Source organism: Crinia signifera, chromosome 9 (genome assembly GCF_055691185.1).
Source record: "Crinia signifera chromosome 9, ASM5569118v1, whole genome shotgun sequence".
NCBI lineage: Eukaryota > Metazoa > Chordata > Amphibia > Anura > Myobatrachidae > Crinia > Crinia signifera.
In genome coordinates, this window is record NC_139225.1 from 37,059,505 (window position 1) to 37,203,683 (window position 144,179).

Consider the following 144,179-nt stretch of genomic DNA (forward strand, 5'->3'; position numbering starts at 1 on the left):
TGCACGGTTTGCACAGATCAGGTCAGTATACTGCGGCAGCCAGGCACGGTGACCACACTGCACGCAATTCCAGACCGGAATGGCGTCTGCAGTGCAGTCACCGTTAGTTTAAACCCCCCTCCATGGCTGTGATTGGTCCGTCGGTCCGACGAACCAATCACGGCCTTTGGGGGCGGGCGGGGTGAGGTGGGGTGACACCAGTGTCACCCTTACACCCCACGGTGATTGGTGCTGTACTTTACAGCACCAATCACCTCCGATCCCATGTCACCGGCGAACGTTATTCGCCGGTGACACAGAAAACGCTGTAATTGGCTGTTCACACTGAACAGCCAATCACAGTGATCGGCGACGGGGGGGCGGCATCGCAGCCCCCCCCGGGCACGCAGGGACATGTCTGCTGTCAGGGACAGCAGACATTGTCCCTCTGTCACTGCGTCTCTAGACGCAGTGACAGTTTTCAGCCATGACGTATATATACGTCATGTGTCGGGAAGTACTTCCCGACCATGACGTATATATACGTCAAATGTCGGGAAGGGGTTAATGAGCTATGGCTCTTCAATCACCCTCCGTTGCAGTGTAGTGCTTTTCCCCGACCACTGAGAGTAGCAGTGATTGGGCAGCCCACGCCTCTCCACACAGTGTGCAGTAGCATAGCGTGGGTCACCACCGGCCCCATCCCTCTACTGCGTGCGGTCAATTGCACCATCCTCCCCGCCCCACTTTTACTTTTCCTGTGCAGGACTCAGGACCATCGGCAACAGAGCGGAGTTGAAGAGCAGTGGCTGTCATAAACAGGAAGATATATGACACACATAATGCCCATTACACATATGTTGCACATTATTAATGCCCTTATACACATGACACTCATAATGCCCATTACACATATGTTGCACATTATTAATGCCCTTATACCAGTGGTTCCCAAACTGTGTGCCGCGGCTCCCTGGGGTGCCTCGGAACACTTGCATGGGTGCCCTGGGTTGGATGTCCAGGACCAATTCTAATTATTTATTATCAATTATTAATGGACAAAACCAGTGCTGGTGGCTGCCAATCATAAAATATGTGTACAATCAGAAGCAAATTCTGCCCTTTACCACATAACGGAACCTAAGATGCGCATATAAACAGAATGTATTTAATTTTATATATATTGTTTTGGGCCATGGGGTGCCTTGGAAAAGTTCTGATACTCTAGGGTGCCGTGATTCGAAAAAGATTGGGAACCCCTGCCTTATACACATGATACACATAATGCCTGTTACACATATGTCTCACATTATTAATGCATTTATACAAGACACACATAATGCCCCTTACACATATGCCAAACACTATTGCACAACCAACCCACCCACAGACAGCACTCGCACAGCCGCTAACACTGTTACCTCTGCCTCTGCTTGGATACAGATGTTCCCTCATACATCTTGACTCAATAAGCCATGCAGCTCCTGGCCAGTTCTGCTAACGTTGGGTGCCTTTTTTGCTGAAAATTCATCTTATTTGCATTGTTATGACCAGCACACACAAGGAGCTTCCGATGATTAAAATGATATGTGGCATGAATATATTCTGTGTGCGACTGTGGCTGTACCTGCCTACAGAATGCTATGTTACAGTGATTTTCATGAATACACTATTTCATATGCAGATACAGCCTCACTCACACACAGAATATAGGCATGCTGCATATCATTTTAATCAGTAGAAGCTGGTGATGCCCCTAGGCATTCCAAATGCCCTAGGCAATTGCCTAGTTTGCCTATGCCTAAGGCCGGCTCTGGCCTGATACACTCGACAGCATTAAGACATGTTATATTGGTATAAAAAAAACCACCCCAATCTGCAAAGCTCCTCCCATTTTGGTAATAATTTTGCCCCTTTCAGGGTTGTAAATTGAGGCAGGTACTCTACTGGTCATGTGCGACCCTGATAAAGCCATTAAAGTGAAATGCGCATTGGCGGAACACCTGTGTTGTGTTGTTATGGTAACAGTGATAGGTTACTGTGTGTGGCCTACACAGAAGGGCTCAATAGTGGAGTTACCTGTAAAGCATAGGATTAGGATTACCACCTCATCCCTTTAATTCCGGACGCATATTAATTACACAGGATCTGTTGCAGTTTAAAACCAGGTTAAATGGAGTCTTGAAGTCAGCCAGCCACAGAACTTGTAATTAATGTGTGTCCGGAATTAAAGGGATGAGGTGGTGCTAACCCTAGCAACATCCCATTTGAAACAGAACTCCCATTTTGCCAAATTTACCTCTGTGTATCTAGATCCAGCCGATAGTAACAAATCAGATTCTATAATTTCTCTATTGCATTCTAGAAAAAATATAGGCAGAATATAATTGGTTGCTATGGGCAACATATTTTTATTTTTAGAATTACTTAAAAAAAATGTGAATAAAACTTTATTCGTAAATAAAACAAGACATTATTTTTTTTACAGAAACATATTTTATTCAACGCTCTGACAGTTATCACAGCTAAACACCAGCGCCAAGAACTTCTTTCCCAAAACGAGGTTCCATAACATGCAGAGATACAGACCCAGCTGCCAAATGGCAGACAGCCAGTCATCTCCCTTTGTCCTACCATATACTAAAATTCACATGGAAGCACAAGGGCTTTCATATCTTGAAGTTGTATATTTAAGATCTCATATATGTATATATATATTTATATTTAGAATTATTTATAGAATATTTATATAAGGATATTCAACTACCACAGACATAAGTTCCTTAAAGGCTAATTCCACCTTTATATTAGATACTATGAAACATTACTCTCCATAGCCACCATTGTTCCCGCTTACCCAAATGAGGAGGATCCCCCGCTGCATCTCGTGCTTGCACCACACTATTTGCGCTGAGACCAGGATTGGCATTGGCATGACACAAGCGCTAGGCTATACTAAAAGGAGAATTAGCTCATAGCCCACTCACATGATGTGCCCTCCACTGAGGCGACCAAATGGAGTAATGTCCAGCGGTGCAATAAGGGGGTCCTAGCTAATGAACCCCAATCATTTAGGTGTGTGGGAGCTAGTGGGCTTGGGAGTAAGGTTACAGAGGTTCTGCTTAAAAGGTTTCATTATCTTTAAATGCAACATTTTTTTATTATTCATATCAATAATCACATTTGATATGCATGTAGCACGACCATTGTACAACAGAACAGACAGGGTGGTAAGTGTCACACACTCCAAGACAGAACAGCTAGGAAGCAGGCAACAGTCTGAGCCCATAAAGGCTTACAGGTCATAGTGAGACTTAGGACTCTCTGGCCTTGATGGACTGACGCGAGTGGCTCTGATCGCAGACAAAGAGAGGAGAAAAAAGAGGAGTAAAAACAAAGTCAGTCAGAGATGGCACTGATAACAGGCAAAGTTCAGTCTGATGGGAACTACCATGAACTGTTCAGTGTTAATGCGCAGTAACCAGGAGGTGGCGCCCTCCGTAAAGCCTGCACTACCTGTAACTTTAGTTCTGACTGTAGCGCTACCTTCAAGCTCCTGATGTATTGCAGTGCAGGAAAAGTTTAGTTTTATAGTAAGCTTGATGAATGGTGTTACTCATCCCCTTCATGGGCAATGTTCTGCCAGAGCTGTTGATGCCTAACAGGTTGGTGCCAACATTATTGACTTCTGTTGCTAATCTAACCCAGGCAAGATACAGACTTACTATAATCAGGTACAGAACTATGGCCCTTATTCTGGTTGGTGCGGATATTCCCGCTTGCGTACGGGCCGCCGATGTTTATCTTCTGCGCATGTGCAGAGGTCACTCTGCGCATGTGCAGGCGATTTCGCCGCAAGGATTCTCTATACGCCGCACAGGGGGCGTAGAGGGGCGTGAGGGGCTACTTATCCTCATTACCCTATGCATACGCCCCGCGTTTCATGGGCGTTCCCATGCAAACGCGGGGCGTATGCATGGTAATGAGGCCGTGACGCGTTGGTACGGGGCGGGCATCTGACATCGCCGGATGTCAGCTGCCCGCCCCCATACAAGATTTCACACGGACAAGTGTCCGTGTGGTCTTGTGTTGCGGGACCTGGTGGAGCATGCGGCCCTGCATTCGATGTTCGGCGACCATCGAATGCAGGGGCTGCTCCCACCATGGAGGAGGCGTATCCCCGTCCAATTTCATGCGGATCGCCACATATCCGCGTACGGACGGCCGTGGCGATCCGTATGGAAGGCGGGGATTCGCCTGCACGGTCGGAGCCGCATATGCGGCTCCGGCCGCACCAACCAGAATAAGGGCCTATGTAACCAGGCACATAAACTGTATCCACAGTCAGGTACAGCAAGTGTGTATATGATGGTAAACCTGAATGCAGCTCACATGGCCAGTGTACTCATTCATTATTGTATCTGTTTGCTGTCCCATATCGCCTGCTTGCAATTGGAATCGGTACATCTGTCAGACCTCACTTAGGTCTACAGTCATTAGGTTGACCCCCCTAGGTCGACTGGCAGGAAGGTCGACCTGACTTAAGGTTGACATGGGCCAAGGTCGACATGACTTAAGGTCGAATTTGCATAAAGGTCGACATGAGGAAGGTCGACTGGTCATAAGGTCGACATGGGTTTTTCACTGTTTTTTTACCCGAATGTCGACACAGTTGACATGGACACAGTTGGCAATGAGAATCGGACCCTCGCATCGCTCGCAATGCTTCGGGCACGGTGGCTCGCTTAGCTCGCCACAGCTTTAATAACCTCCTCCACGCCCTAGTGGATGGTAGGGCATGAAATACCGCCTGTCGGCACATGTCGGCTAAAAAAACAGTGAAAAACCCATGTCGACCTTATGACCAGTCGACCTTCCTCATGTCGACCTTTATGCAAATTCGACCTTAAGTCATGTCGACCTTGGCCCATGTCAACCTTAAGTCAGGTCGACCTTCCTGCCAGTCGACCTAGTGGGGTCGACCTAATGACTGTAGACCTAAGTTCATTCTAATAGATGACCGCTTCCCTCTCAATTGTAGTGCAGAGTAAGGTAGCGTAGAAGAAGGTAGTGCAGAGTAAGGTGCATCAGTCAGGCAAGGACCTTTTAGCATAAATGCCCATGTACCTTAGGAAAAAAGTGTAAGTGTTACTCATTTAGGGGGAGATTTATTAAACCTTGGTGAGAGAGGTAAAGTAGCAAGCAAGCTGATTGGTTGGTACTTTTTCACTTCACCTTAGTGATTGCACAACCCCCTAGAACAGGGATGGGGAACCTTCAGTCCTCCAGATGTTGTTGAACTACAAATACCAGCATGCCCTGCAACTGTTTTAGCATGGCCAAATAGTAAAACTGTAGCAGGGCATCCTGGGATGTGTAGTTCAACAGCTGGAGCGCCAAAGGTTCCTCATCCCTGCCCTCAAATGTGCAGTGCCTACAATAGGGATGGGGAACATTCAGCCCTCCAGCTGTTGTTGAACACACATCCCAGCATGCTCTTCTACAGTTTTGCTATGTGGCCATGCTAAAACGGTTGCAAGGCATGCTGGGATGTGTAGTTCAACAACAGCTGGAGGGCCGAAGGTTCCCCATTCCTGGCCTACAAGCTGACAGGGAATGTATCTGTTATATTCAGGACTGTGGAGCTTGATATTCTATCTTTTTACTTAAACCAATTGTTGGGAGAATAAGAGTCTTGTTGTTCTTTATCATTTATGCTGCCAGTGCGGTTTCCACATCCACAGAGCGGTATATCATAAACCATTCTAGCACTTATTTTTTGGATGCTTTTGGGTCGTGCAAGTAGCCCTCTTCTAAAGATGCTCACTTAATGATGGCACTAGCTAACCTTTAAATAATATATTGTTTGGGTATTTAAAATAATGAGCAGAGGGAATCTGTCTGCTGTGCTGCATCTCATAATTACATAACCTTTTAAGAAAATTTGCAAGCAATGACCCCGCACTCCTATTTAAAATGCCGGGGAGAGAAAGCGTTAAGATTTTCTCTGCCAGAGAATGAGGATGCAATCTGTAAACAAACCACAAGAGGGCAGAAGAAGCCTAAAAATCAACAATTCCTTTCAAAGGGACAAAAAGACAATTCAAAAAGACAGAGGGAGGGTGGAATGAAGATTTCTTTCTTTAGCAGCTTTTGCCTATTAATTACATTTTTTTTGTTTGTAAATTGCATCCTCTAAGATAAAAAACAACAAATTTTACACATAACCTAAAGAGACATAATGAGGTAAATTAATTCCATAAACCGATGGAACAATGTGCAGTGGCATTGGGAAGAAAGCAAAAATATAATAATAATAATAATAATAATAATAATAATAATAATAATAATAATAATAATAATAAAAAAAAAGTAAAAAAAAATTATATATATATTAACCAGACACTGCACTTGTTTTAACATCACAATGAGGAGCAGAAAGAGACAAAAACGATACATCTGTACAATACAATACATAGTAACACTGAGCCAGTGTTTACAACACAGTGAAGTAAAGGGGACATTTTCACCATGCCTGGAAGGTGTGATGGGAAATATGGGAGAAGGGGGTGGGGGAGTAAGCTGTGTTCGGCAGCCAGGTCTCCATACAGTATATTAATCTAAGAGGGTCGGGTCGGCAGGTCGGATAATGGTGGGTCGTGTAGGTGAAGCGGGAGCCTTCCTGCTGAGTGAAAAACAAAAATAACAAAAAGAAAAAACAGACAAGAGAACATAGAAGCATGATTAGCATAATTCGTGACATGAGACAGTCAGCCCAGACCCCTGTCAGCTGGAGTAATGTGGCCTTTTATACAAAGTCACATATATTTTGGACCTGACATCTACTGTAATCAAAATAATTGAGAAGAATTTGCATTTAGATTTTGTAGTAAAGTGGTTGTCGAGGGTAACAGTGTGCAAATAAGACTGGAGCATGAGTCTTACATCTACAAGGGTGGTTCATTAAGTAGGGCACCAAGGGCGAGATGTACTAAGCCTTGAAAAGTGATAAAATGGAGAGTGAAAAACCACCAACCAATCAGCTCCTACCTATCATTTTTCAAACACAGCATGGAGTATGGCAGTTAAGAGATGATTGGCTGGTGGTTTATCACTTTTCATCTTATCACTTTTGAAGCTTAGTACATCTGGCGCCAAGAGAGACCTCTCACATGTGTAATAAGGGCCTGATTAAGGGTTCCAGCCACTCATATTCAGCTAATGGTGGCAGCGGCATCCATCACAGCCCTGGCGGCGGAGTAAGCACTCACTGTATCTTCTCTACATGGCATCCCTGCCACGGTGATGACAATCCCAGCAGGCACCGCTGCTCCCACAGTTCCTGGGGAAGATCTCATGAGATCTCGCTTGGCCCCGACTCCAGCAGCAACAGGAAGTGCTCTCATCGCAGCGCATCTATTGTGTCGGCATTGCCCCGCCTCCCTCCCCCCTGAACCCAGCACTCCAGGCTGCGGCCTATTGATTAATCAGGCCATGTGTGTGATGTTCTAAACTGCATCACCAACTTGTTATGTCACTGAAGTGGACGTGCTTGGCCGGTCGGATCGCTTGTCCTCTGTCCTACAATTATCTAAGGCAGTGCACCAAGCCTGTATCTGTGACATGACCTTTTCACCGCACAGCTCGACAAGATTGGAACAGTATGACTGATATGAGGCGCTCTGCTCTGGCCTGGTGGGAAATTAGACTGAAATAGAGAACCTTATACATGTGTGAGGACTTGTTACCTCACTTATTGAACCACCCTTGTATTTACTACTGCAGAGCACCACTATGATGTCTGTGCTGATGTCATAGATATGGCCTGGAACCAAGGGGGTAAAACACAACTAGGCGTAGTCTCAAAAGTGGCGTTGAGAGGTAAATAGTTAAACATTTTCAGAAACTAAACAGATTTAGAAACGCACTTTCCATCACAAAGCATTAATACATTATGATGGGTGTCGTGGGCATTGCAAAGTTACTCCCTGGTTTTCATATTACAGAAAGCCAAATAACCAATGGCAGCTGTACTATTAAATAAAGAAAAAGGTTATAAAGATGTAGATTACAAATAAGAACTATAACACCAGACTATAGAACCATAAACTCACATTCCAAGAATTGTGAGGAAGATGTATAAAACTTTCAAAAGAGGACAGACGGAGGTGTGTCCTAAAGAAACCAATCGGATTTTAGTTTGCATGTATCTATTGTATTCTATGAAATGAGAACAAGAATCTAATTGGTTTCTGGGGCCAGCTTCTCTAACTGTCCTATTTAGAAGGTTTGATATCTCTCTCCCTTGGGCTTAAAGAAACATCATAAAAATAGTTTATGGACAATACCTAATTCCTAAATAGTGATTTGGGGCTGGCTGGACTGCGGGCCCTAATTCATACCTCCCAACTTTTGAAGTTGGGAGGTCTGGACGTTCGCGTGGCGAAGCCGCGTGCGCTCCCAAAAAGGGGGCGCGGCATCGAGAAAGGGGGCGTGGCCTCATGGGGTGCCGCTAACTCCGGCCACGCCCCGTTTTCGCCGCTCGTCGGCGCTGAATAGACGCTGTGCGCATGCGCACAGCGTCTATTCTTGGCAAGCTGGGGGGGCTCCCAACTTTCCCCCCACCGTGGGACAATGGCGGCCATGGGCGGGACGCAGGAACGTCCCCGAATATCGGGACGTTCCCGCGGTAAGCGTGACAGTTGGGAGGTATGCCTAATTCGTAACATAATAAGAGGTGGTATTATGCTGAGATTTGTAGTTCCATCCAGAAATAAAGGGCCTTATTCTGATCGGTGCGGATATTCCCGCATGCGGACGGACCGCCAATGTTGATCGTCTGCGCATGTGCAGAGGTCACTCTGCGCATGTGCAGGCGATTTCGCCGCACGGATTCTTTATACGCCGCACAGGGGGCGTAGAGGGGCGTGAGGGGCTACTTAGCCTCATTACCCTATGCATACGCCCCGCGTTTCATGGGCGTTCCCATGCAAACGCGGGGCGTATGCATGGTAATGAGGCCGTGACGCGTGGGTACGGGGCGGGCATCTGACATCGCCGGATGTCAGCTGCCCGCCCCCATACATGATTTCACACGGACAAGTGTCCGTGTGGTCTTGTGTTGAGGGACCTGGTGGAGCGTGCGGCCCTGCATTCGATGTTCGGCGACCATCGAATGCAGGGGCTGCTCCCAAGACGGAGGAGGCGTATCCCCGTCCAATTTCATGCGGATCGCCACATATCCACGTACGGACGGCAGGTGGCGATCCGTATGGAAGGCGGGGATTCGCCTGCACGGTTGCGGCCGCATATTCTGATCGGGCCGCACCGATCAGAATAAGGCCCAAAGAGAGAAATTGACAGATGCACACTTTAAAAAGAGACACCCGGGACAATTATAATAAACTGCAATTAAGTAAAATTGAGATTCTTAGTATTAAAAAAAAAGGGCCCATGTACTACAGTCAGGTGGGTCACTTACATTCCTATGGTACAGGTTCAGAACATGGACCCCCTCTTGCCGTTGTTTCTGTGTTCCGGACCTAAACCTTAGGACTTTTAGGGACTCACCTGACCAGCTCTCCTTCTTATGCGAAAAACCTTTTATTTAACTTTACTTTAAGTGCATCCGGCATTTTCTCTCCTTTTTTTCTGTGTGGACCTTTAAGAATATGTCACTAGTGAATGTTTTCTCACAAAGGATATTCAATGCAAATTAATCTCCAGCATAATAATTTTTGTTTCATTCCGTAAAAAGACCATATTTACAGAATGTGGTTGTAACGCGTACATGCCACATTTACCCTCCATGTTACTACTGCTTCGTATAAATGATTTAACCCTTTGAGTGCCAAATATATGGGCACAATATCCGCTAAAAATGCCAGCGTTGCTCACATGTGTTATATAAATTCAAATAAAACATGTTGTGCCAAAAAAGATGATATTTCCTATATAAAGTAAACATTACAGGTCATTATGCTGTAGAAAAATATTTGATTGGCAATTTTCACATCTATTTTGACCAATCCACTTGGCACTCAAAGGGTTAAAAACATAAAGATTGCAAATACAACTCTACGAATGGGTCTTGTATTAGTTTCAGGACACCCCGTGAACGCCACTTTTGAGTGTGACTTTCAAGCATGTTTTACCATTTCAGTGGCATTGTGGACCAATTGATAACAAGCCAGGGAGGAGGCCTACCGCCAACAATGATGGCTACTATTTTGTGAATCTCACAAAAGAATCAATTTATGGTTAACGTTTAAATGAGACTATCCCAAGTCATCATGCTCTATCCACGCCAGGTTTAGGAGGGCTGACTGTGTGTGCAGAACAAGGAGCAGACACAACAAGGTCACAATACTACGACAGTTCGTCATACAATGGCATGCGGCATCATGTTCTAGAAGGGTCTGGGGGAAGATGACCAGATGGAAATATAACAGAGAAGTTGAGTTGTGAGAGTAAGCAGGTGGGTGCATGGGAGAAAGGAATTTCTGGTAATATGGAGTGTATGGTGAATGTGAGGGAGGGGTAGACGATAAGTGTAGGTCAGCTACATGTGGTAGCAGTGAATGGGAGAGTTACAACCAGTCCGAGTTGCCAGGCACGGTTATTATATCCACAACAAGCAGAGCATAACAATGCCAAAAAGCAATGAAAAGGAGATGGAGAGTGAGAAGTTTGCAAGGGATGGAGAAGTGAGAGAGCGTACAGTTCTAGAACGGAGGGGGTAGCAAAGGATCCGTCAGGAGTGGGAAGATGATGCATCATCCAGCTCAAACCACCAGCGAGATAACAACCTAGTCCTGGCCTTTCCCAAGATATTATATTATTTTAACTGCATAATAAATACACATAAGAAGATTATTATTTATCTGGAACCCAGAGTTAGGAAAACACTTTTAAGGGTGGGGTTATAGGAAAGCGTATGCAGGGATAGTCTGGGTGTGAGGGAGGAGAGTCTGGGGTGAGGTATCAGAGGGTTCCACTGTAGCTCTGTCCCGACAACCTGGGGTAATTCCTCAGTGGGGGAGTTATAGGAAAGAGTATGCAATGTGTGAGGGAGGAGAGTCTGGGGTGAGGTATCAGAAGGTTCCACTAGCTCTGTCCTGACAACCTGGGGTAATTCCTCAGTGGGGGAGTTATAGGAAAGAGTATGCAATGTATGAGGGAGGAGAGTCTGGGGTGAGGTATCAGAAGGTTCCACTAAAGCTTTGTCCTCACAACCTGAGATAATTCCTAAATAGTGGGTATAGGAAAGAGTATGCAAGACTTTGTTTGAGGGAGGAGAGTCTGGGGCAGTGGTGTCAAACTTATGGCCCTCCAGCTGTTGTAGAACTACACGTCCCAGCATGCCCTGCCACAGTATTAGCAATACAGCTGGAGGGCCATGAGTTTGACACCACTTGTACGGGGTGAGGTATCAGAAGGTTCTACTGCAGCTCTGTCCTCACCTGAGATAATTCTCCCTTAATTGGGTGTGCAGGGTTATGGGAAAGCCTATGCAAGATTAGTCTGGGTGTGAGGGAGGAGAGTCCGGGGGTGAGGAATCAGAAGGTTCCACTGCAGTTCTGTCCTCACAACCTGAGATAATTGCTCAGTGAGGGGGGTTATGGGAAAGAGTATGCAAGTCTTTGAGGTCGATCCTATTAACTGCGAGTAGGTGCGAAATAAATTACTAATTTGCTTGCATATGCATTGACTATATAGTCAAAATCGCTAGCCAGAAACACACCATGTGTCCACAGCTTAACACTTGAAGCTCTCACTAGTGTGGTGCTCTCGGGCGGTTGGCTTATGCTAGCTTGGGGGCTCCAACGGCCTGGATTTGAACCTTAGTGTTAGGAACCTACCAGTTGAGGTCACCTGGTCACGGTTAGTGGGTCCATATTTTTGGGCACAATTATGCTAAGCACCACAAATTTATTTTGTTATTTTTTGTTATAATTAATCTGTTTAGCACCTGCATATTTTTTTTTTCGTAATGGTTACTAAATAAGAATAATAAAATAATTATTATTATTACACAATAGGTGTATGATTCATTATTATTTGTTGCTAGTATATGATTTCCAATTAAAGGACTATTGGTATCCAGCCTAAATAACATGGTGTTTCATAGGTGAAATCTGACCCATTATTTAGAAGAGATTACTGGGGGGAAATCTACTCAGCTTCCAACCTGGTTCCTTCCTCATCCTGTACCAGCACAAAGAACTAGGAGTGTGGACCTTGACCTAGAACTGAAGGTGGTAAAAAAAACTTGATGCTAAAAAAAAAAAAAAAAAACTGCCTGGCAACAGGGCTAGAGATAGCAGATGGGTGGGAGCATGTGCGTAACACACATGGAGGTCACATGACTAGATAACAGGAGGCACACAGATCACATGACTGGAAATGTGTGACATACCGTGACGAGTGTTCCTCATGGGTCACTGATAGTTATTCTGAAAAATAACATGAAGTCAGAGGCTAAGAGCAGCCACAATCAGAAGCATGTAAGGAGCATGTATGCATACACAAAACCATGGCTGACCGTGATACATATACATACAAGCTTATATATATTGCCACAGTTTGACTACATGCATATCCACACAAACATCTGTGTAAGAGACACAAACATATGTATGGCTGTCGAGAGTGAGGGTCATAAGTAATCATCCCGCCACCACCACCTTGGGAAAGCACCTGTGGATGACCAGGAGCCATTAATCATGTCCATGTGGGTGATCTTCCTTGTTGTATACCTCTGTAGTGAAACCTATATGTTGCATTCAAGCCAGTCTAGCTGTGGGGATTGTATTCTTATTATGTACCTATGATGTGTGTCAACTTGATCTGAGCAGCTCGATACGTGATGAAATACACACATCGTGGGAAGTCTACTAAGATGGGAGATGGGCAACCAATCAGATACTACCTATTATCTTCTAGAAGGCGCTAATAAATAAGAAGTTGCCTATAGCAACATCAAATGTGAAATAGAACTCCCACCTTAGTAATTTCCCCCAACATGTATACTCATGCTGCATCAATATTTAGCACCAGTAGTCTCACATGTACATATAATCACTGCCACAGATACAGCTACAAAGCCGTGAATAGGTCACTGGGGGAGGTCTATAAAAACGTCAAAATTGGACAATTGGATGTGTTGCTTATAGCAACCAAACAGATTCTAGGGGGTAAATTTACTAAAGTTGAATTGCTATGAATAAGGCAATCTCGGCAAGGAATCCCATTTAGGAAATGTTTAGGAAACACAAAAATAGGCAGAGTTTGCTCAAATCTGAATGTGAATCATGGTAGAGCACACAAATACGAATCAATAGACCTTCGGCCAGACTCGGCAGGACTTTCCCTTGGCACGTGTTGTCCATTGGCACTAAGATGGCATGAAAATGTACTATCATTCGTATGAGCAAACTCTGATAATTCAGTTCAATATATGAATTTCAAATAGATCACCTTTTGGCAGCCAAATCTGCAGAAGCATGCACGGGTCAGTGAGATCTGTGCAGTCCTTCTTTATGTAAAATTAAAAGAAAGAGTTCAAATAAAAAATTAACCAAAAAATGGCATGGGGCCCCCCTCCTAAGCATGAGATCTACAATTAGTGGCCCTGAAAAAGTCACTCAAAGTCAGATGCTATAATGTAATATAATGAACTCGGCCAATGTGAATATGTGTGACTAATATGCTCAGTATGCAAATCGGATGCGACTTTTACACCAGAATGTGTCCGAATGAAACGTATATAGTATAACAGTTGCAGGCCAGGAAGTAATGGGAGCTGAGTTAGCAAATTTCACACAAAACAGCTCTATAAAGTTGGACATAATTAGAGCTGGTTTGTTTGGGTGAGTGACAATCGGCAATGTTTAAATTAACTTTCAAGTACAAAATTAGAACACATCTATAATAAACATTTAGAAAATTTCTAACCTTAAAAATGCAAACTATACCTTGATTTATCAAAATAGCTAATGTTCTGTACATGTTATTTTTCTTTTTTTCCCCCCGTTAAATGCATCTTAGGTTCATCGGGATGCTAACTAGATGCACAAGCTGCTTTGTTGATTAAAATGATATAGAGCATGCCTATATACTCTATTGTACTGCATTTGCATAAAAAAAAATTCTGATACAGTGTTTCACAGCCAAGCAGTGTTCAACTATTTTTATACACATACAGTGGCAATTACAGACAAACCGCATTTAATTGTATACGACTATATGAGCATAACAAATAATCTTACAGTTTGGCTATGAGACACTGGGTGAAATGTAATAGTATGAGAGATTCAGAAAGCAAGAGATTTGGGATGAAATCTCTATTTTTTTTTTTTAAAGCAGCAATCATTTACTCAGTTTGATTTTGCAGTGGAAATGATTGCCGCTTTAAAAAAATGGAATTTCTTCCCAAATCTCTCACTTTCTGAATCTCTCATCATATTAAATTTCACCCACTGTATCAGAACATTTTAATGCAGATATAATCACAATTACATAGGGAATATAGGAATGCTATATATATCAATTTAATCAGTCTTTTTTTCCTACTGTATTTTTAGATCCCAACCCGACACAAAAAGTTTTTGGCTTCTTATGCTTAGGAGGGGGACTCCACGCCGTTAAAAAAATATTCGGTACTTGTGTATTATCAGGGCGCTCGATGTAATGTAAATCGTATACGATATCGCATCCGATTTATCGGCCTATTTGCAGCCGATTTTTGGCCGATTCGATCTGCGATGCGATTTAGCTGCCGATTTTTTTGCCAATTTTCGGCCATTTCCTGCCAATTTGCATGCTATTCCATCCTTGCACACCCCCAGGTACTGGTTTCCTAGCACGGCGCCCATCGCATACGATTGGCATAACATATGCCATGGTATGCGATGCGATGTTCGGGAAAATGCCCCTGATTGTACAATTAAATATTGCATAGCATTGCATGCCAGCAAGTGGCATGCGATGCGATTCGCAATGTTAAATGCACCCCCATTGTCAACGCCACCCCCACTATCAACAGCAACCCGAAGAGTGGCGAGTGCAGCGGTACGCGTCCTCCGACCTTTTCATACCCCCACTATCCACGTCGGCGTGGAGTTGATTTTAGATAGTGTGGCCAGCGCAGCGAGCCACCGAGCCCGAAGCATGGCGAGCGGACGCGGATTACTTTACATGGGGGTATGAAAAGGTTGGAGGACGCGTACCGCTGCACTCGCCACACTTCGGGTTGCTGTTGATAGTGGGGGTGGCGTTGACAATGGGGGTGCATTCAACATTGTAAGCACCCATCAGGGTGCTTGTACAATTAAAAATCTAATCGCATCACATGCATCGTATGGCATGCATCACATGCCGCTATATTGCATGCGATGTGATGCACGACGATGGAAAATCGGGGGTGTGCAATGATGGAACATCATGCAAAACGACCGGAAAATCAGCCACAAAATCGCATCCGATTTTTGCATGCGATTTGCGGCTGATTTTCGGCCGATTTCGCGGGCACCCTGATAATACACAAGTACCAAAACTTCTAACTCTTTCTTTTACTGTCTCACTGATCTGTGCTTGCTTCATGTTTAGAAGTGTCTGAATGCCAGGAAACTCGGCAGCCAAACTCAAATCACTTCACCATCAAAAATTAGTAAATAAGCGGCTTTTTTTTTTCCCCACACAAAACACACCTGGTCACGTTTGGAACCAGTAACTTTGCTTAGTAAATTTTGCCCCAGGAATCATTTCTATAATATATTCTATGAAGTAAAAGCTAGTACACCAACATGTCCGCTTTAGAAGGTTTGATAAACTACCACCGATGAGGAATCGTACCAAGCCCTATCCTGCTGTGACATGAATGGGACTATAGGAGATGGAAGATATACTGTATACTACAGATGGCGGCAGTATATCTGTTCTTTCACATCTCTATAGTACGGCAGCTTGGTCAATCTCTAAGTCAAGCTGCCGCTGTCTGAAGAATGAACGACACAGTGACTGACAGTTCTTCTGCCAAGAACTGTAACAATTGGTTAGTTCTTCATGCTCTGTTTATACATGTCAGCATTAGCATGCCCCTTCAACCAATGACACGATTCAGAAGTTTCTATTAATAATACGTTTTTACTGGAAGTGAACTGTAAAATGGAATCTTGTTAAGAGTCCTCAGTGGTTTATGTGTTATTGCCTTAAGCAGTGTTTCCCAAACTCAGTCCTCAAGGCACCCTAACATCTACAATCCCATCTTAGAAAATTTCCCCCATAATGTATAGTCATGCTGTATCAATATTTAGCACCCATTGTCTCCCATCCAATTTCCCCCATTATATTTAGCCGACTAAGCTTTCCTTCCCAGACAGGACAAGGATTTGACAGCTTTCCCATAGCAGATTCAGGTAGCAATCTAGTATCATTCGCTATGCTCTCTGTTGCAGGTCGAGTAAGAGCAATTGCCAGCCCTGCACAAGAGTCCTGTCTTGTTTTCGCATACCTTGCACTGGTATCTCCTGTCTGCTACTCTGGATATTTCAGGATATGTGGCATCAAATCTCTCTCTGCCATCGGCTACTATGGGCTTGCTTAACAGTTTGCACCATAATAATTAGAGAAGAACAGATTGCTGAATTTTTACACTTTATTAACTAATTCTCAACTCTTTTTCCTTTATTGTGAGACTCTTACTCAGCTGCAGATTTTTTTTTTTAAATTATATCAATGAATGAGCACAGATAGTTAATCAAAATAATTGACTTACTTACAAGTCATCTGTGCTCAAGTGTGGATACCCTGAAACCTAGACTCTTACATTGCCTTGAGGCCCAAGTTTAGGAAACAATGTTCTAAAGGGTTTATTATTGTTAAAATGGTAGCAATCCCTTATGGGGCCCATAAAACAATGGTGTATTCGACCAATCCCCCAATCCCTTGACCGCTGTGCCGGGGGATCGGGGATATAAATCTTGATTCCCCGCTACCAGTGGTGATTGCTGATTTGTGACCTTTTAAAATGCTAAATATCCCCTGATGGATTGCCAATCATCTCTGCCTTTCGATTGGCAGTTCCGGTTGGTGGTGCCAGCAGGTCAGGATTTTACCACACATTTGTATGGGCCCCTTTAAATAGATTTTCTTACTGTTGACTTTTCAATTGCTAAAAACTAATTATATAACCAGTGTAACGTTACCAGGTCCCCAGTGAAGTAACCTAAGGTAACAATCTCAGAAGTTGGGATCCCGATGTTCAGAATCCCGAGATAAGTACTGGATTTGAGATTAGGGTTACGCACTAAGGGGCAAGGGTTAGTCTGTTGGTATTCTTAGTGCTAGGATTTCATACCCAATCCTTGTGAAGTAATAATATTTTACATTGGTCAAGATGGAGTTGCAAACGTTGATAGTTTAGAAAAGAGCAATCAAAACTAGATGATGTCACTGTGATGTCATTGATGAGTCTAGGGGTGGATCAGAAATCTCATTCTATACACAAGAGAAGCGGGAAGGAGGGAGAACAAGAACAGACACAAAAATGTATGTATAGCTTTCTCTACATTTACTAGAACTTCAGGTGAACCAGTTCTCATATGCACAGGGGCGGCCACCAATTTGTGATTTGAAAAATAAATCAGTGCCTCGTTAAAAATGTAGCCATAAAGTGAATCTACAAAGGGCTCTGGGTATGCAGTGACCAAAAGCCCATAAGTTTGGGGTATGAATGTGTTATATTCATGTAATGTTATCTATGCGTGATAATATTGTAATGTGTGTGATCGTGTATTGATTGTGTGGCTAAATTGCGAGAAAGAGGGCTACTTATTGAATGGCGGAGGGAGATAATGGGCCTGATTAAGACTACATTGTAATCTAGCGAGAATTGCTAAACTACAACTCCCAATGCTAGGTTGTGGGGAGGTGCTCAGCATACATATGTCACATATTAGGGGGGCCCAATCGTTGCTTTTAAAAATAGGCAAAATCTGAAATACGCGAGGGGTGGCTGGTACAAACTATCCATGCCCGAACTTGCAAAGGTGCTGTAACGTTCTGCCTAGGTAGCATGACTCGTAGCTTCTACAAAGGCCAATGGGCAGGGCGTAGTCTTACATTGTAGTTGGCCATGCCCACTCTGAACAAAGTCTTGACCAAGCCTTTTGCATATAAAATGTGACTGGTTGCTATGCGTTACAACACCTTTTTCTAAATGCATCAGTTTTAGTAGATGTCCACCCAGTTTTGTAGGAACATGACCCCCCTCTAACTTTGCCGATAGTACGCTTGGGCATACTATTGGCAAAGTGACTACATCTCATTTTAACATGGAGAATTTGTAAGGAATAGAGACTGTTGATTTCCTTAGAAGGGGATATGTAACTTCTATAGACTTATTAAAACTAATGTTCATAAGAAGACAAAATAAGTAAATGTGGCTTTTACCTGGTTACTCTGTCTATCATGATCTCCGCTTCAAATATCTACTATATATATTAACGTTGTGTTCATTTTAGCACTCACTATCTTTGAAAACCCATGCAGTTCATCTTCCCTGCCTGGGGTGTCGTTGTCTGCTGTAGTGCTTCTTGCACAGTGTGGTCTGTATATCAGCACTAATATGCAAACCAGACCTGTGCTAGAAACACCACAGCAGACAGCGACACCCCAAGTAGGGAAGAGGAACTGCATGGATTTTCAAAGATGGCGGGTGCTAGAATGAACAATATTAAGGTGCTTCAGGAGGCGTGATCATGTATCTTAGAAACATGGCCATGCACCCCACCAGTGAAAGGCTCAGGACCCATTGGTGGGCAGGGCCACCAGGGCTTTATACGCCAGAATCATCCAGAATCCACTGATGACAACGGTGTGTGTTATTACACAAATGTTTGCGTATTGCGTAATTTAGGGGAATTTGGAAATTCAAAATCGCTCCTGCTACAGCAGCCATAGAAATATTATTTTTATAATCCTCCAAGAAAGCAAACACAGCATGACGGAACAACCATATTCCAGGTTGTTCCATTCTGCTCGTCCTGTAAACGTTGGCGGTGATGGGAGGACAGGAAAGGGAGCGGTATATAGAATAGAGACGTAATATACAATGGGTAAGAGTATAAGCCACTGGGAAACAGAGGATGGAATTAGGAGAGAGCATGGATGACGTGGTGCGAATAATGTATAATGAGAAGCAATGCAGCAGCATGCAGTCCTGCACAAACATGAATGGTGATGGGGAATGAGCTTAATGATCTACGCAAAGTACCCCCTACTTATTAAAGACAGAATGCTCCCTACTTTTACAGAGAGAATACCCCCTACTTATTACAGACAAAATACTCCCCCCTACATATTACAGACAAAATACCCCCCCCCCCCTACATATTACAGACAAAATACCCCCTACTTATTATAGAAAAAATACCCTCCAACTTATTACAGACAAAATACTCCCCTTATTAAACTATGAATTTATTCACATTTTAGTTTTCGATCAAGAATGACGAAGAGAGTTATCTGAGCTTAACACCAAGGACATGATTTTACAGCCCTGGATTTGATTACACCTACTAAGGAACCATACAAACTTAAATGCAAATGGTTTTATATAAAGTAGGTATTTATAGCATTCACAAATGTGTGAATTGGGGGTCGCGCAGCAGTAGCTTGCACTCGAGTACAGTGTTCCTGTTGTCTACCCACATTGAAGGCAGCCATTTTGTGGGATGAAACCGCATTCAGTCTTTCACCTCACCAGGATTTAGTGATATCACTGAATGCTTCCGTCATGTCCCTGGTACACAGTGATATCATAGGCATCAAATCTCAGGTAGATTGTTACTGCAAACAACATGGCTGCCCCAACTTGGCGTAGCTGACAGGAATATTTTCACTTGGACCACGATTTAACTTGTTTTACTTTCATATTAAATGTTAACGTTATCAGGTTGTATTCTAACTTTAGTAACATACAAAGCACAGTTTTGATGAAAAAGTTCATATACTTTAAATGACTAAACTTTGGAAGAGGTAAGCTGGGCATAACTGATTAATTTATTAACTTTTTATTCCTGTGCAAGCAGGGTATGCAAAGCATTCTAGAAAACGATACTAGAGAACGAAGAGCACGCAGATTTGCTAAGGCTTCTGTAGAGCCATGCTATGGGAAATGCTGTTTCCCATTGACATGGGAGCACTTGTCATAGGGTTCCCCAATTAATGTAATGTCACAGTACAAGAATATTTAGTACCTTCAGAAGAGCTGTATGCCAGCACCCGGGAGAAACAATGTTTAGTGTAAAGGTAAAAATTCACAGGACATTTGTTTTTTAATCCAGTGTTCACAAATTACTAATAATCCAGGATTTAAGGCTATCAATCTTTTAAGAAATAAATTCCAGAAAAAAATGGAGATAATTAGATTTGTGTAGTAGTTTAACAAAAAGGAACAGAATAGAACGTTAAAGCAGGAAAAAAAGCAACTGTCAGCCAATCAGGAACGGGCTTTCATCTCTGAGAGATGAGACACCACCCACTGATTATTTCAGGCCCAGTACCAGGGTCGGACTGGTCCACAGTGGTACAGTGGAAATCCCCAGTGGGCCTCAATCCCTCCTCTAGTGTCAGGTCCAGTCTGTGCATTTGCATTATACTGTACATTGTTACACTTTTAGTTACCTGGTAGAGCATGCAAATGGATGCGTGGTGTGTTGCTATAGAAACTACACCCTGCTACCAAATTTAGAGGTTGGGTTAACATACTGTATATATGGGCCATGGGAGCATAGTACTCATGTTGTCTGCAACTAATGGTTGTCACAGCCTCAGTGGTGGCTGGCCAGAAAACGCTTAAAATTGGCCCCTACAGCTGTATTCGTGTGGTGTGTCCTTTATGCCCTAGTCCCTAGGAGGGCTCTAAATCTCTATAGCTAAAATGACTATAAAAAGTTGCAATATGATTTTGTCATTAGGAAGACCTGGCATGGAACATCTGGTTGTCCTTTCTGTTTGGAGATCAATGGGATATTACATTTAAATAGCTGAAATAATTGGTTCCATATCAGTCTATATTTATTCATTTAAGAGTGGAAGTTAACTGGAGGTAATTGTAGTGAAAAGTAAAACAAAAACATGTTCATTGTATAGTGACAAAGGCACAGATTGGCTCCAAATATCCTTAGTGTCTTCCTTCAGTTGTTATGCTGGATTTGTGATGTCCATCGAAGACTCAACCCAGGTGCTGTCATCCATCAATGGTTGCAAAACCAGCAATGGAAAATGGGCTAAATGTCCTAAATCCTGGATTATTAGAGGACACGAATACTTATTTGAGAAGTGATCATGTTGGTCTCATAATGTAGACATAAAACAAGTTTCTATTGCATCATACATGCTATATTAAGGCTATGCTTTGTACCTCTGAGTAATTCAATATTGGATCAGACAAACTCACCTTGGGACACCAGGAGGGGCACGGTTAGGCCTAGAGGGAATCTGGGGAGGAGGACCAAATGGGTCAGGGGAAGCCCCAGGTCTGGAAGGAACTGGTGGTGCACTCCCAAGTGTAGTACCAGGTGGTGGTGGGCCTGGCGCTGGTCCTCGTGAGCTAGGTCTGGCTGGGGGAACAGCAGGCGCTCTCCTCTGTGGAGTAGGGCTCGATGTGGGAGACCTGAATTACAACACGTAATTAGATATCACAGCCCAAAACCATTTGGCCTTTACTATATTATATCCATTGTAAAAGTCAGCAAACGTCATTTTTATCTTGGTTGCCACCTGTCTGTTCTCCAGCTTGCTTCAACAATATTGCATTTACGTTCCTTTTAGCTTACCTGCGCCCTGTTGGTAAACCCTGCACCTGTAGCCAAGAGTCATCCACCGGTGGAGGCATAGGGGTGCTGGTGGTTGTTGTGTTGATGTCCCCAATAATATGTAAGGCCTCCTTCAGGGCATGATACATGCGCAGCATCTCATCCCTGTGCTGGGCCTGTTCTGCAGACTCCTCCATCAGTGTATTCTGGTCACTACATGAATACAAGTTGGCCAGGAGCTCTGAGTGAATGAACTCCTTTGTCTAAGAAGAAGCAGAGAAATAATGAATATTCTATCTGCAGGTAGGGGGCACCGATGAGCAAATGTCATTGATAATACAGTTTAGGAGAAAAGCAAATCTCTTTGCAAGGGATGTAATCAGGATCCCGGCACTCACCATCTTGACGGTCACTATACCGACTGTGAAATACTGACGGTTAAAATACAGATGAAACCCAAAGAAGAGTATTAGGGTTTGGTTTGAAGTAGTATATCATGTGTATCATGAGCTTGATTCTGAGTCAGACATGGCTTCTCTTTCTCCTGGTTGCTTCATTCTGCCATATGCTAATGATGATTACTGGCCCATCTTCCTATGATAGGCCATCATTCGCTATTCGTATGTGTATGCATGGAATGAGGGTGTGCATTCTGCGATCGCTTTTTTACGGCATATGAGCAGTCTGCAGATATCTGCGAGATTCCTCTGCACTTGCCTCTGACTCAAAAACAGGCCATATATCTGGAGGATTTCGATAGAAAACACTTTTTCATTTCAGAATGATCTTTAACCCTTTGGGCGGAATTCGATGCCTGCGGCGGCGAGGGAAGGTTTGTATGGTGAGAATGATTTATTTTAACGAGGAAAAGCCATCCATGCCATCTAGCCCCTTGCCACCGGCTCACCGTATTCTATGTTCTGGGGAAATCCTCGCCATCAGAGGGCGCTGAGGATTCCCTGGGACGGCGAGGTTCCCTGCAAAAACAGGGAGCCTGCTGCATCTAGCCTTGCCATTTTGATGGCCACACTCGTTGTTTCCACCAGCTTGTTACTCTATAACAGGAAATAACCTATACAATGTCTATCAATAGCCTGATGTTCTCCAGTATATACCTACCTTTGTTCAGTTTACCTTCTATAGGAAATTAAATCTTTTTTGCACAACACTTTTTTTATTTTGAATTTCTATAACAAATGTGAGCGACGCTGGCCTTTTTAGCAGATATTTTGACCATCTCTCAAAGATGTTGGCACTCAAAGGGTTAAACATACACTTAAATAGTAAGTTCTATATTAATAATTCCCTGCACCAGAGAGTTGTCTGTCGGGTAGAGCTAAGCTAGAAGATAAGAGGTTCCTGGAGGAAACAGGTTGCAATACTGGCCATTAGGTCTATCGAATAGTCATTATTTTTTATGTATACATTGAATATACTGTAGAGAACCATCCCAAAATGTTTGTCATAGTTAGCTACTTACATTATTGATCATGAGATGCATTATAGTTTTGGGCATTAGGTCCCGGATGGTCTTGTTGACAATGCTCATGTAGGAATCTACCAGATTACGGATGGTTTCCACCTGTCGCTCCAATTGGGGGTCCATAGAATGCATGAAGCTGTCCGAGCCATTTTCCTCAGATTCACTAGACTGGAGAACAAGGGGGACAAAGATAGAGAGATCGTAATCAGCATGGTGATAGCAGGCTTCTTCAAAATGGCGTCCATGGTATAGTTTGTTGCTGACACTGAACCGAAAGAGCCAGGGAACCAGCGGGCAAATAAGAAATTGACCAAGTAATTTATCACAGCTAAACTAAAATTCGGTGGAAAAAAGATCAGATGTAGCAGACATCTAATATATATTTTTTTCTTTTTAACGTCATGTTCTTTGAGGTAAATATAGCGTTCAAGAGTGTTTTACTTTATTATTATTTTACCCACTGGGGACAATATTCTCCTTTTGGTGGCCTACATGGTTTGTGGGGAAGCTCTGCTAATGTATATGAGCAGTGATGGACATTAGTTGAAAACAGATTAGATCTTCAGGCTCTTACTGGGCTGGTCCGGTTCAATGTCTCGTTTCATGCATGCAAAATAAATAGAATGTTAATGGAGAGAGAGTTTGGGAGAACCAGGAGAGAAAAGGAGGGAGAGACCCCAAATTAAAAGATCTGACCAGACTCGAAGATAAGATGAAACTAAGGATAAAAAAATGATGAGGAACGGTATTCCCCCCCCTCCCTGAAAAAAATCCAGTTTGAGCCACAAGGGGCCGCTCATGGGAGAAGAAGAAAGGAAAGTGAGGTTGTTAAAGAAGCTGAAGTAGACTCCCCCCTGGAGCTGACTGCACAACTTACTTTATCCTTGTCCTTTGAGGTCAGTTTGAGCCACAACAGAATAAAATAAAATACACAAAAGGGGACAAAATAGAAAAATACCATAGTTAGTGGTTAAGGAGGGATCCTTGGGCCTCAGTTTTATCAAATAAAACAAGAAGTTAGCAGTGTGGACATTGGTTCGGAACAACCAAATGGCTTCAAGTATTAAGCCCCCACACAATGTTCCCTCAGAGTTGAGTTCCGAGGCTGATGACCCTCGTGCCCAGAATAACTTGAGCCACCGTTGGGGTGGGCACCGTTGGCTTATATGGGAAACGCACTTGTATCAAAGTACTGTATATTCCCACTAGAATGGATTGAATTACATGAAAATACTGCAAAGCCTATTAAAATATCACAAGATACATTAAAGTCTGGGGAGGAACCATGGGTCCTATACAGTTGAATGGCCACTGTATTACAATCAGTACAGATAGTTTGACCACTGTCCTGAGTTAATGGAGAGATCTATCAAACCTTTGAGAGAGACAATGCAGCAACTAATCAGCTTCTGTTATTTTTCAAATAAAGTCTGTAAACTGACAGTTAGGAGCCAATGGTTATTAATTTATTTATTTCCACTCTATCTCTCATCAAGGTTTGATACAAGGTTTGTTGCTGTGAGAGGAGGGAGAGGGGGTACTAATTACCTGGGCCCAAGTGTGATGGAGGGGCCCAGTGAGGCCCCCCATTACCTGGCAGAAGAAACTGCAGCAGCTCTTCTCTACCCAGCACATACTGCTGTATGGCTTTCTGTATTTTATTTGTAGGGTGCATGACCACGCCTCCAACAATTAGGCCACACCCCCTGAAAAGTACCTGGGCCCGGTCTGGCTCTCTTACTGCCCTGCATACATGCATAAGAGGCTAATTCTTAATAATAGCAATGCTTATATTGAGAGGTGATGTCCTTGACACCTCCATGAAAAGAAAAAGGGAAAAACCATGGATGACATTGACAAACACATTACATTATGCAGATATCTTTGAACGTACCACGACCCTTTCCGGGTAAACACCAGCACGCAGGAATGAAGCCTTCCAGCTATCCACTTCCTCTTGGGTCTCACTAGCCAACTCCAGCTGACGGTAGTCCTTGTAAACGTTCCTACAAGCATCACAGAACCCAAGACAGGCATTTGCTATTAGGTAGAATGCTGTTATACTGTAAATGCCAGGTGTCCCTGGTTACCATGGACAATGCATAAGTAAGTGACAGGTGAAACTACAACCTTAAGCTTGTTAGTCTATAACAGGAAAGAACATATACAATGTCTAGTAATGTCCTAATGTTCTCCAGCATGTACCTACCTTTGTTCAGTGTTGAACAGGGCGAAGATATGTTTGCTGGACATAAATCCCTTTTCAATATCCCTCAGTTTCAGGTTATCCAGGGGAAGCATGTACTTCTTTTCTTTCTCCTGTTGGGGGTGACAGAGCTTCATTATCAACAAGGACAAAGGCCCAACAGTGAGCACAGATCTGCAAGTCTTCCTGTAATGTCAGGCACATGAATCAAACTGCCTATTGCAAAGACACTCATTTTACTATTATTTTTCTTCTGCAATTGTGTGTTTTTGGAATTGTGTGTGCTAGACAAGGAATAATAGATCAGAGGGTGTTGGGATGGGCTATATATTGCCAGTCGAGGGATATATTTCCATACTAAGGCTTAAATCGAAATAAAGTGTCTGCATACCATCCCATGCCTGCATATTACTACTGCCAGCTGCCTGCCTACCATCCGCTGCCTGCATACCACATCCTCTCTGCATACCACCGCATGCCTGCGTAACACCTCCTTCCTGCATACCACCCCCTGCCTGCATACCACCGCCTTCCTACTTACCACCCCCTACCATAGGCGAATCTAAGAGGTGGTCCGGGGGTGCACCGGACCACCCATTAGACTGCCCGGTGCCTGTAGCTTTAAATATTAAATGTGCCCGCCGCAGGCTTGCCTACCCTCCCCCCGTGGCTGAGCTGCTGTCACCTGTAACGCTGCCGCTGACAGGAAGTCATCGGTAAAGAGCTAACAGCCAGAGCTCTGCTTCTTCCTGGAGGCTGGCCCCGCCCACCTCACTGTCTGAGCTCCGTGAGGCCAGCTCTCCCTGCTCTTCATGGCTGCTTCTGACTGAGCCTGCGGTAAACTGCCTCCCCCACCACACTGCCGGGTCCCTGCACCTTCCAGATTGGAGCAACACAGCCAGGTGAGTGCTGTGTATACTGGGGGGGGTGTATATAATGTGGGGGGTGTATATAATGTGGGGGAGTGGGGTGTGTATATAATGTGGGGTGTATATAATGTGGGGGAGTGGGGTGTGTATATAATGTGGGGTGTATATAATGTGGGAGGTGTATATAATGTGGGGGAGTGGGGTGTGTATATAATGTGGGGGAGAGGGGGGTGTATATAATGTGGGGGAGTGGGGTGTGTATATAATGTGGTAGGTGTATATAATGTGGGGGAGTGGGGTGTGTATATAATGTGGGAGGTGTATATAATGTGGGGGAGGGGGCTGTATATAATGTGGGGGAGGGGGTGTATATAATGTGGGTGGGGGGTGTATATAATGTGGGGTAGTGGGGTGTGTATATAATGTGGTGGGTGTATATAATGTGGGGGAGTGGGGTGTGTATATAATGTGGGGTGTGTATATAATGTGGGGGAGGGGGGTGTGTATATAATGTGGTGGGTGTATATAATGTGGGGGAGTGGGGTGTGTATATAATGTGGGGTGTGTATATAATGTGGGGGAGGGGGGTGTGTATATAATGTGGGAGGTGTATATAATGTGGGGGAGTGGGGTGTGTATATAATGTGGGGTGTGTATATAATGTGGGAGGTGTATATAATGTGGGGAGTGGGGTGTGTATATAATGTGGGGTGTGTATATAATGTGGGGGAGGGGGGTTGTATATAATGTGGGAGGTGTATATAATGTGGGGGAGTGGGGTGTGTATATAATGTGGGGTGTGTATATAATGTGGGGGATGGGGGGGTGTATAATGTGGGAGGTGTATATAATGTGGGGGAGGGGGTGTATATAATGTGGGAGGTGTATATAATGTGGGGGAGTGGGGTGTGTATATAATGTGGGGGAGGGGGGGTGTATAATGTGGGAGGTGTATATAATGTGGGGGAGTGGGGTGTGTATATAATGTGGGGTGTGTATATAATGTGGGGGAGTGGGGTGTGTATATAATGTGGTGGGTGTATATAATGTGGGGGAGTGGGGTGTGTATATAATGTGGGGTGTGTATATAATGTGGGGGAGGGGGGTGTATAATGTGGGAGGTGTATATAATGTGGGGGAGTGGGGTGTGTGTATATAATGTGGGGTGTGTATATAATGTGGGGGAGGGGGGTTGTATATAATGTGGGAGGTGCATATAATGTGGGGGAGTGGGGTGTGTATATAATGTGGGGGAGTGGCAGCAGTCACAGTGAAGTATCAGCGGGAAGCTCCAAGCTGGACCCAACAGTGGGGATCCTGACAGCTGCAAAGCACAGTAATATTAGAATGCGGGTATATGCCCTGCATGTGGGGGGGGGGGAGTTTCTATACAGTCCACAGTTTTTGTTTTTTTGTATATGCTTTTATGCAGTGGGATGGGGAGGGGTGTATTTACAATTGTAAGTTCATCCCAGATGCTTGAGCAAAGGGACCAATCTGGGTTGGTATGGAGCGCCTACCAGGAGTGGTTTAATCAGACCAGCAGCTGCTTTGGGGAGTAGTCAGCTCCCGAATGCACAAGAAAAAAACAATAGGAAAAATAAAGCAGCGCTGAAATTACAATGAAAAATTTATTGTACACAATAATAAAAACATGAAATATACATTAAAAAATGAACCATTGGCATGTGCAGATATGGATATATAGGTGGACCCAATAATTATAATCACCGATGTAGAATTGGTGTTTTGACCTGCTCTGATCCTGGGAAGAAGCTGGAGAGTCCTTATTTGCCACTTGGTGGTTTCCTGAAGCTGTTATCATGGACTACAACTGATGGCATCGATGGAATTAGCCTATCAGGAGTCCCACTGCTGCGAGTGGTCAGGTGTCCAACGAAATTTGATGTGGCTTGAGACTTCCAAGGTGGTAAGCATCCGATCAGGTAATTAGGCAGGTAGGACAGTCCTTTAGCAACAAAAAGTTGAAGTCCTTAGGTGATTGGGGTCCAGATAAGGGGGTCACCAACGCGTTTCGCAGTGCCTACTGACTGCTTTGTCAAGGTGTCCATTATGGTCTGTGGGTGCCATTTTTATACCTGGCTTCCCTTAGGTTCATTTGCATACCAAATTGGTTCAATGTCATACAAAATATAAAAAACGTAAAATAAACCTACTCGGAGACAATAGAATTACTCATTTATCTAAAATATATAATTATAACACAACTCGATTATTACAAAGATAAGAAAAAAACAAGAATAGGATATATTGACATTTATAACACTTCCGGGTCAATGCCCTGCTATAGACAGATCCAATCACTTCCGGGTCAGGATTTTTATTATTATCAATACTTGTATGTTCCCCAATGTGCTGGGTTGAGTTTAAGCGCTCGTTTTAGAGAATAGAAAAGGGCAATAGTACCGCTTGTTGTTATTAATCCCGATCGCACACAGAGTGTGTGTTACGGGGATGTTATTTACCTCTGTCCGGAAGTGATGTTGCGTCAAGCATCCTTGTTGTCATGGATGCAGAAGCCTGAAGCCGGAAGTGACGTCGCGTTCGGGGCTTATCGGCGCGCACGCCATATCCGGCTCCTGTGGTGTCCTGACACTTATTAGGTCCGGACAAAGATACTCCGGCAAATAATACCGGAAGTATCTCTTCATTGTTAGGGAATTATCTACGTCATTTCCTGCGTGTGACACGCAAGTGGGATGATCACATCTTAATATTTGGAGCGCAAATAGAACAGAGTTATCCACGTCATTTCCTGCGTGTGACATGCAAATGGGATAGCAATATCCTGATATTTGGAGCGCAAAAAGAATTATATAACGACCTGTTATTTAGGGCAGAGTTATTATAGACAGTTATATTACAAATCGGTATTCAGTTTATTAAACATATTCTTTTCATAGTTATGAAAGGTGTTTGGTCAGATTATTCTTTTTGTTTCGTAATTAGTATAGACAATAATATATACACATTATATACAGAGAGAGGAAAAAGGATAGATTTTATTATTTGTTCTCATTTCATGTAAACATTTAGAGAAGGGTAAGAGAAAACATAGTAGACTACAGATTCGTATGGATTGCATAGTATGTATATTCTTTGTTCATTTATTGGCGTCATTATATTTCTAATACTTTTGATCATATTTAATTACATGATGTTATTTATACATAAGAAGAATAAAAATAAAAATAATAAAAATGTACATATAAATATATAATAGGGGGGGGGGGGGAAGAAGGGAGGGGAAAAGAGGGATAGGTACAATGGGAAGGAGGAGGAGCCATAAAGATGGGGGCAGCGGACCAGTATATTTTTAGAGGGGTGGGTGATATTTTTCATAAAACGACATTTAGCTCTAATGAGTCATTCAATCCTTTCGGATAAAGGGAATTAAATTTAAATATCCAATATATCTCTTGATTACATAATATCTTAAATCTATTCCCGCCCCGTTTTGAAATATCAATCTGTTCTATACCCACAATACTTAAATCTTTAGGATCACTCCTATGACACTCGGCAAAATGGCGGGACACACTGTGTAGTAAATTCTTATTTATGATATTTCTACGATGCTCGAGAATTCTCACCCTCATGGGTCTTGTGGTTCTACCCACATAGTGTAACCCGCATGTGCAGGTCAATAAATAAATGACATAGTCACTATTACAGTTAATAAGGTTTTTAATGGTATAAGGATTTTTTTCTCCTTCTATTGAAATTAGTTTTGTTTTATTTTGAATATATCCACATGTGATACACGAATTCCTCCCACATTTGTAGCAACCTTGAATTTTGTTTGGCAACCACATATCTGGGGCAGTTGGTGTTGTTGTTGGTTCTTTATTGTTATGTTTAAGTTCTTTTAACTCACTAGGAGCCAACATAGTTTTTAGTGTTCTGTTTCTTTTGAAAATAAATGATGGCTTTGGGGGTAAGATTTCTCGTAGTGTCTGATCTTGTTTTAAAATATCATAGTTTTTTTGGACAATATTTTTTATCTCCTTATATTGTGTGTTAAAGGTCGAAATAAAGGAGATCCCTTTATCTATTGGGGTTATGATGGTTTTCTTTTTTGGTACTAATAGACTGTCCCTATCATATTTTTGGGGAACATACAAGTATTGATAATAATAAAAATCCTGACCCGGAAGTGATTGGATCTGTCTATAGCAGGGCATTGTCCCGGAAGTGTTATAAATGTCAATATATCCTATTCTTGTTTTTTTCTTATCTTTGTAATAATCGAGTTGTGTTATAATTATATATTTTAGATAAATGAGTAATTCTATTGTCTCCGAGTAGGTTTATTTTACGTTTTTTATATTTTGTATGACATTGAACCAATTTGGTATGCAAATGAACCTAAGGGAAGCCAGGTATAAAAATGGCACCCACAGACCATAATGGCCACCTTGACAAAGCAGTCAGTAGGCACTGCGAAACGCGTTGGTGACCCCCTTATCTGGACCCCAATCACCTAAGGACTTCAACCTTTTGTTGCTAAAGGACTGTCCTACCTGCCTAATTACCTGATCGGATGCTTACCACCTTGGAAGTCTCAAGCCACATCAAATTTCGTTGGATACCTGACCACTCGCAGCAGTGGGACTCCTGATAGGCTAATTCCATCGATGCCATCAGTTGTAGTCCATGATAACAGCTTCAGGAAACCACCAAGTGGCAAATAAGGACTCTCCAGCTTCTTCCCAGGATCAGAGCAGGTCAAAACACCAATTCTACATCGGTGATTATAATTATTGGGTCCACCTATATATCCATATCTGCACAAGCCAATGGTTCATTTTTTAATGTATATTTCATGTTTTTATTATTGTGTACAATAAATTTTTCATTGTAATTTCAGCGCTGCTTTATTTTTCCTATTGTTTTTTTCTCATCCCAGATGCTGCCTGTTATGGAGATCCCCATCGCAGGCAGAAACTGGGATGAACTTGCACTTGTGAAGACACAGGGGGCCTTATTTTGGTTCATTCTTTCTGACAAAATCCTTCTTAGATGGGCAAAACCATGTGCACTGCAGGTGGGGCAGATGTAACATGTGCAGAGAGAATTAGATTTGGGTGGGGTTTTACTTCAAAGTGAGATCTATATTGCAGTGTAAAAATAAAGCAGTCAGTATTTTCCCTGCACAGAAACAAAATTACTCACCCAAATCTAATTCTCTCTGCACATGTTACATCTGCCCCCCCTGCAGTGCACATGGTTTTGTCCATCTAAGAAAGATTTTGTCAGAAAGAATGAACTAAAATAAGGCCTAACAGCATAACAGAATTCCCTGTGTCAGAACATGAATTTCGGCTGATTCCCTGTGTCAGAATGAGATTTTTTTTTGCTCATTCTGTGTGTCAAAATGTCAATTTCGTGGCACATTCCCTGTGTGTCACAATGTGAATTTCAGCTCATTCGCTGTGTCGGAATGTGATTTTCGGCTCATTCTGTGTGTGACAGGAGGTGGTATGCAGGCAGGGGTGGTATGCAGGCAGGGGTTGGTATGCAGGCTGGTATGCGGACAAGAGGTGATATGCGGGTAGGAGGCTTAACAGGGGCAAGTCAATCCTACATTTTTTCACCGCTGTGGGGGTATGTGCCATGTCCACAGATTCATTGGGATGCCCAGTGCCCAGCAATGGCTTTTATTTATTTTTTTAAAACCCGCTGTAATCTTTCTCAATGCCCTGCGGCAGGGCACTGGGAAAGATTACAGCGTTTTTTTTTTAAATAAAACCCCTGCCTGCATACCACCCCTGCCTGCATACCACCTCCTGTCTGCATACCACCCCCTGCCTGCACACCACCCCCTGCCTGCACACCACCCCCTGCCTGCACACCACCCCCTGCCTGCACACCACCCCCTGCCTGCACACCACCCCCTGCCTGCACACCACTCCCTGCCTGCACACCACTCCCTGCCTGCACACCACCCCCTGCCTGCACACCACCCCCTGCCTGCACACCACTCCCTGCCTGCACACCACCTCCTGCCTGCATTTGCAATTGCTAAAACTGCAATGCACTTGCCGTTCGGGATGAACACAGTAACCTTATTAAGGCTTGCAAGGCAATGTAAAACTGCGCTGCAGACATAGTACTTCACCATAACCAGGGAATAACATGGGCAACACCATTTTCCCTGAAAACACAATATACAGTACAGCGATACGATCACAGGGCCCATCCTGTACATACACAGAACGGGCACATGCGCAGTTTCAAATTTATGGGAAGCCTCAGAGTACAAGTTTGCTGTCACGCAAAGCACAAAGTTACAAAATAGCTTGTATTTGGTACTTGTGTATTTTGGCGGCGCCCATCGCATCGCATACCATAACGCATACGATGGTATGCGATGCGACGCGATATCGTACGATAGTGCACGATGGCATACAATTTTGAAATTGTATGCCATTGTACATGGCATACAATGCCATACGATGCGATGCGATTAAACATTGTATAAGCACCCTAATGGGTGCTTATACAATGTTAAGCACCCTAATGGGTGCTTACAATGTTAAATGCACCCCCACGCCACCCCCCCACTATAAACGTGAACCCGAAGCGCGGCGAGCGCAGCGAGCCCGCGAGGGGCGGCGGTACGCGTCCTACGACCTTTTCATACCCCCACTATCCACGTCGGCGTGGAGTTGAGAATAGAATAGTGTGGCGAGCGCAGCGAGCCACCGAGCCCGAAGCGTGGCGAGCGCAGCGAGCCCCGCGCGGGGACCCGGATACCTGTGAAGCCCGCGAAGGGACGCGTTTACCTGTGAAGGTATCCGCATCGCCTCGCTGCGCTCGCCACACTATTCTATTCTCAACTCCACGCCGACGTGGATAGTGGGGGTATGAAAAGGTCGTAGGACGCGTACCGCCGCCCCTCGCGGGCTCGCTGCGCTCGCCACGCTTCGGGTTCACGTTTATAGTGGGGGGGGGGTGGCGTGGGGGTGCATTTAACATTGTAAGCACCCATTAGGGTGCTTATACGATTTTTTATCGTATAGGGGGTCAAAATCGCGTTGCATCGCATCGCATGCCATCGGGTACATGGCATGCGATCCGTTCATCGTACGACGGACATCGGGGGCGCCGCCAAAATACACAAGTACCTTGTATTTTTCAAGCACAGATAAGAAAATGTAATATAATTGGCAATGTGTACCATATAGTACCATAGGAACAAATGCAAAGGTTCATCTCTCGGAGCTCATCTCACTAGCATAATATCTTGTTGTCACTTGAACGCAATCAAGGGTGCACTTTCGAATCTGCTTCCAATGGAATATGGAATAGGACAATCATCAATGGTCTATTCCTGATGTTAAATACTTTTGCCATCAATGGGGGGTACAGAACCGTCAGATTTGATTTTGATTTTTTTCTAGAAGTATCAAGACAAGTAGCATAGCTCCGCCCCCAACACCCATGATTGGCTATTATTGGCCCACAGCCCCTTGAATAGAACAGCAGGGAGGGCCATCAATTCGTGAATCCATTGATGATATTCTTGCAGATGGGACACACCAACCCACATTCCAAAAACACAAGATTCCTAAATCGGCTACTGATCGGACAACTAAATTAGTTTTAATGTATTTATCCGCTATTTCCATGGGATACGGTCACTAGGTCAACCATATTTATGTCGCTATGCATTGGGTTAACCACTGAAGGTCAACACCTGAAGTAGGTCAACATGGCTAAGGTCAACAGGGTTGAAAGGTCGACACCAGCATTAGGTCGACAATGGCAAGGTTGACAGTTTTCACTTTTTTGAGCCGACATGCAGTATTTCATGCCCTACCATTCACTATGGCATGGTGGGAGAATAAAATAGTGTGCCAAGCGTATCGAAGCACCGTGCCCTAAGCATGGCAGCACAGCAAGCCATGCGAAGGGATGCGGTACACTTTAATGGTGTCCGGAACAAAAAAAAGTCTATTTACTTCAGGTGTCGACCTAAGCCCTGTTGACCTGCAGTGGTGGACCGAATGCATGTCGACCTAAATAATCATTTCGGGTGCCGGACGGGGTCCCGACAGTCAGGATCCTGACAGTCATTTACCCGACGTCGGGATCCCGACTGTTAAAACACCGACAGACGGGTTTTCTCCTGCTAGTCTCCCTCGTGGGGGTCCACGACCCCCATAGAGGGAGAATAGAATAGGTGGCGAGCGTAGCAAACCCGCAAAGGGCTTTGTTGCACTCACCATGCTGTCTGAGTCCGGCCAGTCGGGATCCCGACGCCGGGCTAATGACTGTCGGGATCCCGACTGTCGGAACCCTATACCACACCCACTCATTTCCGTGTGGGTTCTGGCAGACTGGCTGTTGTACAGTTTTTTGCTACTCTGAGAGTCCCAGTCTTGATTCTGTGGCTGTCGTCCGACGGAGAGCCAGAGACTGAACATGTATTCTGCTCTAATATTTCAGCCCAATGATGTCACTAGTTTCCAGTTAACTATTGATTCAGTCTGCAGACTGTCCGCCTCCTCTGTGAGTAGGTGTCGGGTAGGCGTGATATGTACTTTGTGTGCTCCTAGGAGGAATATTCTTGTATGTTATTATTTATTCATTTTGTTTCAGAACAATACAATTGTTCCATTGAACATGTTTTATTGCTATTAAATCAAAGATTATACTGATCTAAATGGGACAAGCTTTGTCTTTTGGGGCAGATAAATCTAATACTCTTCTCTGTGGAAAGAGGTGTAGGTAGGCCTGCTAGCTGTGCCTACACAGTCACGTATCAAAGTGTGTCTCCTCGCCAAATGTTCACATTCTAATAAATTTCAACCGTTGTATCTGATGGCACTTGGCCCATATAGTCTGCAGTCACTTGCGTTTATTTCGTTAATGTTGCATACATAGAGCTGTAGGTTAAGCACTGCAGCAGCAACAACAAGAAAAAGGAAATTGCAGCGAGTGAAATCTGACCCCAGAGCTGCAGAGACATATGGAAAACTCAGCGGGCAACCTTAGCATAGCATTGGTTTCCAATTATTGTTAGTGGCAAATCTCCAGGTGTCGTTCCTATAAGCACTGACTGCTAATATACTGATTTTAAGCAGTGTTTTACACATTCATTTGCAGTTATTACCTGCAATGTTAAAGTGAGCCTGTTGTCTATACAGGTATGCAGTCAAATTGTGTGAACATTCAGAGTTTCACCATATTTGAATGTCGACGTGTTCGGAATGTTAATACTGACATAATGCTGACATTATCAATGCCGACAACCAGAATGTCAAAACAGCGTATTAAGATTAGCCGAAGGGATAGGCTGCAATTAGGTGAATGTTAGATTAGGGATTATTATATTTTTTAATGAAATGCATGATAATGAGATCGTTAACCATATTTTTGTGCATATGGTCTAGTGTGTACACACTGAGGGGGTATTCATTTGGTTCCAAGAGGGGCCACCTTCCTTTTCAGAGCTGCATGTGTTATATACAGTTTTCAACATTGGATTTATATGGGCCCATACAAACTTTTGCTATGGGTCCTACCAATATTTAGTTATGCCACTGCCTACACTTTTAGTACAGAAATCAGGTTTTTTTTTGGCTGTGCTTCTGCCCTAGTATGTACAAAAAAAGAACGTGCCCTTGGTGCACCCCAGGTTTATAGGCTGGTGGGTGTAGAGAGGGGGGTTCTAAGGACAGCTATTTACAGTGCGGTCAGAGAGGAAATTCCACAAGGGTGAAATCCAGCTGTTCCATCTGGGAGTAATTGCGGTTACAGGAATATATAATGTGTCAGCAGATTTTAAGGCTCTCGCTCTCGGAGCTGAAGCTTAAACTGTGACTTTGAGAAGAAGAAACTACTGACAGCATATATATATCTGTAATGTCTTCTCTCTCTCTCTCTCTCTCTCTCTCTCTCTCTCTCTCTCTCTCTCTCTCTCTCTATATATATATAATATAAAACCTAAAGGATGGGGGTCGTGCCGTGAGGCAAAGATTCCCTTGTCATGCACACACACACACAAACAGGACTGTGCAGCAGCCCCAGCTCTGACCAGAATAAGGGCATCGATGGTGGGTGTATGCGCAAGGTCATTTCTGCGCCTGTGCATAGCCGGGTGATGTGTCCACAGCGAACAGATTGTTCATTGGGTGCACGCACCTAAGTGTGTGGGCGGGGGGTGGAGAGGGGTGTGGGGCGGTGGGCCGGCCCACTTGCATATGGGAACGCCCATGAAACACTGGGCGTTCTCATGTTAATGGGCCAATGACGTGAATGCAAGGGGGAGGGGGGGGGCGGTCAGCTGACATTACCGGATGTCAGCTGCCCGCCCACTTCCTTCAGAGTGCACATGCACATCTAAGGTTGCTCTGAGCATCCTTAGATGTGCGTGTGCCTTCCACATCATTCTTGTGAACACACTTGTGAACACACGCTGTGAATGGGTGGTGGCCAGGCCACCATACACAAGGCGGAGTTTAGTGGACTCAGAAGGCTGCGAATTCGCAGCCTTGCGAATTAACCAGAATAACCCCCAGAGTCCTCAAATCGAGATTCTGGTGTCTGTCGATGAGTTAAGAACTAATTAATTCACTAGGAGCCCGTACTCCATTGACATTAGGATTAGGATCTGTACATTATATATGCTATGTTTTCCACGACTGAGACTTGCGGACGTGCGCTATGATCCTTACGCAGACACAGTCATTTGATAATCTAATGGATTGCGAATTTGCAAGATTTTCACTTGCCAGGGCGCTTGCTGCCTGATTGAGAGACAGGGGGCATTTCAAGGTGGGCACCAGGCGTTTCATGGGCGTGCACACAAAAACGACGCGCCCATAGAAACACTTGGCGGACCCCAGCAAACATAGGCCTCTGCCTGCTCCGGGCGGGCGACTGATGTCAGACAACAACGTTCAGCTGAGAAGTTCTGGGCTACATTTTTCCTCTATACGGGTGCATGTGAGCAGATGTGTAAGCATACACATGCGCTCACAGCGAGGGGTCCGTTCGTTTGGTGGTGTTAACCTGCTCACTAGGCTCCAAATATATGCAGCCTAGCAAGCTGGTCTGAATCGGGCCAGGTGTATATGAACGACTGTTTCAGCATTTCACCAATAAACCCAAGAAATCATGATTGCAAACACGATCCTTTGATTATTGGATTGGTCAATCAATATAGAAAATCTTGGCCTCAATCTCTCGATATTGTGCTTGATAATCTGACCCCAAAACCCTGGAGTAAGAACACAGAACACACCCATAAAAAAAAACTAATTTAAAAGGATTGAACCTCGAAACATTCCCACAATAAATGCCAAAAGGTACCAGAAGCTGATCTACACTTAGGACAGACATCAGACGTCCTCCTACCAAATGTCACCGGGAAGCGGTCATCTATTAGAATGAACTTAGGTCTACAGTCATTAGGTCGACCCCACTAGGTCGACTGGCAGGAAGGTCGACATGGGCCAAGGTCGACATGACTTAAGGTCGAATTTGCATAAAGGTTGACATGAGGAAGGTCGACTGGTCATAAGGTCGACATGGGTTTTTCACTGTTTTTTGAGCCGACATGTGCCGACAGGCGGTATTTCATGCCCTACCATCCACTAGGGCGTGGTGGGAGAATAAAATAGTGTGCCGAGCGCAGCGAGGCACCGTGCCCGAAGCATTGCGAGCGAAGCGAGCGATGCGAGGGTCCGATTCTCATTGCCAACTGTGTCCATGTCGACTGTGTCGACATTCGGATAAAAAAACAGTGAAAACCCCATGTCGACCTTATGACCAGTCGACCTTCCTCATGTCGACATTTATGCAAATTCGACCTTAAGTCATGTCGACCTTAAGTCAGGTCGACCTTCCTACCAGTCGACCTAGTGGGGTCGACCTAATGACTGTAGACCTAATGGGCCCCATACATCAGCAATCACAATTTATGGATTTCCAGATCCAGGGATTTTTTGGCCAGATAAATGGATTTTACAATCTATCTGACTTTGCCCACACATTACAGATTTATTTCAGTGATCGGCAGATTTTTCCATCTAAAGATTGCATCTTCATATCTGGAAATTGCCCAATCGATTGCTGTTCATAATGTAAATAGATGAAGAAGACGAAATGGGAATGCCCACACATATAAAAAAGATCCGCAGATAATACCAGATTATTAAGCATGTTTAAAAACCTGATTAAGCAATCGATTGGCGATTTTGATTGGGATTGCCAAAAGGGGGAGCCCACACATCTAAAATTAATTGTGGCAATCATCTCCATATCTGAAAATTGTCACAATTAATTGCTGATGTATGGGGCCCTTAAGTTCATTCTGACAGATGTACCGATTCCATGTCACCAGTCTCACTGCCGGCATATATGTCCTATGCAAAATAAATAATTGAATCTGCTGAAAGTGAACAAAATCAATTGATACACGGGGACAACAAGCAAGCTCTACTCCAGTCATCAGCAGGAAGACTTCCCACTTCTGACTCCCAGCTTTGTTATAAATGGGATAGGAGATAGGACATTAATAAGGAGTATTAACAGGAGAGAGTCATTGGTTATCTCCGAAAAAAAATCTAATGCAAATATAAAGGCTGGAAGCACATACCTCATCATCTTTGTACCAGGATAGGTTCTCTGCAGTTACTACGAACCAGTACTCCTTTGAGCCTCCTTTCATTATACCAATGTTGTTGATGGTCAACCAGCCCTTCCGGATGACCTATTCAATAAAAGATGATCTTGTTACTGGTGTTGGGATTGGAGTATATACGCAGGCCTGCCTTCAGTGTTTCCTCTTATTAGAGGTTATAGAGGATTGTGGGTTTTAGAGAATCTCTGTCATGCATTAAACATATGTGGGAAACATCAAAATATTTTAAACAAAAAAAACCCAGAATGATATAAACACCTGAAAAACTAAGTTCACAACAGAATTGAAAAAAAAATAGTAGATTGTTAAAAGTATATGTATTTTTATTTATGTCAGTAAAATGATCTCTCTCGCCATATCAATATTGGCCATTTTGTTTCACTGGAAACAATAAAAACAAGTTTGTAATGCTAATGTTTTAGGCCACGGACAGTAGCAATTTATTTTAATCATTTGAATGCCAACCTCTCAGTGAGAGATTTGCAAAATATCTGCTAAAAATAACAGTCTCTCGCATTTGTTATATAAATTCAAATAAAAACTGTTGTGTATGAAAAAAAAGATTGTGAATAAAATGGTTTGTTTGGCAACTTTCACACCAATTTTGACAAATTTGGGTTAAAAAAGGGCATAGTTTGAGAACTACTTTCTCTTGTTCAAATTACTGACTGAAATGACTTATCATTTCAATATCCTTTATGTGTAGATAACAATTGCCTGGTTTGGTTAACAATGTGTCTCATTGGAAATATCTGTCAGGCAATTACATTTAACCATAAGGTAAAAAAAGAGAAGAAAAATGGGCCATTGACTTCATGGTAGTCAACATCATACTAGTATGACACCACATAAGGAAAAGCTAGGCATGAGTGATGATGGGGTTAATACACTGTTTGTATGCAGGAACATGAAGAGGCATGATTAGGAAACGCATGCACACACATCAGACAAAAATATAAAAAACCATCACACAGCAGCAAAACATCGGCCATCTTGGTTATTGCCAGCCAGGGCAAGCTGAGTGATGAAATGCAAACACCCCCTTCTGCTAGAAGAGGCAACACACATTCTAAATGATTCTGTTATCACTAAACAGTAAATCAGAGATCACACATCAGTAATCTGAAGGCTGCTCATTTACAGCAAAGCGGATGGATGAAGTGCAGTCTGTGAGAGATTCAACTCCAGACCTTCAATAGCTTTATACTGCAATCTACTTCTTCATGCAACAGGGCCTGATGTTAAGCCTAATCCTCTAGGTTTCTCCATATTAAAGAGGATAAATATAAATTGTTTACCAGCAGCTGGAAACATTAAAAGAAATGACTGGCATTCTGTGTTGTCTATGCATTTTGGTGCAATGCAGTATTTTACCTCACAACTAGTACTGTAGTCATTTCATTTTTAATTTAAAAAAAAAACATAAACTAATATAAATTTCCAGTCAGAAATTCGTTAACTATCCTCTCAAGATTAAATTTAATAAGGAAATTTAAATTTACTGTTTTCAAATACAGTATTGGCTCAGGGGCAGATTTATTAAGTTTGGTGAAGTGATAAAATGACTGTTTATCACCGGCCAATCACCTCCTAACTTTGAAGTTACAGGCTTGGTTTGAAAAATGACAGGTAAGAGCTGATTGGCCGGTGATAAAAACCAGACACTTTATCACTTCACCGAGCTTAATAAATCTACCCCTGAATTCTTGGCGAAAGATGTCTAAAACAGTTTCATAGCTACATCGCCTGCAGATTTACTTACATAACGATCGTTCTCAATACTTCCTCGTCACACCATTATTATTATTATTTTTTTCAATCATATTTTCGTTAAGGGCAGAAAAAAAAATGTGTACAATAATATAGACTTCATACTGCTATTATAATTACTACTACTACCTTCAAACTACTAATACTAGATTGGTCGGATCTACATTTTCTGCTCATGATAAAAAGTCTGCCAGAATAGTTATGATTTCAGACTTCTGGCCTGGGCCAGTTATAAGTTGTCTTTTTGTTCTGTGGATGCTGAACAAGGTCTGGAGCGTAACTCTCACAAGTATTATTAATAGCAGGAAAGGAACAGGAGGGAAGGATATGAGGACACACAGGGAAGGGAGACTTAGCACGGAGAGTCAGTGCATCAGGGGTCATGTGCTGCCAATTTTTTATTTTTGGGGGGTTTGTAATAAGAGCATCCTCCTTAAAGGCTTCTGTGCCTATTTTGCAAATGTTTAATTAGTGGTACTTATAATACATCACTATTTCAATATAAGTAAATTGATTATATATATTGCAAATATACATTTATTTTTTAAAATGTAAGAATGGCGCTGCAGTCAGTCTATCCAGCTCTTGGTTTGTTTTACTGGAGAATGTGTAAAATGTGATGTTTTCTCAGAATTGTTGTTTGTGTATTATATAAGGGATTGTTTTTGTTGTATTGTTGTTGGTTTCTTATTTGAGCGATTGTTCTTTGGGTATTACATGAGGGACATTTACAAATTCATTGTACATCTTAAGGGCCATCAGGTACTCTGTAATGATCACAGCGGAGTACTGCGGCAGACTGTGTGTGTGCGGATGTCTGCCCCGATGCACATTCTCTGTCTCATGCCTTCAGCCACTGCCTGACTACTCACCAGGATCTCATCCTGCACAGGGTAACCATAGCAACAGCAGCGCAGTGGAGAGGAGAGATAGGAGCAGAAGAAGAGGGATATACATTACTAGCAGCGCAGGTGCAGAACCGACTATGACTTGCTGCAGTACCCACAGCCCCGTGCATGACATGCCAGTCCGGCACATTCTCTCCTCACACACACATATAGGCACACTTGCCATGCCTGTGCTCCAAGATGTTGCACAGTAGATTAATGCCATGGTCAGCCTGACACTGCAACCAGCCATCTAAAATCTGTGCCAGCCGGGTGATATGATCCGAATGGGCATTACGGTATTACGTCACAGATGGCAGCAAAGAAATAAACATCAAACCAGAATCAGGCCTTGATAACTCTCGTCATCAAGCAGGGAAAGCTGTTGTTTAGATCTCCAGGGGGACAACACAAAAATGCTGTCTCCTACGCAGTGACTGGGAGCCGGGTGCTGCGATGTTACATTACCGAGCAGCATCCGGCTCCTGTCATTGAGGAAAAACCGTCAGTACAGGCGGTGAGAGGTCACACCCCTTTCCCAAGGGACCACACTTCCTTTAAGTGGGTGCCAAAGTCACGTGGGGTGTCTTTTTGCCCAACCGGGTGTCAACAGTACCCATGACACCACTATAAGATTATTATTTTATACTTGTATTTAGTAAACATGTGTCCACTAAAGCAGTGGTTTTCCAACCTCAAACCTCAAGTACCCCCAACAGTTCACATTTTCCAGGTCTCAACACAGAATCAAAAGTGACATAATTAGCTCCACCTGTGGATCTTTTAAAATGTGTCAGTGAATAATGAGTGCACCTGTGCAACCTGAAAAATGTGAACTGCCGGGGGTACTTGAGGACCGAGGTCAGGAACCACTGTCCTATAGTGTTAATAACGGAGTGGTTAGCAATTCTGCAGTGCAACATTTGTACTTGACAACTCTAAAAAACAAACCCAGGAGCTAACTGTTATATATGTACACTCTGTTTTGTCTTAGGACACCACACCTGCCCAGTATAAGACAGCCCCTGAGGAGGAGTGAGAGCATCGATTGCGGTACTTATGTATTATCTGGGCTCCCATGTTAAATGCACCCCATTTTTTCATACCCCTACTATCCAACTAAGCATGGAGTTGATTTTATATAGTGTGGCGAGCGCAGCGAGCCACCGTGCCTGAAGCGTGGCGAGGGGATGCGGTCTCATAAGAAAAACGGTTGCCCAGATATTACATAAGTACCTCGATTGCTGCAACTGGAAATTAGACCTCCACTTGGGACGCTTAGGGGGCAATTCATAGATCAATGATGCCCATGATGTAGGACTGGAATAATAAGATAACAACAGCGCTCATCTTACCCTGTACTCATAGGGTTGTGCAATGAGACGAGGAATGTAACTCTAACTGATTTGTCCACAAACAGTACATATTAAGTTTGGGTGCATATCTAATTTAACATAGCGATCATACAGGATACAAACAGATACTGGAATTGCACCCAGCAATAGAATCATGTGTAACGCTGGGCAACGAATGAATGGTAAAAAACCTTGGGCAAAGTTATGGATAACGATTTACAGGGGTAAACATTAGGAGATACTGGAATTGCACCCAGCAATAGAATCATGTGTAACGCTGGGCAACGAATGAATGGTAAAAAACCTTGGGCAAAGTTATGGATAACGATTTCCAGGGGTAAACATTAGGAGTCTATGGGTAAGATATATGAAACTTTCTAGAGCAGAGAAGCGGACATGTATTTATTGAGTAATTCTATAAAATGATGATGATGATAGACTGTTGCTACGGGCAACTTGACCACTTCTCCACTATATTGTATGTTTGATTCATCTCCCCCTTTCCATGTCACACGGACAAATCACTTCCAAATCAACAATAAAAGAATGGAACATACAGTATGTGCTGTTACTATACATAGATGGGATATGTATGCTCTAGTAATGCATAATAATAACATGTAATACATTATATACTATTCAGCACAAACTAAGGAGCAGATTCAATCTGGTTTTTCTCCAGATCAGATCATCACTTACCACTGGATATCTGGAATTTGATAATATGGATTAACAATAGTTATCCGTGTATAGTAGAATGATTTCCATAGGGTACATGTTGGCTTTGATTTTTAAATGAATGACCAATAAAATCCACGGGGAGACTTACCAGGAATTCATTAATGTCTAAACTGTGCAGGCTAGTTCATTTACCCCTATGGGGGTTATTCAATGATCTGCTCCACAGCAAAGATGGTGAAATAGCCACCATTTTTTGCCGTTTTCGCAGAGAATAGATTGAATTCCATCTATTCAAAGTTTTAATTTTTTTTCTGATTTGCGGAAAGCAATTCGAAAATCAGAAAAGATGTGGATTCTCGCAACCATTTTTTTGTTGGGATTGGCAAATTCAGGATTTCCAACATGTTGAATTTCTCTGGTTCCCTGATTTTAGTCCAGGGAATTGGGGCAAACTAGATGGGCCAAATAGTTCTTATCTGCCATCAAATTCTATGTTTCTATGTAATTACTCTGACCAGGTCATTGTGGCTAGGTTTTTTTTATTATTATTATTATTATTCTTTTAAAATAGTATATAAATAATATTCAAAAATACTATTAATGGCTCAGCATGAAGATTAAATATTAGGTATGTGAGCCCCAGATTTTGAACAGCAAAATAATACATACAAATTTAATGCAATCATGTTTCTGAATTATAAACTGATGGCTTTCATTTCAGAACAGTTTGAAATAAGTAAATCATCCGAGAACTAGTAATGTGTGGGGGGAAAAAGTAGTGCCCCAGTTCCACAGTTCACATAATTCCACAGTTCCTCAGTTCACATAATGCCACAGTTCCCCCAGTTCACATAATGCCACAGTTCCCCCAGTTCACATAATGCCACAGTTCCCCCAGTTCATATGATGCATTCCCACTGTTTTTGGCTGACCGAACATAGCACCACTGACCATGAAGGTACAGCCTACACCAAGGAACCAGTTGATAGTGAGGAACAGTTAGTATCTCTGCAGAAGCTCTGATATATCCAGATATGGATGCATACATCGTACTAACCTGGTTTCCAGACGCTTTCTTCTTGTTCATTTGGCTGCTCCTCTGCTGCGCACTACAATGAAGAGCATATGAACTAGTCACCTGCCTCTAGAGACCCTCTGCTGCCTGTGTGTTCTCCAACCAAACCATGGCCCATGTGTGTAAAGCTGGGTACACAACGAGCGGGCGGATCGGAGTGACATATCTTCTACATCGCACAGTGTGCACTGGGGATATGCACGTGCCGGAACTCAGGTGTGTACCGAGCTTTAGACAATCTAGACATGAACACATATAGATGCAGAGTTGTATGGTGCTAGTTCTTGTAGCGAACAGGCAGTAATAAGCCTTGATCAGTCCAGTGCAGACTAACGAAACCAGGTTCCTACAATGTCTATAAATTCTGCTTGGGGAGATGATACTATGATCAGGTCACAAAATCTTCAACATCGATCTCTGGTTTATGGTAACAAAATCAAGTAATTATAAAGGTTGATGCACAGTACAAAGTAGTGGAAGAAGTGGGGCAGTCGAGTAAATGCCCATATCAACCAAACAGATTGGGGGTAACAAGTACATTCTATAAAATTTGAGGTAGAAGCTGATTGGTTGCCATGGACAGCCTCTCCGCTGTTTCTCTGTTCCAATCTTTTAACTGCTTGATACATTAACCCCCACATATCATCATCCCTAGCAAAGATTCCTCAATTCCAGATATAAAGTTATTACTTACCATTAGATCATCAGATGTAACAGGTGCAGAGACAGTTAGATTTGGGGGACTTATAATGTTTCTGTGCAGGGTAAATACGGCTGCTTTATTTTTTCTACACTGCAATTTAGATTTAAGTTTGAACACACCCCACCCAAATCTAACTCTCTCTGCACATGTTACATCTGCCCCACCTGCAATATGGTTTTGTCCATTTGAGAAGATTGGACACTGGGAATGTATAATATCACTCGGTACCATGCGAGGGGATGTGTACGATAACACATCCCCTCATAAGCTGCCGAGGGGGAGAGAAATAATTCGGTAGTCGCCGACCATCAAATGGTTTCTCTCCCCTTCGGAAATAAAAGTCAGTCTGAACTGACTTTTATTTCCCTTCGGTGTCCGCCGAAGACTGGGTGGGCGCTGAAGTCAGCCGCCCGCCCCTGGCAGGCATCATCCCACCCGTGTTCCCAGGGGAACGCCCAGCGGTTTCATAGAGGTGCCCATAAAACGCTGGGCGATTCCCTCCCCTCAAGTGTGATACTCACCAAAGGCGTTCGCACAGGTGGGCTGCACAAGCGCATAATCGCGCATGCGCAGTCACCAAAACATCGGAACGGGGCTAATTCGCTTAATTTTTAATAAAGCTGAATCCCCCTCTCTGTCTCCACAGCTCCCTCTCTCCATATCCCCAAGTTTGAAACAGATCAGTGTCCCTGTAAAGATTGCTTTCACTTTCTGTTATGACATCTTTTAGCACACAAAAGAGTCATTTGTTTTGTCCAGTGGTCAGTGGCGGTACCTCACCGCATAGAGGCGAGGAGTAGCTAGCCTTATATATGCCTTGTACAGTAGATATGACACAACAACCACTTACTTAGCGAAGCCAATAAAATCCTCATGGTTTGTGTTCATGTACGCCAGTTCTATGTCGATCAGCAGCATAACCTGTGGGGCACAAGATCACTTGTTATGAGACTGTTCCTAAGACCCTTGTTAGTCTTCTAGCACATACTGCGGCCCCACTAACAATGCTTCAAATGGAACATTCACTATGGAAGTGATTCCTGTTTTACTGATCAAAAAGAAATGGACTTGTGAAGGGACGACTGCAGGAGAAAGCCACAAGGGCCCATGGGATATGGTCGCTAGGTCGACACTATGAAGGTCAACATACATTAGGGCAGCCACTAAAGGTCAATAGGGCTTCGGTCGACGCATGAAATAGGTCAACATGGCTAAGATCGATAGGGTTGGAAGAGCAACATAAGCATTAGGTCGACAGTCAAAAGGTCGACATGAATTTTTCACTTTTTTTTTTTGCAAAACCGGTGGTATTTCATACCGTGCCATCCCGTACAGCGTGGTGGGAGAATATAATAGTGTGCCCAAATATGTGTCCATGTCGACACGTCGAAATTCGGGACAAAATACAGGAAAAACTCATGTCGACCTTTTGACTGTCGACCTTCTCATTATTGACCTAATGCTTGTGCCGACCTTCCGACCCTCTTGACCTTTGGCCATGTCGACCTATTTCACGTGTCCACCTAAGCCTTGTCAATCTTTAGTGGTCAACCTAATGTATGTCGACCTTCATAGTGTCAACCCTATGACCCATACCTGGGCCCAATTCACTGGTAGACATGTATCACCTGGTCACAGCACTTACAGGACAATTGACTATGGTGGGAGTTCTATTGAAGATGGGATGTTGCCCATAGCAACCAATCATATTCTCAATCTGATTATCTTCCAGAAGGTGCTCAAATAATTAGAAGTAGAATCTGTTTGGTTGCCATGAACATCTCATATTCAATAGAACCCAAATTTTAGTAAATCTACCCCTGAGTCTAGGGCTTTAGGGGCATACACACGGGGCAATTTCAGCCCCATTTGTAAGCGATCTGACTAGAAATGGAGCACTGATCCCTACATGTGTAATTATGCCGTGCGGCGCATCACTATCGCCTGCAGGGAAACACAGTCTTGAACTGCAGCCAGATGGTTGGGCCTTGCCTATAATCAATAGGCAAAGCCCCGCTCTGCACAGATCGCTCAGCACACAGCATCCACGGGGTACACCGCCATGTGTGCTGAGCGATCGTACTTAAGCCGGTCGCTCAGCATGGAGGCAGTGTGTAGGTGGCTTCAGGCAGAAGCCACAGATAAGTAAATATCCTACGAACTGTATTAGGAACATTGAGACCAGTGTACAGAACCATTCATTTTCTGTTCCGTCAGGTTCTCACCTGGTCTTTTGTGCGTCCCTCTCTCTCTCGGATGTGAGTGGTGACGATTCTTTCCATCTCTTCCCGGAGATGGGGATACTGGCTCAGCTGTGGAAGAAAGGGCAGATCTCTGTGGGACAAATTCTCTCATACAGCAGGTTATCACCATGGAATAAGAATGACTGACTATGTACGAAATTAATTACATGTAGTCGGAGTTCGTTAAAAAAAAAAATTGTCTTAAATGACTCACAAATATGTTATTCTGGTCAGAAGCTGTCATAGCGGCCCCATAAAATAAATATTGAGGCAGATTTCATTAGCTGGGAGTTTCCAGAGGCAAAGTGGGATGGGATTCTGTTCAGGAAAATGACCATGGGCCAGGTACTCCTAGTCAGCCATCTTTATAAATAGTGCCAGCATGGATAGGCACTCAGAATTATTCTACTGGACAATGTATAGTCCCGAATCGCCACCCCTCCGGACTCCGGTCTTAATTAACGGATTGTCCGGAGTATTTCCGGATGGGAGGAACCATAGTTTATAGATATTGAGTGATTCATTTAAATTGGGGCAAAGACTATTTTGTATTTTTAATATAGGGTTAAATTGGCATATTCAGTGGTATAAGTACAAATACTGTTCCACCTGCCAAAAATCTTTATGGCGTCACTCTCCTCCATTGTACCTTCTCATTGTCAGGAGTACTACTTGCGGCTGCAGGTCTGTGGTCCTGCCCGTTCCTGCCATATTTATAGTATTGAAAATGTAAACCCAAAATGGCCACCGCCTCCTCTAGCATCCATAAAAACTGTCCCCTCTGCGGCAGCAGCCATTTTGGGAGGGTGCTGCTTTTCAAGCTGGCGGTTTCTCTCTGCTGCAATGACAGCAGGCAGATAGCCCGGGACAGTTGTCCCCACAGTACCCCCCCAGTGCCCACAAGCCACCCAGTGCCTACAAGCCACTGCAGGTCTGCGGGGACTGTTGCTAGACCAATGGGCATATTATTCATTTATGTCCAATTCACCAGCACAGCTTTATTTGGAAAGCAAATAGTTAAGCTTAAAAATTTATCTACATGTACATTCTGTACTGCAAGTCATTTTAACTTTGTGTCTGCTGTCATTCAGACTGATCTATGAAAAGAATATTAGTAAATAAATATATTCTCACACGTGTATCAATGCACTTCAATAACAACACCCAACAAAACGTTTCTCATAAGGGTCATGCAAAATATGATTGGAGAACAGTGTGGGGACCATGCACATTTTGCACACATTGATTGATAAGAAATTGCCATTTAATTCAGATTTTACGGACAGCGTCATCCTGTTTATGGGCCTGATTCACACCTGATCGCTACTCTGCGAAATTGCAGAGAACTGCAGTCAGATAGCCACCGCCAGCCAGAGTGAAATCCCGCCCTGTGCAAGTCTGCGGATGGCTTATGAATGGATCCCTGATCATCCGCTCAAATGACCATCAAATTATTTTTCTTTTTCCAGTCTGCAAGTGTGTGTAACTCTGACCCTTCCACAACTCTGCGACAGAGACAGGATGATCTAGCCCGGCACGGACGTCTCACACCCTCCCCTAAAAGGCACCAGCGTTTTTTTCAGGCGCACCAAGAAAATGGCAGGTGCACGAAGACACATCCCCTCACATGTCCCGCTACCGGAGAAATGATTCGATGACCACCGACCATCAAATGATTTCTTCGGGCCACGCAAATATGTCAGTGGAGACTGATTTATATTTGTGGCCATGCCGCCGAAGACAGGGTGGGCGGCTGATGTCATGTGACGTCAGACGCCCGCCCCCGGCACACCTCATCCTGCCCGAAATCCCATGGAAACACACAGCTTTTTCATGTGGACACCCATGAAACACTGGGTGTTCCCATGGGCGACACTCAGGCCTGCCGCCCCCCTCCTGCACTGCCCCGTATAAACGGACCGACGACATTGTAAGTCGCCGCAGCTGTTCGCACAGTGGACTTGCACATGCACACAAAGTGCGCATGTGCAGTCCATCAACCATTGGAATGAATTCAGGCCTTTCCGAATGGAACAGGATGACCCCCTTAGTGAAAGAGACATGTATCTGTAGTATGCCAGAACTGCATCGCTTTTGAGCCACCAATTGTCTCCTTAAGGCCCCCATACACTAGGGTGACTTGTCAGCCCCGATTTACCCTGAGCTTCCCCGGCAGCTCCCCGGGGAGCTGCAGGCGGGGGGGGGGGGGGTAGCGGCAGGATGGGAGTGGGGACCGGCCGGGGGAGTGACAGGAGCAGGCTGGGGGCGGGGTCCGGTCCTGGGTACCTGTAGGTGCAGGCTGTAATCTGTATTGTGCACTGGGAGAGCCTCAGCCTCTTCAGATGTAGCAGCGCTGCGGCAGGCAGGGTCAGGAGCGGGGACCGCAGATGCAGAGAGACCGGGTGCGCGGCGCGAGAATAGAAAGAAATCCCATTCAAAGGACTGGGCGGCCGCTGATTGGCTGAGAACTCAGCCAATCAGCGGCCGCCCAGTCTTTTGAATAGGATGGTTTCTATTCTCCCGCTCGCCGTGGGGACTGCAAAACAGCGGGAGAATAGAAACCATCCTATTCAAAAGACTGGGCGGCTGCTGATTGGCTGAGTTCTTAGCCAATCAGCGGCCGCCCAGTCCTTTGAATGGGATTTCTTTCTATTCTCGCGCCGTGCACCCGGTCTCTCTGCATCTGCGGTCCCCGCTCCTGACCCTGCCTGCCGCAGCGCCACTACATCTGAAGAGGCTGAGGCTCTCCCAGTGCACAATACAGATTACAGCCTGCACCTACAGGTACCCAGGACTGGACCCCGCCCCCAGCCTGCTCCTGTCACTCCCCCGGATGGCTGCACATGATTAATCTTATGTGCAGACCGTCCGACATCCGGATCTGATCCGATGTACACAGGACCGCGCATCGGATCAGATCGGATGTCATACACTACGCAATTTGCCCAGTTTCACCCGATTTCTCGGCCCAATCCTCCAGAATCGGGTGAAATCGGGGCCAAATCGCGTAGTGTATGGGGGCCTTTAGAGTCTCCAGAATCCCTATCTTTAGGGTTTTAATTGTCTTCCACTACATTGGTCAGATAAGACAGGAATGTAGGCCTGCATCTCCCCATCATACCCTGTCTGTCAACTAACAGTGGTTTATAAATTCATAATCGAGGTGGTTCAGGTATTGGAGGTTGTGGACCAGATCATTGTGAAAGCTGGACATTTATAATACAGTGTATGCTACATTCAGAGGTGTCAACTGAATTTCATTTAGAAAATAATTAACAGCTGGATCGAAAATCATATGTATTAAATGGCATTCTCTCAGAAAGTAATGGAGTCTGAGAACCACATGGAAAAAGACCAGCATTACATAACAACAGACCAAGCACATGCAGTTCATTCCAGAATGAGATTGTTCCTGCGGTCACTTTATATTTATTTCAGGGAAAGGCGCAGACATATACGTACTTCTATATTCTCTTTCAAATAGACAATACGGCAACATAAATCAGTGCTGTATGCTTTCTATAGATTACCATTTGTATATTTGGTAGATGAAGTTTTGATATTTAATGTAGCTCAGAGGGTTGGGATCGTTTGGTCGAATGCATTATGGTCGAATGTCATTACATCGAATCCATTAGGTCGAATTGCTAAAAGGTCGACATGATTCTAGGTCGACATGGGAAAAGGTCGAAATGATTCTAGGTCGAAAGGTCATTAGTTCGACAGGTCATTAGGTCGACAAGGTCATTAGTTCGACATTGTCTAGGTCGACATTCACAAAGTCGACATGGGGTTTTTCACTGTTTTTTTACCTGAATGTCAACACAGTCGACATGGACACAGTTTAAAGTGCACTGCATCCCCTCGCATCGCTCGCTGCGCTCGCAATGCGTCGGGCACGGTGCCTCGCTACGCTCGGCACACTATTTTATTCTCCCACCACGCCCTAGTGGATGGTAGGGCATGAAATACCGCCTGTCAGCACATGTCGGCTCAAAAAACAGTGAAAAACCCCATGTCGACTTTGTGAATGTCGACCTAGACAATGTCGAACTAATGACCTTGTCGACCTAATGACCTGTCGAAGTAATGACCTTTCGACCTAGAATCATTTCGACCTTTTCCCATGTCGACCTAGAATCATGTCGACCTTTTAGCAATTCGACCTAATGGATTCGATGTAATGACATTCGACCATAATGCATTCGACCAAATGACCGCATCCCAGCTCAGAGGAGCCAATGTAAAATCTCCAAGCTGCAATAGTACCAGCTATACAATGAATATCACAATGTACAGAGCTGAACAGAGCTGACATCTGTGTGTGTTTTGTTCTTTAAGGTAAATGCAGTGCAATGATAAATGCATATCTGCAAGATGCCTCTTGGGAACATCTCCCCCCACCCCCGAACACCCAGCTGGTCCTATAACCCCACCATAAAGTGAGACAGGCCGAAATACATGTGTAATCAGCACACAGTAACGTTCCGAGTAAAGCAGGATAATAATAGCATTGTCTGCGCCTGTCCCTGTGAATTAGGATGAGCAGAGCCACCATGAATAGGAATCACTATCTCACATCATCAGCTACACACATCCTCCCTTCCCTGCTAACATCACTATTTCCGTGAAGGCCCCTATACAATAGTGCAAAAGTGCAACTTCTCAGAGGCAGAGGTTGCACACGATTTGCCTCGGAACTTCCCTGCAGATTCCCGGGCTGCAGGATCGCATGCGATACACTATATTTAGTCCTTTTGCATATGATGCATCGTGCGCGACCCCAGCAATGGCTGCAGGATCCGATAAATGTTTGTGGCAGCAGTTACGATCTGCGGCTACGATCCGATGCGCACGGGACCGATCATCGGAATCGGAGATAAATCACGTACGATTTGATACTTTTCACCCGATTTCTCAGTACGTTAAAATCAGGTGAAAATACCCTAAATCGTATAAGTGTGTAAGCACCTTAAGGGGGTATTCAATCAACCGCAGCCATCTTCTGATGCAGGGTGGGCTTCACAAGCAGTCCGCTCGTTCTGCCAAGAACGACCGGGAAGTGACGAGCTCCCGGCTGCAGCTCGCCTCTTACCATCCGCAGCTCGCGGCTGTGCCCCCTTCTCGTCCCCCTGCAGGTGGGACATTGAATCCCGCCTGCGATTTCTCGGTCGGGCAGACCGAGAATGGGATAGGGTCACGGCTGTCGAGCCAGCTCGACAGCTGTGACCCCACACTGAATACCCCCCTAAGACCCACTAAGACAAAATGAGGGTGACCCACTTTATGTCTCTCCAGTACGACAACGGTATTGGAGTCTGAGGAGTCTGGAACACACTGTACTACAGACAGTACGTTTAAGGGAACAGCATATAGGTGAGAATATGTATTCTCACCTATATGCTGTTCCCTTAAACGTACTGTCTGTAGTACAGTGTGTTCCAGACTCCTCAGACTCCAATACCGTTGTCGTACTGGAGAGACATAAAGTGGGTCACCCTCATTTTGTATATATCTATGTAGATATATCAATTGCAAAGATATAAATGACTGATTTTAACCTTATTTGTAGATAATAATGGAGAGGCCCTATTTTTCTGTTAGTTCCATCATGATGAAAGGAGATTATTCAACTGAGGCTCTCACAAATCATCAGCAAATGAATCTTGTTGACTTGCATTAAGGGATCACCGTTTAACCGTTTGTTAGTGTTCTCTGCCTGTCTTTTTATAACAGGGTATGGGCCATTAGGTCAACAGTAATTAGGTTTAAAGTCACTAGGTCAACACATGAAAAAGGTAAATGCTGACATCTGGGATAACCCTTTCAGGTCCAAAATCTAGTCAGGCTCAACAGCCCTAGCGCTAGTATCAGATCCAATGGTGAACCACTTTAATCCTTTCAGGTCCAACGTCTAGTCAGGCTCAACAGCCCTAACGCTAGTAGCAGATGGTGAGCCACTTTAAACCTTTCAGGTCCAACATCTAGTCAGGCACAACAGCCCTAGCGCTAGTAGCAGATGGTGAGCCACTTTAAAATAAGAACGTTCACCATTCAATGTAGACCATTTTTGAATGAAAATTTAAAAACATTAAAATCAATTTCAAGATTTAAACCAGAGTGTTTGAATTGCAAAAAACAATTGGAGGGTATGTGCTAAGCAATGGTATATGTGCTACACTAATTGAGGGTCCACATCGACAGGTGTCAACATTGACATAAAAATGTAAATGACTTGTGTCACTCTTGCATTCTGACCTTTTGGTATTGACCTATTGACTGTCAACCTAGACACTGCAGACCTACCCATCCAGACCTCTGCATATATATGTATGCTGTTAAGAGTAACCGACTGATCTGTGGCATGTGTACTCCTCTGGGTTGGTTTACCTTTTCGCTACACTTTCGGATGGTGGAGGTCAGTTCATTTACTACCATATCCACACACTTCAGACTCGGCTCCTTCAGCTTCTGCACCTGCTTTTTCACTATGGCTTCAAAAGCGAGGTCAGGCGTAAAGAGTCCAGTCCTGCACAATCAGAGTTGACCACCGGTGGGGTTGAGACACACAACAAGGCATGAGGGAGGATAGACAGAGTGAGGAGACATAGGAAGAGAAGGAAGGCCCATTCGGTGAGGAAAGGGACAGAGAGACATAAGATAAGGGGTACACAAGAGGAAGGTTAGGGAGATAGACAAGATGCCAGCGAATCAGGAAGATGCATTGAAGAGATAGCGAACATGGAAGGCAACAGACAGACATAGTAGAAAAGAGAGTGAAAAAAATAGAGAAATACATGAGGTAAAATGAAAGTCTTGGCACTAGTAGGGTACGGTGTGAGGAAAGGAAGGGCAGGTAGCTGCGGGCAACAATGATATGTGGAAACGGACTGGGGCTATAGAGTAAATAACTCTCTTTTTAACCTAACCCTTCAATAGGAGCCATAGGGTCAAACACTGAGGGATAAGGCAGACGTGTCTTAAATCCTTTGAATGCGTGACTACGACACAATGGAGGCGGAGAGAACCCAGTTAGGTAGAAACAACTTCCTGCATCTAGGCAGCAAATAAGGCATGATGTTATACTCGCCAGGTGGATTCCATAAATGGCTGGTGAAACCATGAAGAATATACATACAAGAATGGCGGCACTCCAGACTCCGGAGTGCCACCACTGTTGTATGTATTTATATGGGATTCTGATCGCTCATAGAGAATAAAAAAGAAGAGTGCTGAGAATTAGATACTTTGCCGCTGATACCAACATATCATCCTTTGAGTGCCAACGTTGCTGTGAGAGATCCTCAAAATATCCACTAAAAATGCCGGCACCGCTCACAGCGACTGTACTTTTTTGGGTGCAATATTTAACTAAACTTCATTTAATTGACTTACTGTATTTGTATTATTTATACTAAAAGAACAGTTGCTGTGAGCGACGCTGGCATTTTTAGCAGATAATTTGAGGATCTCTCACAGCAACGTTGGCACTCAAAAGGGTTAAGGAGCTCATACAGTTATACGATTTAGGTACTTTTCACCTGATTCCAACGCAACAGGCCGAGAATCCAGGTAAAAAGTGTCCAATTCATATGTGCCTAACGTCCAATCTGATGTGCGGTCCCGTGCACGTCGGATCGGAGCTGGAGATTGCACGGGCTGCATATTAGGATTTGTTGGATCCCGCAGCCAGGATCACATACAATATATTGTATACAAAAGGACTGCTTATGATATATTGTTCCCCAGTCAGTAGTTGACGGGGTATCACATGTGAGGGAGGCATGCAATACCTTGCATTAGTGTATGGGGGGCCTTTACTGGGAGATTGTTAGCTGGTCACATTCAGGGAGCGGGATGTATTAAAATACATCTCCGCCCTTCGCGCCCCCCCCCCCCCCCCCCGCGCGATGCCGCCGCATATGTACTAACATATGCGGCTGGCATCGCGGTGCGGTGACGGAGGCCCCCCGCGATACCTGGAATGTGGTGTGCGGGGGGTCTCCGTCACCTCCCAGCATCCCTCACGCGGCGTCACGCCGGCGACAGCTAAGCAACCTCCTCCTCCCCCCTGCAGCCGGAAGGACGTCCGGCTGCATCACTAGGGGGAGGAGAGGTTTACCTTCCAGGGTCCAGGAGGACCCTTCAGGAAGGTAAGCCAGAGGGGGGGTCGGCGAGGCGGCGGGTTTGCGTCGGCGGCGAAAAGAAGCCCCTAGGCTTCTATAGGGTATCGCCACCCAAAGGTGGCGATACCCTTCACTGCGGTATCATTTTTGATACATAGGAAAATGCGGTAAAACCGGGGTTTTACCGCATTTTCCATTTGATACATCTCGCCCTAAGCCTGAGTTCCCAGCAACACCACCTCCTACATGTTTTGCCATACATTTGACAACTCTGAGCCCACTAATGACAGACAGCGAGAACCATCAGAGGAGTACAAGAGACAGATAAGATACAGGAAGATAGAAATATGTTATTTTGAATGTAATGACTAGTAATGAAGGGAAGCAGACATGGGCGCCTTCTCTGGGCACAGCTTATAAAAGCTGAGAAGGATGTTCTACATGGATTGCAAAGACATTGTGCTACTGATTGTGCTGTACAGTTGTTGGATTACAATTTCCATCTTAATCTGGGTACACATTAGACCACAAGAAAACAATACAAAGTCGCTCATTGTTTCCCTTGCTCTCCCGAACTCCTGGAAAAAGGACACACACTGGGTGATTTTACAAACGATACGGTACTTGTTTCCATCGCGGGCATCGCATGTACATCGCATGCCATTATAATGGCATGCGATGCGACCGATGCGATGGCCGCGATTTTACATAGATATGCATGGTAAAATGTATATCGCGTTCATCGCATCGCATGCGGCCAAAAAAATCGCATACGATGCGACCGACGTGATTACCGATTTTACATAGGGAACAATGTTAAATGGCCCAATTGACCCGATTTTACATAGGGAATAATGTTAAATGGCCCACAGACCCCAAATAGCCACCCTGAAGTGTGAAATGGCCCCCCCAATTGTTAACGCCACCCCACGATCAACATCAACCCGAAGCGTGGCGAGCGCAGCGAGCCCGCGAGGGGCGGCGGTACGCGTCCTCCGACCTTTTCATACCCCCACTATCCACGTCGGCGTGGAGTTGAGAATAGAAAGTGTGGCGAGCGCAGCGAGCCACCGAGCTCGAAGCGTGGCGAGCGCACGTGGAATACGAGCCCGAAGCGTGGTGAGCGCAGCGAGCCCCGCCAGGGGACGCGGAATACATGTTAAGCAATCCGTGTGCGCTCGCCACGCTTCGGGAGCGTGTTCCGCGTCCGCTCGCCACGTTTCGGGCTCGGTGGCTCGCTGCGCTCGCCACACTTTCTATTCTCAACTCCACGCCGACATGGATAGTGGGGGTATGAAAAGGTCGGAGGACGCGTACCGCCGCCGCTCGCCACGCTTCGGGTTGACGTTGATCGTGGGGTGGCGTTAACAATTGGGGGGGCCATTTCACACTTCAGGGTGGGTATTTGGGGTCTGTGGGCCATTTAACATTGTTCCCTATGTGAAATCGGGTCAATTGGGCCATTTAACATTGTTCCCTATGTAAAATCGCGGTGATTGCGTCGGTCGCATCGCATGCGATTTTTTGGACGCATGCGATGCGACCGACGCGATTTTTTTCCTTGCGATGCCTAAGATCAAAATCGTGGGCGCCGTTCTAGGAAACAAGTACCAACGATACTGTCAGTGGTCACATCCAGTAGTATAGCTGTCATTGACGATATCCTTAGATTGAGGATGTACAAATGACAAAGAACCTCGATAGTGACTTACGGGAGCGAACTATATAGTGCGCACACACTGGACAATAAACGCGGAATGTCATTATTGTGTATATCATTTACAATGTTGTCTAGTGTGTCCATAGCTTTACTGAACTCCTTCCTAGAACAATTAGAAACTGAAGGATGAGATTCACTAAGCAGGGAAACATAGGGGGCCAGATGTACAGAGCTTAAAAAATGTGTTAAAATGGAGAGGGCGGGATGTATTAAAATACATAGCCGCCCTTCACCGCCTGCCTGCCGCGATGCCAGCGCATATGTACTAACATATGCGGCTGGCATCGCGGTGCGGTGACGGAGACCCCCGCAATACCTGTACTATGGTGTGCGGGGGGTCTCCGTCATCTCCCTGCCGCCTGCCTCTCCCCGCATGCCGGGGACAGCTAAGCAGGCTGTCCCCGGCGCCTCCTCCCCCCTGCAGCCAGAAGGACGTCTGGCTGCGTTACTAGGGGGAGGAAGGGCTTACCTTTCGGGTCCAGGAGGATATGGACTAAGGGGGGAGAGGAGGGGTTGGCGAGGCGGCGGGTTTGCGGCGGAGTCGTTGAGCGGCGAAAAGAAGCCCATAGGCTTCTATAGGGTATCGCCACCCAAAGGTGGCGATATCCTACAATGCGGTAACGTGGTAGCGGGGTTTTAATACATAGGAAAATGCCGTAAAATGGGGGTTTTACCACATTTTCCCCTTAGTAAATCCCGCCCAGAGTGATAAACAGCCAGCCAATCAGCTCCTACCTGTGATCTCACAGGCTGTGTTTGAAAAATGTCAGGTGGTAGCTGATTGGCTGGTTGTTTATCACTCTCCATTTTATCACTTTTCAAACTTAGTACATCTCGCCCAGGGGGAGATGTATCTAGAATTCTGAAAAGTGGACAAGTGGAGGTCCACTTTACTCTTTTACAAGCCTTGATAAATTTCCCCAATAAACTGACATAAATAGACTAATCAATGACATACATATTTCACGCATTCTCACAATCCTGGTGGCTTTATGATACTGCCTTGTGATACTCAGGCCATGCATAAGTAAATAATGAAGTCTATGTAGTAGGGAGCATACTTAGATAGAAGGGATTCAGCCAATCAGAAGCTTGAGACACACTTGTCTATCGGGTTTCTGATTGGCTGCATCCGCAGTTCATGCTGATGCCGGGAACATCACACATTCTGGAACTGGTGCACAGCCCAGGTCTGAATCTAGAAGGGTTACCTTCTTGGTGCATTGTCTAACGGTACCAATTAGTTCGGAAATGACCATGTCCACACATTTGATGCTCGGTTCTGTGATCTTCTTCACTTGCTTCTTGACGATGGTTTCGAAAGCCATGTCAGGTGTGAAGAGCCCAGTTCTACACCCGATAAAGTGAGGCAGGTAATAAGGAGAATTAGCATTACCCACCAGTGGAAATGGGATGAACTTGAAAGGTTAACATTCTGTCTAAACGAGGCAACGCCACTGGCAGCCACAAGGCAATTTGACCACGTGACAGGCACTTATACATTGACAACCCTGTATATGGGGACCGATTCATATTTGTAGTAAAAGTATTAAAACAAGCAACTGGGAAAAACCATGCTGCACTGCAGGTGGGGCAGATGCAATGTGCAGAGATTTAGATTTAGTTGGGGTGTGTTCAAACTGAAATATAAATTGTAGTGTAAAAATAAGCTGTGAGGTCATTGTGGGCTAACTGCAAAATCAGCCAGTATTTACCCTGCACAGAAAAATATAACCCACCCAAATCTAACTCTCTCTGCATGTTACATCCCCCCCATCTGCAGTGCAGCATGGTTTCGCCCAGTTGTGTGCTTTCTTTATTTATTTACAAACATGAATCAGCCAGATAGAGGTTTATTTCCTGAAATGGGATGTTGCTTGGGCAACCAATCAGATTGTATCTATTATCTTCTAGAAGGTGCTAAATAAATACGATGTCAATTTGAATTGGTTGCTATGGGCAACATCCCATCTTCAATAGAACTTCCATATTAGTAACAAAAAAAAAAAAAAAACATAGCGTGGAAGACAATACTCCACCTGGATTTGAAGTAGAATGACATATATTACTTACATAATAGTCTATCACTACATTGCAGGGATAAATCCTATCTAAGGAGAGGCATAATTGGAACATTATAAACAATGGGGGACACTTATGAAATCTGATCCTACTGAACCGGTGTAGAAGAAGTGATGGTCGCTCAATATTGATTGGTTGCTATGAACAACATCACATCATCGATAGAACTCCCATATTTGTAAACTTAGCACAGTGATCCCCTGCTAGCCCTGACATTAGTGCAATATCCTATGACAGAGGTTGGCAATGCAAAGTGTCTTATTGACCGGTCTGTAGAATCATCCTCTTTGTACGCCACTATCTTTTCTAATGTCATATCATCCATGTCATGTTGCCAAGAGAATAGTGGGTATATTTAATTAACACAACCATAATATTTAACTTATGGTCCGTTAAAATATTGTTGTATTGTTTTTTTTCTATGTTTTTGTCATGAAAAAATCAGCTCTCTATAGTGAAAACTAAGAAACAAAAGAGTTATTGAAGAACAAAAATGACAAGAAGAATACAGGTTGAGTATCCCTTATCCGAAATGCTCGGGACCATGAAGGGATTTTTCCGGTTTTTGGAATATTTTTTTTTAACATACTTACCTGGTCCCCTGGTGGTGCCTTGATGGTCCCCCGGCATCCTCGGTGTCCCCTGGCATCCACGTCGGCCTTCAGGATACTCTTCAGCGGTCCCAGGGGTGCATTGCGCGAGTTTGCAGCTGCACAATGCACCCCTGGGAATGGAGATGCCGCTGGAGAGGATCCTGAAGCCCGCCGTAGATGCCAGGGTATATAGTAAGTATGAAAAATGGGGTGCGGCTGGGGGGGGGGGGAGACAAAAAAAATTCTAAATATTCTGAAAAAAACATTTTTTTTGAATATTTCGGTTTTTGGATCGGATAAGGGATACTCAACCTGTATACATGTTACATCTCAAAAACTTTTTTAGTAAAATTCGGAATGTGGCGTTAACTTGCTTTTTTTTATTAACCCCTTGAGTGGTGGGTTTTGCTGGGGCAGGACAAACCTACCAGGGCAGGTTTGTCCTGCCCCAGCAAAACCCACCACAGATCATAAGATGCAGCCGCCGCCCCCTCCCATCACCTTTGCTCCGGCGTTAGTACGCCAGAGCTCCGGAGCTGCCGCACTGCCCCCTGTCAGTGATCACACAGGCAGCAGGCTTGGGGATCTTTTGCAGCGGCTCAGAAGGATCCGAGCCGCCTCGAACATCCCCGAGCCTGCCACCTGTCAATCAATAGAACTAATGGCGGCGGGGGCAAGGGAGCTCCGGCGTACAATCGCCGGAGCTGAGAGGTGAGGGGGATGGAGATGAGGAAGATGGGGCGGAGGGGACATCAGAGCGGCCACTGGGGGGGGGGTGCCCAAACAGGTGATGCACCAGTGGTGCACACCTGGACACCACTGGCGCACACCTTAATTTTAGTGGTGTGCCCGGAAATTCTCCGGGACAGCCTGCTGCAGCAGCGCAGCTGAGCCCGAGAAATTTCCGGGCATACCACTCAAGTGGTTAAAGACATGGCTAAAAACAAATATATTAATAGAATGTGTCCCTTATACTTACCCTGGTTAGTAAACCATTCTTCTCAGTAATATGTGGAATTGATTTCATAAGAGTCCCCCAATGTATTACAGTTTTGCCATAGAAGGATTAGTATTACTAGCAATGGCTCGGTTCTGACATGCTTGTCATACATGTAAAACATTGTTACTAAATCCAAAAATGTAGTTTTACTGCGATTAGAATATGTGAAATGCGTGGTTGAGCCGTCACTGTGAAATGCGTGATGCTTTGTGCAAAAGTCAGATTGCTGCCTTATTCTCCCAGTGGCTGAGCCTGTGGTTCTAAGGAGGGTGAGGCATCACAAGGAGGAGGTTCTATCAGGCATCAGTGGGGTTAATGATGTCCTACAGGGAAGGGTGCTACTGGGGAACAGAGGGCAACAGTGTGAGTACCCGCCATGCCACCATTTCCCATGATATATACGTGCCTGATTCCATGAATGTTCTTGATGGCGTAGCTGATCTCTCTTCTCAGATCCTTCTCGTCAAACTCCATCTGCAATCAATGGAAGGTCTTTTAGAGATTTGTCATGGAATATATAAAAATGATGAATACAAAAATAACATCAAAAACCAATACAAAGCTAGAATGGCCAGTATTTTATATATTGCTATGGTACAAATTCTAATGTTCAGCCACCCATCATTCAGCAAGACAACAAGCAGTATGTGTATCAATGGAATTTTCTGTTGACCGACTTTCATTCATTGATGTATATGCGCTAATCTGCTACAATACTTCTACTTAATTCAGTTGTACAGTATATATCTTTTTGTGTTTTCCAACCTTACACTTATACCAACAGGCATATGTGCTTGTTTTCAGGATATGACAAGAAAGTGTTCAGTAGACTTTTGATGGATGGCATATATAATACAATGATTCAAAACATCTCTAGATGAAAACTCCAGATCCATTACAGTTGGGTTCCAGCATTTATTAAGATGCCGGTGCTCAGATTACCGACTCCGGCATCCAATTTCCGCAATCCTGACCGGTACAAGCAGTAACTAACAGTACTCGTAATTCTCCCTTCCTGCAGCCTAACCCTAACCGTCCCTGCCCAAACCCTAACCCTTACCCTACAGTCTAGCCCTAACCATCCCACGGCAGCCTACCCTAACCATCCGCTCCCGCACCCTAGCCCTCCTAGGCACATTTACATTGAGGATTACGGCGTAGACATTCTGACAGATGTTGTGATTCTGGTGCCGGTTTTCAGACCTCCAGCATCCCATGTGATGCCCACTGCATCCCCATTGTGAGACCAAGCACTTTAATGAATACTATAGGGTAGCCTTAATCATGGCGCCATTTGAAGTGAAGCATTGGCCCAGGGCTGTCATGTATCGGTCCAATAAATTGATGCAATGGATCTGCATAGTTTATTTAGTAATATAGTGATTTTATCCATATGTTTCCCAATAAGTGAAGTCCCACAGTACATATGATGGCATTGAGTGGGCTGGACTTATTCTTACAACCGCAACATGCCTGTCAGTCTGGGCCAATAGACTGGGCTAATTGCATCTGTGGAACCAATCATAAATATGCAACTTGGGTAAATCGATGCAAAACACATTTCAGATAGTTTTGGTTACAGAGAACAACAGGAACTGCTAATCCGTACCTTCACCAACTCAAAGGGAAAACGTTCATGGAAGATTCGATTTATCCGTGCACCCCCAGACAGCTCATAAGTATCAATCTGGTCCCCGGAACCTTCAATTCGTTTTTCAAAGTCAACAGCGAACTGCTGCACCATTCTGAAGAGGAGAAGAAAGGTGGTTACCAGGAACAAGGATTACCGTCGTCTTTGGTGCAAATAAATGACTTTAAGAGATGGCAGAACAAACAGAAGCAGTAACATATAGGCCTGGGTTAATACTTTTTTGGGTAACTGATAATAAATTGTATTTTGGTGTTACACCTATAGATCCTGTTTGGCCTAAGGAAAGTGGTCAGCAAACTGTGTGGCGCCAAATAACAATATAAACATACCAAATATAGTTATTTGCTATACAAAGACGCCCCACGGGGTGGTATGAAGACAGGAGGTGGTATGTAGGCAGGAGATGGTATGCAGGCAGGGGTGGTATGTAAGCAGGGGTGGCGGTATGCAGGTACGGGATGGTATACAGGGGGTGGTATGCAAGCAGGGGTGGTATGCAGACAGGATTTGGTTTCTAGGCAGGAGATGGTATGCAGGCAGTGGGTGGTGTGCAGGCAGGGGGTGGTATGTAGGCAGGAGATGGTATTCAGGCAGGGGTGGTATGTAGGCAGGGATAGCGGTATGCAGGCAGGGGGTGGTATGCAGGCAGGAGACGGTATTCAGGCAGGGGTGATATGTAGGCAGGGATAGCGGTATGCAGGCAGGGATAGCGGTATGCAGGCAGGGGGTGGTATGCAGCCAGGGGTAGTATGCAGGCAGGGGGTGGTATGCAGACAGGGGGTGGTATGCAGACAGGGGGTGGTATGCAGGCAGGGGGTGGTATGCAGGTAAGGGGTGGTATGCAGGCAGGAGGTGGTATGCAGGCAGGGGGTGGTATGCAGGTAGGGGGTGGTATGCAGGCAGTGGGTGGTATGCAGGTAGGGGGTGGTATGCAGGTAGGGGGTGGTATGCAGGCAGGGATAGCGGTATGCAGGCAGGGGGTGGTATGCAGCCAGGGGTAGTATGCAGGCAGGGGGCGGTATGCAGGTAGGGGGTGGTATGCAGGAGAGGGTGCTATGCAGGCAGTGGGTGGTATGCAGGTAGGGGGTGCTATGCAAACAGGAGGTGGTATGCAGGCAGGGGGTGGTATGCAGGCAGGGGGTGCTATAGAGGCTGGGGTTGGTATGTATCTCCTCCTGCATTTACTAAGAATAGCATAAGATAGATTTCCACTTACAAAAATATTTGGAAACGTTAAAAAGGAAACACAGAAACAGAAAGACTACCGGTGTTGATGGTTACATTGAAGTAAGCAGTACACAGAACCACACAGTAAAGCTTAAGGGGGAGAAGATATTCATATGATAACCACTCACTGGAGCAGAGCCTTAGTTTTTCGAGCTGGGTCATCTGGTCGGAAATGTTTGTACTCTTCCACTTCCTTCTCAATGGAGAGGAGCTGGCTCTGCAGCTTATTTCTCAGCCCTGGCAGGGTGTCCCGGATGTGATTGGTCAGTTGCTGTAGGAAGACAAGTCATATGACTATTATGAGCGAATCAGCTCCTGCTATATAAACCATGCGCTATATACCCACCACCTCTCAGTTGCTTTGGGAAACATGTTCTTATTTTAGTGATTATTTATCTTATAGTTTTCCAAGCCAACAGCCCATTATTCATACCGGAGTTTAGGCAACTACTAAACCAGGGGTTCCCAACTCCAGTCCTCGAGAGCTACCAAGAGTGCATGTTTTCCAGCTCACCTCGCAGGTACACAGTTGCACTCATTACTGACTGACACATTTTAAAAGATCCACAGGTGGAGCTAATTACTTCACTTGTGATTCTGTGAGGAGACCTGGAAAACATTAACTGTTGGTAGCTCTCGAGGACTGGAGTTGGCTACCCCTGTTCTAAAAACTCTTAACCAGTCTCCTATATGCATCCCAGTGATGGTGAACTCATAGGCTGAACATTTGATTGCCCACAAAAATGGCGGTACTTGTTTCCTAGAACGGCGCCCACGATATTAATCTTAGGCATCGCAAGGAAAACAATTGCGTCGGTCGCATCGCATGCGATGCGACCGTCGCGATTACCGTGATTTTACATAGGGAACAATGTTAAATCGCCCAATTGACCCGATTTCACATAGGGAAAAATGTTAAATGGCCCAATTGACCCGATTTCACATAGGGAACAATGTTAAATGGCCTACAGACCCCAAATACCCACCCTGAAGTGTGAAATGGCCCCCCCAATTGTTAACGCCACCCCACGATCAACGTCAACCCGAAGCGTGGCGAGCGCAGCGAGCCCGCGCGGGGCGGCAGTATGCGTCCTCCGACCTTTTCATACCCCCACTATCCACGTCGGCGTGGAGTTGAGAATAGAAAGTGTGGCTCGCGCAGCGAGCCACCGAGCCCAAAGCGTGGCGAGCGGACGCGGATACCTTCACAGCTATACGTGTCCCCTCGCGGGCTTCACAGGTATCCGCGTGCGCTCGCCACACTTCGGGCTCGGTGGCTCGCTGCACTCGCCACACTTTCTATTCTCAACTCCACGCATGGATAGTGGGGGTATGAAATGGTCGGCGGACGCGTACCGCTGCGCTCCCCATGCTTCGGGTTGACCGTGATCGTGGTGTGGCGTTAACAATTGGGGGGGCCATTTCACACTTCAGGGTGGCTATTTGGGGTCTGTGGGCCATTTTACATTGTTCCCTATGTGAAATCGGGTCAATTGGGCCATTTAACATTGTTCCCTATGTAAAATCGGTAATCGCGTCGGTCGCATCGCATGCGATTTTTTTGGCCGCATGCGATGCGACCTACGCGATTTACATTTTACCATGCATTTCTATGTAAAATCGCGGACATTGCATCGGTCGCATCGCATGCCATTATAATGGCATGCGATGTACATGCGATGCCCGCGATGGGCGCCGTTCTAGGAAACAAGCACCAAAATGGCTACCTCCATTATGTGGTGATAGACATGTTTCAATTGTTCGGCATAGCCTCTGACAGCAGAGTTCAAGTCTATTCAATTTGACAAAACTTCGATCAAATATAAGACTGGCGAGTAAATGTAATAAAGTAATGCTGTGTACACACGGGTACAATCAGCATGAGATTTTGACTATATAGTCAAAATCTCATCGGGATCGCATGCAGATTGCAAGTAGAAAGTCTTGGCTGCATAGACTATATATTGCAGATCTGCACTATATAGTCAGTTGTATGCAGATTGCATGCATGCCGTGCGATGTGATCTGATCGCGTCAGGATCGCATTGCACGGTACTCACACCATGTGTACACAGCATAACTCTCTCTGTGTGGGATATACACACTCCCTAGTACCTCTCTATGGTTCATGATCCTGATCACTTCAACCGCCCTACAATTGACAATCTTATGACAAGAGCATTTGATTGGTTGATAGCTACAGCAAGCCAACCAGCTTCTCAATAGTTTCAGCGGCCTAAAACATAAGCACTGTGTAGTACGTATTCCCTGCTACCTACCTGGGACTCTTGTTTTACTAGTGGGGGTATGAGAGGGGTCGGAAGCAATTAAATATCTGGTGTAATTAAAACATGCCTTTCATTTCCCCTCCTAGGATTGTACAGTTGGAGATTCCTCAAGATGTTTGTCAATATTCCCTTCCTTGAAATGGAGTAAAACCTTAGCCCTACATTGAGGGCTAATACAACTCTCATCCCAAGATATTAAAGGCCTGTAACAGTTCCCTCACAGGCGATGTGTCCTACACCCTGGGGGTAATTCGTTATCCCTAGATAATCTACAGGTATTCTACAAGGAGATGCTGACTGTTTCATATTGTCTCTCTGGTACTCGGGTTTGATACCACTCAGTCGGTGGACTGTATACAGTAGTTAACAGAGTGGTAGGAAGAACCACTTTTGCCCTCGTTCCTACCCACATTGTTCACCTGCCATGCTGAAGTAAAACTTGCATCTACTGAAGTGATCACAGAGATGTTGCTGGCATGGGAGACAGACATTTCGGGTGCTATTTCATGGGATGAGATATTTCGACTTTTGTGAATTGTGGTAAAAATAGTATTTTTTTTTTATTCCCGATTTAGGAAAAATGCGATAATGTGCGATTTCAAAACCTTACTAAAAATTGCATTCCATTAACTGTCACCCGAAGTGTCAGTCATTGTAGCTGTGATCATCGCTGTGATCTGGCACACTGGTCACTAAGGGCGGGATGTATTAAGCTAAAAAAGCGGTAAAACCCCAGTTTTACCGCATATTCATTTGTACTAAAACCCCGCCGCCACGTTACCGCAGGGCAGGGTATCACCACCTTTGGGTGGCGATACCCTATAGAAGCCTATGGGCTTCTATCGCCACCCGACGACAGCCTGACGCCAACCCACCACCTCCGCCGACCCCCCTCTACCCCTCCCTCTGGCTTACCTTGCATCAGGTCCTCCTGGACCCGGAAGGTAAGCCCTTCCTCCCCCTAGTAAAGCAGCCGGACTTCCATCCGGCTGCAGGGGGAGGAGGAGGTGCTGGGGACAGCCTGCTTAGCTATCCCCGGCGTAAGAGGAAAAGGAGGTGCCCAGGAAGTGACGCAGAGCCCCCGCACACCACATTACAGGTATCGCGGGGGGCCTCCGTCACTGCGATGCCAGCCGCATATGTTAGTATATATGCGCTGGCATCGCGGCGGCGATGTATATTAATACATCCCGCCCTAAGACTGAGCCTGATTCAGAGATGAGCGCAATGTTGTTGTACACAGTGGACTGATATTTTATAGCCACTGGGCATGCATCTAAGTCACAATGGGGTAGATGTATGAAGCAGTGATAAGGGAGGAGAAGTGAGTGAGTGGAGAAGTTGCCCATGGCAACCAATCACCTGCTCTGTATAATTTTATATTATGCAAATTATAGATTCTACTTTGGTGCTGATTGGCTGCCTTGGGCCACTTCTCCACTGACCATCAAACAATAATCAGCAGAAGAGAGCACAATCAACTGATTAAATTTAATAAACACATTCATTAAAATCAATAAAACTTCACAATGATTTAACATATATTGGGGAAAATTTACTAAGATGTGTATTCTACTTCACATGTGATGTTGCTATGGGCAACCAATCAAAATCTACTTCTTATTTATTTAGCACCATCTAGAAGATAGTAGACAGGGGGGGATGCTCTAACATCCGCGCCCCCTTACCGCCGCCCATCGCCGGCTACCGCAGACATAATTATCGCATATGATCTAACATATGCGATAATTATGACAAAAGACAGCTCTTCCGTTAAGAGCTGTCTTTTGCGGCGACTCTCCCCTCCCTCTCTTACCTGGCCTGGATGCTGCTGCTGCAGGGGGGGGGCTGGCTCTCCTCCTCCTCCCTGCACCCGGAAGAGGATGTACAGTGCAGGGAGGAGGAGGTCACAGGTCCGGGCAGCACAGCTCTGTGCTGCCCGGACAGAGGTGAGGGGGGGGCGGCAGTGGGTCACGTTAGAAGCCCATAGCCTTCTATGGGGCATCGCCAGATATTTCACACACTTTGAGTGACAGATTAGCCAAATATATAAGATATATATATATATATATATATATATATATATATATATATAACAAAAATATATAATCACCAATGATTTTATTATCAACTGGGAATTCTGAATGAAACATATGAATTAAAGTACAATCTGCTTGAGCCCACACATTTCTGTGATTACCTGATTGAGAACCTTCTGTAAATATGGAGTCCCCATGCGGTCAGCAAGATGGCGGTAAGATGGGTGGGACAGGAAAAACTTCCTCTCTGCTGCTAAGGCAGCCTGGATGTCCTTCTTCCCATCAATGTCCTTCTGGCTCCTGTTTACCACACCAACATAGCCTGTGGGGTATATGGTGAATGAGTCCTTTGTAATATACATAAAGCAGGGTACCCACGTCTGCTTGCACCTACCTGCACTCCTAGGGGAGTTATTTAAAATCATCCAATCAGGTCAAGATAAAAGAACGAACAGTTAAAATGTGCGACTCACCAGGGGATTTTCCCCATATACCTGTCGGTCAGTCCAACGTTGTTTGTAGCAATACAATACACCACCTGACATGCACTTATGCGTTACCTTACGGTTCTACCTCAGACGCAGTTGCGATCATGTTCGTACTGTTCTCAGTATTTACACTAGCACGTGGTTCCTCTACAGAGTTCCTCCTCTACAGTTGTAATGAGTTTCATATGTTGTAAGAATAAAATACTAAAGAATCTGTATACGGATGAATTTGTACATTTATATAGTGTATGCCCAGAAATAAAGTGGTTCCAACTCTACATGGGTAGAGTTACACTGAATGTAATCAGTTGTGCCACTAGAAAAGACTCTCTATGGTAAAAACTCACTTTGTAATACAAAACTCACCTCACAAAATCCATGTTTTGGTTGTATAATTGATTTTTTTGCACCCAAATAACTTTTTTTGTGGTAATAAAAATAAGATTTTGTGTTACACAATAGTTTTTGTGTGCTACAAAATCTTTCCAAGCTCTGATTAGATTACTTTTGTAATGTATGCTGTGAATGAATTTAGTACAATTCAACAGAGATTGTCAGAACGGATTTCCTTGCCCGGACGCAAACAGAGAGTTTTTAGCATACAGTGCAAGCTCAGATGTGGATTTATGCGTTTTTTTTGTGCCTGTCCATCCGATTCTTAGTTGATCTGTCTCCTTATGAAATATATCATTGCTGGTACTCTGGTTTAACCACTTAACATTCATTTAACATTAATTTTCCACAAATCTGCTCAGAATTTTTTTTCAAAATTATGTAATAAAGGTGAAAAAGTATTTGGAATAATACAGGTAAAACATCGATTATCTGGCACCTGATGGTTTGGAACCTCCTTTAATCCAGACCCATCAGGTGCCCGGGAGAAGTTAAGATTTCATAATCGGAGTTCAGCCTATATATGAAAATATACCTGTATATATACAAGGGTGATTAAGCAACCCTACCCATCACTAGTAAAGTTACTTCCCACTGCCAATCAGTACACCCACCCCAAGGGGCAAAAGATACCTAGCATTAACAACCCCCACCCTCCCTAGTGGTAACAGATCACTGTGGCAGAGCCCCCTCCCTTACCCCCACTGTTGTAACTGTTTAGTGCAGAGGTGGAACTGCCCCATTGGTGCAGCAAGAGCAGTCCCTCGACGCCTCTGAGGACTAAGGTGCCCCCTTCTGCCCCAGTAATCCACTTCCTGTCACAAACTGTTTTCCCTGTCACTCTCTGCCTCTCCCTGTCTCCCACTGCTATGTTTTATATTGTGAACTTGCAGGAGGAGACGCAATTTTTTTTTGTACCTGAGCTCAGTACCCACAAATTCTAGATTAGTGCCTCCCATTCCCAATTTTTAATTATATAGGCATTCCCCGATATTACTAACCCTATCCTGTCATTGCCCCTACCGGTCACCATATTCTAGTGCTCCCTGCTGCAGCTGATCTCTGCACATGCAGAAATCAGCATAGTTGTGCTATGGGATTAATGATGTTCCCCTTTTAAGATTTTTTAGTTACGGTGCAATATGATGCAGCTGGTGACAGAGCTGAATAATTTGATATGTATATATCTGTGTGTGTGACTGAGTCTCAACATGTATCTGAAATGCTACAAGGCAACGGTGCAGTTTTTTTTGTGCCAAGTTCTGTTGTGCGCTTTTTGCTTTGGTAAGACATTTGTAGTAGATTCTCACCTCTTCTTAAGGGTAATAGTTTATTTTCCAAGACATCTCTGGCATCGGTCCCTTCATCCATCAGGTCTAGCTTAGTAATGACACCAATTGTGCGTTGTCCTGTGAAATGAAACAGAGGCGTTATATACCAAATTTGGGGCCCACTCCATGGGATCAATGTTAGGGGTTATGCTGGTCCTACACATAAGAATACACATACACTCCCATGTGCCCCCCCCCCCTCTCTCTCTCTCTCTCTCTATACAAGCAAGTTTTATTGCAGTCACGGTTCAGATGTCTATTTCATGGGGTGCTCCTGTATCCCACCGATAGCTCTTCCGTGGTACTTAACCCAAAATTGAAGCAATCCAGAGCACTCACCACATTGCAGATAAAAGGTTATGGGCGGGATTCTCTAAAATCCGCAGCCCTCTTCGCCCGGCATCGCATTTCTAATGACCGCATATTCTCTAAAATATGCGGTCATTAACGCAAGGGACAGCTCTTGCGATAAGAGCTGTCCCTTGCGATGCGGCGCCGTTGCTTGACTTCCGGGTCTATGACCCGGGAGTCCGTCTGCGCATGCGCAGACTGACGCGCCGGCCGCAGGGCATGCTGGGAGGGATCCGTGACGGATCCCTCACACACCGCTGCGGTAAGAAGCCCATAGGCTTCTGCAGGGAACCGCCAGCTTTTGCTGGCGATTCCCTCCGCAGCGGTGACACTGCGGAGGGAGGTTAGAGAATACAGAAATGCGGCAAAAACCCCGATAATGGGGTTTTTACCGCATTTCTGTGATAGAGAATCTCGCCCTCTCTCTTTATATCCATCACAATATCGATGCCACTGGCAGTGGCATCGATATTGTGATGGATATAAATAGATAAATAAATAACCTTTTATCTGCAATGTGGTGAGTGCTCTGGATTGCTTCAATTATATATATATATATATATATATATATATATATAAACGACAACAGGGCGGTGCTCCACTTTAAAGGAATGGCAGTCCCAGATATATACATTCAAGGAAAGTAGGCACTCACCAGCACTGTAAATGTGCAAAATAATGTTTTTATTCCATAGTTCAGCAGGGCATCATCAATTGGTAGACATTTTGACAAGACACATCCACAGGTATACACAGCAGCAGACAGGATATGCAGCTGGCACGCCGAGCTGCTATTTATGGCTCTATTCCAATCAGCATAGTACCGCCCATCAACTAGCCAGGAAGTGGCTAAAACTCCCATAAATATTAATCTCATCTTCCCCAAACTGTAGGGATCTTTCCCACTGCCAGCGGGGTCCAGTCAGAAAAAAACTGTATAACATCATTACTTTATAAGCATAGGAAACTTACCAAACGCTCCCGGGGCCGCGACCGGAAGTGGGATGCGTTCCACAGCTGTGGAACACATAGTAAAACCCAATGTGATCATCAGATCACTTATCGGGCTAAATGGACACCTGGAAACAGCGCATCAGCGCTTATCTCCGGTTACAGGTAGGAGGGTGGCGGGAAGTGGTAGAAGTGGTAGCAGCACACACAATCCCGGAACTGCAACCGGAAGTATAGCTGGCTGGCTGAGCTGGTCTTGGACCAGAATCACAGGGACCGATATGGGGTCCTCCCTGGCCCGTCCTACGCAAACCTCTATATGCATGACTATGAGAATAAGCATATTATTCCTTTATTTGGTTAAAAAAGTTTGTGTTACAAAAGATTTATTGATGATATTTTTATGATTTGGAGTGGCACTGAGACTGAGTTCCTGGCAATGACACAGTATCTGAATACTTTGGATACCCCCATACGTTTTACTCATTGTGTGGATGCAAAATCCATTCACTTTCTGGACGTGAATGTCTATTGTGAAGGATTACAAATATGCTCCACCCTGTACCGAAAAGAGACAGACAGGAATTATCTCTTATATGCTACCAGTCATCATCCCAGCATGTTAAAAGAGTGTTCCCATCTCTCAATTTATGCGGGTACTGAGAAATAATTAATTGCTCTCTAATGCAGAACAACAAATTAATGAAATGTGGACCAGATTCTTTGACAGAGGCTATTCAATTGCTACCATTGAGAGATGCTTGAAAAAGCAAGAAAGAGGCACGACACTAATAATAGCACTGTAAAAAAGCAATTTGAAGTGGGCAGAATGATCTTCTCTTCTACTTACAATACACAAATCGAAAGAGATGGATAGGATTGTAAATAAGCACTGGCCCATGATAACCTCTGACCCAAAACTAAGAGGAATCAACAAAAAATCTCCTATGTTTTCTTATAGGCGGGGGCCAAACTTAAAACAACTTTTAATGCGCCCCAATAAGCAGCCTACAGTCAAGGGATCTACATGGTTACCACCACAAAGGCTTGGATATGTGCACTGCAGTGACTGTACAACGTGCCGGTCGATGTTGGCTGGACGGACTTTCTCACATCCACATAGTGGGAAACAGATCCCAATAAAGCATACCCTTTCCTGTCAGGCCTCGTTTGTTCTCTATATACTGATCTGCCCATGTGGCTTGTATTATGTGGGCTTAATGATCAGAAGTTTTAGAGATCGGATGGCGAACCATCGTCTTTCGATTCGCCTAGCTCTTGAAAGTAAAAAATCGGACAAACCGGTGGCTAGACATTTCTGTCAATTTGGATTTCTGTTGCGAGCCTGAAGTGTATGCTCATTTACCACATCCCCCAAGAGAGGCCAAATGGATTTATGAGCTGGGAACCTTGGCCCCGCATGGATTAAAGGAGCACAATGCATTTAATGTTTTTCTATGATGATGGGGTGACCCAAGGAATTGCCTGTAAGGGATGTTTTTTTCGATTGATGTTGTTAGTGTAGCCTATATGTATTTTGTTTGTCAATTTTTATTATTTTTATTATTATTTTTCACAGTTTATTATTTTTCATGTATGTAATTGTTTGTATGTATTTAAAAAAATTGAGAATATGTCTAGAATAATGATATATGTAAATACATTTGGCAAGTTGAGAGTTCTATTATGGCTGGTCTTATTAGCATGAACAAATTGGGAACCAGTTTCACAGAATCTATGTTGCTATATATTATGGATTATCCCCACATGGTGGCGCTGTTGTGCCGTACTGTAGGGAATATGTGTGCGCTTCTAATTTTCTCCCCTTCCATAGCTGCGTGACCAGCGCTCATGCGCTGTTAAACCTGGTTTCTATGTATTGGATGAGTGAAGTGCTAGACACTTCCGGTCCGCAGTGCGTTCCAAGGTTGTGGAACGCACTATAATTCCGGTTGAGGTTCCGGTATTGTGTGTGCTTCTACCGCTTCCCGCCCCCCTCCTCCCTGTAACCGGAGATAAATGCTGATGCGCTGTTTCCAGGTGTCCCTTTAGCCGATAAGTGATCTGATGATCACATACGGTTTCGCTAGGCGTGCCAGCTGTATATCCTGTCTGTTGCTGTGTATACCTGTGGATGTGTCTTGACAAAGGTCCCTGTATGGACCGAAACCTCGACCAATTGATGATGCCCTGCTGAACTATGGAATAAAAACATTATTTTGCACATTTACAATGCTGGTGAGTGTCTACTTTCCTTGAATATATATATATATATATATATATATATATATATATATACGAACAAACAAACAACAAGAACAGGCGCCCCGTAGTGCAAGTTACGCTTTTAATATATCTCCTAAAACAAGGTTGTAATCTATAACTTTACCAAGGTTAGCGGCACCATACAACGCAAGTTAAGAGCATAGACGGCGAGCGCGCAGTGCCTGGCCAGGTTGGAGCTGGTTACACTCGCTCACAAGACTCCTGTTTGACTGGCGCTAGGCCACGCCTCAACGCGTTTCGTCATCAGACTTCGGCAGAAGGCCTCTGATGAAGTCTGATAATGAAACGCGTTGGGTCATGGCCAAGCGTCAGTCAAACTGGAGTCTTGTGAGCGAGTCAGTGGCAAGACACTCTAGAACAACAAAGCATGGTCCTGCAACTTAAAGATATGAAATTATAGATCAGGTTCCTGCCACTATTCGTGGAGTAGACAGAGGTAAAAAGCTTCTGCAGTAATGATGGACTCACAGGTTGAACACTTTACTTCACTTGGGTTGAACACATTTATCCTTGAAATACTTTTTGTAAACAGGCAGCATAGAGATTCCAACTGTCGGAATGTTTTTCATTTGATCTGACAGTAGGAATTTAATGTTCTGACTGTGAAGTGTCGACAAATTGTTGCAAACTAACGAGAATTGTCAGAAAACATCCATGAATTGGACAATCTGCCGCAACAAAACAGATCCAACTTTAAGAAAAAGTCAGATCTGAAAGCCTTCAATGCTTTTGTTAATGGCAACATTGCATAGGCGAGTTCCCCTGTAAATATTGGCACAGATTAAGTACCCCCTAAGTATACTATCGGATTGTTATGTGCTGTTTTGAGCAAAAATTTTCTATGTTGTTGTCCCTTCTGGGATTATTGCCAAAAATGTTACTTATTCAGTGTTTTGTGGTTCTTATTCATTATGCACAATATATGGGTGTTTATTGTTACGGTGCGTTGCTGGTTGCAAGGTTTCTACATAGATGGAGGTAGCACAAAGAGTCTGTGAGAGGACTGTAACGTCACTTTGCCCACGCACCTGGCTGTGTCCGGACACTCTCTGGTGATGGGGTACTTCTATAAAGGTAATCAATGTTAAACATGTTTTTGTCCTGATGACAGTTTTATTTATTACAACTGAAACATTGACGAGGTATGGTGCCTGTCAACTGTGCTTATTAATTTCCAGAAAGGTCCGCCTTGTTCTCTTTCTGCTATATACATATATATGCTAATACCCAAAATTAATGCTTACATATTCATATTGGAAATTAGTAGCATTGTGACTTAAAACTGGACAAATACATGGAAGCAACACAATGAAACAGGATCATATGTAATGAAAGTTACAGAGTAATGAAGATGGCCACAACTCATAAAAAGCTGATTGCTTGGACAAACCTTGAGGATCCACTTCTTTGGCAATTTTCAAGGCATCGGAGTTTGCCAGATCAGAGTTAGCTGGAGATACGGCTAGAATCAGGCAGTTCTCCTTGGTAACAAACTGCATGAGCATATCGCGGATCTGGAACTCAATATCCACTGGCTGGTCTCCCACTGGGACTTTAGTCATACCCGGAAGGTCAACCAGAGTCAGGTTAAGCACTGGAGAGGAGATATGAAATAACAAAGGTTATATTTTATGGATTAAGTTGGCGCAGCAGACAAAATGACCACTCTCACTTCAAGACTATTTTATGCCACCGGTGGACCATAAGCCATTGCTAAAGTACTTATTAGAGCATGCACTGGTTGCTGGGAAAAACCGACGTCTGATAGCAACCGGAAAACCACGTCATATAGTTGTTCAGTCAACAGTTTCATAAATATCCCAAGAACAATCGATGTATCAATAGTCCCTTTATTATGGAGGCAGACTCTCCCTGATATTAAATCCCTTATAGCAGCAATACTCTGCGGTCCAATCACTATGGGGCCAGAGCTGTCATTGAGCCTTTAAGCGGTTTGTCCATTAAGATTTCTCTGTGGTTTGGTCTACAATGCTACAGATTGATAGACTCACCATTTGGAGAATAGACCCGGAGGTTAATTGGCACAGGAGAAATGCCCTTGTTTGTCCCGGTGAGCCGATCAGTTTCGGCCTCGATTTCCATTCGGATCTCCTCAAAGTCTGTGAACTTCTTCCCCTTACATTGCAAGAACTCCCCATATTCTGTAATACATAAGCTTATCAGTACAGAAAAGCTATAACTCTAGACACATAAAGTACATACATCTAAGCTAACACCAACAAAAAAACATACACATATTATACCAATGAGTGGGCAGCCCCTGTTACACGATACAATGGTGAAAAACTGCCATGTACATTTGCACAATAGACTGTAAGCTCCTTGGAGCAGGCCCCTCTTCCCTCCTCGCAGCCCTCTTCATTCATTTCAATTACAGCTTACTCACCTGCCATCTATAGCCGGATCTCTTCTCACTTGTGTTCAGTGGCGTATTTGTAATGGGATGCAGTTTAAATCCCGGCGGTCGGGATCGATCCACGTCCCCCCCTTGTCGGGATTTCGCCGGTCGCGATTCCGGCGTCGGGATTTTGAACGCCGGGATCCCGACCGCCGGGATTTCATACTGAATCCATTTGTAATAGTTGCAGTGTGTGTGGTGTACACGAGCCCCTGTGTCCTGGGGAGGTACACGCTAAACCATTTTGTTTTATACTTACCTTCCGGAGTCCAGCAATGGCAGCAGCAAAGCTGTGTAAATCACCGGAAAAATGGCCACTGTGCTATTTTTCCGTGGATTTTCACAGTGGAGACTGAGGAGCAGATGTATGAAGCAGTGATGAGGGAGAAGAAGTGAGCCAGAGGAGACGTGGCCAATAGCAACCATTCAGCACTGAAGTAACATCTTCATACTGGCGCCGTGAAACTACAGAAGTACCTTAAATTGTATAAGCACACTAATGGGTGCTTTCAAGGTCAATTGGCCCCCCTATAAGATTTTTAACTGTATAAGCACCCTAATGGGTGCTTACAATGTTAAATGCACCCCCACGCCACCCCCACTATCAACGCCAACCTTAAGCGTGGCGAGCGCAGCAAGCACGCGAGGGGCGGCGGTACGCGTCCTCCGACCTTTTCATACCCCCACTATCCATGTCGGCATGGAGTTGATTTTATATAGTGTGGCGAGCGCAGCGAGCCACCAAGCCCGAAGCGTGGCGAGCCCCGCGAGGGGATGCGTAATACATGTAAAGTATTACGCGTGCGCTCGCCACGCTTCAAGCTCGGTGGCTCACTGCGCTCGCCACACTATATAAAATCAACTCCACGCGACATGGATAGTGGGGGTATAAAAAGGTCAGAGGACGCGTACCGCTGCGCTCGCCACGCTTCGGGTTGGCGTTGATAGTGGGGGTGGCGTGGGGGTGCATTTAACATTGTAAGCACCCATTAGGGTGCTTATACAATTAAAAATCTTATAGGGGGGCCAATTGACCTTGAAAGCACCCATTAGTGTGCTTATACAATTTAAAATCTCATCTCATCTCATCGTATGCCATTGTATGCCATATACAATGGTATACAATTTTAAATTGTATAAGATCCCATAAGATGGAAATCGTGGGAACCGTGATAATACACAAGTAATGTACTACTGTTGTTAATACATTGCTGTGAGATTTAACAAAATGTTCCCTGCTATGTCTCTTAATTGTTGGTGGGGATGTGGCCATAGGGGCACTAAAGCTGCATATTTGGTGGACATGCCCCAATATTATCCAATGTTGGAATTCAGTTCAAAGTCTCTCGAACTCTCTCCTGGAATCTCCTAGATCCTTGGGTCTTCTTCTTATTCTACCCAGTCTAAACCTTGATACATTCTCACAGTAATAACATCCTGCCAGTGGCCAAATCCTTGGTGGTCACACCAGGCTGGGCTTTCCCTGACATGGTCGCATCTGAACAGCCCGCTTCTGTGTGCTTGGTACCTGCTCCTTTCCATAGGCACCAGGTAAGTCACCATTAAGTCCCCTCTGTGTAAAATTATTGAGCCCAGTGTATACCCACCATGTTGCTAACAATGCCTGCTCCCGAGCATCATCAGCAATAAACTCCATCGACCCTGCATGTAGGAAGACTTTCTATTGAAAGCCATGTTGTCGATTGTTTCACCAATACCAGCATTGGCACGTCTGCATGCACTGTGCTGGACCTGTTGTGTCCCGTCACTGCTGATGTCGCTGAGTACACACATTGGGTCCTAGTCAGAGTTGATCGCTATTGTGTGAATTTGCAATACGCAATTCCCTCACCATCTAAGGATTTTTCTGTGCAAAATGTGAGTAACTCTGACCCTTCCATAGCTCTGTGACAGAATTAGGCTGATCGAGACCGATGCTGACGTCACAGACCCTCCCTTAAAACGCGTGGGCACACCTACATTTTTACTGACAGAAAATATCCGGTTACCACCCACAAACGCTGACTTCCTGTCATTCATATTGCGAGGGGATTGCAATTTAATATATGTACGCATACGCCATCATTCGATAGTCGAATGGATTGCCAATTTGAACAATAGCAATCAACATTGAATGGGGCCCTTAATTCTATCATTCAAAAACCCAACAATTTCTGAGTGGTTTTTGGAAAAAAATATGAGCCAGTTAGGTTGTTAAACGAAAGATGAGTTCCGGATGACAGGTCAATGGTTAATAGGTTGATCCCTTATGGTCAACAAGCATTATGTCTAAAGGTAGAAAAGGTCAAAAGGTCATTATGTAACAGGTTGCAGGTTGAAATGTTCAAATGGTAGACACAGATCTGGTCAACTCAAGTTTTTTTTTTGCTCTTTTTTCAAAATTGATCTAAAACATGGACTGCTGAGCGAGTGAAGCAAACCTGCGAGGGTACACATTTCCAATATTGGCTTATATGTATGTAAACATACAAAATGACACAAAAAATATAAACTTTTTTACTGCGTCAACTTTTTGTATCTGTTGACCATTTGTGGTGCCTAACTTTTACATGTTGACCCTGTTGACCACATTGACTGTCAACCTATTTCTGATTGACTCAATGATCCACACCACGACAGGCTGTGTATGCTCGCAGCCTACTGAACAAGTCAGGGCTGCCCGCAGTCCTGTCGAACACCAAAGAACAGGATGCCAACACTGGAATACCGATAGCCTGCACCCCAATTGGGGAGTATGTGGGCGGGATAGGTTTAGGCAATTTGAAGGGGAGGAGGTTAGGGTTAAGCTACAAAGTGGTTAGGTTTAGCCGGAGGGGTATGGGGAATAGGTTTAGGTTCTATCGGGGAGGATTAAGAACAGGCTATGGGGGGGGGGGAGAGTTAGTATACTAACGGTATTCGCCGTATTGGGATGCTGGGGTTGGACGGCTGCTATCTGATTGAAGGGCTCTGCCATTTCGCAGAGCAACAACCAGGTGTGAATAACCCCCCTAATCCCTTCTGGGGTCTTAGGTACCTCACCTGTAGGGCAGTTCACCAGTTGCAGGACAAGTGGTCTGCGGGTGACAATTCCAGATCCACGGGGTAGGAAGTCCCTGAAATTACAGAAAAAAAGGTGTTAAGAGAATTATTCCACAATCCAACCCAGATTCAACCCTCCATAGGTGAGATGTATACATTTTGGGAGTGAGATGAATTGGAGAGAGATAAAATCAGCTTCTAAATGTCTTTCTTTATACACAGCCTGTAGAATGACAGTTAGCAGCTGACTGTTTAGTACCTTATCTCTCGCAGTGCTTTGATACCCCTCTCTTCTCTGGTGAGGAGCTTTCACGGTCACCGTGTCCTACATATAGGGTTATCAGACACCCCATAGATGACGTGCATTCTGTGTAGTTGCACTTTTCACACCATGCCCCTGCACTACCCTTCTGGATCCTTGTAATGTAACTGTATATGTTTTATTGTCACGTACAATGTAATGTCAATGCGCACTGTGGTGTCTGTATCACAACTGACAGAAGCTTAGGCTTCCTGATCCAAAAATACCAGCAGCAAAACCAACTCTCATAGTATGGGCGAGATATATCAAAAAAGCATTTTCCAATGTATCAAAAATGATACCGCACTGAAGGGTATCGCCACCTTTGGGTGGCGATACCCTATAAAAGCCTATGGGCTTCTTTTCGCCGCCTCGCCGACCCCCCCTCTGCCTTACCTTCCTGAAGGGTCCTCCTGGACCCTGGAAGGTAAACCCCTCCTCCCCCTAGTGAAGCAGCCGGACATCCTTCCGGCTGCAGGGCGGAGGAGGAGGCGCCGGGGACAGCCTGCTTAGCTGTCCCCGGCGTTAGGGGAGAGTGTGGCGGCAGGGAGATGACGGAGACCCCCGCACACCAGAGTACAGGTATCGCGGGGGGCCTCCGTCACCGCACCGCGATGCCAGCCGCATATGTTAGTACATATGCGGCAGCATCGCGGCGGGGGGGGGTTGCGAAGGGCGGCGATGTATTTTAATACATCCCGCCCTAAGACCGCTTACGGTATGGATGATAGACAATGTCTAGGTCCACAGTCACTAGGTCGACATGGGATTTTTCACTTTTTTATCTGAATGTCAACACAGTCGACTTGGACACAGTTTAAAGTGCACCGTGCGCTCGCGATGTGTCGGGCACGGTGCCTCGCTATGCTCTGCACACTATTTTATTCTCCCACCACACCCTAGTGGATGGTAGGGCATGAAATACTGCCTGCCGGCACATGTCGGCTCAAAAAACAGTGAAAAACCCCATGTCTACCTTTTTAATGTCGACCTAGACACTGTCGAACTAATGACCTGTCAAACTAATGACCTTTTGACCTAGACCCATGTCAACCTAATGGTGTCAACCTAATGACTGTCGACCATCATGCTGTAGACCAAATGACCGCATCGAGAACATTCTTAGGTGTGGACCAAGACACTGTCGACCCAGGGACCGCATACCAGTAAGGCCCTACTGGCTCTATGAAGAACATAGGGGAGATAAAAGATAACATGACATTTTGAATCTTTCTTATATTTCACAGGAATCAATTATCCATATAATTGCTGTGTCATCTACATCACACTTTATGGCCAGATGCAAAAATGAAGCAAGTGGACCAAACTTATCCACTCTTTTCAAATTATGCAGGCTGGAGGCATGCTCCCGAGTGCCCTGTGCATGCACAGGAGCCACGGTGTGACTATGCATGTTAAATTAAAAAAAAAAACAGGCTTCTATGCAATGTTCCCTCTAATTTTACGAAGCCTATGTGCGGCAAAAGATTTTGGCTGTGCAACTTTGGGAGGAAATTAAAATTTTTGTGCGTCACTTATATATAACTGGAAAATGACATTCAGCATTTGTGTCAACTTTACTTCAAAATTATATTAAACATTTAAACATTCAAAATACAGCACACAATGTAGTTAATGGGTGAAACACACATTAATTGAGTCCAGAACTGCAAAAAGGGACCACTGCTGCTTTGTGCGCTCTGTTGTAATGTCTGTGCGCACGCTCGTCGAGGTGTGTGCGCGCGCACGTGCGCACAGCTTAGAGGGAACACTGCTTCTATGGACTGCATGGGCTGCAGCCCATAGAAGCCAGATTGGGCTGTGTGAAAGACAGGGAGTGGCTTCTTACAGGAAGCTCTTTCTCTGCTTATAACAGCCTGGTCTGGTAGTCCCAGGGGGGCTAGTGTTTGTGATTGACAGGTAGAACTTTCAATAGGAAGTTACAGTGTAGCCAGCGCACCAAGCTAGATGGTGGACTTTATCTGAGGGGGCTGCATTCCTGCAAGCCATACTGTAAGTAAAATCCACCACTGATAATGGCCTATTTAGTAATCTGCAGTGAGCCTTATCACATTTTCTATCCCTGCTTACTGCAGCAATACACAAAGTTATCTCCACAATTTATGAATAAAATATTGATGTGGCACACAGTCCAAGAGTCGGAAAGGTTCAAGTTTTTCTTTGCCAGGCCAGCTCCTGGTGATACAGCTTGCCAGTTCCAGCATGTACAGCAGGGTTGCCGACTTGCAAAAAATCCTCTCCGGGATTTCATTACGAGTTTGGGGGCGGGTCTTAACGGTGCTGTCATTAAGCCCCGTCCCCATTACGGCAAATAACTGCTCTCCATGACACGATTGTGCCATTTTAGCTCCCCCCCCTCCTCTGAGACCCCTCCTCTGAGACCGGCGGATTGCGGCATTTAAATGCCGCGATCAGGGGGGCTCAGTGGGGGTCCCCCTGATTCCGGGAGGGTTGCCCACCCTTCCGGGGGCCGGGAGGGGGGACCCGATTTTTGGGAGACTCCCGCAAATTCCGGGAGGGTCGGCAACCCTGATGTACAGTGGAACTGTAAGGTGCCCATACACTCTTTGCATACAATCCCCCTTGAACAGCTTCCCGGATGGTAGGATCGCATACGGTTCTTTTGCATACAATGAATCGGCCTGCAGAATCTACAAGTCTATAGTGCAGGCCTTGCGATCTCCAGAACCCATTCGATGCACACGGGAATGCGCATTGGATTATCATCGTAGCTGAAACACATGAGATTTGACAGTTCTATACCTCAATGCATGGTGAGTCCGAATGCTTCATTAATATAAATGGCACACAAGCCACCAGCCCTGACTAGTAACTTGGAAGCCCAAGAAGGGCATTGTTCCTTTTTAACCTATGAACTCACAAAGATGAGGAATGAAACTGTGACAGTATAATCCCCGGCTATCTGGTGGTAAACTAATCTCGCTGTGCATAATATCAATCTGTACCTTTAAGGTAAATCCGGATTAGAGGACAGAAAAAGAGAGATCAAGACAGACAGGGAATTGTCATCAACAAACTGCTACAGCAAAGAAACAGTCCCTGCACAAAACAATTGCCGAGATCAGCAACAATAGACATAGCTGCCTAAGATCAGACATATGGGGGCAGATGTATTAAGCCTTAACAAGAGATAAATGCAAGGGTGATAAGAAGAGATAAACGTCCAGCCAATCAGCTCCTTACTGACTTTTTTCAAACACAGCCTGTAACATGGCAGTTAGCAGGTGATTGGCTGGACGTTTATCTCTCCTTATCACCCTTGCATTTATCTCTTGTTAAGGCTTAATACATCTGCCCCATGGTGGCTGGATGAATCCAGTATGGGGGTGATTCTGGTTGGCTCGCTAAGCAGCAAAAGAACACACACACACACATATATATATATAGTCCAGAATCCACACACCAGAAGGTGGGTGGTGATGGAGCACTCTCCAGTTTCTTTAAATGAAAAAGAGGGTTCGTCTTAGTATTCCAATAGTAGGCAATTTATTGGCAATGTGGTACACTTCAATCAGCGTAGTAGCCCTGCTTGGGGTCTGAGCAGCATACTGTATGCTGTTCAGACCCCAAGCAGGGCTACTACGCTGATTGAAGTGTACCTCATTGCTCCAAGCTCCTTGATAAAGGTCCTTTAATAGGACCGAAACGTCGGACCATTTATGGAGAGTAACACTACTGTACATTGCTAATAAATTGCCTACTATTGGAATACTAAGACGAACCCTCTTTTTCATTTAAAGAAACTGGAGAGTGCTCCATCACCACCCACCTTCTGGTGTGTGGATTCTGGACTACATTTGGTGCATGTTACCGCATGCATCTTAGATGGGCACCCCATTGCTGTAAGGTTGGGTAAGAGTGCAGGTTTCCCTCTTTCTTTCCATATATATATATATATATATATATATATATATATATATACACACACACACACACATACAGGGCCGGTGCAAGGCACTGGAGCGCCCCAGGCGAGTCGGGGTGGGGGCGGGGGTACCTGTTGTGCCATCTGGGGAGAGGGCAGGGGGTCCATGCTGGCGTCTGACAGGAGCCTGCAGTGGTGTCCTTGCCGCGCGGGTACCTGCGGCGCTGTGTATAAAGCTGGCGGTAGCGGGGGTCCCTGCAGTGAATAAGAAATAACTAGCGCTATGCGGCGGCGCGGGAAATGCTTCTGTTTTGAAAACACTGGCCGCACGCTGATTGGCTGAATCTCAGCCAATCAACGTGCGGCCAGTGTTTCCAAACCCGGCAGCGCTTCCCGCGCCGCCGCATAGTCTGGCAGATAGCGCTAGTTATTTCTTATTCAATGCAGGGACCCCCCACTGCCGCCAGCTTTATACACAGCGCCGCAGGTACCCGCGTGGTAAGGACACCACTGCAGGCTCCTGTCAGAAGCTGGCATGGAACCCCCTGTCTGCTCCCCAGACGGCGCAGCAGGTACCCCCAATGCACGGGGGCGAGGGGCGAACTGCCACCCTCCAGTGGCCGGCGCCCTATTTATATATATATATATATATATATATATATATATATATATATATATATATATAACATATGTTGATATCCGGCACTCCTGTTTAAGGGGTATAATAGCCCCCGGTGCCCTCCAAAAGAGGATATGCAGAGTTATTCACGGCTGCTGGCGGCACTCAACTGAGGGTCTTGACAACATGAAAGAAGAACACTGGAGCCGTGTACAGTTCGTGGCTAACAGTTTCGGAATTTTAATTCCTTCGTCAGAGTACTCTGACGAAGGAATTAAAATTCCGAAACGGTTAGCCACGAACTGTACACGGCTCCAGTGTTCTTCTTTCATGTTGTCAAGACCCTCAGTTGAGTGCCGCCAGCAGCCGTGAATAACTCTATATATATATATATATATATATATTCCAAATAGGAAATATGGAGGGCACCTCATAGTGCAGATTAAAAGACAATTTATTGGGTACACAGAGCAGGTATTCCCTGTACAACACACAGATGCTCGTATCAATAAAATATTCTCTGTGGGCTAGATACCACACGGTTTTATAAACAAGTTACTGGGCAAACACTCCTCCACTCGTCCGGGGTGCCCTCTGACGAAGTCCTTGACGAAACGTGTTAGGGCGTGGCTTGGTGACACTCACCTGAATCTGGCTACCCCTTGCTCTGTCTGTTCCTGCCTTTGGGATCCGACACGCCATCAGCATCGGTCCAGGTGCGGCGGCGGGAGATTACGAACACCAGGTGGTGCCCCGGTCGAGTGGAGGAGTGTTTGTCCGGTAACTTGTTTATAAAACCGTGTGGTATCCAGCCCACAGAGAATATTTTATTGGTGTGTTGTACGGGGAATACCTGTTCTGTGTACCCAATAAATTGTCTTTTAATCTGCACTATGAGGCACCCTCTATATTTCCTATTTTGAACAGTTCATCTTGGGTCCGTTTTGGATTTTGGGACCATCTCATAGAGGAGCTGCGGTCCTATCTGTGGACATAAAGTTCTCATTTCGACCTGGATAGGTCTATTTAATATTAACTGTAGACATTCGTGCTTTTGAAACCACCTGCTTCTTAACCATATATAAATAATAATAATAAAAAGTACTTGTGTATTATCACGGCGCCCACAAAATCGGCCGCAAATCGCATGCCAAAATCGGATGCGATTTAGCGGGCGATTTTCTGCCGATTTTCCGCAATTTCCTGCCGATTTGCATGCTATTCCATCCTTGCACACCCCCACTATCCAAGTTAGGTACTTGTTTCCTAGCACGGCGCCCCCGATTTCCATCGCAGTGCATCACATCGCATGCAATATAGCGGCAAGCGAAGAGATTTATAATTGTAAAAGCACCCTGATGGGTGCTTACAATGTTAAATGCACCCCCATTGTCAACGCCACCCCCACTATCAACGCCAACCCGAAGCATGGCGAGGGGCGGCGGTACGCGTCCTCCGACCTTTTCATACCCCACTATCCACGTCGGCGTGGATTTGATTGTAGACAGTGTGGCGAGCGCAGCGAGCCAACGAGCCCGAAGCGTCCCCTCACCACGCTACGGGCTCCCTGCGCTCGCCACACTACCTAAAATCAACTCCACGCCGACGTGGATAGTGGGGGTATGAAAAGGTCGGAGGACGCGTACCGCCGCTGCGCTCGCTACGCTTCAGGTGGGCGTTGATAGTGGGGGTGGCGTTGACAATGGGGGTGCATTTAATATTGTAAGCAACCATCAGGGTGGTTGTACAATTAAAAATTGCATTGCATGCCATTTGCTGGCATGCAATGCTATGCGATATTTAATTGTACATTCCGGGTCATTTACCCGAATATTGCATCGCATACCATCCCATACGGTATGCCATGGTATGCGATGGGCGCCGTGCTAGGAAACAAGTACCCCAAGTTAGCCCAGAGCGTCCTCCTGACCTGTTCATACCCCCACTATCCACGTCAGCGTAGAGTTGATTTTATAAAGAGCCGCAGCGTGGCGAGCGGACGCAGAAAACGAACCCGAAGCATGGCGAGCGCAGCGAGCCCCACGAGGGGGACGCGGAATACACGTTAAGCAATCCTCGTGGGGCTCATTGCGCTCGCCATGCTTCGGGATCGTTTTCCGCGTCCACTCGCTATGCTTCGGGCTTGGTGGCTCGCTGCGCTCGCCACACTTTATAAATTTAACTCCACGCCGACGTGGATAGTGGGGGTATGAACAGGTCGGGAGGACACGTACCGCGTCCGCTCGCCACGCTTCGGGCTGACTTGGATAGTGGGGGTGTGCAAGGATGGAATAGCATGCAAATTGGCAGGAAATGGCGGAAAATCGGCCGCAAAATCGCATTGCGGATCAAATCGGCCGCTAAATCGTGTGCGATATCGTATACGATTTAGATAAAAATCAGGCGCCGTCATAATACACAAGTACCATAAAAAATATTAACAATTATATATATATATATATATATATATATATATATATATATATATATATATATATATATATATATATATATATATATATAGTACGTGAGCGTTTACAGCCAAGAGACTTGGTTAAAAAAAAAAAAAAAAAATCTTCACTTTGAAATTTCCCATTCATTTTAAAGCAACTATTCAATGGAATATCTATATCTACATTGAATTAAATGAAAACATTAAAAAGGAATTGGAGCTTGTCCAAAATGATTAAAAATTTCTAGTAAATGCCTTTTTTTTTAAATTAACAGAAATAATTTAAAAATGCTGTGTCAGAAATAAAAGATTTAAGACAAAAATATTCATAGCTCAAACATTTACTAAGATGGGAGTTCTATTGTAGATGGGATGTTGCCCATAGCAAATAAATTCTATTATCTTCTAGAAGGTGCTAAATAAATAATAAGAATCGGATAGAATCTTCAATAGAATTCTTTCTAACAATTATTTTTTGAGCTAACAAATAATAAAAAAGTTTTCTGAGTGTTTCGAAACATTTAGACTTTGTACATAGGGTTGGTAACGAGCCAAGCTTAGGAGTTGGCTCTGTGGCGCAATGGATAGCGCATTGGACTTCTAGCATAATGTAGCCATTCAAAGGTTGTGGGTTCGAGTCCCACCAGAGTCGAGTTTTGTTGCCACTAAATATTAAACATTTAAAATATTTTGGAATTTCAACATTTACATTGCAAAAGTGTAGGGCTTTATTTCCATACATTAGGTTGTAAAAACCTGGCACTTCTGATTGTGTTTATGCTTGAAATTTAAATGGGAAATGTTTTTACTTGCTGCATTTTTCCACCAAAAGCAGTGCCCTTTTAGATTTTAGGCATCAATGCGATGAGTTGCACCAGGTTTTAGAACCCAACTCTTTAAACCATTGAAGTATAATGGCATTATATAGACACATGATAATAAAATAATAATAAGAATTATTATTATTAGAGACAGGATTATATGCATTTGCATATTTGCATATGCATTTGCATATTTTGCCCATTCTCACTGGTTATTGCATATTTTACCGAAAATCTAGTGATGGTGCATATTTTAGGCCCTGCCCCCTTTCCACCCGCGAGTCACAGCACTGCTTTGCCCTGCTGCTGCTGGCCAGGTAGTGGTAGAGTGTGCAGGCTGGGGCAATATGTGCGCAGTGTGGGGAACCTTGGATGTACAATATGTCTGACACTGCTCTAGGCTGCCAATCCATGTTGCTAAAAGTCAGTCGGGGCGGATGCCATTACGAAGCTCCTGAACCTATGCCTGCTCCTGGCCTGGGACTTTACACCAAGGAACAGACTTCTGCAGCAGAGGAGGTGGGCGGAAGGGTTGTGACATCAAGCGTTGCGGAGGAAATGCCGTGTCACAGTGAGTATGCGGCGCAGGGAGGAAGCCTTCCACTGCGCCGCCCTCACACGCTATGCTGACATTTGATCCATCAGCGCTGGAGATGAGGGTCCATGTAGTTGATGCAAGAAGAGCTTTGGACGCTGCAATCTGCTGTAGCAGCCAGGAAGAAAATAATCCTGTGTATAGCGCTAGACATTTGCAGATGCTGTGGGCCTATTTTTGAGGTTTATTTGCAATTAATTTTATGCTGATTTTTAAATAAATAAGTTAAAAATTACTTTTTTTATTGTTTAATGTAGCATATTTTAACACTTTTCATGCATATTTTAAGTATTTTTCATGCATATTTGCATGCATATTTCAAGCTTTTTATGTTGCATATAATCCTGTCTCTAATTATTATTAATTCATTAATTATTAATAATCTGCAAAAGGTATGACTTTTTTTTTGTTATGTACAAACTGATATCGTAAAATAATCTGCAATAGGCAAACTAATTTAAAAACTTTCATAGGATGTCTTTGAACACCTAAAAGGTTAAGATATATGCTGGGATTATATAAAGAAATGTTAGTAAAATAAATAAATCTACTATAGGTTCATTTGCCGAAAAAAAAAAATTATTAATTTTTTTTGGGTGATTTTAAGCTCAGTGAAGCAAATCAACATAAAACTTTTCACAAGATATCCTTGATTCCCAAAACATTTGCTGCATGCCGATTTTGATACAAATGCATATTAATAACATTTATCTACTATCTATCTACCGAAGGTCAATTTGCAAAAAAACACAGATACAGGTCAAGTATCCCTTATCCGAAATGCTCAGGACCACGAGAATTTTGGATAAGGGATATTTACGGTTTTTGGAATATATATATATTTTTAATACTTACCTGGTCCCCTGGTCCTACAGTGTCCCCCGGCATCCACGTAGGCCTTCAGGATCCTCTTCAGTGGTCCCAGGAGTGCATTGCGAGGGTTTGTGGGCACGCCAGTGGCGTCACCTGTGCATCTGCGCAATGCACTCATGGGACCACTAAAGAAGATCCCGAAGGCAACCGTGGACATCGGAGGACTTGGTAAGTATGAAAAAAAAAGGGAGGGGGGGGGGACGACAAAAACCCCCCCCAAAATATTGAAAAAAAAAAAACCACGGTTTTTGGAATATTTTGGATAAGAGATCCACAGATACGAGAGCCTCGACCTGTATAATGTTTTCTGATTTACAGGCAAAGGACAATTCAATTAGCTCCAAATATTTAACGGATGCAAAAAACAAACAAAAAAATTGCAGACACATAGATTATGTGATAAGTTTGCAGACCTATGTGCTAACACTGCCTGTTTTGCGAAAATAGGCTACTTAATGAGGATTTTTTTTGATTGATGTGCCACGGATTAGGAAATGAAAATAATGTTTTAAAAATATAATTTTTCTCCTGGGTGATTTATTGCATTTTTGATTTGGAAAATTTACATTTCCAACATTACGCTGTTTGCTAGGCTGCGTATACCCCAGCTCTGGGGTATACTCAGGAGGGGGTAATCCTTTATTGGGAGGGGAGTGTCCCTATTCCCAAGTAATACTCAACCTGAATTGATTTGTTGAGCGAAGATAATGTTTTCACATGCTCCACCAGGTGGTCCGGCTTTACCATCTACTTCAGGGATTTCATCCTTTTTCAAACCCATCAAGATTTTAAAATTGCCAAAGCACACTATAAGACTCCCACAGGGTAAAACATACTGGCCCCCACAGAAAAAAAAAAAAACAATCACACTGGTTCAAAAAGCTAACAAAGATAAAATACACTGGCCCTCACATAAAAACAAGAGACCAGTAAATAACAGTTGTACTGGTGGTGGATTCATGCCAACATGGATTGGCAGCCTAGAGCAGTGTCAGACATAGCGTACATCCAAGGTTCGCAACACTGTGCATTGCCCCAGCCTGCACACTCTACCACTACCTGGCCAGCAGCAGCAGGGCAATGCAGTACTGTAACGCGTGGGTGGGAAGAGGACGGGGCCTAAAATATGCACCATCACTAGATTTTTGGTAAAATATGCAATAACCAGTGAGAATGGGCAAAATCTGCAAATATGCAAATGCATATAATCCTGTCTCTACTTATTATATAAGTTCCCGTGGCCAAAACATCACCCTACTGACCAGTCAGCCTGGCCAGGGGCCCTGGGGGAGTGGGGACCCCCCCAATAGGGGTCCCCCCTCCAGGACTTACCTGACCAGGCTGAAGCCTGGTGCTGTCCCCGGTGGCCACCGGGCTGATTGAGTGTAAAAAAAAAAAGAATTAAAAACTATTGTTTTTAACTGTGGAACTATGAGTCCCAGCAAGCCTCCCCCGCAAGCTGGGACTTGGAGAACCACATGTCCCAGCCTGCGGGGCATTAAATGAAATTATATTCAGAACAAGCTAAAGAGATGACTAACAAATTTGTAGCCTCAGGGTATTGTAAAAACACAGTAGACGCCACTAATGATATGGTATCTGCTATGTCAAGAAATGATCTTTTAGAAGAAAAACAAAAAGAGAAAAAAACAAAAAGTGGCTTCGAATGGTCTTTTATTACCACTTACAATTGCCAGTATAAGAAAATCGAAGCATCATTGAAGAAACATTGGGAAGTTTTAAAAAAGGACCCTATTATAGGGAACCTTTTACCCCCCCCGCCCTAAATGTATATACAGAAAAGCATCCAATTTACAGAACAGACTAGTGAGTAGTGCATTGCCTCCAAAAATGCTCACCACTAGGATTAAAACACAAGGGTTTCATAGGTGCGGCCAATGTGTGGGATGCAGAAACATTAAGGGGGAGGGGCCAAAAACTACCGAAATAAATGTTAATGGAAATACAGTGAAAATTGTAAACTTTATTACGTGTAACACAACTAGTGTTATATATGCTATCGAGTGCACGTGCAACCTTGTGTATATAGGCCGCACATCACGAGCTTTAAAAACTAGGATCGGGGAACATGTGCGAAATATACACAAGGGCACAAATACACATGCACTATCAGATCATTTTTCTAAAGTCCATAATAAGTCCACAGCAGGGATCAAAAAATTCTGTGGAATTAAATGGGTCAAAGGTCATTGGCGAAGGCGAGACCTAGCAAAACAACTAGCCAAAGAAGAAATGAGAACCATTTACGAACTTAACACCTTACAACCAGGAGGCCTTAATGCAGATTTTGAGGTGAAATGGTTCTTGTGAATGATCTGAGCACTGTCACTTTAATGGAGCACTGTCACTTTAAAACTGTATTCTGCATGATGTGTTTTATACTGTGATGAATCTGTATCATAGACCATCGTTATTCCAGATTATATGCATGATTTTAAAGTGAATTTTATTGTTACAGACAAAAATAGCATGAAAGCACTGTTTACAAAATGATTCTGTAAACAGCAAAGACGCTACTCCGGAAGTGACATCACAGCAGGCAATGGACACTGGGAGAGGTAGTCCCAGGAGTATCACATAGGACTACAAACCGGAAATGACGCGACGCCCGGCTGCCGCACCGCAAGGAATCATGGACAATGTAGTCAAACTGTGTATAGGATTCAGCTGTGTGCGGCAGCGCGACGCGGGAATATGGATGCTATTTAAAGCCAGGAGTATGTCACATCAGATGTACATCATCTGGACCTTGAAAAAGACCCCTGTAACGGGTTGAAACGCGTTGGTTGATGAGGCAGTGGACGGACGGCAGACCCAGCTGATTTTGCACAGAGCACGGGCACTTTACATCTGGAGCAAGGAGAAGCAGTTATCACCCGGGGTATTCTGCAGATCATATGCTCTACATGAACTGTGTTTTCACACCAGTTCACACCCTCTCTGGTAATCTCACTAGAAAGCCATCCTAACCACTGTCATATTTGATGTGATGAATTTTATTTTGTATCGATGTTTTTAATGGATGTTTTTAGATGTTGTGATTAAATACTTCACTATATATCTTTTTTCTTCATTTTTCATCCGGGAGACATATATACCTCTGGATTGATGTATGCTTGAACCAGCGCAAGCTAAGTGATACCTGTGTAACTTTTCTTTGCATGCGGGGCATTAAATGGCCCGCTGGCACTTGTACTTCCACAGTAAAAAAAATAGTGAAATAAACACACACTGACACACAATAAAATAAAACTTTAATACATCCAAAGCCCACACATACTGATACTTACCTATCTTGAACCCGTAGGTAGGGTCCCTGGGTATTGGTCCGGTGCCTTGTCCTGGTCCAGATCCATGTCGGCATTCGGCTCCATGTCGATGTCCATGTTGGCGGCGTCTGTCAGCGTCCAATCCGGGTCCGAAGAAATCCATGGGGGACCTGTGGAAGGAAATCCAACTCACCCAGGTCCTCCTGTGAAGATCTGTAGTCTTTATCCGACGTAGTCCTGGTCTCCCGTCACCTTCTGTGACCTGCCGACGACTCCATCAGCTCCCCGCATCGGACTGTCAGAGGCGCAGAGATCCTTCATCTTACGCGCCTCTTCATAGAATGATTCTATTGGCCGCTAGGCGGCTAATCAGGAGCTGAGTAAGTCGGCTCCTGATTGGCCGCCTAGCCGTCAATAGAATCATTCAGTGGAGAGGCGCGGAAGATGAAACATCTCTGCGCCTCTCACAGTCCGATGCGTGGGAGCTGCTGGAGTCGCCAGCATGTTACAGAAGATGCCAGAAGACCAGGACTACGTCGGATCAAGACGACATCGGGGAACACCTTGCAGCCTGCACGGATCTGACTGATCCGTGCAGACTGCCTACACTAATTCGTATTAGCGGCCGTATATACGGCCAGCTAATACGAATTAATACGACATTGGAGGGTTACAAAGCAGTCGTATATGACTGCTTTGTAAATTCCCCTCCGGAACACGACTTTGCATACGGCTGAAACAGCCGTATGCAGTCGTAGTAAAAATACTATTTCGAATTTTTAGGTTTTTCATATTAGTAAATTTCCCCCTATGTGATCAGCAGCACTGACGATATCATTAACAATATTGGTGATGCTCCTGGATGAACGATATAGGACACACACTGAACAATATTGTTAATGTTCATTGACATCATCCGCCCAGCTGGTGAACATGCAGTAATTGACGATACAGGCAGATATGACTGCATGGGCCTGTACACACACTTGCCGACGCGTCTACGCTTATATTTGCATCAGTTGCCTGCTGTGGTCCTGACTGATATCTCTTAGTACAATTCAATGGAATTCTATGGGAGTGCTCGGTAAGAACAAAGGGCCTGATTCAGATCTGATTGCTGCTGTGCGAATTCGCACAGCGGCGATTATTGATGTACTGCGCATGAATATGCACCACAATGTGCATGTGCGATGCAGGCTAGCGAGGAAATCCTGCTACTTTTTTCCTTCGCTAGCCGTCTGTAAGGTGACCGGAAGCCGGCGTCTGGGGGTGTTAACCGGCCGTTTAGTGGGAGTGCCAAGAGAAACACAGGCGTGGCCAAGCATTTTATGGGAGAGTGTGTGACATCAGCTCCGGCCTTGATCAGGCTGATTCCATCGCAGCTGCCATGTAAGTCGCTGGCTAACATGACAGTCGCTTGTGACGAGCGCTGACCAGTAGATAAATCATTTGATGGGGAGCATCTTACAAATGTTTTGGGACATTTTCACCGCACACATCTATTCGCACATGCATGTCAATTACAAAAGGTGGGATTTCACTATAGCGGGCCGGTGTCTACCTGTTCGAATCAGGCCCAAAACAACAATTTCAATTTTTTTAAAATATTTTTATTCTTTATAATTACGGTAGACCCTTCGAAGTCTCTCTTTCAAAACCAGATTTCAGCACGAGCTATGTTTTATAAGCCAAATATTGGCAAAATTATATTTTCTTCACTGAGGTTTAGTATTCATGGTTAAGCAGATGTCAGTGTAGTTCAATATACAGTGGCGTAGCTACGTTTTGGGCGCCCCCCCGCCGTTAGGGGGGGGGCGCCCCGCTAAGCACCCCTACCCCCCCCTGCCCCGCCGCCGCCCATGCAAACCCCCCTCAATCTCCCACAGCCTTACCTATCGCGCTGGTCCCGGCGGCTCCGTTCTTCTGCTGAGGACCACCAGAAAATGGCCGCTCCCATACAGCAGACAGTTTCAGAGAACTGTGTGCTATATGGGGGCGGCCATTTTGTGGTGGTCCTCAGCAGAAGAACGGAGCCGCCGGGACCAGCGCGATAGGTAAGTCTGCGGGGGATTGGGGGGTTAACTATAGCACCGCTGCCCCCGGCGCCCCCACATGCACAGCGCCCCCCCCCCCCCGCGGTGGCTGCGGTGCTATAGTTACGCCCCTGTCGATATATTACTATACAGCTACATGTTCCTGTGCCTTATTATGTGCTTTATTAACACTATACAGTTAGCTGACCAAGTTTCAGAACATTTCATAACATAGAGGTATGAGACGCATTCTACCCTACTTAAAGTTGTCTAGTATGACAACAGCAATATAATCTTAAAAGTAATGTATAAAGATATCGGCGACTAATTATTGTAAAAGAGCTAGAATCTATATAAATATATAAAAAGCTGGTTTATAAATATAAAATTTTTTTTTATTAGATGACAAATTCGATATAAAAGAGAAACAAGTAAACAATGATCGCTAAAAGAAAAAAACAATTTTTTTTTTTAAAGGGGAAGAAGTCACATAAGACGAAACGCGTTGGGCAATCCTTCCTACTCCAAAGATAAGCACCTTTCTCTATTTTATTTTAGAATCCTGTCTTTTTACTAAGAAAATTTTTTATACCAAAAAGTTTTTTTAAAAAAATTGTTTTTTCTTTTAGCGATCATTGTTTACTTGTTTCTCTTTTATATCGAATTTGTCATCTAATAAAAAAATTTTTTTATATTTATAAACCAGCTTTTTATATATTTATATAGATTCTAGCTCTTTTACAATAATTAGTCGCCGATATCTTTATACATTACTTTTAATTTCATTTTTGAGTAACATACCCTTACTTTTATTTAAAGAGTGGCAGACACCCTATATAACCAAAGGGAATATTATTGTTTTTTATACGTAAATAGCACAAGTGGCGCCTTTTATCCATAGCATATAGCAATATAATCTTGTTCACAAGAACCAACCTTTTACGAATGATTAAGACTCCTTTTAACTCAATGGACAACCCCAGTTTATTGAGGTTTGAATTTGCACAAAAGTACTTGCTTCCCCATAAAGCTCCAACCTGTTATGTGCGAGGTGGGGCTGATTTCAGCCTGCAAATCACACCCCTTGCTGGAGGTGCAATAGAAGTAATGGGCACGGACTTCTAGCATATACCTGTATGTGTTTGTATATCTGTCACTGTTTAACTGTACCTAACTGGTTATTGCACAGCTATACACAAGTGTACATGGCCAATAAAGTTGATTCTGATCTCCCAATATTTTAAACTGCCAGATAGTTTGAGAATTTTGCCTGATATCGGAGACACGGGGCCTTCATTTGATTAATTCGCTCCCCCGCGCATTCACATCCGCTGTTTTCCTTCTGCACGTGCAAATTCCTGTGCATACGCTGGGTGCGAGCGGGCACGGCGAATGCTGGGTGTTCTCATGGAAATTAAGCAGAGACGCGGATGCCGTGGGCGGGCAGCTGACATCACCGGAAGTCAGCCGTCCGCCCTCTTTCCATACAGGGAACACGCAAAGCTAAGACACCAGACAGTGTCTTAGTTTTGCATGTACCTTCCACATCATTCGATGGTCAGCGACCATCAAATTATTTGTTCCCTGCACCCAAGGCTGTGAATGGAGGTTTATGCAAAACATCCATTCGCAGCCATGCGGGGAACTCAATGAGAGAGGGGGGGGGGCGGGCGGCTGTGCGAGGGGCGTTTAATCCACACGTAACGCTGCGAATTTCACAGTGTTGCGTGTGAACCAGAATAAGGTCCACAATGTATTGGTGGAATCAAAACAAAAATGCTGATCTCTTAGCAGGGCCCAGGGCCGGTGTGTCAGTGCTGTGTGGGCCAGGGTTCTCCGGTGAGAACACTGGCCTTGACCGGCGATCTAACTAGATTTACCCAGTATGGCTGGATATTAATTGCCAGGCCATAGCCGTGTACCGCTATCGCTATGGCCCTCAAACATGGAGCGATGTAGGGGCATTTTCTAAACGCTCTAGTGAGATCACTTAGAAAATGATCTGAAATCTCCCCATGTGTAGGCCCCATTAATCTCCCAATAATCTGTCCTACAATAATGTAATCACAAATCATCTTTCTGTTCAATCAGGGCCTTCCCCACTTCCTCCTCATACCATCACAATATCTTTCACCCCATTACTACTTTACAAGTCATTATTTGTAATCCTTATTTTTAGAAGCTCTACGTGGAAACGGAAACTCACTGTGTAAAGAGCAGAACACACAGTACTGTCGCTCTGAAGGAGGATACACTTTGCGTGCGGTGTGTGTGTGTGTTCCAGGTCATTCTCGCTGAACCCCAATCAGTCATTGCTTTAGATTTCTGTAAATAACACCAAAGCAAGCTGCGCTTAGCTAATGGCGCGGTTCATACTATTACCACCAACGTTACTCACATCCCAACATCTGTGACAATATTGGGGTCATAGGGTCAACACTATGAAGGTTGACACGGCTCAGGTCGACACAAATAGGTTGATGTGGCTAAGGCTGACAGGGTCGGAAGGTCACAAGCATTAGGTCGACAGTTAAAGGGTCAACATGAGTTTTTCACATTTTTTTGTCCCGAATTTCGACATAATGTGGACCTTTTTGACTGTGGACCTTCCCATTGTTGACCTAATGGCATGTATTCAATGCCGGTGCGAGCGGCCGGCGAGGGGGTTAAACTGCGAGGATCACAGAAAACCAGTGATCCTCGCAGTCTAACCCCCGCACCAGCCGCTCGCACTATGCAACGTTCCGGGGGAATCCTCGCAGTCACAGAACTGCGAGGATTCCCCTAAACTGCGAGAGCCGAGGCTAGTGCAGCAAACTCGCTGTAATTAGCCTCGGCTCTCGCAGCTTTTGGAGGCACATACGCCAATTCTCCCTCGCTCAAAAAACGGAGCAAGGGGGAATTTGCGGATGAGGGGGGTCAGTTGAATACTGACAGGGTGAGCGGTGACTGCGAGCAAAAAGTCCTGCTCGCAGTCACCGCTCGCCCACGGCATTGAATATATGCCATTGATTGTGTGAGACAGAAGCTATATGCTTTGCCTTATTTAGTTGGTTCTTATCCTGCCTAACACGTGCATCAATCACCTTTATTATCCAGCAGAGACCCTATCACCGCTTCTCTGCTCTATATGAAGCCACATCACTACCTGTGTGGTTGCCACAGCAGCAGCAGATAACACATTACAGCAAGCGGTGGGGGACCTAATGATTCAGACAAGAGACAGTCTGAGAGCATCTTATTTATCCAGCCCTGATGTGAGGATATTAATCAAATGAGTCTTATATCAATATAATACCATCCAGGGCATGTGAGGAAGTATGAGTGGCCAGGGTGCACATGGTTGAAGTTCTGAATGATGCTTGACATAACACGGGACAGTTATTAGATACAGCACTTTTGGGCAAAGCAATATGTCCCATTTGGTGGCTTATTCAGTTTATTGTGTTGATTTTTTCATAATTGGGCGGGTATGGCCTCACCAAGGGGCCGATTCAGACCGGATTTGTCCCTGATGGCCGGGGTTGGCGCATGTGCAATTATGCGCATGTGTAAATCCCAGGAGTGAACGGCTTCGGCGGGTTTCATACGTCGGGCAGGAGACAGCGAGGGGAAGGAAGCAGGTAAACGCCCATTAAACGGTGGGTGTCCCCCTGCAGAGGTAGGCGTGGCGATGACTGCTGGGGCGGGTAGCAGATGTCACATGATGTTAACGTCCACCAGCTTTTCGGCCATCACCGTTCCGGATAAAAGTAAGTATAGACTTAGTTTTATCCACGAACGAAGGAAAAATCATTCGCTGGTGAGCAACTATCGAATGATTTTTCATCTGTGCATCCGCATGCGAGAGGATGTGTAAGTAAACAGGTCTGAATCAGGCTCCAAATTATTAGACCTTCTGTATTTATTGCCATTTTACTTGGCATTTTAATTTATGATGTGTGTAGGAACAGCCCGTGATAATCAGTAAGGTTTAGTCTTCAACCCCATCAGTAATGGGGCCTGGATCACATGCGATATATCGTATGTAGTCCTGCATACGAAAAGCGATCCCAGCAAATGCTGCCGATTCTGTATCGCTCCTGCTTCGCCTATTATCAAAGTGAAGCAGGAAGTGGTAACATCGGTTTTGGCTTAGCAGTGCTGCGTCTGAACGGGTGTTTCAAATCCTTCTCTGTGACTGGGGCAGCTGATCTGTGTGGTCAGTTGAGGTGCAGTGAAAGTCCTGAATGGCAACTCATCTGACCACATCACAGTTATATTTATTTTATACTATTTCTTTTCTCTGTGGTCATCCTGTGGTCTATTCTGACAACACAGGCTGACGACAGAAGCCGACTCCGGCCTCTGCTCGGCCTGTCAGCATGTAGGAAGGGTAGAGCAGGAAGCCGACATAACTCTAAGCTCCCTCTGATATTATTTTCCATTTTAGGGTTAGAACATTTGGGCAGATCACATTTCCCATTACAAGTATGGGAAATGCGATCTGCTTACTTCAAATATGCAAATGTAAGTACTCCTGCAAACGCTCCTCTAAAATCCTTTGTTATACATTAAAGTGATGATAAAATCATGTGAAAAGGGCGATTTCCCTTCGGCCAAAACTATAGTAGATTGCTGCTACAGGTCACCTGATGGAATGAATGACAGAACAATCTCTTGTTCTGCTCTTCATGAAGGTGCCCATACACTAGTGTGATTTGGGCATTTTTCATCCATTTCCGACGGGTATATGATCATTAAGTTGATACTAAGAAGGTCAACATGCATTGGGTCGACCAAAGCGTTTGGTGGTGATTACCCGCGCAGCGATAACCCGGCAGGCCAGTTTTAAAGCATACGAAAATGCCCGATAACAGGGTTTGTACTGCATTTCGAGCTAGAACATCCCTCCAATTATCTGCTGTTGTTAATAATATATATATATATATATATATATATATATATATTCCTGGGCATCATATGTTACAGGAATGCATCCTTTGTAATGCAAAAGGATTAGGGTGAAAATAATGCTTTGCATAACCAAGGGAGGAGGATTTGCTTCTACCACCAACCCCCGTTTGGGAAAGATCCCATGTATCCGACATGACTGCCTTGCAGCCAATAACAGGGTTCGGCTGGGTCCTAAGGACTCTCATTTACTTCTCAGAAACTGATGGGGGTGTAAAAATCATCCGTTCCCATGGAAACAACTCAGCAGAGTAGAGAGAGGGCTGCGAGACTGTCATTACAGATAAATGTCACATTGCGGGTGCTGCATCTAAAAGTGGGAGAAAAAGAGCTGAATGTGAAAGATGACGATGGAAGAAGATGAAAAGAACAGCGAGTAAAAATAAGGCATCCATTTTAGTTAAGATAGAAAGGGGAGACTTATCAAATCCCAGAAAGAGATAATTTAGAGAGCAATAAGGTACCAGCCAATCAGCTCCTGTCATAATGGCACAGCTTTTAAAATGCATCCTTTCACGGAGAGTAGGACACACCCATGTGACCACACTGCCTACTATTCGTATGCTTGGTTTCACGTACACCACACTTGCCTACTTTGATGGTATTCTCTCCAGGAGAAGCATGCAGAGGAGACTCTCAGCAGCTATTTCCGGGGGTGGGACTTGCCATCATTAAGCCTGCCCCATTAAGCCCAGCCCCCATTTTGTTAAATACTGCGATTCGCTGCTCTTATAGGGAGGTGGTACTAAATGATGCGATTTGCACCATTTTAGCCCTCCCCGAAGAGCCGCGAATGCCGGCATTTGACCAGAAGAGGTGAGCTAATGCGGTGGGACCAGGGGGCGTCAAATGCAGAAGGCTTGCCCACCCTTCCAGGAGGCCGGGGGAACTTGATTTTCGGGACCCTCCTGGCCATTCCAGGAGGGTAGGAAAGTATGATGTACACACAACTCTACGTAGCCCGCACATTGCAATAACACACAATATACATTGGCAAAACTGACATGCTGTCAACTGCTCAGCAGCCTCTCTTGGTGTTGCCAATAGTAATGGATAGTTGACACCTTTTCAGGGTCCTCCCCCCAAGGGGTGGAAGCAAGGCTGCTAAGAAGAGGGTATGGATTCCTGAGAATATTAGAAGTCTAGTCCATTCCAACTACTTAATGGATCAGGTCAAGGGCGGATTTAGGTGTTAAGTCGCCCCTAGGCACAAAAATTTTGGCCTCCCCCAGGCTACCCTTTTTCTTGTGTGGACCTTCCGTTGGTGGTGTAGTGGATGTATTGTGTCTTGAACTCATCTGTCTCCCGATCGTTGGTGGAATAGTGGTACTCCGATGCATGGGGACGCATCCACTCACATCTTCCTGGCAGTGCACACAGGCACAGCACACCCGGCTCCAGGAAGCTGCGCGCGCACACAGTGCACTGCATGTCCACGTCACCTACCTAGGCTCGGCTCTGCCTCGACTGACACAGACTTTCCATCAGCCCAGCCGGTCCACAGCGCAGTATCGTCACTGTGACTCCCTCTTTCAGGGCTGCCGCTGGGGTGGGCAGACAGTGACACAAACGGCTGCGGCCTGCCAGAGTCGGTGTGGGCCTGGTTACTCTCATTAGGCCTCCCTTAATGCCTCACGAGCCTAGTGGCAAATCCGGCCCTGGATCGGGGTGCAAGTAACCTGGCCACCAGAACTTCAGCAGTTGTGGTAGATACCTGTACCTAGAGGCGGATCCATTAAAAGACGACAGGGAGGCATGTGCCTTGGTCCCCCCCCCCTCCCCTGAATCCACCACTACCTTTACCTATTTCTCAAACCTACAAGCGTGCATCGTAGGTTACAATGGGGGGGGGGGGAGTAAAAACATCAGACAGATACACAAAACAATACTGAGGGGTATCAAACATTGAAGAGAGATAAGGTACGGACCAAACAGCTCAACTATCAGTTTATAGGGTATCCGGGTGGCTGATGGATAATGTCTATGTCAACAATCAAAAGGTCAACACCATAAGTCGACATGCACAAGATTGACATTGACAAAACGACAACACAAGCAAAATATCAACATGGAAAAGGTTGACACATGAACAGGTCATTGGTTTTTCCTCAAACTCTTCTTTTACTGACTTTTTAATAACAACCATGTGGTCTCCGGTTGGGAATGGTAAAATGTCCAGAATCATGGGGAGGAAAACAAACCATGCGAACGGACGTGGCACACTAATTGGGGGCTGACGTGTCGACACTGACACAAGATCAGCTCCTACAGTATCTGTCGTTTTTCAAACTCAGGGCGGGATGCACTTACATTCGTAGGGATAATCTTTTCATTTTGTCTTTTTACCGCATGGTTTTTGTGGCATTATGGAAATGAATTCCGCAGTATGCACTTAGAGTTGTGCTTCCGCATTGTCTGTGCGGTAAGGCACACCCCTTGCCTTGTCAGGTGGATCCGTAGTGGGAGGCTACTGTGCATGTGCCCACTGTGATTTTTTTCCAGTCATGTGCAGTAGAACGTCAATAGCAACCGCATGCCTATGCCAAGAAGTTCCTTACACCTTTCTCATCCCTTCTACCTCCTATATGCTGGGGCCTCACACCTCCTTCTCCCTTTATAAAGTGGTGCCTCACCTCCCTTCTCACCCCATTTTACCCCCTATAAGCTGGTGCCACAAACCTCCCTGCCCACCTCCCTACTCCAAAAACATGTGCTGGCCCAGATTCTGACATCCATTAAAATCTCTCCCATATTAAATCCCCCCTTATTGGCTTTTATCACTGACCTCAACAATGAAAATAGCCAGCTGGAGGTGGCGAGTGTTATGTGCCTGAAAGGATATGCGGCGCATCTTTGAGCATAACGAAAAGGCAAGAAGTCGATATTGTCCAATGAGAAGCAGTGCTAGCGACGCTAAGGGGAAGAATGTGGAAGTGCGGGGATCACGCTAAGGGGAAGAATGTGGAAGTGCGGGGATCCCGCTTCTGAAGAAGAATGATAGAGTATAAGTGAAGAGGCGAATGCCATTGAAAAGAAGACTGGAACGCAGAGGTAAGCTTTAGTGCATGGGTTGGGGGGGTTTTCATATGCGGAAGACAACTTTGTTAACGATATTGAACATGCACACTAGACCTTTTTTTTAAGATATTGCTGAAAAGGGACATTCTGAGCGATATTTTAATTAGTCGACTAGTATGCACCTTAGAGAAGAAAAAGCCCATGAGGAAAGAGGGCCCTGCTTATGAGAGCTTACATTCTAAAGAACCTTATTGCTCTCCACTTTATCTATCTCCAAGGTTACATCTCCCCGTGAGCATGACTGAATTCACTCATCGATGACAGAGAAAAGCACAGCCACTTTCAACGTACAGTAACAATAGATTCGGAGATAAGTGGAATATAAGTTACTATAAGAGTTTCATGGTAATGTGGATATTTCCTATGGAACTTCTGTGCCTTTATTTCATAATGGTATTTTTTTGTAAGAAAACATGAATGGCTTTTTCCACTCTGAGAAGGATATATTGAGAAGAAACGCGCTTGACAAACATCCACAGACACATGCAAACAATGACACATGGAAAAAGGCGGGAAAATACACCTGTGGGGAGCGGCCATTGACAGGGACTGTGCGGTATGATACAGAGGATGTCACCAATAGTGGTCGACCTAGACAATGTCGACCAAATGACCACATACCCATACCCTCCAACTGTACCGAATAAGCCGGTACAGTACCGTTTTTTATCGGTCTGTACCGGCTAAAAAAAAAAAGTACCAATTGTACTGTTTTCTGGCCATTCCTCAGGTCCTCAGACTCTGGTGATGCATAGTCTTGAATGGGCCCCGGCTGGTGTAAAGCTGAAATCTAAGCCAATGCACCCGTTCCCAGGGGTGCATTGCAATCTGTGCAGCGTGCGCCGCGTCATGGCGTCACGCGGCCCACGGAACCGCAGCTCTGTCACTCTGGGGCTGTCCACTGTGCCATCTCAGATGCCCCTGGCGTATGCGCTTTTTGAATTTGTGGGCGCCACACACACAAAGCAGCCTTGACATGAGGGGATTCTGGAGCGGCCGGGCCGCGCAGCCTCTCAGTGAGTTGTTCATTTCATTTTAAATTATCGGGACTACAATTAAACACAGCGCCTTTGGGTTGCTGTGTGGATGTGGAGGGTGGGAGGCAAAAAATTCTCAGTACATATTTGAAAAGGGGGTATGACCACGCCCACTTTACCCGTGGCCACGCCCCCTTCTCGCATGTGTACCGATTTTTACCCTTCATATGTTGGAGGGTATGCATACCTGATCCTCTGTACTGTATTTATATGTGACAACATGCTCCTGATGTTAGACATTTTCTGAGAGTGTCAGTGGACACTGCTTCTGCTAATGCAGGACCCAGTGGCGGAACTTGTAATATAGAAACAGAGAATTTGACGGCAGATAAGAACCACTTGGCTCATCTAGTCTGCCCCTTTTTTAAAACATATTACCTGAAACCATATTTGATCCTAATTTCTTTGTAAGGATATCAATATGTCTATCTCAAGCATGTTTAAATTGCTCTACTGTATTTGACTCTACCACCTCTGAGAAGTAATACCTCCTCACATTTCCCCTGAATCTTCCTCCCCCTAGTGTCAGTGCATGCCCTCGTGTTCTGTTGCTTCTCTTCCTGTGAAGAATGTCTCCCACCTGTACCTTGTTAAAATCCTTGATAGATTTGAAAGTTTCTATCATGTCCCCCCTTTCCCTTCTAAACTATACATATTAAGATCTTTTAGTCTTTCCTGGTACGTTTTGTGATGTAGGCCATGCACCATTTTAGTTGCCCTTCTTTGTACAGTCTCTAATGTATTTATATCCTTCTGGGGATATGGTCTCCAGAACTATACACAGTACTCTAGGGGCCTTATTCTGGTTGGAGCGGCCGGGCCGTACGCGTACGTCCCGGGGTTTTTCATGATCTGCGCATGCGTAAATTCGCTAATGCGCAGGCGCGACCACTCCACAACGCTTACGGACGGGTCTCTACGTGCGAAAAAACCTGTACGCGAGTGTACGGGCATTGGGGGCGGCATAGGGGCGTGATGAGGGGAGCGGCCGAAATAATGAGGGAAAATGGGCGTAAATATGGGCGTACACGGGGGTGTGCACCAAAAATGAGCGGTGCTACTACCGCACGATCGACTAAAGCACCGTTCATTTCGGACACCAAACAGGCGGCTGCCAACCGCCATCTCAAACCACCCCTACAGATACCGCATGCCAGCGTGAGCTAATTTACGCTGATTACTACCAAACACATACACCTGAATGTAATAAGCAATGCTGCAGTCTATTAAGTCCAAACCATGATTTCACTACCTGCAAGCCACACACAGCACTCTAACACATTGGAAGCTTATCTTTCTATACTTCTCTACATTTAAAGGTTGGTTTAATTTAAGGTAAGAATCTTTTTAAGACCTGCTTATATATGCTAAGGTAGGTATTTGATAAACAGTTATACACATTCACTACGTGCTTTCATAGACTTTACACAGTAGCACACTCAATCTACACAAGTCGACATGTGTCAACGTGTTCACTCTAATACAAACATAGGTTTTGTATTTATGATACAATAACATAAACCACATCTAACACCTACAAAGGATGTTTCAGCAATGTTTTAAGCCCATGCCCACTATTTTGCACATTAATTAATTCAATCAATTAATTAATTTTCATAATTATAGTTGAAAGGCAAGATTTGCAGGTCCATATATGTGAAGAGTATGGCAGCGTACACGGACGTACGCTCACTCTCACGAGCGGTGACATAAGCTGTGTTTTCCATTGAAAACAATAGGGACCCGTCCGTGCAAACTGGCGTACGCTCAGATCTCCGCAAGAAGTCGGTGGGGAGACGGACGAAAGACGTCCGTAAACGGCGCCGTACGCTCAGTTGTACGCCTGTTGTCGGAGTGCAAGGGCTGGGCCGTCCGCGTACGTTGCCGTACGCTCATTTGTACGCCACTCCCCTTCTACGGTATTTCTGCCCGTACGTAAGCGGCTGATTTGTGGGTGGACCTAACCCTAACGGCCGCGTACGGCTAGCGTACGTTAATAGTGAACGTACGCACGTTTGGCCGCTCCGATCAGAATAACCTCCTAGATGAGGCCGTACCAATGACTATTACATTGGCATTATTACTTATTTCTTTCTACTGCTGATACCTCTCCCTATGCAACCAAGCCTCTGACTTGCCTTCTTCATTGCTTTGTTACATTGCCTACCTGCCTTTAAGTCACCTGAAATAGTGAAACCTAGATCCCTCTCTTCCTCAGTAGTTTCCATTATAGTGCTATTTATACTATATTTAGTCTTTGGATTTTTGAGACCCAAGTGCATGATTTTGCATTTTTTGGCATTAAACTGTAGTTGCCATTCTCTTGACCATTCCTCTAATCTACCTCGATCTGGGGTAGCCAACTCCAGTCCTCGAGAGCTACCAACAGTTAATGTTTACCAGATTTCCTCACTGAATCACAAGTGAAGTAATTAGCTCCACCTGTGGATCTTTTAAAATGTGTTAGTCAGTAATGAGTGCACCTGTGCACCTGCTAGGTGGGCTGGAAAATGTGAACTGTTGGTAGCTCTCGAGGACTGACGTTGGCTACCACTGACCTAGATCAGCAATCATTTGTTTTACCCCTCCTGGTGTTTCTATCCTGTTGCATACCTTTGTGTCATCTGCAAAAAGGCACATTTTACCCTCTATTCCATTTGCACCAATAAAGATATTCAAAAGCACTGGTGCAAGTACAGATCCCTGGGGTACTCCACTTGTAACCCTTTCCCTCTTGTGACTGCACTCCATTTACAGTTATTACAACTCTCTGTTTTCTGTCCTGCAACCAAGATAAAATCCTTTCAACCATCTTAGAATCCAATCCCAAGCTTTCAAGTTTATTTATCAGTCTGCGATGTGGGACAGTGTCAACAGCCTTACTAAAGTCTAGATAAGTTACATCTGCAGCCCCATCTTGATCTATTACTTTAGTCACCCAGTCAAAAAAGTCAATATTTGTTTGACACGATCTTCCCCCAGTAACCCATGCTGTTTAAGATCCTGTAAATTGCTGGTTTTGAGATATTCTACAACTGTTTGTTGTAAGAGTGTTTCCATTAATTTCCCTACTACTGATGTAAGGCTCACTGGTCGATAGTTGCTTACCTCTTCCTTGCTTCCACTTTTGTGCAATGGGACTACAGTCACCGTTTTTCAGTCCTCCAGTAGCTAGAGACTGGTTGAATAATTCTGTTAATGGTTTTACCAGCTCCCCTTTAAGCTCTTTTAGTATCCTTGGATGTATCCCATCTGGCCCCATTGATTAATCCACTTTCAGTTTGGAGAGTTCTGCTAGGACTTTCCTCTGTATATGTACTTGTTTTTCCCTAATTTTTCTAACTATACTTGCAACTTAACTGTGGCCTCTTCCCCTCTTTTTTCAGCAGTGAATACTGAGCAGAAATAATTATTATTACGAACTGCTATTATATTGTCTCTGTCAAGAAGACTTCCACTTTCTGTCTTATTACTCCAGGTTCCCAACCCAAGTTCACAATATGCAACACGGCAATGGGTGACAGGGAAAAACAGTAGGTGACAGGAAGAGGGTGTCAGGGGCAGCAGTGGGCCCCTTAGTCCACAGGGGCCCGAGTGCACTGGATCTGCTGCACCAACGGTAGTTCCGCCTCTGACGGGACTGATTTACACATGTGCAGTTAAGTGACCATCTTAGAAGTACACAAACCAATGATATAGATGTAGCTGCGCTCATCGTTGCGGCGATCCGGCCAATCATGCATGTTTGATGCGCTAAACAGGAGCATGGCGATAGCATCGCACCAATAGGAGTTGCATGTGACAATTGGCGCAGCAATGATGCGCTTTGCTACATCTGTATCTCTGACTTAGCCCCATGGATGTTTTGCATGTGGAAATTATTATATTTATGGAAGGTGGGTCCTTCCACTGCAGCTAGGTGCAAGATATGCATCAAGAAAAGCTATACACAACTAGTTAAAAGCCCATCAAAATCAAGGTGACTTGGCAGCCTATATGGAATGTCAGGGAGACCCCTGCATTTCATGAGCTTGTTACCTGATGAAGGCCAACACGCATTAGGTCAACCACTGAAGGTCAACAGGGTTTAGGTAGACACCTGAAATAGGACGACATGGCCAAGGTCGACAGGGTCGGAAGGTTGACACAAGCATTAGGTCGACAATGGAAAGGTTGACAGTCGGAAGGTCGACATGAGTTTTTCCCATTTTTAGCCAACATGTGCCGACAGGCGGTATTTAATACCCTACAATCCAATACGGCCTGGCGGGAGAATAAGTGTGCCCGAATCATAGTGAGTGCAGCGAGCCATGCGAGGGGATGCGGTACACGTAGATGGTGCTCATGTCGACATTCGGGTAAAAAAAACCTGTGAAAAACGCATGTCGATTGTTTAACTGTTGACCTTCCCAGTGTCGACCTAATGCTTGTGTCAGGAAATCACTGTCCTACAATGGAGATCATTTGCCTCTTCCTGCTCCCTTAATGACAGTGACACGCCTCCGATACCCCGCCCCTGAAATGGCATCAGATTTTCAATGACAGTCTGATGCTGGCCCGTGTAGTATACCACAGGACCCATTCAAGCACTTGCAGAGCAGGTCCTGCGCTTGCGCAAAGATCTGTACTTTACAATAATGGGCACGGGAGCAATTGCACCTGAACGTCCCTTAATAAGAATAGTGATAATGCACCAGCCAATCAGCTCCAATATGTAAATTGACAGGTAGGAGTTGATTGGCTGGAGCATTATCACCCTGCACATAACGTCCTTTAATGATACCACTTCTCCAAGCTTCATACATTTACCCCACAATGACTTTGTCATATATCCGGTCTACAGATCTACGATGTCTATAGACCATGTTATGGTCGACCACGCTTATTGTAACCCGTCTAGTTAGACGCCTAAAGATAGTCAATATATTTAAGCTATCTAACTAGACGGGTTCAACGGTGGTCGACTAGAACATGGAGGAACTATACAGCATTGATCCGCTTTACCATAGCGGTAGTGCATATGGGGAAGGGAAGCCTGTTGCTGTCAGCTCGCTGGCACAGCTATACTAATGATGGGCAGACACGCGGACCCACACATCAGCTGAGCGGAATCTCGTGTTAGTAAATCTGGCTTCTAGAGACTCGGCCACGTAACCTGTACTATTAGTAAGAAGATGTATTTCATCAAAGAAAGAAACGCCTACACGTAATAGTGTTTACAGTATAGTGGGTAGACAATGTCTAGGTCGACCACTTAAGGTCGACAGTGACTAGGTTGTCACCTGAAAATGGTTGACATACCATAGGTCAACACTGCCAGAAGGTCAACACACGCTTAAGGTAGACATGGACATGGTAGACCACCGGGATCCCCATCGCCCGTCACCTGTATGTACAGATACCATACACCAGTTTGTTACTACAATTGTTACTCTGCCACCTTATGACCGGTTTCCTACACCTCTTATAGTGTGTACAGACGGTAAGATTTGGCTTCCGATGTTCCCGATATAGGGAACATCGGAAGCCAAATCGCATGCTTTTTTAGGACCGTGTGAGCGCGTATCGGCAGCCAGATAGAGAGGGCAGGCAAGACTATATAGTGCAGACCTGCACTGTATAGTGTAAATTGTGCCCCTCCTTCCATGCCGTGCGATGCGAGTCCCAATACGATCTGATCGCGTCGAGACTCGCATCTCACGGCAGTATCTGCTGTGTGTACACACCATTAGACTGCGATCTGACACGGTAGGACCATATGTCACTTCTGTTTCATATTATTGAACATATTTTGTTTGTATTATGATCCCCTACGAGAAGAAGCTGCGTAACATGTCGTCACTTTTTTTAAATAAACCATAAGACTACTGTGATACTATGGACAGATGAGACATCCAAGTCACTTCTTCATAAGACCATAGTGGACACCATGGGGTCGATCCTATTATTTGCAATGGGTGCAAGTTGCCATTTCCGCGGCGGTTAAAATTACCATGATAATTCTAATCAGCAAATTCAACACAAAAAATAGGATCGACCCTCATGATGGACAGTTATTTATTTATTAACAGTTTCTTATATGGCGCACACATATTCTGCAGCGCTTTACAGAGAATATTTGAACATTCACATCAGTCACTGCCCCAGTGGAGCTTACAATCTATATTCCCCACCACATATACACGCACACACAGACATTCTAGGGTTAATTTGTTGGGAGTAAACTAGCCTACCATTTTTGGTTTGTGGGAGGAAACCCACGCATGCAGGGGGAGAATATACAAACTCCACACAGTTAGGGCCATGGTGGGAATCGAACCAATGACCTCAGCGCTGTGAGGCAGTAATGCTAACCATTACATCATCCACGCTGCCCCTACATTTGTCCTAAGCCTTGGAAAGTAATTAACCAATCAGCTCCAACTGTCCTTTTTTAAACCCTTCCTGATACATGGCATTTAGGAGCTGATTGGCTGGTACTTTATCCATACTTACCTGGCTGTCCCAATCAGGGGGGTACGGGGACATAGACGCATGATTGCATCATTGTGGCCCCATCCTTGCTAATCACTGCCCAGAACGGCCTCCCCGGACCACCCACATTAAATGGCGGCTATGGGGAGGTGCGGGAGGGGTGCGGCCATTCCCGGGAGACATGCCTACCTTACCTGGGGGGCCATGAGCGCCACTTGAGTTTCTGGAGGCTCCCAACAGGTATAACTTTACCTGTCTCCACGCCTTAGTACATATGCCCCATGGTCTGCTAATGCGCACTTGTATTTGTAGGGTACTCACTCATGTAATGGTTAAGCTTCTCATTTTTTAAGGGACGGAGCCATAAAACATGGTCTTGCACGGCAGGGTCCCCAGAGTCCCCTCTATCTACAGACATCCTGGCATAGTGGCTTCCTGGAAGAGATATTTTGGACCAACCATTGTACTGATCTGTGAGCAGTGTATCCTGCTGCACTATGACACAATTCAGTGTTATCACTACTTACACACACACACACACACACACACACACACTGACACATGTCCCTGAGACGCGTGCCCAGCACAGCACACAGCACAGACCTGTTCTTGCATAGTGAAATGTAAATAAGATAGATAGATAGATAGATAGATAGATAGATAGATAGATAGATAGATAGATAGATAGATAGATGAAACACTTATGATGTCTTCCCTCCCAGGACACACATGGTGTGGTAATAGACACATCACACACACACACTTCCACGCACAATCTGTGACACAGAAATACTGTGAAGGCACCAGCTGCTATCAGCCCTGCGCTGTCAGATCCCCAGAGCTTGTACCTTCCCAGTGTGTAATCCCATTTAACCCATCAGTGCTCTGCTACACCCTCTGCAAAGCAAGATACACCCAGGGATTGCATCCTCCATCCTTGTGCGAGCCTGGTTGTACTGAATGTATAGTAGGAATGTTTATGCTACATTGGCTGCAACACATACGGTCATAAAACCAGGCAACGCTTGCTGGCGAATGTGGCATCATCCATTGCCATCCAGGAATATGTGTGTGCATGGCACAAAATGGAAAGGAATGGAGCCTGCACATCCGTGTGTCACCTTGAAGGCACATCCTAATGTCTGTTAGCACCTATTGCTCCGCACACATGACACAGTGGTCATATACCAGTCACAAACATAACGCGTGTAATAATGCGGAACCTCCAAATATAGCATGGATGGCAGCGAGTATATGGATTGTGTGTGTGTATATGTATATATATATATATATATACACACATATATACACACACACACACACACATTTATACAGGATGTAGAATTTCTGGTATACACTGGGTAAGTATTCAGTTCAGATTTCTTTATCCCTGCAATAGCTCTGTGACACCAAACCCCCCCCCCCCCCCCCCCCTCCCGAATACCCCTGTATATTCTGTATGCATAATTACAATGGTATAGAGGAGACTGAATGCAGGAGATGCAACATGCAAGCACTGTAAACAGATGACATTGGTTTGGTTATCGCCCCCTCCCTTCTCCTCCATTGCAGGAGTGACATGTTGTACTGTATTCCTCAGGACCTCCTCCATTTTTCTCTAACCCCCCCATCCATTCTGCACACCACATTAACCCCTTAGATAAAATATATATTATGATGCTTTCAATTATAATCGGCATGTTTACGACACAATAGCAAAACGACTGCCAGGAATGATGAGCAGGACAATAAAATGTGTTTATATATATAGGAAAGCACCATAATCCTGCTCTCTGTCACTAAGGTGAATAATGCCGAGGGTGTCACTTTCTGCAGCTATGCATTATTCAGTGTTCTGCTAAAGGGCAGCTTATAGACGGTGTGGCTGCAGACATGGTACCAGGGACCTCTATAGGACACAATAGTCCTGCTCTATGGAAATCTCCTACCATAATCCAGGCTGTAATGAATGGGCACGCCATCGGTGCCTGTGCTTACCTGCCGACAAAATTCTCCAGGACAGAGCTCTTCCCAGCGCTCTGCCCCCCAACGACAGCGATCTGGGGCAGGTCTAGGTTGGCATTCTGTCCGATGGCTGAGAAGGCATCCTGGAGGCTGTTTACCAGCGGAATCAGCTCTTCCATTCCTCGGTTGCCCATCTTGCAGGCTGCCTCCTGGCTGTGTCAGTCTGAGTACAAGACCTTATCCCCGGTGACTGTCGTAGCGGGATGTGCAGGACCCCTGAGATGTCGCCGGTCCTGCTTCTCCTCCTGCTCTGGATCTGCTCCTAGCGCTTCCCCAGACTGCCAGCTCAAGCGCATCCAGCGAGCAGCTCCTGGGGGATTTAAACTGCAATGACCATCTTGTGCCAGCAAAGGGCGCGAGTGGGTAATGACAGCGCAGCCTTAGCCGGAGGCCAGCATGGTGGATCACGGGAGCTGTAGTTCTTTTTTGTTCTTTTCATTTTTCTTGGCGATGGTGTTGATGATTTTTATGCAACCAAGCTTGGTACCTGGTGTCTTGTACAGAAACATTTGGGGCATAATGTATTGGTGTGATATGAATACTTAGTCGTTTATCTACACATTTGCAGTTTTTATTACATACATTCTACGATAATTTATTTGTCCTGCAATCTGCAGGGTCAGACTGTGGGCAGTATTCAATGCTCTTGATTCACGAACAGGGCTGTATTTTAGCATAACGGCCAATTGTTTCTCCGAACAATGAAATTTGCCGAAAGCGGACAGCGAATGCAGGCCAATTCGCCGTTTCATAGTTACCGCTATTCGCTGTTGTATTTCTATGTTTTTTTTTGCATAGTTCGCCGTAGTTCACCGAAAGTGTATATAATGCCAAAATGGAGAACTGTGTTTACTGTTTTTTTTTGGTAAAGTTCTCGGTTCTGCTTTCGACATCTAGTTTAGGCGTACTGAAATAATTTTTTGGGAGTCAATTTATTTATTGTTTGAAGGATCTTGCTAATTTAATTTCTTTAAAAGCACCACATTACTATATTTAGATTTGTTTTAATACTTATGCAGGGGGCGGGCAGCCGTTTATTAAATTTGCACTGTGCTGGGTCCCACTCATTAGATATGCGCGGAGCAGGACCAGCTCAGCGCACACTACTGACTGGGTAACCTGGCCCTCCCTTCTGCTCCGGCCATTGATAAATGTTAGCTGCAGCCCTCCATCCATCTCCGCAGCGGCCACCATGTCCCCCTCCTGCCTGTGCAGCGCCGGGATTCCGCCATCCTGCCTGCCGCCGTCACACCGCTGTGTCGTAGTATTGTGCTATTTTCGCCGTCAGAGACAGCGAGCCCCTGAGGCGTTGAATACGGTGACTGGGTGGGCTGGTGACTAATCGACCAGACGGGGGAAGCAAGGCGAGCGCAGGCGAAACCAAGACAGCGTATGCTGCCCCTGCGCTCGCCGCAGCATTGAATACTGCCCTGTGAGTAAACACCTAGAAAACAGAAGCACATATGTACTATGGTGGGGTTATTCAGTTTGGATTGCATAAGCTGGACATGTTCTGCGCAGGTACAGCACAGGTCCTGAGTTTCATCGCAGAAATGACGGATTTACGAGCAGAGGCTTTCGCGGGGTGGGACGGGGGTTGAGACGATCAGCTTTTGGGAAATGGGGGCACGTCACCCCTATTTCCATGGTGTGGCGAAGCCAAGGACTGCATTGCGTGCGCTGTTGCCTCATAATGCCCCCTGTGATGGCAAACTTGCGTAAAGCGTAACGGAATCTGCTGCGCTGTATAAGAAACTGTAAATAAATAAGGTCTGACTTTCTCAGGCCACAGTCACAGATGACCATCGCGACCCCTCCCCAAGGGTAACCTTCGTGGTGCGCCCAACATGGCTGCCTCATCTGGTATGTTTGTGGGTGATATGAGAAATACAGGGACCTGACGGTTTTGTTTGGGCCCTCCTCTGAGTGTCAGGATGCAGTAATCACCCCATTTTGGGTCATTTCTTCTAAGGGTAACCTATTCCATCCAGGGTGACCCTACATAGTGCAGAAGATGGCAGACTCACCTGGGACCTTATGTGGGGGGATACACAAACCGTTATTACCCAAAATGCCTACAGCAATCCTGCATTACGCTTACTGTGTGCTCAGGGATTTCTTTGTATGTTTGTGTGGTTTGTCTACTACTGTATTACTATTACTGTATTACTATATTACATACAGCTTCTGTATTATGGCCATTGTCTATAAAGCACCTTTAGTTCTGTTGGACAAAGAGCACTATATAAATAGAATCATTATTATTACCATACAAACCAGAATCAGGCCTGTAGGGGCCCAATTACTATAGGATCACATATGAAATGTGATCTGGACGGGATCTACCGCCCGGGATCACATTGCAATATGCAATCCTTTCAGCTGAATGTATGTCCCTGCCCATGCGCATGTGCAAATCCCCGAGCGAAACAGTGGGAGCACCCAGGGAAATGCTGGGTGGACACCTGCGAACGCAGACGTGTCCCTGCCTGCTTGGGGCGGGTGGATGATATCACCTGATGTCAGCGCCCGCCCCGAATTCGTCCGGAACCGTCCAACAGAAAAGTATAGCCTTACTTGGTACTCTTTACCTAGCACGGCGCCCACGATTTTGATCGTGGGCATCGCAGGTAAAAAAATCACGGGCATCGCGGCCATTGAATGCACTAAAAATCGGGTGCGACGCGACCAACGCGATGCCCGCGATTTCCCATAGGGAACAATGTTAAATTTCTCAATTGACCCGATTTTACTGTTCAATGCCTCAATTGACACGATTTTTTCATAGGAAACAATGTTAAATGGCCCACAGAGGCCAAATAGCCACCCTGAAGTGTGAAATGGCCCCCACAATTGGTAACGCCACCCCACGATCAACGTCAACCCGAAGCGTGGCGAGCGCAGCGAGCCCGTGAGGGGCGGCGGTACGCGTCCTACGACCTTTTCATACCCCCACTATCCACGTCGGCGTGGAGTTGAGAATAGAATAGTGTGGCGAGCGCAGCGAGCCACCGAGCCCGAAGCGTGGCGAGCGCAGCGCGCCCGCGAGGGGACGCGGATACCTTCACAGGTAAACGCGTCCCTTCGCGGGCTTCACAGGTATCCGCGGCCGCTCGCCACGCTTCGGGCTCGGTGGCTCGCTGCGCTCGCCACACTATTCTATTCTCAACTCCACGCCGACGTGGATAGTGGGGGTATGAAAAGGTCGTAGGATGCGTACCGCTGCGCTCGCCACGCTTCGGGTTCACATTGATCGTGGGGTGGCGTTAACAATTGTGGGGGCCATTTCACACTTCAGGGTGGGTATTTGGCCTATGTGGGCCATTTAACATTGTTTCCTATGGAAAAATTGTGTCAATTGAACCATTGAACAGTAAAATCGGGTCAATTGAGAAATTTAACATTGTTCCCTATGGGAAATCGCGGGCATTGCGTCGGTCGCGTCGCACCCGATTTTTTAGTGCATTCAATGGCCTCGATGACCACGATGGGCGCCGTGCTAGGTCAAGAGTACCCCTTACTTTTCTTTAAGGACACATGCGAGCGGATGTGTAAGTGTACACATCTGCCCCAGTCGTGTTGCTGGGATTCTGTCGGCAGGGTTGGCGCGTGTTAGGCAGGGAGGCATTTACCTGCTCACTGGGCAGCTAATATGCGCCGCCTATCGAACAGGTCGGAATCAGGACCCTCATTCAAAAATACCGACCTGTACAAACACACAGGGTGCAATTTGATCTAGATGCAAAGCGATTTGAACTTAAAAAGTTGAAATTGCACACGATAATCGCACCATGTGTGTGGGCACCTATAGGAAGCAAAGGGATGGGCAGTATATATGGCTATAAAAGAGCTAAAAGCCCCCATAAACTAGTCTGTCTTATCCTAAGGACAAGTCAGACCAATATGCCCTTGAGCTCGCCCCGGCAGCTCCCCGGGAGGCTCAAATGCGATTTGGCACTTGATGTGCCATTTTTACATACGATAAATCGCATGCGATTTATCGTATGTAAAACTTCTGGAGACCTGCAGCAGCGGCGGGGATGGGCAGCGGGGTTTGGGCAGCTAGTAGCTGCGGGTAGTGGCTGGGTGCGAAGCAGCTGCTGATTTAAAAAAATAATTCAAAAGACTGGCCGAGCAGTTATTGGCTGAGAGCGTTCTCTCAGCCAATCAGGAGCCTCCCATCTGATTGGCTGTGAGAATTCTCTCAGCCAATCAGCGGCTGGCCAGTCAATTTTCTAAATTCAGCAGCCGCTTTGAGACCCACTGCCTGGCAAATGCCACCACCAGCCCCCCACAGCCTGGATCCAGCCGCTGCCAGCTCCCTGCCCACAGGTGTGTGCCAGCGGTACTTCATCGCTGGCACACAACTATGGATCAGATCCAACACATCGTGGGTGCTAAAAAGCACCCGCGATGTGCTGCTGATGGGTTTGATCCGACAGATTGAACCTGCAACAGTTTCAATCTGTAGTGTTTGAACTGATGCGCATGGGACCGCGCATTGGGTCAGAGGGGATGTCAAATACATCCGATTTCTCGTTCCGATCCTTTGAGATTGGTTGAAATCGGTCCAAATCAGATAAGTGTATGGGGACCTTTAGTCAATTGCAAGGAGCAGGATGGGCCATGGTATAGAAAAGAAAAAGAGCAAAATCCAAATACCAAAATTCAGGGGCATGCAGAAGATCAAAAAAAAATCAACATCAGAACATAAACAGCACTGAAGTCCAGAATCAGGAGCAAATATGGGAACCGAGGGCAAGGATAAATGCTCAGCGCAGCACAGTGAGTGGTACAGACACAGGAGCAATGAACTGCATGGATTACACAGTGAAGCCTCAGCACAGGTAAAGGTTATCACTAGGAACAAAGGTGCAGCTGAGGCTGGGTACATAAACAGAACTGCAGATATAGCTCTCAACGGATCAGGCTGCATGTTCAAAACGGTCACAACTGGGCAGGCGCACATCATCTATTCTCTGCGAGTGTAAGCCCCCCCGCCTGTGGGCAGGGCCGCCGACAGGGGGGTGCCCTGGGTACAGCTGTCCTGGGCCCTGGGATCTGGAGGGGCCCGGGCAGCTGCCCACAGCCCCCCCCCCCCCCCCCGCACCTGCACCCAGCCTCCCTCACCCAGCACCGGCAGCCAGGCACGCACAATACACAGTGCAGCCTGCAGTGCGCCGAGCCTAGGACACAGAGGGGCTCGGCGCTCTGCAGGCTGCACTGTGCAGTGTACGCACCGGACCTGACACGGGAAACTGAAGGAGCCGGAGGACGTTGCCGCAACATGATGGTAAGTAATGGGGTAGGTGTAGGGGGAGGTGGGGTGCTGGCAGGTGGGGGCGGGTGCGCGGGGGGGGGGGGGTGCGGCCGGAGGTATGGCGCTGTGCCGCTGGGGGCCCAGACTGTAGGTCAGTCCCAGGCCCCAATATTTCTAGTGGCGGCCCTGCCTGTGGGCTATAGTCTCACAAAGTCAGGACTTTGGAGGTATGGATAGATCACTGGCGTAACAATAGCATACCAGGGCAGATGGACGGGGCATCTGCAGCTGCTGAAACTGCTAAGATGGGGAGGGACGGGGAGAGTAGAGCGTAGAGTGTGCTGAGTCAGGCGGACATTTCAAATATGGTGCTGACCATCAGCCTATCAGGGCTCGCAGACTGGTAGCCACAGTTAGGCTGCCAGACTTTTATAGATGAGCCGGCACCATATTTTAAATGTGCTCTCCGCTCTCTTCCCCATCTTAGCAGCTTCAGCAACAACCACGGGAGCCGGGCTGGACTGGACTACGCAGTGAGCAGTAGTGGGGGCATAGTTTAAGAGGTGCTATTGGGGGCATTGTGTGTAATGCACTTCTGAGGGCATTATGGGCCTTATTCTAGTTCACTCTTTCTGACAAAATCCTTCTTAGATGGACAAAACCATGTGCACTGCAGGAGGGCAGATGTAAAATGTGCAGAGAGAATTAGATTTGGGTGAGTTATTTTGTTCCTGTGCAGGGTAAATACTGGCTGCTTTATTTTTACACTGCAATATAGATCTCACTTTGAAGTAAAACCCCACCCAAATCTAATTCTCTCTTCACAAGTAACATCTGCCCCACCTGCAGTGCACATGGTTTTGTTCATCCAAGAAGGAATTTGTCAGAAAGAGTGAACCAAAATAACCCCCTATGTGTAGTGTGTACTACTGGTGTCATTGTGTGTAATAGGCAATACTGGTGGGATTATGTGTAATGGGCACTACTGGTGTCATTATGTGTAATGGGCAATACTGGTGGGATTATTTGTAATAGGCACTACTGGTGTCATTATGTGTAATAGGCAATACTTGTGGGATTATGTGTAATAGGCACTACTGGTGTCATTATATGTAATAGGCAATACTGGTGGGATTATGTGTAATAGGCACTACTGGTGTCATTATATGTAATAGGCAATACTGGTGGGATTATGTGTAATGGGCACTACTGTTGTCATTATGTGTAATAGGCAATACTGGTGGGATTATGTGTAATGGGCACTACTGGTGTCATTATATAGAATAGGCACCACTGGGGGCATTGTGTAAGGCGCTACTGATGGAATTATATGTAATAGGCAGTACTGGTGGGATTATGTGTAATGGTCACTACTGGTGTCATTATGTGTAACGGACACTACTGGTGGGATTATGTGTAATGGGCACTACTGGTGTCATTATGTGTAATAGGCACTACTGGGGACTTTGGTCCTGATTCAGTAAGGCTTGAAATACATCTCTCCCCGGAAATAAAAAAGTCAGTTTGAATTTTTATTTTCTTTGGTGTCCACCAAAGAGGGGGCGGAAGCTGACATCATGTGACGTCAGCCACCCTCCACTGGCAGGCATCGGCCTGCCTGTGTTCCCAGGGGAACACCCAGCATTTTATTTGGGATGCCCATAAAATGCTGGGCGTTCCTCTGTGTGACTCACTACAGGTGGCATATATGTAATAGGCACTACTGGGGCATTGTGTAAGGCACCGTTGGTGGCATATATGTAATAGGCACTACTAAGGGCATTGTGTAAGGCACTACTGGGGGCATTGTGTAAGGCACTACTGGGGGCATATATGTAATAGGCACTACTGGGGGTATTGTGTAAGGCACTACTGGGGACATATATGTAATAGGCACTACTGGGGGCATTGTGTAAGGCACTACTGGGGGCATATATGTAATAGGCACTACTGGGGGCATTGTGTAAGGCACTACTGGGGGCATATATGTAATAGGCACTACTGGTGGCATATATGTAATAGGCAGTACTGGGGCATTGTGTAAGGCACTACTGGTGGCATATATATAATAGGCACAACTGGGGGAACTGTATGTAATAAGCACTACTGGGGGCATTGTTTAAGGCACTACCGGGGGAATTATATGTAATAGGCACAACTGGAGGCATTGTGTAAAGCACTATTGGTGGCATATATGTAATAGGCACTACTGGTGGCATTGAGTAAGGCACTACTGGGGCACTGTGTAAGGCACTACTGGTGGCATATATGTAATAGGCACTACTGGGGGCATTGTGTAAGGCACTACTGGGGGCATATATGTAATAGGCACTACTGGGGCATTGTGTGAGGCACTACTGGGGGCATTATATGTAATAGGCACTACTGGTGGCATTGAGTAAGGAACTACTGGTGGCATAGATGTAATAGTAATAGGCACTACTGGGGGGGCATTGTGTAAATCACTACTGGGGGCATATATGTAATAGGCACTACTGGGGGCATTGTATGAGGCACTACTGGTGGCATATATGTAATAGGCACTACTGGGGGCATTGTGTAAGGCACTACTGGGGCATTGTGTAAGGCACTACTGGGGGAATTATATGTAATAGGGACTACTGGAGGCATTAAAACGGTACTTGTTTCCTAGCACGGCCACAACGATCATAATCGCGGTCATCGGGGGTAAAATCGGGGCCATCGCGGGCGCGTGCGATGGGCCAGACACGATGCCCGCGATTTCCCCATAGAGAACAATGTTAAATGCCTCAATTTACCCGCGATGACCACGATTTGCCATAGGAAACAATGTGAAATGGCTCAATTTACCCAAATTATCATAGGAACAATGGTAAATGGGCCAAAAACACCCCTGAACATTGAAATGTCCCCCCAAAAGTAGTTTACGCCACCACGTGATCAACGTGAACCCGAAGTGTGGCGAGCGGCGGCGGTACGCGTCCTCCGACCTTTTCATACCCCTACTATCCACTAGGGCGTGGAGTGAGAATAGAATAGTGTGGCGAGCGCAGCGAGCCACCGAGCCCGAAGCGTAGCGAGCGCAGCGAGCCCCGCGAGGGGACGCGGATACCTGTGAAGCCTGCGAAGGGACGAGTTTACCTGTGAAGGTATCCGCGTGCGCTCGCCACGATTCGGGCTCGGTGGCTCGCTGCGCTCGCCACACTATTCTATTCTCACTCCTTGCCCTAGTGGATAGTGGGGGTATGAAAAGGTCGGAGGACGCGTACCGCCGCCCCTCGCGGACTCGCTGCGCTCGCCACGCTTCGGGTTCACGTTCATCGCGGGGTGGCGTGAACTACTTTTGGGGGGACATTTCACTGGTCAGGGGGGTTTTTTGGGCTTTCTGGCCCATTTACCATGCTTCCCTATGATGATTTGGGTAAATTGACCCATTTAACATTGTTTCCTATGGGAAATCGGGGGCATCGCGGCTAAATTGAGGCATTTAACATTGTTCCCTATGGGGAAATCGCGGCCATCGCGGGTGGACCATTTAAGCATTTTTAGGCGCACACGACGCGACCGACCCGTTTTTTCACTGTTTTCAATGCATTTCAATGGAAAAATCGGGGGCATCGCGTCGGTCGCGTCGCAGGCCACTAAAATTACCCCCGATGGCCAAGATTTGTGGCCGTGCTAGGAAACAAGTACCATTAAAACTTTTTTCAGTAGGGAGCTACAGTTATAATACATCCATACACCACTGGGATACTGCCCATATAATTATGGGCCTTATTTTGGTTCATTCTTTCTGACAAAATCCTTCTTAGATGGACAAAACCATGTGCACTGCAGGAGGGGCAGATGTAACATGTGCAGAGAGAATTAGATTTGGGTGAGTAATTTTGTTTCTGTGCAGGGAAAATACTGACTGCTTTATTTTTACACTGCAATATAGATCTCACTTTGAAGTAAAACCCCACCCAAATCTAATTCTCTCTGCACAAGTAACACCTGCCCCACCTGCAGTGCACATGGTTTTGCCCATCTAAGAAGGATTTTGTCAGAAAGAATGAACCAAAATAAGGCCCTATGTGTTGTGCCTTAAAAAAAAACTTTAAAAAAAACTTAAAAAAAAAAAACTAAATAGGCACTAGATGGGGATACAGGCATTAATAGCTAAATATGGATCAGTATATTATTGTTAGTACTAGATATGACTGAAAATGTATTATATGTGGCACATAATACTGATCACGCACTGTATGCTGCAGGAAATGCATCTGTTCTTTTGATACTGTCTCCAGCTATTCTCATCAGATATGAATAAGCTTTAATTAGGGAATGTGCTTTGTCGTCTGACTATGATATATCATTTACATAATTTGCATTTGTATAATTCTACACCACTCTTCAATATTTAAACCAGAGCTGCTCACTATTACCTCTTACTGAAATGGGGCTCTCCCTGGTGTAATGTGCAATGGGGGCTCTGCATGGTGTAACATGTGCAATGGAGGTTTTGCCTTGTATTACGCATAACAGGGTTCTGCCTGGTGTACCATATGTAATTGTGTTCTGCCTAGCATAATATGTAATGGGGGCTCTGTCTGGTGTAACGTGTGATGAGGGCTATGCATGGTGTAACATATAAAGAGGGCTCTGCTTGGCTTAAAATGTAATGTGGCTCTGCCTAGTGTAAGATATAATTGGATTTTACTTGGCATAATGTGTATAAGGGTCTCTGCCTGGCTTAAGATGTATAGGGGGACTCTGCCTGGGGGTGTGGATTATTAGATAAACAGTGTCTAGATCAGGCATGTCCAACCTGCGGCCCTCCAGATGTGCTAAAACTACACATCCCAGCATGCATTGCCATCATTCTAGCATTCCCTAATAGCCAAATTGTGGCAAGGCATGCTGGGATGTGTAGTTTTAGCACATCTGGAGGGCCACAGGTTGGACATGCCTGGTCTAGATAGACAGTGAATAGGTCTACTCCAAAAGGCCGACATGCAATAGGTCGACAGGGTGAATAGGTCGACATGGGAACACTTTTCCGATATGGATGGTGAAGTAAGAACAACCTGACCTTGTCATGTGTACCTTTTTCATGTCAACATTTTGACTATCTATCTACTGATAGCATTTCAAAGTAATGAATGTCGATCTTTTGACCCTGTCAACCTATCGACCCTGTCAGCCTATTGAATATTGACATTTTGGGGTAGACCAATTGACTGTCTATCTAAACAATGTGGGGTAAATTTACAAAGATGGGAGTACTATTGAAGATGGGATGTTGCCCATAGCAACCATCAGGTTTACATTTATTTAGCACCTTTTAGAAGAAAAGAGAGTATCTGATTGGTTGCTATGGGCAACACCCCATCTGCAATAGAACTCCCTTCAAATTTACCCCTGTAGATCTATAAACCAGAACCACTGCCTGGCATATGGTGCAATGGGGGTTCTGCCTGGCATAACATGTGTAATGGGGGTTCTGCCTGGGGTAACATGTAACAGGGGCTCTGCCTGGTGTAACGTGTAATGGGGCTCTGCCTGGCATAACATGTAAGGGGGCTCTGCCTAGCGTAACATGTGCAATGAAGGTTCCGCGTGACATAAGGTATAATGGGGCTCTGCCTGGCTTAACATGTAACAGGGGCTCTGCCTGGTGTAACGTGTAATGGGGGTTCTACCTGGAGTAACATGTAACAGGGGGCTGGCGTAAGGTGCAATGGGGACTCTATTGTAAACTTGTATTGGTTGTTCTGACTGGCATAGCATTTTATGGGGCTCTGATTGGTGTAACGTGTAACTGGGGCTCTGTCTGATGTAATGTGTAATGGGGGCTCTGTCTGGCTTAACATGTAATGGGGATTTGCCTGGTGTAAGGTGTATAAGGGGGCACTGTCTGACATAACATGTGTAACAAGGTCTCTGCCTGGCGTTACATGTATAAGGGGACTCTGCCTGGCGTAACAGGGTCTTTGCCTGGCGTTACAGCTATAATGGGTCTCTGCCTGGCGTATTGTATAACAGTGTCTCTGCCTGGTGTAATGTGTATAAGGGGGCTTTATCTGTCGTATTGTGTATAAAAAAGTCTCTAACTAGTGTATTGTGTATAAGGGGTCTCTTCCTGGCATATTATGTATAAAGGGCCTCCACCTTGCCTAATGTGTAATGGGGGATCTACCTGGCATAATGTGTAAAAGCTGTTCTATCTGGCTTAATGTGTAAAATGGGCATTACCTGACATATTGTGTTAAATTGTCTGTGCCTGGAGTAAGGAATAATGAGGGCTGTGCTTGGCCTAAACCATACCTCCCAACATGACCCTCTCCAGGAGGGACACAATGCTCTGCTCCTGCACTTCCTCTTAATGTATGATTGCCATCACCTGTTTCACACAGGTTAATTGATAAGAAAGGTGCTTCACCACAGGTAATAGCAATCATAAATGAAGGAAAAGCCCAGAAACAGAGCAATGTGTCCTTCCTGGAGAGGGTCATGTTGGGAGGTATGCCTAAACTGTAATGGGGGCTTTGCATATGTTAATGTGTAATGGGGTTCTGCATGGTGTAATGTGTAATGATGGATCTACCTGGTGTATTGTGTAACGAGGATCTACCAGGCGTATTCTGTATAAGGGGCTCTACCTGGCCTAATATGTGAGGGGGTTCTTCCTGGTGTAATATGGCACTACTGTGATGGTGTCCTTTGAATAATGGAGACTACTGTGCTGAGTAACATTAATTGGTACTATTTTGTGACATGAAGCCCTATATTTCTGACGACCATCTTCGATTTATTTGAAATATAAGGGAGATGGGGAACCAATTCTCTTTCTGGCATGGGGCACCAGAATGTCTAATTATGGCTCTGCCCTCTCTTCATGGCATTGTCTCTCTCTCCCTGACACTGTTTTACTCCCTCCCGCTCTCCCTGACACAGTTTCTCTCCCTGCCTCTCTGTTGAATTGTAGAAAAGTATAGCCATAATCTGATTGGATGCAATCGGACACACCTTGCGAATTCGCAGACCTGTGACAGGGTCCGAATGGGGCCCACTGATTTTACCCTGCTACTAATAGCAGCACTTGCTCAGGCACCATGCTAGGGGCAAAAGATTTGTCTTCACTTCCTACACATGAATCACATGGAACTTTAGATATACAGGCCCGCTCCACTCCCACAAGTCAGAGTGGTTATGTGCAATCATTTGGCCGCCAAATGTTTGCACGTTACATGAAATTACTGGTATCACTGTTCTTGTTACGATGGATTTTGTGGTGAGAAACTTTGGGGGTAATTCAGACCAGCTGTGTATATTCCCTGCCTAGGGAACAGGTAAGCTCCACCCCACCGAACGCACCCCCCAGCCGCCTGCAACACAATACAAGCAGATGTGTGCGCTTACACTCCTGATTGCATACAACCGGGCAGAGGAAGAATCATTTGATGGTCGCTTACCATTGAATGAGGTTTCCTCTCCTCGCAGGTAACAGTAATCCAGGACATTACTTTTATCCTGCACGGTGATAGTCAGACTCACCGAGCCGACATAGGCATGCCTATGTTTGCAGGGGTACGTCCAGCATTTCTATGGGCACGCCCATCGTTTTTTTTGTGGCCCATGAAACACTGGGCGGACCCCAGCGACTGCCCCCCTGGCTGCTAATCATTCTGCGAACACTCTGGCGAGTGAAAGACTCGACGTTAGAGTTCGCTCCGGGGGTTTGCACATGCGCCTGAGTGAATATGCGCATGCACAGCCCCCCACCATCGGTGATGGGGATGAAGTCAGACCTGTGCTAACAAGTCTGAATTTGCCTCTTTGTACCACCGAGTGTCCCTTTCGTGGATAGGGATCTCCCCAGGATAATACAAAGGAAAGTGCTTGTGTTTTCTGTGTTGCTAGGAGTGAAATCTCTCTCTGAGCGTCTGGTCATCCAGTGAGTATCATACGATGGTTGCAGATCCTGCGGCTGAGCTGCACTGCAGAGAGGAGCTCAGAGCCGCACTGACCGTATCTGCAGTCACACAAGACTGTGAGTCAGTGAGCAGATGCTGGCTGAGAGCTTAGCAGTGGATATTGCTCCAAATCACTTTGCAATATATGGTGAACATATGATCAGAGACGTTAGTAAGGGACAACATTGGTCTGGCACATCATTACACATCCATGTGATGTATAATACAAATATAGGAACATTAGCATATCATTCTAAGATTAGCCTAAGGCGCTTGAAGAACTTCCAAATACAGTAAATTGTGGCAACTTCTTCAGTGTGACTTTTCCACCAATAAGTAGGCTGGAGGTATTTTACAGAGAGACAGAGAAACAAGGGTACATTTACTAAGATGGGAGATCTATTGAAGGTGGGATGTTGCTAAGGGCAACCAATCAGATTATATCTATTATCTTCTAGAATGTGCTAAATAAACAAGAAATATAATCTGATTGGTTGCTATGAACATCCCATATTCAATTTAAAACTCCCATCTTAGTTAATTTACCTCACAGAAGGCCAAAGCTCTAAAAACACTGTCCGATAACACATCGATCTTTCTGACAGACATTTTCTCTGACCAACTGAAACCAGCACATATCGTGGCCATACACTCAGGGCCGGATTAACAATGGGGCTGATGGAGCTACAGCTCCAGGCCCATTCTCCAAATAGGCCCATTCTGTAGCTTAGGGCCAGAGCTTTCCAATGAGCCCAGCCCCGTGTCGGTAGCCCCCTGGGAACCGGAGATACCGACAGGCAAACCTGGAACGTTTTCCCCATAGGATAACATGGGACCCGCTAATTCCGACCTCCACCCGGTTCCAACGGCTGCCAGTTCCCGCTCCGGCATCACAGTAGCTTGAGGTTGATCTCAGTCGAACCCAAATCGCTGGGCCTTCAATCTGATACCTGGTCCATATGGGTTCATTGGTTCTAGAGATATTGCGGGTAAACCAATTTTTTTTCATTTCTGAAATGTCATTTCATGGCTGTTCATGTTGTTTGACAGATTTCTCTGGAACCAAATGGCCCAGTGTCACGGGACCAAAATCATTTGAAGCCTACATGTAAATCGGTCAGTTGGTTCCGAAGATGTGCTGGTTGTTTAAAGGGGGGCGGGGGTTGTTTTCTCTCCCCCTCACACAAAAAAATGCAGGGACTAGGCTGGTGTAAAACGGTCCAGTCCGGGAATGTCCCTGCATGATCTTGGGGCCATATTCCCGGGTAAATCCCTGCATTTTCTGGTGTGAAAGGGGTATTATTTCAAATAGCCGGGACATGCAGTGCTCTGAATACAGCCAGGCAGCCCCCTGCTCTCTGCCCAGCTGTCAATGGCTGTCATTTCTGCCCGGCGGCGGCTATCCCCCAGTTACCGCAAGCATGTATTCCCCCTTGGCAATGAGCATGTAATCCCACATGGCAATGAGCATGGAACCCCTGGCAATGAACATGTTGGTAAGCAACACTTAAGTAGCATAATTTTTCATAGGCATTATGGTGTTTGGCATAATACGTAATGGAGAATATGGTGTTTGGCTTAACATGTAATGGGCATTATGGTGTAAATTTTTAATGCGCGCCTTCAGCGTGCAATGCCCCTATTTATGAAGCATATTGTGCATTATTGCTCAATCTGTTTGGTATAATAATGTGTATTTTGACTCAATCTATGTGGCAAAATGTGTATTTTGCCTTAATCTGTGTGGCATAACGTGAATTTTGACTCAATCTGTGTGCCATAGTGTGAATTTTGGCTCAGTCAGTGTGAATTTTGGCTCATTTGGACATGGCTGTTTTAAATGTTTCTGGAAGCATATGCAGTGCATATGTATTGTAATATCACTTATTTAATATAAAAAAAACATATATTTCAATTAATTACAATATTGTTAAAAAGACACATAAGACAAACAACATGTAACTCAAAAACAGCATATAATATGCAGAGCGATGCTGAGTCTATTAATCTAATGAGGCTTTTTAAATAATGTTCAATTCTATGTCAGAGGCATTTGGACAGAATTAGGTCTTTCCGCAGAACTCCTTTTGCGGAGAATTCAGATGTTAAATTGGTGACCACTTTCCCTTTATCTGAGCAGTCTGTATTTGGTCTTTTTTACAGGGGCCGGCTCCAGGTGTAAGTGTCCAATTAATTGTATCCTTGTTGGTATCTGCAGAAATGACTCCCCCAATTCCGGGGTTTAGCCCAATATCGATTGTGGCAGCGTGTTAGGGTACTGGAGAAGATTGTACAGCGCTGTGTTGAATATGAATTCTTTTTTTATTTATCAAAAAGACACAATCATCTATGTATATAATATCATATGTTTAAACAATGTGGCCAACATTGGGACAGACAAGACTTACACACATAAAAAATAAAATAAAAATGATAATAAAAAGGGCGATGTTTTGTTCCCTTTTAACACTTGATTCTGTGAGGAGACCTGCAAATCATGCACTGTGGGGTCCTGATGACCGACTTTTAGAACCAGTGGGCTAGAGAGATTGTATAAACAGCAGGGAATACTACTGGGGTACCTACACATGTCTAGTTGATGGCTCCTGCAAGCAGTTACGCGAGAACGCTGAACGATAAGACAGGCGGTGAAAAGCGTAGAGGACCGGGGAAGGAAGCTGCCAACTGACAGAACAAGCGACTCCAGTCTCTGATAGGACCGCGTTGAAGTGCAAGGGTAGGGTACTGGATACCGGCTGTAACGGGCTCCAAGATGCGTTTCTCCGCCTTGTTACTACTCAGCGGCTTCCTCAGCTGGAGCATGCTCCTCCGACCAGCGACTTCCACTGCCTCTTCTCCCGGCAGGGTGACATTTTCATCTGCAACCATCTCTGGTTGCAGATGAAAACGGGACACTGAGCAATATGATTGCTGAGTAATATATTGCCAGTGACATATTGCACCATGTATACGCACCTTTCCAGAAACATTTCGATCATTGCACTGTGTATGCTTCCAGAGACATTTAGATAATTACACTGTGTATGCTTCAGAGATATTGGAATAATTGCACTCCATATGCTTCCAGAAACATTTAGATAATTATACTGCATATACTTCTCCAGAAACAATCAGATAATTGCACTGCATATGATTTGAGATACATTTAGATAATTGCACTACGTATGCTTCCAGAGACATTTAAAATCAGCCATGTCCAACCTGCAGCCCTCTAGCTGTTGTGATACTACAAGTCCCATCATGCCGTGCCACAGTTATGCTATTAGGTAACGCTAAAATTATGGCAAGGTATGCTGGGATGTGTAGTTTCACAACAGCTGGAGGCCGCAGGTTGGACATGCCTTTAGATCAATAGATCCAGAAACATTTAGATCAGGCATGTCCAACATTGGCCCTCCAGATGTTGTGAAACTACACATCCCAGCATGCTTTGCCACAGTTTTGCTATTAGAGAATGCTAAAACTATTGCAAAGCATGCTGGGATGTGTAGTTTCACAACATTTGGAGGGCCAACGTTGGACATGCCTGATTTAGATAATTGCACTGCGTATGCTTCCAGAGACATTTGATAATACACTGTGTAATCTTCTCCAAAAACATTTAAATAATTACATTGCGCATGCTTCCAGAGACATTTTGATAATTGTACTACGTATCCTTCCAGAGAGATTTCGATAATTGAACTGCATATGCTTCTAGAGACATTTAGATAATTACACTGAGTATACTTCTCCAGAAACATTTAGATAATTGCAATGCATATGCTTCAAGAGACATTTTGATAATTGCACTGTATATGCTTCCAGAGACATTTGGATAATTGCAATGTGTATACTTTTCCAGAAACAGTTAGCTAATTGCACTACGTATGCTTCCAGGTACATTTCGATAATTGCACTGTGTATGCTTAAAAAGACATTTCGATAATTGCACTATGTATGTTTCCAGATATATTTAGATAATTGCACTGCATATGCTTCCAGAAACATTTAAAACAGCCATGTCCAACCTGCGGCCCTCTAGCTGTTGTGAAACTACAAGTCCCATCATGCCTTGCCAGAGTTATGCTATTAGGTAATGCTAAAATTATGGCAAGGTATGCTGGTATGTGTAGTTTCACAACAGCTGGAGGGCCACAGGTTGGAAATGCCTGAATTAGATCAATGCATTGTGTATGCTTCCATAAACATTAAGATAATTGCACTGCATCTGCTTCCAGTGACATCTCAATAATTGCACTGCTAATGCTTCCAGAGATATTTAGATAATTGCACTGCGTATGCTTCCAGAAAAATTTCAATAATACACTGCGTAATCTTCTCTAGAAACATTTAGATAATTGCATTGCATATGCTTCCAGAGATATTTGGATGATTGCACTACTTATGTTTCCAGAGACAGTTCAATAATTGCACTGCATATGCTTCCAGAGTCATTTCGATTTTTCAAATGGATATTCACTAGGAATAAACAGGCACTTTGACAGACTGTATCACTAAAAAAGCATTTATCACAACCTTTGATAAAGCTGCAGGGCGCAGTGAAACGCGTTAGGTGCTGGTTCCTAGCCTCTGGATATCGTGTGTGGACCTCTTATTTGCTGTGGACATTTGCCTCTTTGACCACTTATACCTCCCTTTTGAATTGGCGGACACCGCGCACAGGATCTCCAGGTGACCCAAGTATATCATCCATCACCTGTGTCAGTGATTCCCCACTGTGCGCGGAAGGCTACCTTCCAAATCCACTCCACTGGTGATACATATTAGTGGACACCGCTCCAAGGACCCCTCCGGTGACCTAATTGACAGCTACTCACCCTAATAGGAGGACAAAAATATCCAAGTGAGCAGAAACCCCTCCAGCGGCAGCTAACAGCGCCGTATCAATCGAGAGGACACCACCTTTTATTCAACTAAAGGAGGAATTGGATACACCATCTGGTAATGTACACATACCTTGGTCTTTCAAGTGGTAACCCCCAAACATCTTCTCCACACTAAAATCCATCCACAGGGGCGTGGCAATTGTTTATAAACATTTTTTTATTCCATTTATTGTATTGTTTTTAATGTAATTACTGTATCTTCAGGTATACTTTTAGGATAGTAAAAATTTGATACACATTTTCAATCATCTGGTATTGTAATTCTTTACTAGCGCTGCTCGACTTGCCTTGTGCTTGTCCCTTTGGTCATTTTGATTTTTCGGTACTTGTTTAGTTTCACGGCGGCTGATATATCGGCCGATATATCGGATGCGATATAAGCCGATCCGATGCAATGCGATTTTTTACCTGTTCATAACCCCACTATCCACAATGCATGCAGATGATTTTATATAGGGTGGCGAGCGCAGCGAGCCACCGAGCCCGACGAGGGGACGTGGATTACTGCGTTCGACACACTATATAAAATCAACTCCATGCGTAGTGGATAGTGGGGTTATGAACAGGTAAAAAAATCGCATCGGATCGGGCATCCGATATATCGGCCGCCGTGAAACTAAACAAGTAGGTAAGTGAAACTAAACAAGTAGGTCCCGCGGTGAGGGGGGGCTGTTGGGAGTCCCCCCTGTCAGCTGCTAAGCAGCAGGGAATAAACGCTGTGCGCATGCGCACAGCGTCTATTCCCGCAGCCAGGGGGCTGGGGGTATGGCTAGAGGCTCACAGAGCCTCTGGGTCATGCCCCCATAGCGGCAAAATGGGGGCGTGGCCTCGCAGGAGAGCCGCGATTATAGGCCACACCCCAAAATTAGGCCACGCCCCCGCCTTCTGAACTGCCAAAGTTGGGAGGTATGGTCCTGTGGTGCAGGCCCCTGTCCTGCGCTGTCCCCTAGTTCTCTCCATGGCAGGATCTGAGTGGCATTACCTTGGACTCTGGCTGGCGTCCCACACTGGTCCCGGGCCAGGCTCAAGCCACATGGGAGCCGCCATGACACCTGCAGTCACATGACTCTGTCTTCCAATGGTTTTTCAGTGACCTTGACACTCTGACCTGTGCACTGACCCATGTGATCAAGGTGTGCACAGGTACTTCCTGGAATTAATTGGTGCTGCGACTTGCAGACAATCACAGGCCAGCAGGGGGGATATAGCTGAGGCCTCAGGCCCATCCTCCCCACCTTGCATAACTTGTCTGATCCCTGTGTTCATCCAGTTGTCAGCGCTCCAGGCTCCAGGTTCCTGTCCAGAGTTCCTCCTGTGCAATCTGCTGCTGCTGCCTGCTATTATCAGAGCTCCCTGGTACTCCCCACCTGCCAGGTTACCTTCCAAGCTGTTTACCATCTCCAGCTCCTAAGGGAAGAGGATAGAGCACTCCAGCATCCTCCAGCAGAGGTTGCTACAAGTAAGATATATCGGCCGCCGTGAAACTAAACAGAGGTTGCTACCGCTTATTCTTCTCCAGAAACATTTTGATAATTGCACTGTGTATTCTTCCAGAGACACTGCGAAAATGGCACTGCTTATGCTTCCGGAGACATTTCAATAATTGCACTGCGTATACTTCCAGAGACATTTAGAAAATTGCACTGCGTATGCTTCCAGATAAATTTAGATAATTACACTATGCATGCTTCCAGAGACATTTCAATAATTGCAGTGCATATACTTCTCCAGAAAAATGTAGATAATTGCACTACGTATGCTTTCAGGTACATTTCAATAATTGCACTGTGTATGCTTCCAGAGACATTTAGATAATTGCACTGCATTTGCTTCCAGAAACATTTAAATCAGCCATGTCCAATCTGCGGCCCTCTAGCTGTTGTGATACTACAAGTCCCATCAAGCCGTGCCACAGTTATGCCATTAGTTAATGCTAAAATTATGGCAAGGTATGCTGGGATGGGCCGCAGTTTGGACATGCCTGATTTAGATCAATGCATTGCGTATGCTTCCAGATATATTAAGATAATTGCACTGCATATGCTTCCAGAAAACTGTTGATCATTTCACTGTGTATGCTTCCAGTGACATTTCAATAATTGCACTGCATAAGTTTCTAGAAACATATAAATAATTGGACTGCGTATACTTCTAGAGACATTTCGATCATTGAACTGTATATGCTTCCAGAAAAAATAGATAATTACACTGTGTATACTTCTTCAGAAACATTCAGATATTTGCACTGCGTTTGCTTCTCCAGAAACATTTTGATAATTGCACTGTGTATGCTTCCAGAGACATTTTGATAATTGCACTACTGTCAGAAATCGCGGTGTGCGTTCGCAGCTGCGCCCGTACCGGAGCCCGCACCTGCATTCCTTACCCGCTCGCTGGTGTGTCCTGCATACCTCCCAACAGTCCCGATTTTATCGGGACAGTCCCGATTGTCAGGGCCTGTAACGCTGTCCCACCCGCGGCCGGCAGTGTCCCGCGGTGAGGGGGGGCTGTTGGGAGTCCCCCCTGTCAGCTGCTAAGCAGCAGGGAATAAACGCTGTGCGCATGCGCACAGCGTCTATTCCCGCAGCCAGGGGGCTGGGGGTATGGCTAGAGGCTCACAGAGCCTCTGGGTCATGCCCCCATAGCGGCAAAATGGGGGCGTGGCCTCGCAGGAGAGCCGCGATTATAGGCCACACCCCAAAATTAGGCCACGCCCCCGCCTTCTGAACTGCCAAAGTTGGGAGGTATGGTCCTGTGGTGCAGGCCCCTGTCCTGCGCTGTCCCCTAGTTCTCTCCATGGCAGGATCTGAGTGGCATTACCTTGGACTCTGGCTGGCGTCCCACACTGGTCCCGGGCCAGGCTCAAGCCACATGGGAGCCGCCATGACACCTGCAGTCACATGACTCTGTCTTCCAATGGTTTTTCAGTGACCTTGACACTCTGACCTGTGCACTGACCCATGTGATCAAGGTGTGCACAGGTACTTCCTGGAATTAATTGGTGCTGCGACTTGCAGACAATCACAGGCCAGCAGGGGGGATATAGCTGAGGCCTCAGGCCCATCCTCCCCACCTTGCATAACTTGTCTGATCCCTGTGTTCATCCAGTTGTCAGCGCTCCAGGCTCCAGGTTCCTGTCCAGAGTTCCTCCTGTGCAATCTGCTGCTGCTGCCTGCTATTATCAGAGCTCCCTGGTACTCCCCACCTGCCAGGTTACCTTCCAAGCTGTTTACCATCTCCAGCTCCTAAGGGAAGAGGATAGAGCACTCCAGCATCCTCCAGCAGAGGTTGCTACTGATCCTTAAAGGGCCATACCAACTTCAACTCACAAGACGACACAGGTGTCAACTCTACAGTTTCCTGTCTTCCCCATGTCAGCTCCCAGGCTGTCAACAGCCGTGTCATCTCCCAGGCCGTCAACTTTTGTGTCCACTACCAGGTTGTCAAACAGCCTGTGTCGGCTCCCAGGCTGTCAACACCCCTCCGGCTCTCAGGCCAGTAGCGCACGCAGGGGGGGGTTCTGAGTACCCAGAAACCCCCCCAGGAGTCTTTCCATGGGTACAAGAATTGTAAAAATCGGCCCTTGGGAACCGGAGATATCTGACTTCAAATCAGTGGTCCCCATCCAAGACTGTTAATTGCTATTCCCAGTCATATATTTCAGGTTTTGTCTGACTTATGCGGGGTACACACCAGGACGACCCGCTCACGATGCACATCGTGAGCGGGTCGTCAGTGTCTCGTCCGACCCGCTCACGATGACGCGGGGGGGCACGACCCGCTCACGATGTGCACCGTGAGCGGGTCCGATCCGATGGCGACCCGCACCCGGCTGTATGGTCGTCATTGAGATCCTACCTGCAGCAGGTAGGATCTCAATAACGACCGACCGACCCGCGGGACCGCGCATCGGATCGGTATCGGTCCACACCAGGTCAGAAAAGGGCCCAATCAGCACACAATCTACATCCAATTGATCGGAATTGGATCTAGATTGTGCGGATCGGGCCCTAGTCGTCCTGGTGTGTACCCAGCATAAGAGTTTTTCTGAGGGTATATTCCAAAAGCTGGGACTCTCCCCCTTTGATGGACTCCCCCTTTGATGGTTCCCAGAACCAGAGATATCAGCCTTCCAGCAGCTGGTTATTGCTCCAGCTCCACACACCTGGTATGTAGTTTTATATACTCGTTGGCAGATTGCTCTGCCTCATGAACTCTAATCCCCTAGTCCCCAGTACCATTTCGTAGGTGGGATTCTCTAGTTGTTAATTCCATTAAAAGCTAAGAAATCTAGTTCCGGGAACTGGAGATATCTGCAGTCAAGCAAGCTGTCCTCCTACCAGAAAATTATGAATAATAAGCCCACTCCACTATACACCCCTCCTCTGCATATTAAACATCCTCTACCCCTCTGGAATTTATGTATCAGGGCCCCTTCATTCAGCCCAATGCCCCCTTCTCCCACCATCTGTGCAGTAAAGGGGTAATTAGTGGAAATTACTGATCCAGGCCCTACATGCTGAGCAGTTGATATAATACCCCCTACCACCCGCGGGACATCAAAGCTTCTACCACCCCTACCGCTGGAGGATTGGTAGGTGCCCCAATACATTGCTATGCCAAGGGATCTACACTGCTATTGACCCCCCTATATATATGTATATATATATATATATATATATATATTTGTGTGTGTGTGTGTGTGTGTGTGTATATATATAATATATGTATACATATATATAATTATTATTATTATTTATATATATTTGGTCTATCTATAATAATTTAACTGACCCGGCATATACTGGGTCACCTAAGTGTCCATCTCTGTGCTTTGCTCCGCCCCTCTGGAAACCCCCTTCTGAAAATCCTGCGTTTTACCCTGGGCTCCCAGGCCATCTACAGTCCCTGTCAACTTCTAGGTCGTCAACACCCCTCCGGCTCCCAGTCCGTGTAAACTCCCAGGTCGATAACACCCCGTGACAGCTCCCAGGCCATCGACCCTCCTCTGGTTCCCAAGCCGTCATCATCTCTCCGGCCTCCCAGACCAATGCAGTCCACTTGCCAAGTTCCAAGTACATCTGGTCCAAGCTCCAAGTACGTCTGGTCCAAGCTCCAAGCTCCCTGGCACTAGTCACTATCCAACTCCTGTGACTGGCCAGTTTGGTGTGGGAACTCAGGTCAGAGGGCAGCCACCTCGCCACCGAATGCAGTGGAGTCCAAACCTCCTTGAAGGGGTCCCTGGTGAAAACCGTCGGAGGTGTTAGACTCCGCGCCTCTGACCAGAGTCTCGTCATCTCCCCCACCTAGCTGTGCCCGCAGTGCCAGTGATATATGAATTGCCCATTCCTCAAACACCCAGTGTTCCAGTTCCCAGCATCCTCCACTGGCCCACTGCTGCCACAGCCGGGAACACCACAGACCCAAGCCCTGACGTATGCTTCCAGAGAAATTTAGATAATTGTACTGCATATGCTTCCAGAAACATTTAGATATTTGTACTGTGTATGCTTCCAGAAACATTTAGATAATTGCACTGCATATGCTTCCAGAAAACTTTAAATCAGGCATGTCCAACCTGCGGCCCTCTAACTGTTGTGAAACTACAAATTCCATCATGCCTTGCCACAGTTAAACCCCTTTTACACCAAGGCATAACTCAGGTTGGACCCAGGTCCAGGGGCTTAACTATAGCACCGCAGCCCTTGCGACCGCGGGGGGGTGCTATGCATGTGCGGGCGCCGGGGGCTGCAGTGCTATAGTTACGTTACACCCCGCCGCCCGCCGCACCATCCCCAGTCTTTACCTGTGCAGGTGGGGGGGAAGCTGCGAGGCGGCTGGGGGGACGGACGCTGCGGCAATTACTTACAGCTGAGCCGGGCAGGGGGAGCCGGGAGCTGTCTGTACTGAAGAAGAAAAAAAAAGCCCATACAATGAATGGGCAGCCTGTGATTGGCTGCTGAGCGCTCTCTCAGCCAATTGCTGACTGGCTGAGAGAGCGCTCAGCCAATCACAGGCTGCCGATTCATTGTATGGGCTTTTTTTTTTCTCCTTACGTACTGACAGTGACAGCTCCCGGCTCCCCCTGCCCGGCTCAGCTGTAAGTAATTGCCGCCTCTATGTCCCCCGCAGCGTCCGTCCCCTCAGCCGCCTCGCAGTGTCCCCCCCCCCCACTTGCATTGACGGCTACCTGGGGGAGCGGCAGGCGGGGGGGGGGGGGGGCGGCAGGCGGCGGGCGGAGGGGTGGGTGAGTGGCTGGGCGCCCTCCCTTTAACGGCGGGGGGGGGCGCCCAAAATGTAGTTACGCCACTGCCCAGGTCAGCTTTTGGTGTAAAAGGGGCCAACCCAGGTCCAGTAACACTGGTCTCCTACCCAGGTCATGACCAGGGTTGAACACTGGTTGGACCTGGGTCGTGGGCGGTGTAAATGGTCCCAACCCAGGTTGGGGCATCTGGGTAGTGCTGAAAGGATATCAGAAGTGCTGGATGCCTTTCCACAGTGCGCTGCAGTGGCAAAAGACAGTAGTCAGGAAGGATACGGGCAGTGCATACAGAAATCATAATTGGATGCAGTATCATTTATATAATTTTTTTTGGAAGGGGGGGCTGGGGGGAGCACATGGGAGATATTCGGTCTGCTGCTGCAGGGGAAGGGGCTGGGGAGAGCACATGGGTGATGCTGCACTTTTATACAGCTATGTGGGCTTGAGCACTGAATAAAACCTTTTGAAAAATATTTTACAAAATAAACAAACCAACATTTTTCAATGCTAACTTGTCATGTCTTTTAATTTTTATTTTAAATCATTGAGGGAAGGTTGGATGGCAGTTTATCAGTCCTAAATGTCATCCATAGGGAAAAGCAGGGCTGACCCAGGTTCAGTGTAAATGGCGCAGACCTGGGTCCAACCTGGGTCACAGTGCTGTGTAAATGGGGTATGAAGCTGGGTCCAACCCTGGAAACTCCCATGTTCAAAGACCAGGGTCCGACCAGAGATTTTGGTGTAAAAGGGGTATTGTTAGGTAATGCTACATTTAGGTTTTCTGGGATGTGTAGTTTCACGACAGCTGGAGGGCCACAGGTTGGCCATGCCTGATTTAGACCAGTGCATTGCTTATGTTTCCAGAGACATTAAGATAATTGCACTGCACAGTGGCGTAAGTTCGTCCCAGTTGCCCGGAGGCAAGGTAAATATTGGTGCCCCCCCAATAGCTCAATAATTAAGGTGTCTCCAGTAAGACAGGTAATGGGTTCTTCTAATACAGGGTGACAATTGTAAAAATTATGTTAGGAGGGAGATAGCCACAGAAGTGAAATTGAAAGCTTTCAATTAACTGATTGGTTGGTCCCAGGATATATATATATATATGTCATGTCACATGTCATGTCATAGGTCATGTGACATCACCCGTAGCAGCATGGATGTGTCTAACAGTGTCATTGCCAAACAACTGATAAACAAACGAAGGGAGCCGTGTATTGTATGCAGCCGCAGCACTAGTAACATAGCGCATGCGTGCGTGATACCGTCTTTGCTCAATATCACGGTATCACAGTGTCGTTGCTAGGTAAACCAAAGCAGAGAACGCAGCGTCAAGGTAAGGATACACTTGTGTCTATGCAAAAATATAACAAATGCCAGGAGAAGGGACTAAATGTATACACTGGATGCGGTGTGCAGTTCAGGATACGGGAAAGGCTGGTCAAAAGCAAGAAACATATTCTAAAGACAAAACACACCAATAGGCATCTATTGTTAAAAATATAAAAACATAAATATACTATAAATCAACATATATAGTGGCTACCGAGCATGAGGGAACACAAGTGAGAAGCACCAATGGTAAACAACCAAAGAACTTGAATTTATAGGCACTGCAAAAGTGAGTAACAATAATCGGTACTCTTTACCTAGCACGGCGCCCATCGTGGGGATCGCGGGCATCAGTACATTAACGGCCGCGACGCGATGCCCGCGATCCCCACGATTTCCCATAGGGTTCAATGTTAAATTTAGTGCTGGCCGCGATTTTACATTCAATGCTTCAATGGCCGCGATTTGGCCATAGGAATTAATGTTAAATGGGCCACAGAGCCCAAATAGGCACAATTAACACTTAAATGTCCCCCCAAATTTGTAACGCCACCCCACGATCCACGCCAACCCGAAGCGCGGCGAGCGCAGCGAGCCCGCGAGGGGCGGCGGTACGCGTCCTCCGACCTTTTCATACCCCCACTATCCACGTCGGCGTGGAGTTGAGAATAGAATAGTGTGGCGAGCGCAGCGAGCCACCGAGCCCGAAGCGTGGCGAGCGCAGCGAGCCCCGCGAGGGGACGCGGATACCTGTGAAGCCCGCGTAGGGCCACGTTTACCTGTGAAGGTATCCGCGGCCGCTCGCCACGCTTCGGGCTCGGTGGCTCGCTGCGCTCGCCACACTATTCTATTCTCAACTCCACGCCGACGTGGATAGTGGGGGTATGAAAAGGTCGGAGGACGCGTACCGCCGCCCCACGCGGGCTCGCTGCGCTCGCCACGCTTCGGGTTGGCGTGGATCGTGGGGTGGCGTTACAAATTTGGGGGGACATTTAAGTGTTAATTGTGCCTATTTGGGCTCTGTGGCCCATTTAACATTGATTCCTATGGCCAAATCGCGGCCATTGAAGCATTGAATCTAAAATCGCGGGCAGCACTAAATTTAACATTGAACCCTATGGGAAATCATGGGGATCGCGGGCATCGCGTCGCGGCCGTTAATGTACTGACCGCGATGCCCGCGATCCCCACGATTTCTTTACCCACGATGCCCGCGATGGAGATCGTGGGCGCCGTGCTAGGTAAAGAGTACCCAATAATCAATAATATTTCATAATAAGCTACCTAGTTAGGGCTATCTTATCCCTTCCTGACACAGCATGTTTTTGCCTTCCTGACAGAGCCCTTTTTTTCAAATCTGTTAAGTGGGGATAACTTTTTTTTGCTTTTACTTATCCCAGTGATTTTGAGATTGTTTTCTCGTGACACATTGTACTTCAAATTAGTGGTAAATTTGGTGAAAAATACCAAAATGTCGTAAAAAAATGGAAAATTTAGCAATTTGCAAAATGTTAAATTTTCTGCTTGTGAGACAAATAATCATACCACTCAAAATAGTTAATAACTAACATAGACCATATGTCTACTTTATGTTTCCATCATTATTTCAACTTCCTTTTAATTTTTTTGGACACTAGGAGGCTTACAATATGAAAAGCAAATTTTCATATTTTCAAGAAAATTTCAAACACTGAAGGGACCAGTTCAGTTCTGATGTGACTTTGAGGGACTTGTATGTGAGACACCCCCATAAATGATGCCATTTCAAAAACTGCACCCCTCACAGTATTCAAAACAGCATTTTGGAAGTTTGTTAACCCTTTAGGTGTTTCACAGGAATTAAAACAAAGTGTAGGTGAAATTTCAAAATTTAATTTTTTTTGCAGATTTGCAATTTTAATACATTTTTCTAAGGAACACAGTAGATTTTACTAGAGAAATGTGACTAAAAATTGATTCCCCCAATTATTTTGTTTTCATAAATATCCTATATGTGGCCCTAGTGTGCACGTTGACCAAACCACAGGCTTCATAATAGAAGGAGCACCTACTTGATTTTGGAGCCTCCTTTTTATGAGATTATTTTTTAGGCACCATGTAGGTTTCTAGGCACCATAAGATGCTAAAATTTAGGAACCCCCCCACAAGTGACCCCATTTTGCAAACTACACCCCTCAGGGAATTCATCTAGGGGTATAGTGTACATTTCAAACCCCCAGGGGTTTCACCAATTGTGGTACAACTGGGCAGTGAAAATGAAAAATTAATTTTTTTACACAAAAATGCAGTTCTGGCTCAAAATTTTTCATTTTGACAAGGAATGAAGGAGACAAAGCACCCCAAAATCTGTGCCCCAATTTCTCCCGAGTACGGCAATGCCTCACATGTGACCAAAAAATACCATTTGGGTGCATGGCAGGACTCAGAAGGGAAGGAGTGATTTTTGGATTTTGCAGCTCAGATTCTGGTGGAATGTTGGTGGGTGCTATGTCGCATTAGCAAGACCCCCCAAGCACCAATACAGTGGAACCCCCCCCACAAGTGACCCCATTTTGCAAACTACACCCCTCAGGGAATTCATCTAGGGGTATAGTGTACATTTCAAAACCCCAGGGGTTTCACCAATTTTGATACAACTGGGCTGTGCAAATGAAAAATTACATTTTTTACACAAAAATGCAGTTCTGGCTCAAAATTTTTCATTTTCACAAGGAATGAAGGAGACAAAGCACCCCAAAATCTGTGCCCCAATTTCTCCCGAGTACGGCAATGCCTCACATGTGACCAAAAAATACCATTTGGGTGCATGGCAGGACTCAGAAGGGAAGGAGTGATTTTTGGATTTTGCAGCTCAGATTCTGGTGGAATGTTGGTGGGTGCTATGTCGCATTAGCAAGACCCCCCAAGCACCAATACAGTGGAACCCCCCCACAAGTGACCCCATTTTGCAAACTACACCCCTCAGGGAATTCATCTAGGGGTATAGTGTACATTTCAAACCCCCAGGGGTTTCACCAATTTTGATACAACTGGGCTGTGCAAATGAAAAATTACATTTTTTACACAAAAATGCAGTTCTGGCTCAAAATTTTTCATTTTCACAAGAAATGAAGGAGACAAAGCACCCCAAAATCTGTGCCCCAATTTCTCCCGAGTACGGCAATGCCTCATATGTGACCAAAAAATACCATTTGGGTGCATGGCAGGACTCAGAAGGGAAGGAGTGATTTTTGTATTTTGCAGCTCAGATTCTGGTGGAATGTTGGTGGGTGCTATGTCGCATTAGCAAGACCCCCCAAGCACCAATACAGTGGAACCCCCCCACAAGTGACCCCATTTTGCAAACTACACCCCTCAGGGAATTCATCTAGGGGTATAGTGTACATTTCAAACCCCCAGGGGTTTCACCAATTTTGATACAACTGGGCTGTGCAAATGAAAAATTACATTTTTTTACACAAAAATGCAGTTCTGGCTCAAAATTTTTCATTTTCACAAGGAATGAAGGAGACAAAGCACCCCAAAATCTGTGCCCCAATTTCTCCCGAGTACGGCAATGCTTCATGTGTGACCAAAAAATGGCAGGACTCAGAAGGGAAGGAGTGATATTTGGATTTTGCAGCACAGATTCTGGTGGAATGTTGGTGGGTGCTATGTCGCATTAGCAAGACCCCCAAAGCACCAATACAGTGGAACCCCCCCACAAGTGACCCCATTTTGCAAACTACACCCCTCAGGGAATTTATCTAGGGGTATAGTGTACATTTCAAACCCCCAGGGGTTTCACCAATATTGATACAACTGGGCAGTGAAAATGAAAAATTACATTTTTTTTTCCACAAAAATGCAGTTCTGGCTCAAAATTTTTCATTTTTACAAGGAATGAAGGAGACAAAGCACCCCAAAATCTGTGCCCCAATTTCTCCCGAGTACGGCAATGCCTCACATGTGACCAAAAAATACCAGTTGGGTGCATGGCAGGACTCAGAAGGGAAGGAGTGATTTTTGGATTTTGCGGCTCAGATTCTGGTGGAATGAATGGTGGGTGCTATGTGGCATTAGCAAGACCCCCGAAGCACGGTGAAATTATGAACCTAATAATCCATAGATGTGTGGTATATTTTAAAACACTCCTTTATACATAGGCCGGGTTTGTCGGGGCAAGTGTCACACTGGAAAATAGTTTGCTTTCTTATTCCCTTTTTATAGCAAACTTTGCACCTTTTTTGTGTCCTGCCCTTTTTTCCAGTGGAGGGGATTTCATCAGGAAAATGCTGCCCTGGTACAATACGGGGGCCAGTACTAGAAGTACTGGGGCCCTCTGCCTGCTGGTTCCCAAATATTAGGCCCTTTATGACTTCCTCTTGAAAGTGCATAAATGTCCCCCTCTGGCTGGTAGAACGGAATAGCACGTAAGCGTTATACAGTGCCATCTGGATGATATACACGGCCAGCTTCTTGTACCAGATTTTTGTTTTCCGCAGGGCACTGTACGGCTTCAGTACCTGATCTGAAAGATCCACTCCGCCCATGTACCTATTGTAATCCAGGATACAATTAGGTTTTGAGGTGTGGGTACTGGTACCTCGTACAGGGACGGAGGTGGTACTGTCTCCGTGAATTGTTGTCAGTATAAGGACATCCCTCTTTTCCTTATATTTGACCAACAACATATTTTCGGTGCATATTCCCCTGCTTTCACCCCTTCTCATTACTTGGGCAATGTGCGTTTTTGGGAGGTCTCTTTGGTTCTTGCGCACAGTACCGCAAGCTGCTGTACCTCTTGAACCAAGGGCCTTAAACAGGGGGATGCTGGTGTAAAAGTTATCCACATAGAGGTGATAACCTTTATCCAGGAAGGGGTGCACTAAATCCCAGACAATTTTTCCACTAACACCTACGAGGGAGGGGGGGCATTCTGGCGGTTCAATTCTTGAATCCTTCCCTTCATATACCCTAAACCTGTGAGTGTACCCTGAGGTGCTTTCACACAGCTTATACATTTTTATGCCATACCTTGCCCTCTTACTGGGAAGGTACTGGCGGAATTTAACCCTTCCTTTAAAATGTATAAGGGACTCGTCTATGCAAATGAATTTATCTGGGATGTACATCTCTTCAAATTTGGCACTGAAGTGATCAATGACCGGCCTGACTTTGAATAGCCGGTCAAAGGTGGGATCATCTCTGGGTGGGCACTGTGCATTATCTTTGTAATGCAAAAATTTAAGGATCATCTCAAAACGAGCCCGAGTCATGGCCATACGGTAAAATGGGGTGCTGTACAGAACATCTGTACTCCAATATTGCCTAATTTCTGGCTTTTTTACTATGCCCATATGAAACACCAGACCCCAAAACGTCATCATCTCTACTGCATCTACAGGGGTCCACCTAGCAAATGATGACGTGGGGTTTTGAGCAATAAACTGCTGGGCATATAAATTAGTTTGGTCCACCATTAAATTTATAAAATCATCAGAGAAAAATAATTTGAAAAAGTCAATTTCTCTGAGACCTGTGGAATCAAATTGGATTCCTGGCATGGCCAAAAACTCAGGAACCTGGGGCTCAAAATTGTCTGGTGGTGGGGTCCATACGAGATCAATTATTGGGGGGGGGGGGTCCTCAGCTGCTCTACGGGGGCGTCTTTGAGGGGGTCCCTCATCACTAGAGGAGGAAGAGGAGCTTAAGATGAATCCTTCAAATTCCCCGCTTGCCTCACTGGCTGTGTCAGAGTCAGAGGCAAGCATGGCATATGCCTCCTCCGCTGAATACATTCTTCTGGATGACTGGGATGACATTTGGGATGACATTTGGGATGCCATTTTTATTTTTGTGTTTCTGGTAGTGAAATGTTTCAACACGTGTATAGTGTAGGGGGGGTACAAACTTTATTTCAATGTAGTATGTAGTGTGTAGTGTGTATGTAGTGCAGAAAAAAAAAAAAAATAAAAGGTCCTGCGCCAAAAATTGAGCACAGATGTTGGTCAGTAACGTCCGTCACTGAACAGCGCTCAAAGGCAACAGGAATTTGATAAAAAAAAAAAAAAAAAGATCAACCCTGTGCCGAAAAAGCTGATCAGTGATGTATGTCACTGATCAGCGCACAGTGGCCACAGGACACCCACAAAATCACAGTGTGTGTTAAAAAAAAATTAAAAAAAGACCCCACAGCACCCTCAAAAAAAAAAAAAAGGTGATCACTGATGCGACACTGATTACCAGTGAGGGGCAGCAGGTGCACAACCTTTGGTGCAACTGACAGTGCAACTGGCAGCA

The 144,179-nt window shown here is 45.3% G+C and overlaps 1 protein-coding gene and 1 non-coding gene across 12 annotated transcripts; one reads left to right on the forward strand and one right to left on the reverse strand.

The window, feature by feature from the left end:
* Window positions 1–2,370: 2,370 nt before the first annotated feature.
* DNM1 (dynamin 1) lies at window positions 2,371–112,530 on the reverse strand. Of its 11 annotated transcripts, none has more exons than XR_014460644.1 (24): window positions 112,167–112,530; window positions 79,736–79,809; window positions 76,287–76,436; window positions 75,665–75,868; window positions 70,666–70,764; window positions 68,636–68,796; window positions 64,276–64,418; window positions 62,879–63,014; window positions 61,676–61,743; window positions 54,139–54,277; window positions 47,731–47,817; window positions 46,356–46,426; window positions 44,785–44,836; window positions 41,677–41,688; window positions 38,990–39,103; window positions 25,493–25,602; window positions 25,178–25,289; window positions 23,281–23,451; window positions 21,822–22,063; window positions 21,443–21,658; window positions 12,398–12,434; window positions 4,917–6,661; window positions 4,291–4,836; window positions 2,371–3,721 (listed from the first exon to the last, which is right to left on the reverse strand). XR_014460644.1 is itself a non-coding variant. In XM_083158829.1 (22 exons), exons 1-21 carry the CDS (start codon window positions 112,325–112,327, stop codon window positions 12,413–12,415), a joined length of 2,544 nt encoding a protein of 847 aa, XP_083014955.1. In that variant the 5' UTR covers window positions 112,328–112,529; the 3' UTR covers window positions 2,371–3,332; window positions 12,398–12,412. The 11 variants fall into 11 exon arrangements, 2 of the variants coding, with proteins under 2 accessions (XP_083014955.1, XP_083014954.1); XR_014460641.1 differs by lacking the exon at window positions 54,139–54,277 and adding an exon at window positions 58,806–58,944 and having other exon boundaries at window positions 112,167–112,529; XR_014460642.1 differs by lacking the exon at window positions 54,139–54,277 and adding an exon at window positions 58,806–58,944 and having other exon boundaries at window positions 4,917–6,664; window positions 112,167–112,529.
* On the forward strand, window positions 87,581–87,666 carry TRNAR-UCU (transfer RNA arginine (anticodon UCU)). Its single transcript is given in 2 exon segments — window positions 87,581–87,617; window positions 87,631–87,666. It is a non-coding gene; the product is annotated as a tRNA-Arg (tRNA).
* Window positions 112,531–144,179: the final 31,649 nt, after the last annotated feature.

Excerpts from the sequence above, each read along its gene's own strand:
- DNM1 (XM_083158828.1), bottom strand. The coding sequence starts at position 112,327 with ATGGGCAACCGAGGAATGGAAGAGCTGATTCCGCTGGTAAACAGCCTC. Across the intron at positions 76,437-79,735 it reads ACTGGTGAACTGCCCTACAG|AATATGGGGAGTTCTTGCAA; the intron begins GTGAGGTACCTA and ends TATGTATTACAG. Across the intron at positions 63,015-64,275 it reads AAAACTAAGGCTCTGCTCCA|AATGGTGCAGCAGTTCGCTG; the intron begins GTGAGTGGTTAT and ends TCTCCTCTTCAG.